Genomic DNA, 144,179 nt, shown 5'->3' on the forward strand with positions numbered 1-144,179 from the left:
TTGGGATATCTTCCATACCTCATTATAGGCAGCATAAATGCCAGCATAAATGAAATGTTTCTGCCGTGGCTTCCTGGGACCTAGTAAAAAAATCCTAATATCCACATCCTGTGACAGTAAGGATAAGTGTTGTTTCACCTGTGTGAGTGTTGAGGTTTTTAGCCATTCAAGGCACAACTTCCCAACACTTTAGGATGTCACTACCCCTGGATGTTCTCTCTGTACATAGCGTGGATCTGGCCTATGCATACTGAACCCTTCGGTCCTACCCATGAATTTAGCTTGACAACTATCGGTGTCTGTGGGCCAAATCAACCATTTCTTCCAATCAGAGTCTGATCTATTGCATCGTATGATGTCATCTAATGTAATCCCTTTTTGTGATGTTTCCTTTCCCTTGGTGTGTGTTGGAATTGGCAGCCAAGGTGTTTTCAAGTCTTTGTTCTTGGCTAGTCCAAGGCAATATGTCTGTTGCACTGTCTCGTTCAAAAACATGATCTGTTAAGGGATAAGGCATGCCCTCAACAAAGCTTGCATTCCCTGAACTTGCCATTCTCTAGTACACCAGACTGATTTTAAGTCTATTGTGTCTTTCAATAAGTCGTAACCTTTTTGAGATAACTGGGCAATAAAGGATGCAGAGTAAATCTGTTTGGCGTTTGTTAACATATTTTTCTGTGCAACCTTATAATAATATGAGGCTGGGTCAGACTTTTTAAACCCTGAAAAATATGGAAACCTTTGTATAAATGTTTTTGAACTGCCTTTCGGCAGTGTTGGACAATGTTCCCACTGGTGGTATGTGAACACATTTCTAGTATTAGCAGATTTATGCAGAAAATGATGACCATAGTGTTGATAACAATACACTGTTTCGAAATCTGGTGTGCTTTCCAATGTTTCACTATTAGAAAATGCAGCAGATTTTTCCAAGTCAGACAACATGTTATTTACAGTTTCAAAATCCCAATCATCGGAAAATGGAATTGAGGTAATGATATCACTTAATGATACTTTAAATAAATGAGGAATTTTTAAAGGTTCAGTCGGGACAAATGTATTGAAATCAACCTTGTCCCAAACTATACCATCAGGTATAGGAACTGCTGTAATGTTCACTGATGACAGGTCTCTTTGTTCTCGATGGGATGATTGATGTGGTTTTAAAATCAAGTTCACCTTTTGGGCTGCAGAGCTTTTTCGAAGGTATTTGCCATTAATATGCATGCTAAAATCTATTACTAAGCCCCCCCAGAAAAGAAAGAAAAGTATCCCGGTGATTACCCATAGTTCTATCCAAGGTGATACCAGGTAAGTCTTTTTAAGAAAGTTCAGAAAGTATTTAACTTGCTGCTTGTGTGATTTTTGGGCTGGCATCACTTCAGGTTCACTTGGATCCAAAGAAAATGTATCAAAGTTTATGAAATAGCCAGAAGCAGTTTGATCAATTGTTGGTATTTCCTTAGGATTTGTGGAAATCATAGTTTGCTCCTGTCAAGGCATGTTGATGCAGACATCTGTATTTGGTCGAAAATACATTTGTTGTTCATTTTGGTTCTGAATATTAACTTCAGGGTCAAGAGGAACGAGTTCCATAGCATTGTTGCATAGTCCATCAATCTGTACAGGAGACTTATCGAACATGATGAGTCTTTCCGTTTGAACTTCTTGAATTGTAGCAAGAGGAGGGCGTCTGCTACTTTGGAGTCCACGTGGCCTACTACTCAGTATTGGCCACATAATGTGGTTTGATTAGGTAAATTGAGACAAATCTTTTCTCCTTTTTTCCGGCAAGAGGCGGTAGAAGTACAGTTCTTGTTCCTTCAACTGGTAGGACCTGTACAGGCTTTCTGTATGATGGCCCAAATACTTTCTTGTCCGCTGTTTTCTCTCTGACCAAATACCTGACTTTTGGGATCCAGACAGGTCTTGCCGTGATTGATTTGACTTCCCCAGCGGCGGTCTGCTTCAGGTGGACATTACTTTGTTGTGTCCTGGATTCCTTTAGATCCTGTAAAACAGCCATACGATCATGGGTGTCAAAAGGCTTTTCATCCGCCACTGCGCCTTCACAATCAAGATCAGGTACCCACATTCTTGTCTCAAATATGGCCTCTTATGGAATGACCCCTCCTAGAGAACTTTTTGGTATGTTGTTCAAAGCTTGACGTACTCCATACAGATGTTTTACCCAACTCTCACGCATGCCTAATACTCTAGCTGTTAAAGATTGCTTTAAGTCTAGTTTTTTTCTCTCCACGACCGAATTTCCCTTGTGATGGTACAGAGAGGAGTACCACAATGCTACACCCAATCCTTGCATGGCCTCCTTGTAAGCCCGAGAACTAAACTCAGGGCCCTGGTCAGAATGTAATGTGCCAATTCCGTATGTCCCTATAAAGACTCCCAAATCTTTTGTAACAGTTCAAGCATCAGCCAAGCGCTGGGGCCACACCCATAGAAATCTTGAGCAGGAACCCACTGCAACCATGACATACCTGAAAGCCCCATCCCATTTTAAGGGTCCGCAGTGGTCCAAATAAACACACGCTAGTGGTTTGTCAGATATTAATAATGGTGTCTGTGCTGGATGTGTTACGGTGGAACCTTTCATCTGCTGGCGAATGTCGCATTTCAAGACATAGTCTTTAGTCTGCTTTGTTAACTCAGGCCACCAATAGCGTTGTTTTAATTAAGAAACAGTCGCCGTTACTCCTGCATGTGCAGAACCTATGCCTTTGTGTGCTGCTAGAATTAAACCTAACCTACAATCCATGTTTGGAACTACTCTATCCCCCACTCCAGGAATCTGAGCAAATGAAATGTTATTGGCATCTAACTTGTAGGAGTACTTGAGTGGAAACTTTTTTGGAAATGCTTTGGTGTTTTTGCGTGAAGCAATGACAGCCACCATAATCTCACTGTCTATTCTCGTTTTAGAACGAGTAATTGCAGCTACTGAAGCTGTGTGTACAGCCCCCTTTGCGGCTTCATCAGCCAATGAATTCCCTTCAACTTGAACGCCATCACGGTGATGACTCAGTGTATGTATCATGTGAGCCCTCTGTAGTCCGGATTTCAACTCCACTACCTGTTCCCATAACATATTCTGCTTAATTGTGCCACCTTTTGCATCTTTGAACACGTTTTGAACCCAGGGCTGCAAATGTCCATTGTATGACTGCACACAGTAAAAGGAATTGCATACAATTAGTGTGGGGAATTTTCGATCCATATTTACCAGTGCCGGTATCAAGGCTTTTAACCCTAGAGGTTGCGTTTTTGTGCAACTTGGGTGGAACTTTCCATCCTGCATGCAACCTTTAATGATTGCACATGCTGCGCTATATTGTTGCTTACTTCCTACGGCCGGTTGAGCAGATCCGTCAGTGTAAATTATATACTCATACTGATCTAGAAGCATTATTTAGTTTGGGAGAGGATATTCTTGTTCGTATTGCAGAAATGCTTGTCTCTTTAAATGTGGGTCATACCTGTATTCTACATCTGTTGCAGTGAGAGAATTAGCCCATTGTATCCATCTTGGATGTAAGGCTTTAGCGTTAGTAACGCTCACCTTTGTTGCAGCCTCTAAGGCTGGAACTGGAGTCACTACTATTATCTCTTTGCCCTGAGCCAGTGCTCTTTCTCTCACTACAGCAGCGTGTACTGCTGTTAGAATCTTTTCTGTGGATGCGATGTGCATCTCAGCCTTTGTGTACAAATGTGATTTGTATGCAGTTGGTACTGTTTCACCTTCATTATATGTTGGATTGGTGTACCCAGATTGACCCGCAACTATACGGATCACCAGGTTGCATATGTTTACGCATGTCTGAAAGTGTTTGGAAGCTATCATGTCAGCTTGTAAGGAACGAAGTGTATCTGTGTGTTCCTGTGTCCATTGTCTAACTGAAAAATCAAGTTTTAATAAGTCGTAGAAAGGTTTTACTCTTTCTGTGTAATCCAAAATGTATATTCTACCAAAATTTAGGAACCCCAGGATTGATTGTGAATTTTTAAACGATTTTTGAGGTTGGAGCAGAGCGCATGTTTCCAAATAATTGGCTGCCACGCTTTTCTCTTCACTTGAAAGCTCATATCCTAAAAACAGGACACTGAGGTGGGCAATTTTCGATTTTTTTAAAGTTGAATTTGTAGCCCTCAGATGCAGATCCCAAAATTATGGTGCTTACTCTCTTTTAGTGTTCCTTTAGGTCATTGTCAGTTAGATAAATATCATCGCCATAGGACAATGTCTCTTCATCCAAATTTTGAAGTAACTCAGTTACTCTGGCCGAAAACAACCATGGGCTGTTCTTATACCCTTGGGGGAGTCGACAACATTGCGGCTGGGACCCTAGCTCTGAAAATGCTGTTAGATACCTGCTTTCAGGCACTATATTTTGGCAAAAAAATCCATTTGAGATATCAAGTGTCATTTTATATTTTTTCCGCACAATGTTATTCATTAATGCAGCACTGTGTGCATTTTGGACCACAAATGTCTTAGTGCAAGTGTTTAAATGTTTATAATCTAAAACTAAACAATATGAATTGTTAAGTTTCATGACCGTAAACAAAGGATTGTTCATTGATGAGGTGCAATTTTTGATCACCCCTTAGCATGCAAGTTGATCTAAGATCTCCCTGACCTGTTTTTTAGCTTCTTGCTTTATTGGATACTGTGTCTGTGCAGTTGGAGTATTTTTTAAAGGAAATATGTGGCGGGTTGATTCCTCATCCCATCCCACATGGTTCTTGTATAATGCTGGAACCTGGGCTACCGCCCACTCCTGCGCATATGTGTGTTGTAAGTGCCTGGGAATACGGTCTGAGAATGCAGGTAAAATTACCATTTCCCCTTTAGGGCAATCCATGACGAATTCTGGCTGCCAATCTTGTTCAGCTAACAAAATGTCATAGCCAAACGACAGGTTCTCCCAAAAGAGACCTCTAACTGTCCTACATTTATCCCCCTCCATTTGGAGTGTTATTTCATATAACCTATGTGGGACATTTACCCTAGTATCAGGTGTTTCTACCGTGATATAATCATTCAAGTCCGCTATCACCAGAAATTCCATCAGGTTCTGGCGAGCCATTGTTACTTGAGTCACACTGTCTAGCATCGTCAGAGCCCATTCCCTGTTCAGTAGTCGATTACTCAGAATTCTGAGCATGTCTGATCTTTAGACCTGCAACCTTCTTCTTTTTGAACTGTGGCTTTTGCTTTGGTTTCTCTTTTTTTTCAGAAGTGCAATCCTGAGCATGCTACTTGTCTCTGGACTTTGTACGCTCTTCTTGTCTGGCCGTCCCTCCCTCTCATAGTTTTTTGATGAACCCTGAAAGGAACGAGAGGAACGTGTATCAGTATCCTGATACCTGTCAGGTTTCCTAATATTATCCCTATTCCCAAGGTTATACCTCTTTTTGGAGGGCTCCTATGGAGGAGCTCTACCTCGAGATTGAGATCTGTTTCCTTTTTTAAAACAAATGTATTGTCCCACTTCTTTTTTGTTGAAGCAGGTGTCTGCTTGGAAGTGTCCTTTTCAGGACTGCCCATCAGTTGTGGTTGTAAAGCTTTCCCACCCAGACTGTCTCTGCCTAATTCTGCATACGCAGTTTCAATTATTTTTGGTAGTTAGTTTTCCTGTTCTAAAGGACTGAACTCCCTTAGGTGTTGGCGGATAGCCACTGAAGCTGCTTTCCCTTTAATATTAACTAGTATTATGGCTGATACCTGGGCATAGTTACCTAGTGTAGGAGAGTAGGATCTGCTTCACATGGGTACCCCCACTTTTTGCTGGTGTTTCACTGTTTTTCGACCTTAGTCTGTCTGTGGCCCTGCTAATCAGTACCCCAGCCTAGCTACTTCCTCTCTAAAATGGTTTCCATGTACATTAGGTACATCTCTAATTGGATTCTGGAGGGCCTTATAAGTCCCTAGTATACGGTATGCTATGTACCCAGGGCATAGGTACCTCAGAGGCCTACCAGGGGCTGAAGCATGTATTATGCCACCCCTGTAAATCACTCCAAAATGACAGCACAGGTCTGCTACTGCAGCCTGGGTAAGGTGGTGCATGCACCCCTTACTGTGGTACAGGCTACCTATATCACTACCATAGCACACAGATATAAAACCTATAAGTCACTCCTATGGCAGGCCTTAACAATCTTGAAGGCAGAATGCTTGGTTTTTAAGTGAGAGGGTGCCCCTGTATGAGCAGAGCCCCTCTACAGCGTTCGGAGTACCTCTTCTGATGCTGTTTGGGGTGCAGCCTTACCATATACTCTTAAGTGCATTATAACCTCGCGGTGAATGCTAACTTTGGACTGGCTGCACAGAAACATGTTGTGTTTGGTGTCAAACACTTTGGAATACTACCCCCCCCGCCAGTTCTGGCGGTGGGGGTAGCATTCCACCCTTCTAGAGGAAGAGACATTTAGCCACTGGTCTAACCGGTAAAGACTTTCTAGAGCCCTGGCATCACAAAATGGATGCCCCTGCCACAGACACGGGTCTGGCCTCCTGCTGCTGACCGAAACTCTGGCAGGGGAGGCCTGGACAATAGGTTTTCTGTCACAAGGAGGTGTAACCACCTCCCCAGACAGGCAAATGTGTATTGGGGCTGGGCGGGAGCACTCTCTGGTGCTTTGAAGTCCTGCACTGGGGACACACTTGGTGTCCCAGTGCATAGTCCAGTTCAAACCGGTTGCAGGGGCTACCTGCCCCTGCTCTGGCACAAAACTGGACAAAGGAAATGGGTGTAACCACCCCTCTTTCCAAATCCTCCCATAGGTGGGCCCCCAGAGTATGTCCAACCCCCTATCTTAGTATAAGTATAGGAACCCAGTCCTTGAGACTTTGGATTACCCTGGACGAAACTCTGCAACATATATCCTGGACCCTCGACTTTCTATTTCGACTAGAAGACTGAAGAAATCTCCTTTGGGGTCAAGGAGTGACTGCCCTGCTTGGCAGGCACCAAAGAAGCAACTGTCCAGTCTGCAACTCTGAAGCTCCCGCCAGACACCGAAGTCTTTGCATCACCAGAGGTGGATTTCCAGACTTCCCCGCGGCTACCCCGAGTCCACAGCAAAGCTGAGGCCCGTGGCTATCGTGGGTGACGTGGAACCATGACCCCTGGACACCGTGAACTTTTGCCGGTACATCATTTTCCTGGTCTTCCTCAAAGCTGCGCTTTGGGCTTCGAGTAGCCCCAGCCTTGAGCACCAACTGCACCGAAGATCTCTGGCCTCCACTCCACGAGTGACCCATGGACCAGTTTCCAGTACGATTGCTCGAGGCTCCTTCACGATCGCTAGCATGTTGGCTAGTGGGTCCCCACAAAGGCAGCTCCTTTTCTGCTTGGGCTTTTCTGGTTGCCCCAGACGTGCCCTGACTTACCCTCACTGGGTGAGCCCACCAGACCTTGCTGGTCTGCACCGACATCTTTCTTCTATTTCCACTTGACTTGCCGTTGCCAAGGCTTGTTGGTTCCATTCTGGTCGCCGACACCGCAGCACTCGACACACTTTGTGGGACAGCTTGAATCCAGCTCCTGGTTGTCACCAACACCTCCTGGACCTTGTGGCTGAAGAGTCAAGACACCTGTCAACTCACCTGAAGCACCCAACATCTGTGGGCATTGGACTATCATGCCCCTGGTCACTGGTAAGTGACCCAGACACCTATGCACCCGGCTTCCCTGGGTGAGGTAACACGAGTACTCCGGTGCTCCCGTGGGTGTTAGCCCTAGACACCTCTAAGTCCAAAACGGTTTGCTTGTAGTCGTCCTCTAAGTATCCTTAACTTGTAATTGTCTAACCGCGACTTTCCCCATAGAAGTTAACGGCGATTCGCGCCTGTGTTCTAACACTGCACGTGTCTCCTGTGGGTCCCATACGTCACTACCTTGGGTGGTTCCTTGGGGCCCAAGCACTTCTAAAGGCTCTAGGCATTGAGTCTAGTTCAGTCGTGGTTCTTATACCACTTTATTGGTATATGGTTTGGTACGCCCCTAGGGCCCATACATGTATTTGTGCTTTTACTGTTGAATACTGACTTGTAACTTAAGTTCTTCGAACTCCAGGGGTGTGTTTTATCTTAAATACATATATTTTGAATATATATTCCTGGTGTGGTTGTCCTTTCATTTGGACATTCAAGAGATTATAGACTGGTAAAACAAGCTGCTTTACATTCCTTCAAGACTTAGCCTGAAGGTTGCTCTCCATAGCTACCACTAGGATAGCTTTCAATAAAGGTTGTCTTTAACCTATCACCATAAGGGGTTGTTTGGACTGGTACAGGGTGCCCACTTTAATTAGTGGACAGCATATACCAGGCAAACTTCTCACATTGGTGTGCAGCGTGTGGGATTCCAGCTTGCTATTGTTTTACCAGATAATTTCAATTGAATTGATCAACTGAAAACCACTAAAGGTACCTTAGGTACATATAATATCAAGCATAGTATACAGTAAGTTCCTGGAACTTAGAGTTGTGTGTCAAGGGCTTACCACACCCTTTCTACAACTCAAGAGAGTTTAGTAGGCCACACTAGTGTAGGTAGTGCAATACACCACACCACACTATTAATGTCTAATCAGCCAGGAACCAGTGGGTCCCTGCTAGAAGCCTGTGGGCTTCTCCCCTATAAGTATGAGGATCTCATCTTTGCTCAGCTTAGGGCCTATGTACTATTAGGAAGCTGAAGACAGGCAAAAGCCCAACCACCCAGCATCTCTTGGAGATACTCAGGCTGGATGATCTCTCAGGGCCTAGTGGGCCTGAAGGGATAGGCAGAGTGGGTGGGGCAGCAGTTGAGGGTGGAACTCCCCCTGGCCCAACCTCTGCTGCTGACCAGACTGATGACAATAATCAGGATCTGGACAACCCAGCTCCACTGGATGAGGATGATGAGGAAGAGCACAATGCTCCCCTCTTTGTCTCTCCAGGAAGAGTTGAAAGTAGGGTTAGAAGGGATAGATCTCTCTCAAGGGAGTCTGTCCAGTCTACCTCATCTGTAGGGACCTCTATTTCTTCTCACAGAGGGAGGGAAACCTCCCAGGAGAGAGAGAGAATGCTGAAGTATGAGCAAGCTCAGCTTCACCTCAGAAAACAGCAGATGGCCCTAGATAAGGAAGCCCTAGAGCTCTACAGAGCTAGAAAAAGGAGGGACTAGAGTCTCTTGGTGGCAGCAACTTCCCTAGAGCTAGGGAGAGGTCTTATGACCATAGAAACCTAAGTAAGGTTGTCCCTCCCTACCAGAGTGGGGATGACATCCACAAATGGATAACTGCCTTGGAGAGAGCCTGTAAAGTACAGAGGGTCCCCCAAGGGCAGTGGGCAGCAATCTTTTGGCTCTCCTTTGCAGACAAAGGTAGAGATAAGCTCCTCACTGTAAGAGAAGAGGATGCTGATGATTACTAGGTCTTAAAAAGTGCACTGATAGATGGGTTTGGCCTAAACACTGAACAATACAGGTTAAAGTTCAGGGATACCCAAAAGGCACACAATCAAGACTGGGTGGACTTTGTTGACTGTTCTGCTAAGGCTCTGGAAGGTTGGTTATTGGGCAGTAAGGTGTTTGACTTCACAGGATTGTACAATCTGCTAATGAGGGAGCAGATTCTTAATAACTGTCAAAATCAGCTGTTGCACCAGTACCTGGTAGACTCTGATCTGACCTCTCCCCAAGAATTGAGAAAGAAGGCAGACAAATGGGTCAGAACCAGGGTGAGGCAGAAGGTACAGAACCAAGGTGGTGACCCTAAGATGCAAGATTCTAAGAACTCTGACAAGGGTGGGGAGAAGGGTAAAAACCAGAAGTCTTCACAAGGGCCTCAAAAATCTTCTTCAGGTGGGGATTCACAGTCTAACAAAGGGAAAGGCCAAAAGAAACCATGGTGCAAAGTCTGTAAGCAAAAGACACACTGGACCAGTGATTGCACCAAGTCCAAAGAGAATACTCCAGCCCCCACCAATGCCCCTAAGGCACCTGCTCCCCCTAGTGCAGTTACAATTGGTGGTGGGAGTACACAAGCCAAGGGTTTAGTAGGGTTGACCCTGGGTACTGAGTTGGGCTCTGGCCTAGTCAGAGAAACCACTCAGGTTGTTCTTGTCTGTGATGGGGGCATAGATATGACCCACTCTGTGAGTCCCAGTAACTTGGGCAAGTACAGGCAACAGCCTTTAATCAATGGAGTACAGGCTTTGGCATTCAGGGACACAGGAACAAGTGTCACTATGGTGACAAAAGATCTTGTGGATCCTGGGCAGATTATACTTGGTGAAATGTACCAAGTGACCAATGCTAGCATTGTCAGAACAGACCATTCTCTGGCAGTTGTTAACTTCTCCTGGGGAGGGGTAACTGGCCTTAAGAAGGTTGTGGTAAGTGGCCTTAAGAAGGTTGTGGTAAGTACAGACCTACCAGTCAAATGCTTGCTTGGCAATGATCTAGAGACTTCAGCTTGGGCAGAAGCAGCGCTCAGGACTCATGCAGAAATGCTGGGCATCCCTGCAGATGTGTTTGCTGTGACCAGGGCACAGGCCAAAATGTCTGAAACTGAACAGGCCTTGGATTCTGGAACAAGGGACCAAGTGCCATCCAAGAGGAGGAGCAAAAGGGTTAATGCAGAGCCTTCCCCCCTGACTCAGAAGTAGAATCAGTATCTTGAGGGAGATTATCACAGTCCTGAAGAAGGAACTGTACCAGAGGAGCTTGAGCCTGATCAGGTTGAGTTCTTGGGGACAGGGGGCCCTTCCAGGGCAGATCTGAGCAAGGAGCAGCAGAGCTGCCCCTCTCTTGAACCCCTCAGACAGCAAGCTGCTGCTGAGGTTGCTGGGAATGCTAGTTGTCCCCATAAGATGTATTGGGATGATGGACTCCTGTATTCAGAGTTTAGAGACCCCAAGCCTGGTGCCACCAGGAGGATGGTTATACCTCTAAAGTTCAGGGGCTTCCTACTGACCCTAGCCCATGATATCCCTTTCAGCAGGTCACCTGGGCCAGAACAAGATTTGGGACAGACTTCTCCTTCACTTTCACTGGCCCCACATGTCTGAAGACACAAAGGAGTGTTGTTGCTCCAGTGTGACCTGCCAAGCCAGTGGCAAAGCAGGTGGCACTACAAAGGCCCCCCTGATGCCACTACCTGTGGTGGGGGTACCCTTTGAAAGGGTGGGGATTTACATTGTTGGTCCCATGGATCCCCAAACAGCATCTGGGCACAGATTTATCCTTGTGGTAGTGGATCATGCTACCAGGTACCCAGAAGCTATTCCCCTTAGGACCACTACAGTACCTGTGGTGGCAAGAGCCCTGTTGGGAATTTTCTCAAGAGTGGGTTTTCCTAAGGAGGTAGTATCAGACAGAGATACCAACTTTATATCTGGTTACCTAAGAGCAAAGTGGAAGGAGTGTGGAGTGACTTACAAGTTCACCACACCCTATCACCCACAATGCAATGGTTTGGTTGAAAGGTTCAACAAAACCTTAAAGGGCATGATTAAAGGGCTCCCAGAAAAGTCAGACGCAGATGGGAAATTCTCTTGCCCTGCCTTTTGTTTGCAGACAGGGAGGTGCCACAAAAGGGGGTTGGCTACAGCCCCTTTGAACTTTTGTTTGGTCACCCTGTCAGGGGTCCATTGTGTTTGGTGAAGGAACGATGGGAGTTACCTCTGAAGCCCCCAAAGCAAGATATATTGGACTGCGTACTTGGTCTCCGCTCCAGGATGGCTGAGTACATGAAAAAGGCAACTAAAAACATTGATGCTAGCCAGGAACTGCAAAAAGCCTGGCATGACCAAAAGGCTGTCCTGACTCTTTACCAGCCAGGACAGAAAGTGCGGGTGTTGGAGCCTGTGGCCCCAGCAGCTCTCCAAGACAAGTAGAGTGGACCCCACACTATTGTTGAACAGAAGGGAGAGGTTACTTACTTAGTAGACCTAGGAACTCCCAGGAGTCCCCACAGGGTTCTCCATGTCAACAGCCTAAAGCCATATGTAGACAGAGCTGACGTGGGCTTGCTCATGGCTACTGATGAGGGACAGGAGGAAGAGAGTGACCCACTCCCTGACCTCCTCTCACAGAACCCTGATGATGGGTCAGTTGATGGTGTGGCCTTGGCAGACAGCCTCACTGCCCAGCAGCAAACTGATTGCAGACATGTGCTCAATCAGTTCAGAAACATGTTTTCTCTGACTCCAAGTCAGACTACCTGGTGCACTAATGAAGTGGACACTGGGGACAGTCTGCCTATTAAAAATAAGATTTATAGGCAACCTGACCATGTCAGGGACTGTATCAGGACAGAAGTCCAGAAAATGTTGGAATTGGGAGTGATTGAACCCTCAGATAGCCCTTGGGCTAGTCCAGTGGTCCTTGTGCCAAAACCTCACACCAGTGGTGGGAAAAGAGAGATGAGGTTGTGTGTGGACTACATGGGTCTCAATGCAGTCACTAGGACTGATGCCCATCCAATTCCAAGGGCAGATGAGCTTATAGATACTTTGGCCTCAGCCAAGTACCTTAGCACTTTTGACTTGACAGTTGGCTACTGGAAGATCAGACTAGCTGATGATACAAAGCCAGCATTTTCGACCCCAAGTGGGCATTACCAATTTGAGGTGATGCCCTTTGGTTTGAAGAATGCACCTGCCACTTTCCAAAGGTTGGTGAATACAGTTCTCACAGGTCTGGAAGCCTACAGTGCAGCTTATCTAGATGATATTGCTGTCTTTAGCTCCACCTGGGAGGATCACCTGGTCCACCTAAGGAATGTTTTGGAGGCCCTGCAAAAGGTAGACCTCACTATCAAGGCCACCAAGTGCCAGAAAGGGCAGTGTCAGGTTGTGTACATGGGCCACCTTGTAGGTGGAGGCCAGGTTCAACCACTGCAGAGCAATATTCAGACCATCATGGACTCCAACCACCCAGACTCAGGTGAGAGCCTTCTTAGGCCTGACTGGGTACTATGGGAGATTTGTCAAGGGGTATGGATCAATAGTGACACCACTGAATGACTTAACTTCTAAGAAAATGCCCAAAAAGGTTCAGTGGACAGCTAGCTGTCAAAAGGCATTTAATGACCTGAAGCAGACCATGTGCACAGCGCCCATTCTACAGAGTCCTGATTACTCCAAGAAGTTCATTGTCCAAACAGATGCATCTGAAATGGGGGTAGGGGCTGTACTGTCACAATTGAATGATGAAGGTCAGGATCAGCCAGTAGCTTTCATGAGCAGAAGGCTGACCCTAGAGAGAAACTTTGGTCAGCCATTGAGAGAGAGGCCTTTGCCTTGGTTTGGTCTCTGAAGAAGTTGAGGCCATACTTGTTTGGTACTCACTTCCTTGTTCAGACAGACCATAAGCCCCTCTTATGGCAAAACAAATGAAGGGTGAAAACCCCAAACTGCTTAGGTGGTCCATTTCCCTACAGGGGATGGACTTTACGGTGGAACATAGACCTGGGAGTAACCATGCCAATGCAGATGGACTCTCTAGGTATTTGCACTTAGAACATGAAGACTCAACTGGTCAAGGTTAGTTTAATGTCCCTGCATTTGGGGGGGGGGGGGTGTAGGAGAGTAGGTTCTGCTTCCCATGGGCACCCCCACTTTTTGCTGGTGTTTCACTGCTTTTCGACCTTAGTCTGGCTGTGGCCATGCTAATCAGGACCTCAGCCTAGCTGCTTCCTCTCTAAAATGGTTTCCATGTACATTAGGTACATCTCTAATTGGATTCTGGAGGACCTTATAAGTCCCTGGTATATAGTATACTATGTACCCAGGGCATAGGTACCGCAGAGGCCTACCAGCGGCTGAAGCACGTATTATTGCACCCCTGGGAAGCACTCCAAAATGACACCACAGATCTTCTACTGCAGCCTGGGTAAGGTGGTGTATGCACCCCTTACTGTGGTATAGGCTACCTATATCACTACCATTGCACACATATATAAAACCTATAAGTCACTCCTATGGCAGGCCTTAACAATCCTGAAGGCAGAGTGCTTGGTTTTTGCATGAGCAGAGCCCCTCTACAGCATTCAGAGTACCTCCTCTGATGCTGTTTGTGGTGCAGGCTGACCATATACTCTTAAGTGCAATATAACCTCGCAGTAAATGCTAACTTTGGACTGGCTGCACAGAAACATGTCATGTTTGGCGTCAAACACTTTGGAATACTACCCCCCTGCCAGTTCTGGCAGGGTGTGGGGTAGCATTCCACCCTTCTAGAGGGAGAGACATGCAGCTACTGGTCTAACCGGTAAAGACTTTCTAGAGCCCTGGCATCACAAAATGGATGCCACTGCCACAGACACGAGTCTGGCCTCCTGCTGTTGACCGAAACTCCGGCAGGGGAGGCATGGACAATAGGTTTCCTGTTACAGGGAGGTGTAACCACCTCCCCAGACAGGCAGATGTGTATTGGGGCTGGGTGGGAGCGCTCTCTGGTGCTTTGAAGTCCTGCACTGGGGACACACTTGGTGTCCCAGTGCATATTCCAGTTCAAACCGGTTGCAGGGGCTACCTGCCCCTGCTCTGGCGCGAAACTGGACAAAGGAAATGGGTGTAACCACCCCTCTTTCCAAATCCTCCCATAGGTGGGCCCCCAGAGTATGTCCAACCCCCTATCTTAGTATAAGTATAGGAACCCAGTCCTTGAGACTTTGGATTACCCTGCAACATATATCCTGGACCCTCGACTTTCTATTTTGACTAAAAGACTGAAGAAATCTCCCTTGGGGTCAAGGAGTGATTCCCTGCTTGGCAGGCACCAAAGAAGCAACTGTCCGGTCTGCAACTCTGAAGCTCCCGCCGGACGCCGAAGTCTTTGCATCACCAGAGGTGGATTTCCAGATTTCCCCGAGGCTACCCTGAGTCCACAGCAAAGCTGAGGCCCGTGGCTATCGTGGGTGACGTGGAACCGTGAACCCTGGACACCGTGAACTTTTGCCGGTACATCATCTTCCTGGTCTTCCTCGAAGTTGTGCTTTGGTTCCCTGTAGCCCCAGCCTTGAGCACCGAGTGCACCGAAGATCTCTGGCCTCCACTCCACGATTGACCCGTGGGACAGTTTTCAGTGTGATTGCTTGAGGCTCCTTCGCGATCGCTAGCCCATTGGTTAGTGGGTCCCCACGTAGGCAACTCCTTTTCTGTTTGGGCTTTCCTGGTTGCTCTAGATGTGCCCGCCCTGACTTACCCTCGCTGGGTGAGCCCCCAGACCTTGCTGGTCTGCACCGATGTCTTTTTCCATTTCCACTTGACTTGCCGCTGCCAAGGCTTGTTGGGTTCATTCTGGTCGCCGACACCGCAGCACTCGACAGACTTGTGGGACAGCTTGAATTCAGCTCCTGGTTGTTGTCGACGCCTCCTGGACCTCGTGGCTGAAGAGTCAAGTCACCGGTCAACTCACCTGAAGCACCCGGCATCTGTGGGCATTGAACTACCGTGCCCCTGGTCACTGGTAAGTGACCCAGACTCTGTCCCCTCTGCTTTCAGGTTCCTTCCATCCTCGATCCAGGCTTGGATCTCTTCGGACCCTTCTCCTCTTCACAGCAGCAGCACTTCTTTGCCAGATTCAATTGAAAACGACGCCGCGACCCGACTCCAAAAGACACCTATGCACCCGGCTTCCCTGGGTGAGGTAGCACGAGTGCTCCCATGGGTGTTGGCCTTAGACACCTTTAAGTGCAAAAGGGTTTGCTTGTAGTCATCCTCTAAGTGTACTTAACTTGTAATTTCCCAACTGCGACTTTCCCCATAGAAGTTAACGGCGATTCACGGCTGTGTTCTAACACTGCACTCGTCCCCCGTGGGTCCCCTACGTCACTACCTTGGGTGGTTCCTTGGGGCCCAAGCACTTCTAAAGGCTCTAGGCCTTGTGTCTAGTTCAGTCATGGTTCTTATACCATTTTATTGGTATATGGTTTGGTGCGCCCCTAGGGCCCAAAAGTGTATTTGTGCTTTTACTGTTTAATACTGACTTGTAACTTAAGTACTTCGAACTTCAGCCTAATAAAGAGACTAGAGGGGTGTGTTGTATCTTAAATATATATATTTTGAATATATACCTGGTGTGGTTTCCTTTCATTTGGCCATTCAAGAGATTATAGACTGGTAAAACAAGCTGCTTTACATTCCTTCAAGACTTTGTCTGAAGGCTGCTCTCCATAGCTACCACTAGGATAGCTTTCAATAAAGGTTGTCTTTAACCTATCACCATAAGGGGTTGTTTGGACTGGTACAGGGCGCCTACTTTAATTAGTGGACAGCATATACCAGGCCAACTTCTCACACCTAGTAACTTCATCCCTAAGTTCAGAGCAGGCTCTGCTCCGTACTCGTTTTGTATTTGTCTCAATTCATCTGGTATCACTGCTAATGAAGGAATACCATGAGTCCTGGTATAAATGGTAGCAAAGACTGTACCCCAAGTGGTACAATCCTCAACTTGTGGTGCTATCCCCATGGGCAAGGAGATTGTTAGCATTCTGTGTTTTTCATACGGGGTAGTATTCAGGAATACTGCCTCTAGCTCTGTTATTTTCTGAGCTACCCAGAATGGCATTTGTTCACATTTTGTGGGTATTTTGCGTGTAATGTCTGTGGTGTGATTTTAGTTACTGTACCCTAAGTTTGAGCATCATTTGTTGCACCTATTGCTGGTTGGACTGTAAGTGTCCTCATGACAAATTGCGTCAAGTTTCTATAGATTTTAATTAAATCTTTGTGTGGTATGAGTAAGTCTCCTAATGGCATTGCTTCAATGTCAGGATGTGGTGTGTAGGCCGCTAATATCGGTCATGTTGCCCCTTCTCTTCCAAGCGGGCTGAGTCTTACTCTTCTTCTTATGTGAAGTAGGGCACCTTTAAACCAGTAAAAGTGTTCCTGGTGCGTGAGCACGGAAACTCTATGTCTTCAAATGGACAGTATTCCGCTGGTGCATCTCCTTCTGTGCAGTAGTGAAATGTTTTTGATCTGGCATTTGCTGCTGGGAATGTAACCCATGAATAAATACCTCTGTTCTGTTTGATTTGTGTACCTCAATCACAAATACCACTATACCACCCCTAGGTGTTAACCCATGTTCTAGCAGTTTCAGTGTGACTATATTTCTAAAATTCGGTGCAATATGTATGGCGTCTGCATCCTCCTCGTCTTCCGAGAGGGGCAGTGCTTGTTGCAGTGGGTCTAAGACCTGGTTCGTCATTGTTTTTAGAATACTAAATAGTTTTTCAAGGAAACCAAGATAAGGTGTTTATGCATTTTTTTAGGAACACGGTGTCCTTCAAGCTTGATTAACCAACAGCCAATAAATAGGAGTTTTCGCCTACTCAGCTGTAGCGTAGTTTGTGCCCACCCACTCCAGACGACTCTGGTGTTTTGTGAGTAGGGGTCTCTGAGAATAGCAAGACTGAACTACTCAGATTCTACTGTTAAATAAGTACCCAACCAACATTTGCGGCGCCATGTCGTGTAGTTCCTATATTACCTATACAGGATCTGCGTGTTTGGATAGCATAAACTGTGGGTTTGATAATGATAAGGATAATGATAATTACATTTATAAAGTGCATCAATTACCCGGAGGTGTCCTGGCACTATCTAGATCCACTGATGCCACGGATGGAGAAACAAAATTGTAGGGACCGGATCATTGTGAAAAGAGCCATGTTTTTAGCCCCTTTCGGAAGGACAGGATGTCAGACTGATTCCGTTCACCCCCACCGGATATGTTAGCCTGTCGATATCAGCTAGCTCACAGTGCCACTATAATCTCCTCTTACCAAGGAGAGAATAGATTCTGGCAACCTCAGAACATGACAACCCTGATCCCTCAGAATCGTGGAAACAATATACTACATTTTGCTCAGTCACTCGTGCTCACTTAGTTTGTCTCAGAGAGATACACAGAATAAACAGGCTGGCATTTTTCAATAAGAATTTATTGAACAGTTGTTATGCTAGTGTGGAATAGACCATTAGACAGTAGCAGAGATATATGATTAGAAGCACTAAGAAGGTCAATGGATGGTATAGCTCTACCATCTTGCAATAATCATGAATACATACAAGTATATAAAACACATGATAGAAAGTGCATACTGCTAAGGTGTCTCCCTAACTAGATGCACCTAAATTTAGATAGCATCTGTGTAGGTGTTATGCCAAGAATCCCGCTAGGATCTAGTCAATCTCATTACCTGAGAATGAGAGAATAGGTGACCCTGTCCTGGTCTCGAGTTGGACACCTCGCAAAGGATGTTAGACCACCGCGAGCTGGAGTATCTGCATGCAGGAGCCTCAGTGTCTTTGGTCAGTGTGTCAGCCAGGAAGTCTTGGTCTCTGTCTCTTCTGTCTTTCTAAGCAAGACATGATGTATATATACCTATAGGTCTCCCCAGGGGTCCTACCTTGCTGTGTTACTGTGTCGGCCTAAAGGATGACGTCGGGCCTGAACTTTATACATGGATATTATACAGGAGATGTTCGTCCTGCTGTCAGTCCTGCTGTGCTTGCAAGAAGCCTCATACATAATGTATGAGGTTCGAACTAGGGGGAAACCCGAGTCCTGAATGCACTGTCGTATCTAGGTAAAAGGTCAGTCCCTAAGAACCGTTATGCATGTAATGTAGGGAAGAATATACGTGAAAGGTTTCAATGTTACCTGGGCCTATATAGGGTACACATTTGATTATTAAGACCAGTGTTTCTAAAGTATAACATCACTACGGCAGTGGAGGCCTGGAATTGTCCTTTGGCCTCAACCTCCGAATCAGTATATTTCAAAATCTTTAGTTTAAAAAAAAAAGAATTAACTATTTTTAGAGAGGATTGCTATATTGTTTTTAGTTCTGGTATGTTGACTATGGCCCTTCTGGATAATATAATTTCCATATCATAAGTAGAATTTCAGGATATCATGAATTGTACTGTTGAAATTGCCAGAGTATTTAAGCTAATTAAAGCCACTTGCACTGACCTTGCACTGTACCATAATTGATTTCTGCAATTGTTCCCATATACATTGTATGTCGTTCAAGTTTTGAACTTTCTCAAAATATTCTGGCGCACAAGCACTTTATAAGTTATGGACTTTTACTATATGTGGAGTATGTTTTATCTTGATTATTGCTGCTATGTATTTTGCACTGTATGTAATGAGATCTCAAATTGTTTGGTTCCAGAGCGTATTTTATTTTGTTATCAACAACTGTATGATTTATTGTCTTGGAGCTTTGTTTGTACAGTTTATGTGGAATTCCTTGGAGTTCCAAATTATGATACAAGTTGAATTGGTGAGTACTAGACAAGAGTAATATGCTGCCTGAAAAAAAAGTAACAATATCCTGGAAAAAAGCAAGCACTCATAGGGAATGCAAGATTAAGTAAAGCATGTGAAATGTAAGTAGGAACAACATAGAACAACACTGTAGACTGACTCCTGAGGCGGAAGCCGGGAGCCTTTTAATTGTGGTATTGTTATTTTATTTTGCGCCGCACTCTTTTTCCCTCTAACTTAATTTGCACCTTGGCTTTAATATTAAGTAATCCCTATGCTCACTACTCTGACCGTTTTAGTTGCTTGGGAGTTGTCTCTCCCCTATTTGCGTGGCAAAACACAGGAGCGGGCGGACATATTGGGCAGGGAACGCGGGCAGTGCGCTAGTCGTTGCTCCCCGCAGCCTTTAAAAAGCGGATGACAGCGCGTGCGCGCAGCACTGTAGACTGACTCCTGAGGCGGAAGCCGGGAGCCTTTTGATTGTGGTATTGTTATTTAATTTTGCACCGCACTCTTTTTCCCTCTAATTTAATTTGCACCTTTGCTTTAATGTTAAGTAATCCCTACGCTCACTACTCTGAGCGTTTTAGTCGCTTGGGAGTTGTCTATCCCCTATTTGCGTGGCAAAACACAGGAGCGGGCGGACATTTTGGGCATGGAACGCAGGCAGCGCGCTAGTCGTTGCTCCCCGCTGCATTAAAAAGCGGATGACAGGGCGTGTGCGCAGCACTGTAGACTGACTCCTGAGGCGGAAGCCGGGAGCCTTTTAATTGTGGTATTGTTATTTTATTTTGCGACGCACTCTTTTTCCCTCTAATTTAATTTGCACCTTGGCTTTAATATTAAGTAATCCCTATGCTCACTACTCTGAGCGTTTTAGTCGCTTGGGAGTTGTCTCTCCCCTTTTTGCATGGCAAAACACATGAGCGGGGGGATATATTGGGCAGGGAACATGGGCAGCGCGCTAGTCGTTGCTCCCCGCTGCATTAAAAAGCGGATGACAGCGCGTGCGCGCAGCACTGTAGACTGACTCCTGAGTCGGAAGCCGGGAGCCTTTTGATTGTGGTATTGTTATTTAATTTTGCACCGCACTCTTTTTCCCTCTAATTTAATTTGCACCTTGGCTTTAATATTAAGTAATCCCTATGCTCACTACTCTGAGCGTTTTAGTCGCTTGGGAGTTGTCTCTCCCCTTTTTGCATGGCAAAACACATGAGCGGGGGGATATATTGAGCAGGGAACGCGGGCAGCGCGCTAGTTGTTGCTCCCCGCTGCATTAAAAAGCGGATGACAGCGCGTGCGCACAGCACTGTAGACTGATTCCTGAGGCGGAAGCCGGGAGCCTTTTAATTGTGGTATTGTTATTTTATTTTGCACCGCACTCTTTTTCCCTCTAATTTAATTTGCACCTTGGCTTTAATATTAAGTGATCCCTACGCTCACTACTCTGAGCGTTTTAGTCGCTTGGGAGTTGTCTCTCCCCTTTTTGCGTGGCAAAACACATGAGCGGGCGGATATATTGGGCAGGGAACATGGGCAGCGCGCTAGTCGTTTGCTCCCCGCTGCATTAAAAAGCGGATGACAGCGCGTGCGCGCAGCACTGTAGACTGATTCCTGAGGCGGAAGCCGGGAGCCTTTTAATTGTGGTATTGTTATTTTATTTTGCGCCGCACTCTTTTTCCCTCTAATTTAATTTGCACCTTGGCTTTAATATTAAGTAATCCCTATGCTCACAACTCTGAGCGTTTTAGTCGCTTGGGAGTTGTCTCTCCCATTTTTGCGTGGCAAAACACATGAGCGGGGGGATATATTGAGCAGGGAACGCGGGCAGCGCGCTAGTTGTTGCTCCCCGCTGCATTAAAAAGCGGATGACAGCGCGTGCGCGCAGCACTGTAGACTGATTCCTGAGGCGGAAGCCGGGAGCCTTTTAATTGTGGTATTGTTATTTTATTTTGCACCGCACTCTTTTTCCCTCTTATTTAATTTGCACCTTGGCTTTAATATTAAGTGATCCCTACGCTCACTACTCTGAGCGTTTTAGTCGCTTGGGAGTTGTCTCTCCCCTATTTGCGTGGCAAAACACAGGAGCGAGCGGACATATTGGGCAGGGAATGCGGGCAGCGCGCTAGTCGTTGCTCCCCGCTGCCTTTAAAAAGCGGATGACAGCGCGTGCACGCCGGTGGCGCACCAAAGAAGCCCGTCTGTGCCCAGCCGGGCCCAGAGGCCCGAGATGCTGTCCCCCCCAGGTAACTAATGACTGTAATAGCCTTATTAACTACTCAGCTGAATCATTGTGGGCTATAAGAAACATTGGAATCTCTAAGAAGCAAAGTTACATTAATTGTAGCCAGAATTTTCCCAGGACATTAGACGGACCTGTTGTGTGCAAGCATTGTCAATTTCCTACGATTACGCTTGCAGAGGACCGCACTCCAGGAAAAAAGGCCCCAGACCTTTCTACCACAGGGTCAAAAAATATCTTGTGTAATGTTAGGTCTCTTGCTAAGCACCCATTCGAAATCTGGGATATGATTGTTTCTCACTCCCCCGCACTACGTTTCCTTACAGAAACTTGGTTTAACCCCTCAAATCTTTCCATGATAAATCTGGCGATTCCAGATAGCTATCAGTTCATACATTTGGATAGGGAAGATAAAACAGGTGGTGGCATTGCCATTGCCTTCCAGAATCACCTTACGGTGAATTGGGTGTTTACAATAAAAAATGAATAGTTGGAATTAGGGATATTTAAGGTTATTGTATCTCCCACAGACTGCTGGCATGGTGCCTTACTGTATCGGCCCCCAGGACCCAAAGCTAATTTCTCTGACCTCCTGGTTGAATATATAGTGTTGCATGTGCTTGCGGCAAATAAGTTTCTTCTACTTGGGGACTTTAATTTTCATGGAGAAAACACTTCTAATTCAGAGGTTGACAAACTTTTTGCTTTGCTGGAATCAATAGGTCTCACACAACGAGTAGTTGGCTCAACACATCGAGCTGTACACTTATTAGATCTAGTGTTTACTAATTACGACCAACTGAGCTGCGACCTCCCTGATCCCCTAACTTGGACGGATCATTAAATGATCTCTTTTACGTTCAATCAGACATGGGATGAAAAAAAAGGGGGAATTACACAATAGAAAATCATTGGGACAACATAGGGCCTGGCGTAATCTTACCCTAGAAACCTTTAATAAGGTATACTCTCTGGACTCGGGAAACAACTTAACCGAGGCTTCCGTAAAAGTTGGAAGCTTTTAACGCAGGTTTACAATCTGCCTTTGATACAACTATACCAAGAAAACAGAGCTCTGCTATACAACGAATCTCGACTCCTTGGTACACAGAGGAGTTTAAGACGGAAAAAGCTAAATATAGGCGCCTCGAAAGAACTTGCCGGGCAAACAGGGAACATCAAAATAGACTTCTGTATAGACAGTCTCTGGCTACATATCATTTAAATCTAAAAGCAGCGAGACGCTCCTTCATCATTGAGCAGATAGAACAAGCCAGTAATTCCTCGAAAGCCTTGTTCTCCATGGTTAAAGATTTCTCATCTCCTAAAGCTTACACTCAGCCACTTATAGAATCTCAGGACCTATGCTCCTCTTTGGCATCTTTTTTTCAAGACAAGATATCTAAAATTTACAATAGCTTTCCTCTGGTAGCCTCTTCAACTTTGGATTTCATGTCCAAAAGAAACGATGGGGACAAGGTAGTTAGTGGTTTTCTGGAGCACTTTGAACTGACCATTACTGAAGAGGTCACAAAAGGCCTCTCCAAAGCCAAATCTGGGTCTCCAAATGACTTGTGCCCTCCAAAAACTATGGCCCTTTTAGCCACACAAGCTGTGCTCCTGCAACCAGTGATATCTTTAACTGCTCTATAAAAACGGGCACTATTTCCACTGCTTGGAAAGAGGCATCTGTCCGCCCTATTCTGAAGAAACCTACGGGAGATCCTTCAATTCTTTCAAACTACCGGCCTATTTCCCTACTACCACTCTTGGGAAAATTGTTGGAAAGTATTATAAACAGACAACTTTGCTCTTTTTTGGAACAAAATGGAATCTTGGATCCATCACAATCGGGTTTCCAGCAAGGCTATAGTACGGAAACTGCCGTATTAGCAGTGACAGACTCACTCAGACGAACAGTAGATTCAGGGAGTTAAGCGATATTGATTCTCTTAGATCTCTCCGCAGCTTTTGATACCATCTCGCATATAAAGCTGGCGGAGAGATTAGTCTCCGGTGGTATCAAAGGGACTGCCCTATAGTGGCTACAACATTTTTTGGCTGACAGAACTCAAACAGTCATACTGGGTCCCTACACCTTGGCCAAAATGCCTTTGAAGAGGGGTGTTCCGCAGGGCTCCTGTTTGAGCCCTACCCTTTTCAATATTTACATGGCCCCTTTGGCGAGGATAGCTGAACAGTTAGGTTTCGAGATCATCCCTATGCAGATGATACGCAGCTTATGTTCACCATTGGAGAAAACCTAGAGAATGAGAAAACTCGCTTTGCTTATGGCATGAAGATGATATATGATTGGCTGACGGATAATTTCCTGCAACTGAATCCAGACAAATCAGAGATTATGCTGCTGGGTAAAGCAACTGATGTTTGGTCCCCCTCACTTCCATTGCTCTGAGAATTACACTGGCTATCGGTGAAAAAGAGATCCTTTTTTAAGATTTGCTGTTTCACCTATAATTCTTTGAACAATAGAGGCCCCCTCTATTTCCCAAAAAAACTTTTCAAATATTGTCCATCCAGGAATCTTAGATCAAGCTTGCAGGGCCTCCTCCAGGTTCCTCGTTTCCGTCTTACTGGAACGGGAGGCAGAGCTTTTTCATATCTTGCTCCAAAATATTGGAATCAGCTTCCCCAGACTTGTCGATCAATTCCTAAGTATGAACTTTTTAGAAAACAGTTGAAAGCTTTCTTGTTTTGAATTCTCACTTTAGTTCACTCTACTGTTTCTTGTCCAGGGTTTTAAGTCTACTAGTTAGCGCCCAGATGCCCCAGGGTGAGTTGAGCGCTTTATAAACCATTTTAACATAACATAACATGGTTACCTTAACACTTTTACACTCATTATTCAAAAATCAATGAGTGTTATTGCCTGAAAAGTTAAGGACATAACTACAGTGCCTGGCAGGGACCAGTTTCAATGTCAATTGCTTATGTACTTACAGAACGTAAGCAGTATGGTTTAAAAAGACCACATCGCCACAGTACACATTTTCTAAACTAAAATAAGGAAAACAGATGATAAGGATCACAATAAATATTTTCCACTCTACACATCAACCAGGTATTGCAGTACCTCCAGGAATGGTGCACTTCCCCACCCGGAGAAAAGATTGCTGTTTAAAGAAAGACAAGAAAATGACTAGTGCTTCACTGGTAAACTCTTTAAATTAGCACTAACATGTTGGGGTGTGAATAAAACCTATCTGCCCACCTGAGACCACCCTGTCTTGCCTTATTTATAAAAATATTGTATTTTGGGCCTTTTTTTCTCTCTGTCCCGAGGCTGCACTTTGAAATAGAAAACGTCAGAAAAAGACAAAATATCCAGTATAAGTGTTTCTTCTTTTTAGGGTCCATTTCACAGGGAAACGAATGAAAGAAAGGAGAGGAAAGAGAGGATAAGAGTCATTTCTTGAAGTCACAGTTTTCAGCAAGTGAGGGGAAATGAGTCACACAGAAACAGAGTAAAGAAGAAGAAGAAAGAAAAAGAGGCGGGCAGCTGCCAGCGGCAGAGCAGGAGAAGTGGACACTGCCTTGTCTTCTCTGGCCAAGAAAGAGAAGACAGAGTCAATTTCCTTCTCTGCCCGCCCCGCCCGTCCCCAAATGACCACAAACGGCTGAGCCTTATTTACAGGCATTGGCTACTTCTGCCATCCTGGGACATATTTTTAAAATAAAAAAGGAAGGTAACGGATTCTATTAAATTCAAAACGTAGGGGCATGCTGCACCCTGCCGATCCCGCTCACTTTGACCATTGGTTTCAGTCATCCTCATATGTCTACCTTCATCAACATATTTCATCCTAGTTTTGTTCTTCTTTTTACATACTTATGAGTAATGCCCTGTCAAACAACAAAAGGAGCATTCCTGTTTTAAAGCAGGACACGGCCTATCATACACTATGGAATTTGCTGTAGCAACTGTAACATCTGAGATTTTCTTTCACCCTATCTCGGTCCATAGATTTTGTTACATTTTTTTTTAAATGTGAAAGGTTTCTGATCTTTACTGTCTCTTCCTTTTACCTTTCCAACAACTTTCTCAATATTTTCACTCTAACCTATTTACATTTCTTTGGCACTCCTAACGATAGCAAGCATTTCTTTAAGTTCAGAATCCCCACTAATGCAGAACCCTTCTTGACTATACTTGATCCAGAGAGTGCATGACAACTTGATTTCTAATGAGATCTTCTTGTAGATTGACAAATTTACAATCCAAAAATAATCTCTTAAGGGCAGCAACATATTCCTCAATAATTTAATTTTCCTTTTGTTCCCTTTGAAAGAATTTGTACCTAACGATGCTGAGACATACATTATGTGCAAAAAATAATCAAAATAATTAATGTTTTTTCAAACACAGGGGCCCGATTCACAAAAGTAATATGAGACAAACTCCTAACTTTACGAATTTCGGTATTCACAAAAGTCATTTAGGAGTAGAAAAATTAGGATTCCTAACTTTACTACTCCTAAACTGCAAAAAAATCCTAACTTTACGACTTTCGGTATTCACAAAAGGCATTTAGGAGTAGTAAAGTTAGGATTCCTAAATTTACTACTCCTAAACTGAGAAAATCCTAACTTTACGACTTTCGGTATTCACAAAAGGCATTTAGGAGTAGTAAAGTTAGGAATCCTAACTTTGCTACTCCTAAATGCCTTTTGTGAACACCAAAAGTGGTACAGTTAGGATTTTGTCTCAGGTTACTTTTGTGAATCGGGCCATCGAAATCGCCTCCTCCCACTTCTTTTGATATGTTGACATACACATTTAAACCTTAAGGACCAAATAAGTGCAAAAATATGTTTTTCTTTTGGTTTGCTGACATTTTGCCCTCCTCATCTATTGTTTCTATATAATTAAGTAAGTATGATTTCCAATCAGCCCATTACATACTCCGTTCCCAACCAGTAGGCCAAAAGGGTTGGGGAGGAGCAAGCGAATAATTCTGTGATGACATATTAACCTGTAAGAAACTCAATGAACAAAATACACAACACGTAAAGGTAAATAGCAATAGTCTAGTTCAGTGTCCCAACTTCAACTCAAGGAACTAGTTCACTGTTCATGCTTCACCACTGACTACTATAGAAAGAAAATGAATATATATAATCCAGGTATCAGCCATTGTAGAGTTTCAACAGAGTCAAAATACGAAAAAGGATGTTGTAAAAATATTCTTGAAGACTGACCTGTTAAAAGGACTCCTTCAAACATTTTATTCAGTAATAAGTCATCCAGCACGATGCTTGGAATATAATGTGTCGCACCACACGATTATTTCTGATGTTAAAATGGTGGCACATAATTGCACCCATAACTTTATTTTTTCACTCTCAAGGATGGTAATAATTTCTGAATTCAGACACAGCCCGTGTAGGTAAGAATGGGGGGAGTCAACAGACGAGGTAAACTTAAATTTAAAAAAACGAAAACCAAATATCTTGCGTTTGCGGCATCGCAGAGTCCATGTGTTATACCAGCTGTTCAGTTTTCTCACGTGAAATTCTGCCGTATCCTTTTGTGGTCAATAATTGTCCATGGGAATGTGCCACCCTGTGTTTACATGGCCAGGATAGGAATGACTTATTAAGATGTGATTAGGAGTCACTAGGGAATGGCGTGGTGTGAGAGTGGGTTGTAGGACAGAGGCATGCATGGCTAAAACACATGTGCCTCTATAACGCTGCACCAACCATGCATGCCTTTACCATGCAAACTTGTGGTAAAGGCATGACTGGTAAAGGGATGTGTGGTAAAAATCACACCCCAGTCCCCCATCCTAAGCCCTAAAAACTACCCGACCCCTCGAACACTAAACACCACCCTGACCCCTCAAGTTCCCTAAAAACAACCCCTACTCCCCCGTGAGCACCAAACACTACCCTGACCCCCCTTGAGCCCTAAACACTACCCCAACTCACCTGAGCCCTAATCACTACCATGACCCCCCCTAGACCTAAACACTACCCTACCCCCCAGAGCCTAAAAAACTACCCGACCCCCAGGCCCTAAAATCTACCGGGATACCAGCCCCAAAAACGACCGACCCCCCCCCCCCCCCGAGCCATCAAAGCTACTCCAACCCTAAACCTACCCCCCACACCCCAAAACTTGGCCCCACCCCCACTTACCAAACTGTGTTCTTCCCCGATCCTTACTCTTCCTGTCCCCGCCCATCCCATTATCCAGATCGAGCACTGCCTTAACCACGCATATGTGTGGTTAAGGCATATGCGTGATTAGGGCAAGCGTGGTTTCGCTTGCGGGGAAACAGCACACGTGACTCAGCCCGTGATACAAAGGCCATTTCCCATGAGAGTGGAATGCTCATTCGGGTTTGGAGACTTGCTTGAGGAAGTCTGGGATCCTCTAGGAGAGGTGCAGGCTGATAGAGAACTGGGTTACAAGAGGTGTGATAAAGGCAACATTTGATGTACTTCTCAAGGCTTATATCCACCTTCTACTGCCTTGCGACCCACATCATACAAGAGGAATCATGCACACCTCTGACAAAGACTTACAGAATAAAAAGTCTAGCAGAGCTCGATGCTTGAATTATTTTTATTAAGGTCCTCGGATTACAGTTGATTATCCTTTTTCATTACAATATTGATTAATAGTGAGTTTTGGAATTCAGCACACAGGCCTGCTCCCCTTGCAGGTAAAATTTGGCTTGAATGTGTTTTTCGAATTATAGGTTTTCCTGTTTGTCCTGAAGCAAAGCGCTGCTGTCTTGTCACATTCACAAGCAAGTCGTCCACACTCATTTGAGGAGCCTCCTGCAGAAAAGGAAAACAGCATGAAGTCATTCCAGAACCTTGCTCGAAAGTTCAAGTCATTGCACACATCAGCAAATAGGGCACTTAGCGGCTCCTAAGGAGACTGTTATAATTTGAGCGTAAACATACTAATAAAAGCAAGGGAAAAGTGAATGCTAGAATATGCTTGCCACTTTCCTTGGGGGCATATTAGTGCAGTTGATGTAGACAACTACACGATGTATGGATAGTAATTACACTGGCTTTAGATTGAAATACACTTTATAAAGCAAAGAAGGTTTATTTAGAATTTATGGGTTTAAATTGTTTTTCTTTTTATAAAAGTCCGAGCTCCTGGAAAAAGTTTTGTCATCAGTTAAACAGGCTAGAATTATCTATAGGATGGAAAAATAGAATGAGAAAGTGCTTAGATAATGTTCGATTTGCTGTGCACTAACATTTTGCAAATCAAAATAGATTTTGCAATAACCTCTGTACTTGTCGACCAGTGTACAAAAAAAGAAACCGCAACAGGTCATAGAATGAACTGCATAACTAATATTCTTTAGGCAATTCACCATTTGCCACCATCTGTGAGTGGCTGCAATCACAAGGACGGTGGGTTGCAAGAGACAACCGACTATGATCTATTTGATTACATTCCAAAACAGAGATCCTACCCTGTGCGAATCAGTTACCACCTCAAATATGCAATGTGCCGTTGGTCAATAGTTTGAGACTGGAACTGGGATTACAAACCATTGATTCATACCATACCAGCCCACAGTTTGGAAGGAACGTCACTTTCATTCTCCTTACAAATCGCGATTCGATACAGGTCGCTAACCCCGATTTGCAATTCTGAATTATTTTTCCATATCACAAAATAGGGTGACTACATTGCAAAAGGGGAGTTTATTGGAAGCAAGCCCCGTGATTCAGACCCATTTGCAAGAAGTGGTATTGAGCTTCAGGTGGACTGTGCTCACATTTTACTTGAGTTTGAGTATGTTTTTAAATCAGATTACTGATTGCTGTGCTTGCTCTTAACATTTTGACTAGGGTTTGTGGTTAATGCTGTGTGTGCTTTCACTCAGGGAACACTAGTGTCAGTCAGAGTTGCAGAGAGTGCGTGATGTCATAAAGGAATGATGGGATGATTTAACTGAAAGTTGGGGCTCAATCAGGATGAGGGGAGTGAGCTGAAGAATTGGAAGGAGCTGTTCATTCGGTCTCATGAAGAGCCTTCCATCATGTAGTCCTGAGGTATGTTTTGATTTCAGAAACCACCCAGGGACCCCACACATGGGAGGGATCCTAGTGTCCTAGATTGTTTACTCAATTCGGTAGCACACACACTTATGCTCAAGTGTGGCCATGTGATGAAAGCTATTCCCTGTAATTACATTACTATAGGTGAACCCACAGGATCCCAAATTACACAGAATGAACAAAGGTTAATTCCATATGAAGACAATTAAGGCAATAGGTAGGACACAGTGAATGAAGGCATGTGATGGAAAGTGACTGTTTGCTCACTTAGAAAGCCAGCGCTACCTACAACATTGTATAGTGACACAAATGGTCTGAAGCAGTCTCAGTAATACCTCTATAAAAGGAAGATAATTGGCCTGATTTAGAGTATTGCAGACCGGTTATTCCATTACAAACATGTCAGATACCCCATCCGTCTTATTACAAGTGCCATAAGATAAAATTCACTTGTAATAAGGTGGGCAGGATATCCGGTACATATCTGGAAAGAGAGAGATGTCCTTAGACATACAGAAACAGAAGTATATGTTTTCTTAATTGCATTTATAAGAGGTCAGATGGACACTTCCCTAGAGCATATCTCTTAGCAGGGGATGATACTCATTAGATGCATCTACTGGATCAATTTAAACCCAGGATGTGTTTAGTGAGACATTGGATTGTGGTTTCATATTAGAATAACTATTTTTGAGTGTTACCCTTGTGGTCTAAAAAGGAAAGGCTTTACATAACCTGAAGAATTATGTTATGTGAGAAAGGTTGAAATGGTTGTGACCATCCTACAACAACACATTAATAACCCCACCAAAGGAGCACAATTCCAACTTTGAATGCTCCACGTTATCAACCAGCTCCTACCAGTCTCTGACTTCAAACAAGTCATCCAAGTCCTAGCTTTATCTAGAATGGTACATGGTATTCCCCAACTAAATGAAATCCTTATAATCCATGGGCACTTGGTTCCCTCAAAGAAACTTTACACTTTGTGGCCAAACTGGTCACGGGTTCCACAAAATGTGATTGTGTCTTGTCAATGGCCATGTCAGGAGGCATGGCTCAATGATTATGGGCTAGTGGGTTTGGGGGTGCAAACCCTCTCACACCAAGTCCATTTCATCGAAGGAAAGCCTACCTGGTGTGAGGAATGCACTACACTATGGTGCCTTGCCAGCACACCAATTTTCCCACCTTTCCTTGAACTTTCACTGTAGGAAAGTGCTCCTTTGTGTGTGGTCACCCCCCACGTTTTGCTCCAAATGCTAATGGGTTTTACTCTGATAGTGCACTGGAGTGCACTGGAGTCTACTGCTCAGACCCAGACCTCGGTGCCTGTACTGTCTCCCAAAACTGTTATGTTCGAATATGAAATCCCAAATTGCCAAATACATTGTCCCCAGGTATATGGTGCCAGGAGTACCCAGGGCACAGGTGGTAAAGGAGTACCCAGGGCTGCAACACAGTTTTGTGCCAGCCTGGGTGACTGACGCAAACTATTGATGGCAGGCCTGCCATTGCACAATGTAGGAGCAGTGAAAACTGTTCCAACTCGCCTGTGCCCTCACCATGTATGGCACAGTCAAATGCACTACCTATAATATATGTCAGACACCCTGACCTTTACCCTGTAAGGGTTCCATTGAACTTGACCTGCAAGTGACCAATTGTCTCTAGTTGTTTTTGCGATTGACTGAAATGTTGTCTTGTCTGTGTATGTTACTGCACTGATTTAATATTGCTTAAAACATCTATAACTCTGTTATATGTATTCTATTCCATTTGTTTTGGTGTCTAAATTAAGATAAAAATACACTCTATTTTTATAAGTTGGTGTTGGATTCCAATCGAGTCGTGTCAAATACTTATCATCCATGTTGGTACTCTGAAATGCTTAACACATGTTCCACTAGTAAAGCCTGAACGCTCTAAGCCACTCCACCAGGACTGATCTATGGATGTATTAGTGTGAATCAAAGGACCATCTATGAGGTATTGTGATAACATTACATGGTAAGTCTACCCAGACATACCACATAATATTCCACTTTTCTACCTTCACGTTTTTAAAGATCATGCTGCAATTTTGCTGAGGCCAGGGCCTTCCTACTTGTAATCATGCTTTTGTTTTGCACTCTTTAACTTTGAACTATTTTGAACATTTGAATTTAAGCATTTTTGCTAGATTTAGCAACTGTTCCATGTAATTTGAGGGTTTGATCCTATGAAGGAACATAGAGAATTTTCACATCAAGGTAAGGATTACACATGATCCAAATACGTGTAGGGTATAAGGTGTTCTTAGCAAGTATTATGCATGTGCCAACAAAAGGAATCACATAATATTAACAACTGTTAGTTACTTTCTAGTGGCACAAGAATAAAATAGAAATCCATGCGTATTTTCATAGTGCATAGATGCGAAGCTTGAGTTAGTTGCTGTACCAAAAGACGGAAGTGTTGATAAACATATATAAGGATAATCATTTCTTGTTCTAGTTAGAAGCGCTCCTTGTAGATTTGTAACCTGTAAATATTTAGGCCATGATCTAATCTGAAATTTTGTTGCAACCATTTTTAAATAGGCACTCTACTATTCAGAAAAGTTACATCAACCACACCTGCATTTATGCACAGCTTCATAGGTTGAAATGTGATTTCTGAAAACCCACTGATTACTGAAGAAAGTACTCCTGTGTGAACCCCACTGTCTCCTCCAGGTGTTGTCTGTGCTATGCAAAACTTCAAAATAAATAAAGAAATAGTGGCATGCAGGATCTTAGTGCTGGAGCAACTGCACACTCTTCAGTTAACCCTGTATCACTTAGTTGTCCCTTACGATGAATATGGGCTCTAATGATTGCCTAACAAGCAGCGTTAGAGACAGGTACCTTACCCCAAATACACGACAGGCCTTGATTGCATCCCTGTTAAAACCAGGTAGAGAACCTAGGGACATGGCTAGTTATCGTCCCCTTTCTCTATTAAATACGGACTATAAAATCCTCAGCAAAATTCTGGCCCGTAGATTATACCCATATTTAACACAACTAATACATATAGACCAATGCGGATTTGTCCTGGGCAGGAGTACATCTCTCAATTCCAGGCGACTACACCAGATACTCACCTTGTCGCCGTCAAATGATACAGAGGCAGATTGTATCTCACTAGACATGAGACAGATGTTCAATACCCTACATTGGAGCTATATGTTACGAACCCTACCATTATTTGGAATACCAGACAAATATGTGACCTGGGTCCGGCTATTATATGCGGATCCCACTGACCGGGCTCGAACGGAGGTCCATATCTCAAGACCCTATCCTATAGCCAGGGGTATGTGGCAGGGATGCCCCCTCTCGCCCCTGCTATTTGTACTGGCACGTAGATACGTGCAGTTGCGAGAGAAAGGGGTATCAAACTCACATTCTCTCAGCGTATGCGAATTACATCATCCTCTATCTCAACAATCTCCGAGGTCCCAAGGAGCCCCTCCCCATGGTGTTCCAGCAATTCCAGACACTCTCTGGCCTGACGATCAGTGAATCCAAATCATATGCTTATTATTTTAAGGAATCGGCTCGCTTGGAACACATTCACTAGGGCCACTGGACGTTCCCAATTGCACCCGTCACATTTAAATATCTTGCCATTTACATATGTAGAGTACCACAGGACCGGTTAGAAAGTAACCTGGGCCGTGCAATCAAGAAACTGAAAAACCAAGTGGCGTTCTGGACCTCACTGCCGCTGTAGCAGGAAGAGTGGTCATTTCCAAAATAGTTATGCCACCCAGATTGCTTTACTTTCTCACTAATCTGCCGATACTAATCCCGGCGCACATATTCAAAACATTAAACACGCTGCTCTCTGAGCTAATATGGGGTAGGGGGTGTAGAAGAATTGGACTTCTGAAACTACAGCTGGGTGCAGACCGAGGGGGCAGAGGGGTTCCTGATTTTCAAGCATATTGCTATGCAAGCCAACTCCAGTGGCTCTCCTACTGGATAGCGGACCGCAACTTGCAAGAAATAGGGATGTCAGAAAAAGAATGGAAGAGGGGAGCTCTTCACACCCTACTGCTACCAGGAAAGAGGTCTCTACCACTGGCATCGCCACTGCTAAAAGTAGCTGTCTTACACTGGAAGACGGCTATACAGTACACTGGGTATCTAACTCCCTACGCCTCTAATATCCCCTTACTAGGGATTTCTATACTGTCTAGAATAGTTTTGACGAGATGTCTAAGTAAGTGGTCAGACGAGTGAATACAGTTGGGATGTTGTCCACAGATAACATGCTCATGGACCATGACACTTTTGTCAGAGAGCAAGGGGTTCCAAGTTCATTATATATCCTCCACACTAGTATTAGTAGATATGTGAGACGTCACTGGTCGCCTGATGGTACAGAACCCAAGACACATGAACTTCTGCACATGCTGTACCTCATGGGAAATCGGGGACACCTGACTAGGTGGTTATACAGAAGTATTCGAATATATGTGGCTCTCCCGCTCCAGGAGCTCAGAAGTAAATGGACTAGGGATATTGGACATGAACTATCGGACAAGGAATGGGAACGAGTGCTAGAGCACCCCAAGAAAGTGTCTCGTAACCCCAAGTTTAAATGATACAATTAATGCTGGTACACAGAGCGTACCTGACTCCTCACAAACTGAGGAAAATGTTCCCTGGTGCAGCAGATACATGTCCTAGATGCCATGCGCAGTCGGCTGACTTATTACACATGCTATGGACATGCCCACAGCTAATACCCTATTGGACGACTGCACATACACACCTTAATGAAATTACACCTGGAACAGGGGAGACACGATAAAACACTGCATTCTAGGATTAGGCAAAAGGCATAAGGCACAGGGAACGCAAACTAGATTTGCTAATCTGGAACTAAGATTGGTGAAACGATCAATCACAATGCGATGGATATCCACCAAACCTCCATCGGTATTGGCGTGGCATGAAGAGGTGGTCCGATGGGGAGGACTGAAAGCATGGCAATTAGAAGGGAAGGAAACAGAGGACTGAGGAAGAATCCGATCTCATTAGAGTGGGATGCTCTGCTAGAATTGTTTGTTTCAGTTGAACCTTCACTTCATTAAAAACTAAGGAAAATTGAAGCCTTTTAACAAAGTACCCAACAGGTAACAGATCCCACAAAAACCCTGCAAGGCTGTAACAAGTAAAGTTAGGGGTCAAGTACCTGACACTATGGGTACAATCATGTCTTACTCGAAATCTACAGGTCATGATAACATAGTGGTGAGTCTGGGAAGGGAGGGGGGAGTATAGATAGTTCATTGCTATATGGTGGGGAAGGGTATTGTTTACTGGCTGTCATTTCCTAATTGTATATACAGTGTAGTTACCTTGCCGAAGCTCCAACTAAGTGACTTTAAGATGTTAACACTGTACAATTGTTGACACATATACGACTTTGCTTCCTTCAAAATCCAATAAACTATGTTTTTTAAAAAAAAGAATTGTCTAACAAATGAACAGCTTTAACCTATCACTAATTTCAGAGAAGTTGAATGGTGACATCCACGAGAGACAATCATAACAGGAGTTGGCCTAACGGCTAGGTCGGTCGACCTTGAATCTGGGGAACTGGGTTCGAGTCTCTGCAATGACCCTGAACATTCTGTGATTCTGGGCAAATCACTTAATCTTCCAGTGCCTAAAAAAAATGAATATGTCCTCATGTAGTGCAACTGGTGCTATGTAAAGTGCTCTGATACCCAATTCGTGTCAAGTTTGCGCTATAGAAAACTCTGTAAAAAAACAGCTGACTAATCCCTAGGCTGTGTTTCTGTATAGGATATTTACAGGCAATGATTTGGCAGAAGAAAATATCATATATATTTATTATGGATTCAAATATCTTTGAGTTGTTACGAATTTCCAAAACGTAGGGGCACATTTACTAAACTTTCACAGAACGCAGGGCAGCTAGCACAAATGCGGCACTGCCTTGCATGAAAGGGAGAGAGCATTAATGCTCCCAATTTACAAAGATAATGGAGCATGTCTGTGTGCAACCTAGTCCCAGCATAAGCATCTGCTCCATAGTGCAAGACTGCCCATGTTACAGGCATGATTGTTGTGTGCAGGAAGGACAAAAACAATCCTTAGAGGCATTTTCCTCTTTCTGTGTGTGCTGCAGAATTCAGCACACGTGGCGAGAGTAAATAACGAGGAGAAATAAACATATTTCTGCTTGTTATGCCTCACTTCAGAACCCATAGCATTTTGAAGTACTCCAAGGTTTACAACTCTTTGTATATGTGGAAATTTGCCAAATTTCATGAGTGGATGCATGGGAATGTCCATGCTGCGCCCATGAAACGCCTCGAAATTTTAAATGTAACGTAATGCAGCACAAATAGGTAACTTGATTTTCATTTCTTTACAAACCTATGCAAGGCCAAGCAAACCAGGCCTTTCTTGACTGTAAATATTACTGAAGCCTTTGTGTTGTCCTTCCTTTGCTTTGTGCGATACAAGGGCAACGCAAAGGCTTCATCAGTGTCGGTGATACAGCCTTACACAGAACCCTAGTTTTGACAGAAATTCTTGTGGATTGCAATGCGTTTACCATTTAAAAATTTGGGGTTGTAGAAGTGTGTCTTTGCCTCCTGCATAATGTGTTAAAGACATAACAAAGTGGAGGCACTAATAATAGCTATATTAATTACCCAGTTGCAGGTGCCACTGGGTAGTTATAGTTAAGATTGTGTTTCCATAGGAAATGCCTTTTTTGTGTCGGTAATAACTTTGGTGCCATTTGATGAATCTCCATTAAACTTTCTAAACAAAGTGCTACTTCTGACTAGTTTGCGTTTGAAAATTTTTGGGTTGATCCGTCATGCAGGGGCCGAGAAAAAGAGGGGTCGCAAATGCGTTTTCCCCATTTATTTTAGCATAGGAACTTTAGACACAGCCACAGCCCAAACTGCTGAACAAAGTTACATGAAATTTGTCAGAAAGCTTGATCTTGGTCCAGAAAAAGTGCTTTTTGTGACATGGGGTAAATCGTTCAGTAGTCTTTGAGCAATTAATGCTTAAAACGTTGTATATCAACAGACACAGAGCCTGAGATGTGATTGGCTGCCACCACATCATCAAGGAACTGGTGGCAGCTATGTTAAGACTTGGACTCAGTCCTGAGTCCTAAAAAACACAGAAAAAAGTCATAGAGGGCTGGGTAGGGATACCCTGACTCTCTAGACCTGATTAGGGGTCCCAGAGGGACCCTGCCTGGGGCCAAAAATGTGCTTTTAAATCATTTTGCTGTGGTTTCATGGTAAATTGTTGCAAATTCATGGCAAAATAAAGAAAAATGGTGCAGGCTCCTGCGCCTTTCCAAACAATACCCCCAGGGTGGGACAGGGCCCGTAGGGTGATTTGGATAATGGTTATGTGGAGGGCGGTGTCTGGCCCAACTCCCAAATCCTCTACGAGGCCACGAGGAACCCATGAGGCCGATATGTTATTATTGCAAAGTCTGAGCCTAAAAAGGGCCCGGGAACCCCATCCTCTGAGACTTCAATTTTAATAAAGGGGAGGTAGTGTGCGGCCCCATTCCTCAAGTCTAATGTGGTCCAGGAACCGCATCCCTGGGTCTGGCTCAGTGACTGAGTGCCCCAGGGTGCCCACCCTGGGAAAGTGCAGGCAGGGAAACATGTTCTCTCCCGGCTAGCAGGAGCATTTTAAATCTCCCACCAAACGGGAGCAAACAAGGAACGCTGCTCCCAGCGTGCAGATGGTTGGGAGCAGACCTGTGTTCTGTTTCCCTGTCCGCAGGAGTGAGGCCAGGGAAACAGAACACATTTTTCTCCCATACGGAGGGCGCAAGCATAGATAGCTGCTCCTTCTGTGGGGGAGCAATGCCAGTTCCTGCACTATGCAGGGAGATGACTAGGGCTGCAAAAGCCCTGGGACTCTCCCCAGGGCCCCAACATGTGGCATGTGGGGCACCCACCTCGGGCGCCGGGAGATTGGGTTGCCAGAGGTTGGCTGCCTGCACCACGGCCAGAGGCCATGTGCTGCAGAGGTTGGCTTTACGTATGGTAACACAATATTACTTTATGTTAAAAAAAAACTAGAAATTCATTGAAAAAAACAAAGGTTAAAGTAACATTATAGCTAATTGAAATGCTCAGTAGTAACTTAACATTTTAAACTCTGACGACCACAGAAATTCACCAGTTATCTGTATAGTTATCTCAAGTAACTATAACTTGTGCCCAAAGGTAACCATAGCTTGCGCCCTCACCACAACCTGCTAATTACTCCACAGATTACATATCTTGTGACATCTTCAATAACATCATTGATATGGTCACTGGTACATTTGCAATGAAATTATTGATAAGAAATATGTGCATGGCTGGGGTACAAGTTACACTTATTGGTGAACATATGGATATCTGTATATATATATATATATATATATATATATATATATATATATATATATATATATATACACACACACACACACGTTGATCGCGTGATGTCAACTTACAATACCAAAACATTGTTTTCAGTTAAAAGTTAATAATTTTATTCTTTTGAGGCTCATGCATTTTATTGACTATTATACATGTATTTATAAATATTTATTTATATGTGTCACATCCCTTTTAAACTCATTTTTTCGTTTTTATTAAGGGTAGGTTTTATCCGGTATTATTTCTGGGTTTAACAAAGAATCTATGTAATACAGATATTTATATATTGATATATTTATATTTTTAATGACATTGCATCCATTTGCACATTGTTTGAAATTTAAGAACTGCTGTATTCATAATATGTCGTCACACTACACAAACAAGGTATTTTTTCCATGTCTATGACAAAGTGCTGTTTGAATTAGGCATTGTCACTTTAAATGTGGTGAGTGTACTTAGTAGCCTGTCATGTGATCAAGGTCTCGTGAGGATCGAAATGCGTAATGGCGGTGCTGCTGGGCACACAATAAAGAAAAAGAAGTATTGCAAGTTTTGGGTTCGCTTCGTCTTTTCCACCACAGGAAGATAGAGACGAGTCTACCCGATATATATATATATATATATATATATATATATATATATATATATATATTCACTTAAAAAACCATAGGTTTCACACATGTTATAGTTAGCTGGACATTTCCCTCGTAAAAAACCATTGAAATTCCCCTGTTATAGTTAGCGCAGGCAACTATAACTCACGCGACCGCAATCCTCTGCTGATGACGTCAGATATTACATCACTGTATTTAGGCACCTATTTACCCATGTCTTCTTCCATTAATCTTTAGCTATACATATATTACAAATATTTATTTTTCAGAAAGACACATATGTAATCAGTGATGTACGAGGGAAATGTCCAGCTAACTATAACGTGTGAAACCTATGGTTTTTTAAGTGAATTTGCAAGGTTTTTTAAATGCTAATTCCTAACTATAACGTGTGTGAAACCTATGGTTTTTTAAGTGAATTTGTACGGTTTTTTAAATGCTAAGTTATGTATTTATTAATATATTTATTTTTTCAGGTTTTTCACCGTGCGCGCACCGTGCGCGCTCTGTGGGCGCATGGTGCGCTTCGCGCACCATGCGCCCACGATGCGTTGTGCGTGCCGTGCGCGTACGGTGCGCGCACTCCGCGATTTTTTGAAAAAATAAATATTGTTTTTTTTACCCTTGGGGGTCCTTCAGTGACCCCCTGACAAAGGCTAGGGGGTCAGGAACTGTCCATCCTGCCCCCTTTCCACGTTTTCCACCTTTGTTTTTCACTGCCTCAGACTGCGAGAGACAAAATGGCGGCCGACACTTCCTGATTTCGACCGGTTTGAATGTTTACTGACATCTAACAACCAATCAGAATTGCGCTCGCGCACGGCACCGTGCGCGTACGGCATGCTTACCGTACGCGCACGGTGCGCGCTTATAGATATATATGTACTTTTAACTGCAATTTTCTCTGGAACTACTGAACAGATTTACACCAGACCTGCAAAAGGCACATCCCTGACCTGAGGACTACCACTCTGCCAAATTTCAAGTAATTCTGTTCAGCCGTTTGAGCTGTACCTTGGACTAAAGGTCCCTAAGGAAAATTGCATGGGAAAAACGCGTTTTGGGACCCCCCTTTTTTCTCAGCCCCCGCTAGACGAATCCCCCCGAGACTTTTAAGGTAGGAGCGGAGCGGAGCACCCCACCTATTTTGAAAATTTCGCGAGGATTCATCAATCGGCGCAAAAGTTATTTCAAATAGAATGTTGTGGATTTCCTATGGAAACACGGTCCTAACTATAACTATCTACTGGCGACCGCCAGTAGATAAAATATATATATATATATATATATATATATATATATATATATATATATATTCGCAGTACTCCACCTTCACCTCGCCGGTTGTTTTGCAAGAATGGTGCACGGACCATGATTTGTTGCTCATTGCATAGTCTTTATTTTCAGCTGGGAGGGTCTTGATCACATGACGCGCATCACGGAAGGTGGGATCTTTATAAACCATTTAAAAAAATATTTTCTCTTATTTTTAAAATGACATGTGCATTTAAATCGTCAGGTTTAACAATAGACAAAAAAGAAAGGTTATCGTGGTTAGACTTGACAATAAATATAGGCTTGAAAGATATACATAGGACAATATTGGTATGAATACCAAATGTATGTCATTAATTCAAATCACCATCATATTGCGATTAGAAATGTGGATTTGAATTATTCTACTGTGAGGCACTGGCTGAATTATCATGAGAAAGATGTTAATTGTTTTTCATTCTTTGGCATTGACAGGGTGCCGGCAAACCCCAGAGGGGGAGATCGGGAGAAGCAATTGAGAGTCCTGGAATCGCAGTATATCATCCTCTTAGAGTCCAAGAACCCTTTTGGTTTAACTGCAGATGAGGAACTTTTTGTCCATATTGGATGAGTATCCATTTGGTTTCATTTTCTGCTCTATACATATTTATATGTATACTCTTCTGACTCTGCCCTTATAAGTATTTGATTTCGGTTTGGTGTCCTAATGGTGGGTTTGTCGCCATAGTATAATATTGGATAATAGAAAATTACATGAAATAAAAATTCTCCCTTGTGACAGTGTGTCGGAACACTGTCTTCATTGATGTATAATAACAATGTTATCTTTATGAGGCGATTACTGAATCAGTACTGATATGGATTGTTGATTTAATGGGGACATCCGCCTGTCGAGTGCCCCCTGATCTTTCCTGCTGTGTTTAAAATTTTGTGTAAGTGTTTTGTAACTTTACACCTCTCACCAATTTATATTCTAATGATAATGATTTGTCTGTGGATATATTTTTGGACCATGACTATCGGGCCACATGGCCTGCAATTTCAAGAGTCTATATGTGGCAACAGATTGTTCATGAGATATTTAGACAAACTGTTTAAAATATTCGTGCGATGTTTCACATAAAAGGCCACTTGGCCATGATGATTCTGTATTACTTACATATTTTACGTATTTGCAATGAATAATCAAATTGTATTTGCGTATATATATTTTTGGGAATATTGGAACTGACGCGCTGTTATTATGCTGTTTGAAATGCGTCTTATCTTTATTTTTGAATGGAAGTCTGTTGTTTACTTCTATGCTCGGGTTGCAAGCAATTTTGGTCCATTATTTATGTTTACATATACTAAAAATGGTGGACGAGTAAGTTGTAACTGTTGGCTTGTGAAGAAAAGCGCTTGCTCGAAACGCGTTGCCATTAAATATTTCTTTGAAACGAGCCTTGGAGCGCGAGGTATTCCTTTGTACAAATACTGTGGAGTCTTCTACAATATATATATATATATATATATATATATATATATATATTCAGCTCCTGTGCACCGACATAGCGCGGCACCCTTAGGGCGGGTGCTCTATATATATATATGTGGAAAGCTGCTCCCAAAACAAAGTCACTCAGGAGACGGCACTCCGTAGATACGATATATGAATTTAATTAAAGGTGGCAAGAAGGCAGACAAACTTCTACGCGTGTTTCGGCTTACGAAGCCTTGTTAACGACGTTACAGTGTATCCCAGGAGGATGTTAAGTAAAGTTTTGTTAAGCATGGTCATAGAAAGAGGCATTTTACATTCAATGTCCTATTGAAACAACAGCCGGCCATCTTAAAACATGTTCATTTCACATGCACAGAAATTTAAACAGAGGCAGTTATATTTTCATGGCCAAGCACTTGAAAGAAGTATTTTTCATAGAGTAAAATAAAGTAAATTAAATAGATTCAAATATATATATATATATATATATATATATATATATATATATATATATATATATATATATATATATATATATATAATCTACTGGCGGTCGCCAGTAGATAGTTATAGTTAGGACCGTGTTTCCATAGGAAATCTGAAAATTCTATTTTGAATAACTTTGGCGCCGGTTGACGAATCCTCGTGAAATTTTCAAAACTAATGGGGCGCTCCGCTCAGCTCCTACCCTGAAAGTCTCGGGGTGATTCGTCAAGCGGGGGCTGAGAAAAAAGGGGGTCCCAAAACGCGTTTTCCCCATGCATTTTTTCCATAGGACCTTTAGTCGAAGGTACAGCCCGAACGGCTGAACAGAATTACTTGAAATTTGGCAAAGAGGTAGTCCTCACGTCAGGCATGTGCCTTTTGCATATCTGGTGTCAATCTGTTCTGTATTTCCTGAGAAAATTGCAGTTAAAAGTACATAAATATCTATAGCCGCGCACCGTGCGTGCACGGTGCTGTGCGCAAGCGAAATTCTGATTGGTTGTTAGATGTCAGTCAACATTCGAATCGGTCGAAATCAGGAAGTGTCGGCCGCCATTTTGTCTGTCGCATTGAAAAGGAAAGATGGAAAAAAGGTGGAAAACGTGAAAAGGGGGCAGGGAAGAGAGTTCCTGACCCCCTAGCCTTTGTCAGGTTTCACAGAAGGACCCCCAAGGGTGAAAAAAACATATATATTTTTTTTTTAAATCGTGGGGTGCGCGCACGGTGCGCGCACGGTGAAAAACCCTTAAAAAAATATATATATATATAAGAACGTGAAAAGGGGCAGGGTAGAGAGTTTCTGACCCCCTAGCCTTTGTCAGTGGGTCCCTGAAGGACCCTGAAGGGTGAAAAAAAACATTTCATTTTTTTTCAAAAAATCGCGGGGTTTATATTTTTATAGAAGATATTAACTATGCTGTTCAACTTTATCCAAATTCCCCAAAAAAAAGCAAAGCCATTCCAAATTACAGGATACAGTCAATCTATAACTATATACATAGGTAGTTTATTGAAAAATAAATATATAAAAAAAAAACATACATAAATTATCATTTAAAAAACCTTACAAATTCACAAAAAAAACCCATAGGTTTCACATACGTTATAGTTAGGAATTAGCATTTAAAAAACCTGGCAAATTCACTGAAAAAACCATAGGTTTCACACACGTTATAGTTAGGAATTAGCATTTAAAAAACCTTGCGAATTCACTTAAAAATCCATAGGTTTCACACATGTTATAGTTAGCTGGACATTTCACTCGTAAAAAAACAATGAAATTCCCCCGTTATAGTTAGTTCAGGTAACTATAACTCACGCGACCGCAATCCACTGCTGATGACGTCACATATTACATCACTGATGAAATCATCCAGTGAATATGTGTCTTTCTGAAAAATAAATATGTTTTATATATGTATATCTAAAGGTTAATGGAAGAATAAACGGGTAAATAAGTGACTAAATGGATGTTTTTATTTGTAAAATTAATTGTATAACTGATTTATTAACAGAACCCACCCCTCCTACGTCTGCCTGCGGGGGAATCCACTCTGCCTCCAACAGGCTCAAGGTGCACGTCAGGGTGCAGTTCTGATTGAAATGCCCAAAATAGAGGCAGTGTCTGCTCAGGCGCCGCCGTGGGGATTACGATGCACGTATCTGACAGCCTTTCTATGGTGGTCCGAATGCCATTGAAAGGCTGTCGGAAATGGATTTGGATAACCCTGTGGCCCTCGCTATGAGGGGGGCACCAGGTGCAACCCGAACATCCATGCATCGTGTGGTAAGCACTGCATGGTACCTGCTACACGGTGCATAAATGTTCAAAAAGTGTCATTATCCTATTGCGTCTTGTGCTTGTGTAATAGTTTTGAAGGAGGGTGATGTAATGAATGGTTCTGTCTAACCTTTAGGAGCGTTTTAGTAGATAAAATGATCATTAATGATTTTCAGCAAATGACACTAATTTAAAAAAATGCACCCAATTCTTTCTTAAGAGCATGGTGGTATGTTGTTTATTTTAATTACAAACCAGATAAAGTTTATAAATCACCACTATCATTAGCTATTATGAGAGAAACAATACTGTTACAGTTAATACATTTTCTAAATAATTCCTCAAATTCATTTTCTTTAAAACAGATTGAAAGTATATGGTTTATCAATTCCTTTATTAGATTTTTATTTTTGTACCATATTACATATTATAATATATTTCTATGAGATTCGCCATTTTTTTTTTGTTTTGAATTTCGGATAAACCTATGGAATATTTATTATATATTGATACAATAAAGCTACAATGTACAACTTTCCTACTTTTTTCCCATTTTCATTGGTATTTCTTACATTTTATAAAAATTCCTTAAAGCTCACCGTTTCCTAATATTGGTTTGCCACTCTTATACAATTTAATAATTATTATTTATTTATGACAAAAGCTTCGGGCACAAGCCGAAATGAATTGTTTGTTTTGCACCAAGAAACCTTTAGATCAGGCATGGAGTGCTGGTTGTTTCTCAATTAGAAAACTGGACACTGTGTTTGAAAATTTGCTGGTGGCTGCCACAAACCACCACGTGCACTGGCACTGCATGGGTGGATGTGATCGGAGAATTGGTGGCATCATCTGTGACATAATATTTATTTAGGTACATAAAGGTGCCGATTCGGATCCTGGAGAAACTGGGTACGAACCGTCGGACGGAGCATTTTCTTCGGCCGACGTGTACCCGGTCAAAAAACATTACAAAATTGCAAGTACAATTCGTATGGAAAAAGTATTTCCGTACGAATCGTACAAAACACCCACCGACTAAAATATCCATACAAATGTGATCCGGGAAAGCGCCGACGTGACGTCGGGACGCTTTCAGGCAGCGTTCCACGAACCAGGAAGTACGATTCGAACCAACGTCACCCCGCACGAACAATATTTTCCGACTGCCAAACTCTGCCGGGAAATCAGGACGACGCGCACAAGGAGCACCTGTACGCGACGGACAGCCATGGACCCGAACCTACGTGTCATCCCAGCCCTCATAGCAGTCCACCTGCTCTACAGGAACCGACACAGACGCCGCAGAAGGTCAGAACAACACCCAGGGGCAAAGGGGGGGCAGGGGCAGGACACACGACCCCCACCCAAGTCACAAATCACACATGCCCTGGACATACCTGACCTTCAGGGCCTGGTCACTCCGAGGGGGTGGGGGCGTGTCCAGCAACGCATGTGTCCGCCACAACGGAAGTGGGTGATGACGCGAACCAGCAACACAACAAGTCCGGTACGTACCGTACACACGCCTTAAGAGCGTGGGTACGGGTCGTACCACGCCCACCCCTACGTCACCCCAACAATGGCGGAACGGCCCGTACCCACGTACTAAAGGCCTGGGTACGGGCCGTACCAGCATTGTTGTGGTGATGTAGGGGTACGCGTGGTACGACCCATACCCATGCTCTGAAGGCCTGGGTACGGTGCGGACCCCCACCCCTATATGTACGGCGCGTACCAACACCCCACCCGTGTATGCATGGAGCGTACCCACACCCCACCAGTGTATGTACGGCATCGTACCCCCACCCCCGTATGTACGGCGCGTACCCCCACCCGTGTATGTACGGCGCGTACCAACACCCCACCCGTGTATGCATGGAGCGTACCCACACCCCACCAGTGTATGTATGGCGCGTACCACCACCCCCGTATGTACGGCGCATACCCCCACCCGCGTATGTACGGCGCGTACCAACACCCCACCCGTGTATGCATGGAGCGTACCCACACCCCATCAGTGTATGTACGGTGCGTATCCCCACCCCCGTATGTATGGCGCGTACCAACACCCCACCCGTGTATGCATGCAGCGTACCCACACCCCACCAGTGTATGTACGGCGCGTACCAACACCCCACCCGTGTATGCATGGAGCGTTCCCACACCCCACCAGTGTATGTACGGCGCGTACCACCACCCCCGTATGTACGGCGCATACCCCCACCCGCGTATGTCCCCAGCGTACATGGCCAGACACAGGAGGGGTGGGTGCCTATCACTCCCAGCAGTGCCCAGACGCAGGAGGGGTGGGTGCAGAGTCCTCCCAGCAGTGCCCAGACACAGGAGGGGTGTGTGCCTATCACTCCAGCAGTGCCCAGACACAGGAGGGATGGGTGCAGAGTCCTCCCAGCAGTGCCCAGACATAGGAGGGGTGGGTGCAGAGTCCTCCCAGCAGTGCCCAGACATAGGAGGGGTGGGTGCAGAGTCCTCCCAGCAGTGCCCAGACGCAGGAGGGGTGGGTGCAGAGTCCTCCCAGCAGTGCCCAGATGCAGGAGGGGTGGGTGCAGAGTCCTCCCAGCAGTGCCCAGACATAGGAGGGGTGGGTGCAGAGTCCTCCCAGCAGTGCCCAGATGCAGGAGGGGTGGGTGCAGAGTCCTCCCAGCAGTGCCCAGACACAGAAGGGGTGGGTGCCTATCACTCCCAGCAGTGCCCAGACGCAGGAGGGGTGGGTTCAGAGTCCTCCCAGCAGTGCCCAGACATAGGAGGGGTGGGTGCCTATCACTCCCAGCAGTGCCCAGACACAGGAGGGGTGGGTGCAGAGTCCTCCCAGCAGTGCCCAGACGCAGGAGGGGTGGGTGAAGAGTCCTCCCAGCAGTGCCCAGACATAGGAGGGGTGGGTTCAGAGGCCCCCAGCAGTGCACATGGAAAGAAAAAGGGTGGAGTACCCACAGATACAATGGCCACAATTGTCAGTCAGGTGCACAAAGACCCTGCAGTACATGTAACACATGTGTGCGAGGCTGGGAGTACACACATGCATACTGCCTAAAAGGGAACATGTCCACATGAAGTCATGTCAACAGACTACATACACAAGTACAGTGATCACCAAGGATGCCACGAATGATGCAGGTGGAGACATCGCTCTGCATGCATGGCCAAAGTTGAAGGGGTCCGTCACACTCCCAGCTAATGTAGACACAGCTCAGCACAACATATTGGAAACACCCTGCAGGGAAGATGTCAGGGTACACAGAGGAAGGAACACACCTCGGGACAATTTCACCATGCAGTAACTGCTTACATGAACAAAGAAACTTAGCTAATACCTTGTGATGGCACACAGATACCAGGGTCCCCTCTATGACCAGCACACTACTACATTTCCCACACACCCAACACATGATCACCACCCAAAATCATGTAGCAGCCCCACCAACAGCAATACCAGAAAAGCAGTAGTGGTATAAGGAAAAAAAACATTGCTTTATTCAGCATGATCAAAAAATGTTTGTTTGGATAAAGTTCGATATTTACAAAGCCCATAGGGCAGTCCATAAGTCACAGCTGGATGGGGGACACAGTGGGACGCGTGTCCCCTAGCTTCACTGCACAGTTCAGACCACCCTGTCTTCCACAGGGGGGGGGCATCATGTGGGGGGGAAGGACCAGGCACCGCAGGGACAGGAGGGGCAAGGGTAGGTGTTGTGGGTGCAGGGACGGACGACTCCAACACAGCGGGTGGGGCAGCGCCAAAGGTGGATTGGAGCACGGCGCTGCACACTACTGCCAGGTCGCCCAGCGTCTCCCCTGCACCCGAAGGAACCACAGGCCCCAAGGAGGGGGGGGTCGCAGGGATAAGTCGCAGCGCTACCCGGGGAGGGTGTGGACAGGGGGGGGGGCACTCAGCTACCCTGACCGGGGACTCCTTTGGCCGCTTGCGGGGTGGTGTCACTTTTGGGCTCAGGGACAGAGCGGCCATGAAGGAATCCTTGCTGGATTCGTGGCCAGGAGAGCTGAGGGGAGTGGATTTGGAGGGAATGGATTTTGCGGAATGCGGACTCCCACTCTGGCTGCGTGACTTACGTTTGCCCCCTGACCCAGTGGGTGTGCCTACCTCACCCTGTGTGTGCGTGCCAGGAGGTGTGCGCTTGCCCTGCCCTGCTGGTGTGGTGCCTGTGTCTGGTGGGGTGCGTGCTTGCTGACGTCTGGGTGTACGTGGGACAGGCATGGGAGTGGGAAGTGTGGATGGGGCAGGGGTAGGGGGTGGGACGTAGCGCTGCAGGAGACCCACTGCTGCAGTCAGTGTCGAGTCTATGGACCTCAGCAAGTTGCGTTGGTCAGGCTGCGCGGCTGAAATGCCCTCCAAGTATGCCTCCATCTGGTTGTGCACTCGGCTGTGGCCATGGAGGACATTAAGCATCGCAGTCTGACCAACCTGCAACTGCCGCAGGATGTCCACAGACTCGGCATTGATGGCAGCAGTGGAGACAGGGGCAGGGGGTGCGGTGCCTGGCAAGAAGGAGACACGTGGTGACCGAGCACGGCGGGAAGGGACACGAGCAAGTGGGAGGCCGGTGATCGGAATGGAGGGGGCGGGTAGTGATGGAGTGCTGGTGTCAGCTGTGGGACCAGCCTCCGCCCCCTCGGAGTGCTCAGCCTCGGACCCGTCTGCGTCATAGTCGGTGGTGGTTTGTCTGGACAGGTCCTCCGCTGCACTCCCGTCTGCCTCCGTGCCACTCGATGTGCCAGACAACTCTGCACTGCTGGCACTGGTGCTCGCTCCCTCCTCACGGTCCGTGCCAGCGTCTCCCTCGGTGTCCCCCGACGATGCTGTGGGCAAGGTGAAGAGACAGGAAATAATCAGACACCTGTATACATATGTCAAATGAGTCAAATACACATTGGTCACAGTGCATAGCCTGAAAAGCAACATGAGTAACATCTACAATACAAGGTACATATGTAGGCCCTGCAACACACAGCTGGTTGACCCACCATGCCACTGACCAACTATGGAGAGCATGACACATAAGCAAATAACATGATATGGATTTGGACAGAGGAGCCAGGCACTGGGGACAATCCAGCACAGCCTCTGCAGCACACAGCAGTGGCGTAAAAAGGGATGAGCAGAAACCATGTCTATTAACTGTAGGCACATGCTGCAAAGGTAATACTTAAAATCATGCCCAACATTAATGGGTCACTGCACCTTGAGTGTATGTCCAGACAAACATCACACACTGGCCAGACCTAGCAAGGAGACTTCAGGTTTAGACATGTAGGCCTTGCCCGCACCAACCACCCCCTACATGAGACAATATTTTGAGACACAGGAAGTACTTACATCTCTTAGTCTGGAATAAAAACACATGGCCTGCAAGAAATCCTGATTGGACACAAAATACCCCTGGTGCGCCGGTACAAATACATCATCTACAAATGGCCATCATCAGATCATTTTACCAAGACACACAGGCACTGGCCCCCGTGAGTATGAACAAGGGAAATTTGGTCAGCCTGTACAGTGGACACATGTAGCAGAGTTTACGTAAATACAAATGGTGCCAGGGTACAATGGCACAGAGCACAACCTATGCTATAGACACAGAGATTGTCCACATTTTTGGATTACACACATGATACCTAGGAAAAGATGCCCCAGGGGACAGTAGTGGCCACACTACTCCATGGTCCTGAATGGTAATGACTGCAACACAAGCCACCATCCCTGCACTCTGCATATCTCACACTCATGCACATCATGTCACAGGCCACAAAATAGGACATGCATGCTGTAAAGCAATACATTTTTGAGACACATTCCTATGTCTGGACTCAGCAGCAGTGACAACTGACATGGACCCCACAAGTACTGAACTGGAAAGGGCACAGGCAAGGTCCCAAAACCTGTTACACACCACCCCCACACATGAAGCTGCAAGCATTGGGCACATCGATAAACTGGCAGCCTAGATAACCTTGTGCAAGTGTGACTACACACAGACCAGGGTAGACATGGCAAGGAGGGGAAGGGAGGAAGGACAGCATCGCTACACATTGGGGACCAGGAACTGCACTGCACATGTAAACCCTGGCAGTGTATCCATGCAACTGTGCACTTACAAATGCTGGTGACACACAACAAACACACATGTACCTACCCCCTTCCTGCTGCTGCTTTTCCCGTAAGCGCCTGTCCATGTCAGGGAAGACGACCGCCAGCACACGCTTGTGGATGTGGGTCAGACGGCGGCGCCCATGGTTCTTTTGGCTCACAGGTGAGTCCCCCAGCAGGACCCGTGCGATCCTCCGCGTCCAGCACCGGATATCCTGCCAGCGTTTCCTCACCTGGGCTAGGCGCCGCTTCCGACCCTCCGTCTTCCTCACGGCACTGACGGCGTCCTTCCAGATCTGCTCCTTGGCACAGGCGCCTACCTGTGCACAGGTGGGTTTCACTATGGGTTTGCTCGCGTAGGCGTACCCATAGTGATACGCCCCGTACACACGCGTGTACAGGCCGTTTCACTATGGGTTTGCTCGCGTAGGCGTACCCATAGTGATACGCCCCGTACACGCGCGTGTACGGGCCGTTTCACTATGGGTTTGCTCGCGTAGGCGTACCCATAGTGATACGCCCCGTACACATGCGTGTACGCTCTGTATCACTATGGGTAGACCTACGGCAGCATTCCCATAGTGATGAGGAACGTACACACGCCCTCAGAGCGCATGTACGGTGCATTTCACACCTGACAGTGGTGACAGGCAGCACACAGAAAGGAATAGAGCTGACATACTTGTCCAAGGCTGGACATCAAGGCATTGTCTGTGCAGTACTACATGTGTCGGGCACAGGTGGGTCAGGCTGTGATGTGGCAACATACTCCTGAGGTGTGAAGCTAATTACAGTATGATGAGCTGTGTACACATGTCACGTGTGATGGTGCCCCATGTGCCACACATCCCCCTCACTCTTTTGACATGTGTGCATTGAGTACTGACTTGGTGGGCCATGCGTCACTGGCATGGCACAGTCACCGACACCCGCAAATGTCCCCTGATGCCAGGTACACGGAATGTTACCCCTGACAAGTGAATGCCCGCGTTGCACGCTGTAGCTATGTCATGTATGTGTGATGTGTTCCCATAGGTTTGCTGTAGGTGTTTGGTCAAATGCATCTGCTGTAGCTGCAACCAACATGTGTCTGTGTGTAGATGGGCATGGCACACTGTTACGCACACCAGCACACATGTGTGATCCGACGTTAGGTGTGTATGTATGCATCGACACGGAGTTCCAAAACAAGGACATATCTGCATACTCTCAATGTATGTGGGATCAGTCTTGACATGTAATCCTTCATGGCAATGTGTGTGGTCTGTCCTTATTCTATGACATTTGACCTGTGCCTCTAGTGTTCCGCAACCTGTCTGTGCAATAAACATCCTTCTACTGCACATATTTGGATGTCTGTAACTCCCGTCATGCGTCTGCCTGCTCACTTACACTGGCCCACAGCTAGTTTCATGGCATGGCATATTGAGGTTGAGAATCAACTTTTGTAGCTGGCTCTTGGTAGGAGTGTCACATGCCTGGCATACGTGTCCAGGGCATATTGCACAGAACTGACTCTGTATGTGGCATATGTGTATTGCCAGTTGAGCATGTTCTCTGTACATTGACATTGGTTGTGTACTGTACTCACTCTTCGTTGTCCCTTCTAATTCACTGCAGGGCTCCGCCTCTCCTTCGACCAATTCCGGACTTGGCTGACATGCGGGAAAATGACTGTATACGCCGCTACCGCTTCCCACAACACTTGATTGAGGACCTGACGACACGGCTGGCACCACACCTGCAACCGCTACACAGGTATCCTGGTGCACTGACACCCAAGATGAAGGTGATGGCAGCCCTACATTTCTTGACCACGGGTACCTTTCAACATACCATTGCCCATGTGGGTGGCATGTCCCAAACCATGTTCAGCCGTGTGCTGCATGATTTTTTAGAGGCCATGTTGGTTCACCTGGATGAGTTAATTAAATTCCCAACTCCTGAGCAGTTGACAGGTGTCAAGCGTGAGTTCTATGCCCTGGGAGGGATGCCCCATGTCATTGGGTCCATAGATGGAACACATGTGGCTTTGGTACCACCACAGGCACAGGAGGTAGCCTTCCGTAACCGCAAGAATTACCACTCCATTAATGCCCTTGCGGTGTGTCTTGCCAACATGCTGATTTCACATGTCTGTGCTCGTTTTCCAGGATCAGCACATGATGCGTACATCATGAGGCATAGCCGGGTGCCTGAAATGATGCTGCAGCTGCGCAACGAACGAGCATGTATTGTTGGTGGGTATACCCTGGCAGTCCTGTATTTAACGTCATCTTCCTGTCTTACTGCTCCTCCTGACCCACTCTTGTCCATGATGTTTCCATGTAGGGGACGCTGGCTATCCCAACATGCCATGGCTGATCACGCCTCTCCGCAACCCCAGCACGGCTGCCGATCACCGCTACAACAACGCCCATGGGCGGACCAGGCGAGGGATAGAGAGGACGTTTGGCCTCCTGAAGAGCCGATTCCGTTGCCTCCACAAGACCGGTGGCGCACTCCCATATGCACCGGTGAAGGTCTGCAAGATATTCCTCGTGTGCTGCATGCTGCACAACATGGCAGTGGAGAAAGCTGTGCCACTCATCCTGGATCCAGATGAGCAGGACCATCCACCCGTGGAGGATGAAGGGCTTGGCCACGAGGCAAGTGATGTGGAGGAGGAGCAGTCGGTAGAGGACATGCGGAGTCGGCTCATACGCAACTTCTTTGCTTAGTGGTGAGTTCCAGTGTCTGAGTGTGCACGCATTGGGCTGTGTGTGGCAAGTGTTGCAATGTGTGTGTCCATCTGCATGTCTTCCAAGTGAGTCAGAGGTGTTCTTGGATGTGTCACTCGAGTGATGGTGCAATCGAAGAATGTTTTTCCTGAGTCATCATTGTCACCTAGCATGTTGACAACCTAATACGTGTCGAGTACATGCACATGCATGCGGATGTGCTTCTTTTGGCTGACTTCTGGTGTCTCTCCCATCCACAGGTACTTGCGCATGCTGTCTGCTGGTGGCATTGTTGTGCTCCTGCTATTCCTCATGAACACAGCAACATGTGCAGATTCAGCATTACATGCACGGACAAGTTCGCAAATCTCCTTCGGGTAAGGGATGCAGTACGGCTTTTTGGGAGTGGTATTTGTTTTGAATGTGTGTGCACTGCTCCTGTTCATGTTTGGATACTTTACATACATGTAGATTCACCATGGGGCACATGACCTGGAGCAGAATTCACCTGAATTGATGGTCAGACTTGTTGACAGTCATCTGTAATGGGATTGTGATGGAGCCATCAATGTGTGTAACACTGGCCTCGGAACATACGGGTTGCACCGGGTTGACATGGTGTGTGAATTCCCCATTAGGGGCTCAATGGTGTATAGCAGGCTCTCCGTGAGCAGCAGGGGCTGTTTAGCTGTAACCCGTCACTGGTGTGCCAGTGCCATGGATTTCCAGCATCTGTGGTGGTAAGGGGGGTGCCAGTGTTGGTCCCACGTGTTCATCCACATGACCTGTGTATGTGTTGACCAAGTTGCATTGGCGTTCCGACACACATGAGTAATAAAGGTGTCCCTCTGCCTCCAAGGTGCCTCATCTCTGTTAATGGTGGTCTGTTGCCACTGTGCATGCGGCATGTCTGGCATTGTTGTCAGGGATGGTGCATATGAGTCTATGTGTAGAGTAGCAAGATGCAAGCTGTTTGTCAGGGATTAGGTTCTGTATTGTGCATGATGTCCATGGCTGTGTAGGTATTGTGGCATGTCAGTCTCAACGATGGCCACTGTGCTGCATGTGAATCCATTGTGTGTGTGTGTGCCATGTTTAACCAGACATTCCTTCCTTGACATACACCTTTTGCATAGTTCCTTGCTGAGATCCTTGTCTTTGTGTGCTACTTGTGGCATTGTTTCCTTGACATGGCGCATGCTGCTGCAGGCCCTGCAGCAAGGGCACCCAGTGTCCACGCAAACGAGCTGGTGTTCATCATGGATTGCTTGCTGACATGTGCTATGCTGATCAGCAGCATCTGTGCCTCATGCGGCAGCACACTCTGCATTATGCACAAGATCCCCAGTTCCATCCACCTCATGGCAAGAGGGAGACCATCCCCCAGGTCAACTACGACATCCGTGTCTAATCCTACCCTGCACTCTACGGACATGTGCGTTAGAAATCCCATGATACTTGTCCACACTCCACATCAAGGGTGCATCTGCACAGCTCTGCTACTACATCCCGCGACCAGGCCACATCAACGTCAAACAGAGATGGGGCGAGTGGGTCACTGCCAGCTGCAGGATGACCTTCTCAATCCACACACACACTCAGGATGCAGCCCACTAGCACAACACAACCTTGTGGCACTGTGATCCAACACCCAATTGTGCCATCTCCATGCATCCAACCTTGGCTGGCCCACCATTCTCCACATCCACCTGACTCAAGCATGCAGGACATGGTTCTGCCACGTGTCTACACATACCTGGGACTCCCACCCCAGGACACTCCACATGATCCCTGACCTCTGCGCATGACTATTGCTCTTCTAAATAGGTCTGTAGGCACAGTTGTGCGGGCACCCCCTCAGCTGGTTGGGCCCATCACGGGTGAGTATGGTGCTCCATGTCTGTCTTGGATGGTACATTGTGACCCATGTGTGTCCTGTGCCAGACTCAGACCCCAGGGTATGGATGTTTGGAGTTACTTCAGAAATCAGGCATGGTTTGACTTTACAACACACACATGTAGTGGAATAATGCAACATGACGGCATCATCTTGTGATTGTGATGAATTTAATTAGTGCTGGGGTACGTGTTTGGGGGGGTGACAAGAGGTGCTTGGCGGGAGTGTAGAATCCAAAGTTCACAGGGGGAGTTGGTGTCCTTGCCATTGAAAGTCATCAGAGTCTGTGCCACAGTCTATGTCAACATTGATCAGACAGTGACCAGCAAGGCCATGTGGCAGAGAATGTCCTTTGGTGCTGTGCTGCTGTTGGGCCAGAGGGCCAGGTGCCAGGCCAGGTGACCTGGGAGATGGTGATGTTCCGCTGACTCTCACGGTCTTTTTCGTGGACGACCCACCTTCCTGCGGGGACCCTCAGAGGCAGGCCTTGACGATGCAAGGGACGCTCCATCAGATGACTCCTCCTCCTCCTCCCTCCCTGTTTCTGGTGCTGCTCTATGCCTGGTGGCACAGGGAGGGTTTGCCAGGCTTTGGGCGATCTGACGGAGGGATTGGCTCACGTCCCTGTGCACCGCCAGGAGCTCTTCCAGTCTTGCCTCCATCCTGGCATGATGCTCCACCTGCAGGGTCTTCATCTCATTGAGGGTCCCCACTACCTGGGCGATGCCTCTGGAGTCACGCCGGTATGCGTCCAGGATGTTTCTGACGTGTCCCATAGCCGGGTCCTGAGCCAACTGGGCAGGTTCGCGCCTCCTCCATCCTCCACTCCCACCACCCCTGCCCACTTGCGCCTGGCCTGCCGTTGTGGGCACATCGGGTCTCCGGGACCCCTGAGGGATGGCATTTGCGGTGTCGCCTGCCTCCTCCTGGGTGCCCGGAGCACCTTGTCCCTCCTGGACTGACTGGCTGTGTTGTTGTGAACGGGCAGGGCTCCTGGGTGTGTCCTGGGATGTGGCAGGAATGGGGGTGGGGGTTGGCACAGTTGTACCTGCCGCAGGTGCTGCAGGTGGTTGGACACCAGAGGGGCCAGGTTGGTCTGGGTCGTCCATGGAGTGGTGAGAGTCGTCACTGCCGGTGGGGTCCTCATCACGAAGAGCCTGGTCCTGTGAGTCTTCCCCCCAGTGTTGGGGGGAGATCGATGACGTTGACCTGTGTGTGAGAGAGACAGTGTTAATTGTGTTACATGCGACATCCATGTTTCATTCTTTTTTGATTTGGCACAGTTCCTCTGGGTGGTTTGATTTGGCTAGCATTCCTCACACAGTGCACTTGTGCATTGGTATGTCCCTTGGCCACAGCTTTCGACACTTTACCTATGTGTGACACAATCTTAGTTGATGCATATTTTGGGTACGCAGTCAGCAGTGTAGTGAGCGGGCGTAGCAAGCCATGCAGAGCCGCATTACGTTTTGCACTGTACGTGGGCAAATGGTGTTTTTTCCATGCTATTGGAGAATGCAGGTAGGTAACTTAAGCTTTTGTAACAGGGTTCTAACAAACACAGTGGGTAGGTTTACTGGGTGTATGGTTAGGTTTCTGCCTGCAGCACGGATGTACTCGCGCACAGATTGACACATGGCCCAGTGTTTATCAATGGAAGGAGGGGGGGTTCAGGCACTGCCAAACCTTGTCTACATGCACACAGTCCACCTGCTGACGAGCGGACATGGCCACACCACCCAAGGGTCATTTGGTCTCCCTCTATCTCCCTTCCTCCCTCCCTCTGTCAGCCTCCTCCCTCTGTCCGTCTCACTCTGTCTCCCTTTCTCCCTCCCTCTGTCAGCCTCCTCCCTCTGTACGTCTCCCTCTGTCTCCCTCCCTCTGTCAGCCTCCTCCCTCTGTCCGTCTCCCTGTGTCTCCCTTTCTCCCTCCCTCTGTCAGCCTCCTCCCTCCCTCTGTGTGTCACCCTCTGTCACCTCAGCCCAGCTTCCTGGGCACACACAGTTTGCAGGTCTTTCAAAGGCCATTGGCTTGTTCATGTGGGTTTGTTTCTTCTCTGCCGGCACCCATTGGGCGGAGTGTCTGAGTCTGCGCTGCTGCTGTGGCGGTGTCTGCTGACACTCTTTCAGTGTGCTGAATCTTCATTGGCTGCTGTTATGTGCAAATTGTGCCTTCATACTCATGTCGTCCTGCAACGCGGCCACCATTAGCAGGCAAAACAGTACTGTGTGGGGACACACTGTTTGTATGGCTGTGTCCTAAGCCATATGGGCTGAGGGCATTGTTGTGTGCTTCAGAGTTGCTCTATGTTAGTTTTGAGGCCCACCCTCCCGGCATCAGGGACATCCTGTCTTGTGTTGGTGTTTTGTGTGGCCTGTGACTTGGCATGGCCTTGCTTGGGGCATGGGGCATGGAGGCGCTAGTGGCATGTGTGTGTTTTTGGAGTGTGGTTGTGTCCGGTGCTGCCTTTGGGGGGGTTCCGTGCATGCTTGGTATTTGGGTTGTATATGGCGTTCCCCCCATGTGAGGTGAGTTGTTTGTGTACTCACCAGGCTCTCGGACTCCTTCTAGTCCGTCTACTCCCACAAGCAGCAGCGTGGCCATCACCTTCTCCTCCCAGGGATGGTACTGTACCAGTCTGCGGGGCGGCCCTCCTCCAGTGATGTTGGCCTGGTTGTGCTCATCCGTCATTTTGCGGCGGACCGTCCTCCGCAGATCGTACCACCTGGCTTGGCACTCATGCCTGGTCCTTCTGGTGGCCCCAACAGCATTCACGGAATTGACTATCCTCTCCCACATGGCAGTTTTTTCTGATATGCTGGTCCGTCTGACCAATGTTCCAAAGAGCTGTGGCTCGACTCTGAGGATTTCGTCGACAAGGACCTCCAGCTCGTCCTTTGTGAACTTTGGATTCTTGTTGGTGGGCATGGTGTGGGGTGTGGGTGTGGATAGGTGTGGGGGTGGGGGGGTGGATGGGTGTGGGTGTGGACGGTTGTGGGTGTGCAGGTGTGTGTGTGTGAATGTGACGAGGGTGTGTTTGTGATGGTGGTTGTGTGAAGGAGTGCAAGTGTAAGGTGTATTGATGGTTGTAGTATGGTGCAGTGCGTTGTCTCTGGGGTCTGGCAGCAGTGGATCTGTTGCAAAGGATCATGGTTTGTGTGTGTTGGGCCTTTTTATTGGTCCATTTGTGGGTGTGGCTGTGTTTGAACTTTGGGTGGGTGTGTTATAAGGAGTGGTAGTGGTTTGGGCCTCTGTTTATCTGTTTGTCAGTTGCAGGTCAGTGTATAGGATGTATTTGGCCTTGTTGGATTTGTTTTGTGGTCTTGTGTGCCTCGAATTGACTCTCCTTGTGTTTTTTTGGTTTGTCCTGGTTCAATGGGAGTGTTTTTAGCGTCTGTACGGTGCGTACATGGGCCATGTTGTTGTACAGTGCTGTCCTTTGCTATGGCTTAGTACGACTCGTACATGGCCGATGTTGGGTGAGGGTGCTGGTGTGTGGGCCTGGGGTAGGGTGCATACGAACACGGGCAGGGTGTTGGTCCGCACCGTCCATGGGTGGTGGTGTTTCGCACCGTACATACAGGGGGGGCTGGGTGTAGGGTCCGTACATGCACAGGTGGGGTGGGGGTACGGTCCGTACATACACGGGTGGGGTGGGGGTATGGTCCGTACATACACTGGTGGGGTGGGGGTACGGTCCGTACATACACTGGTGGGGTTTAGGTACGGTCCGTACATACACGGGTGGGGTGGGGTGGGGGTACGGTCCGTACATACACTGGTGGGGTGGGGGTACGGTCCGTACATACACGGGTGGGGTGGGGTGGGGGTACGGTCCGTACATACACTGGTGGGGTGGGGGTTTGGCGTGTACATGCACTGGTGGGGTGTTGGTACGCGCCGTGCATACATGGGTTGGGGTTCGGCACGTACATGCACTGGTGGGGTGTTGGTACGCGCCATACATACACGGGTGGGGTGAGGTGTGGGTACGGTCCGTACATACACTGGTGGCGTGGGGGTACAGTCCGTACATACACGGGTGGGGTGGGGTGGGGGTACAGTCCGTACATACACTGGTGGGGTGGGGGTACGGTCCGTACATACACTGTTGGGGTGGGGGTACAGTCCGTACATACACGGGTGGGGGTTCGGCACGTACATGCACTGGTGGGGTGTTGGTACGCGCGGTACATACACGGGTGGGGGTTCGGCGCGTACATGCACTGGTGGGGTGTTGGTACGCGCCGTACATACACGGGTGGGGTGGGTGTACGGTCCGTACATACACTGGTGGGGTGGGGGTACGGTCCGTACATACACGGGTGGGGTGGGGTGGGGTGGGGTGGGGGCACGGTCCGTACATACACTGGTGGGGTGGGGGTACGGTCTGTACATACACTGGTGGGGTGGGGGTACGGTCCGTACATACACTGGTGGGGTGGGGTGGGGGTACGGTCCGTACATACACGGGTGGGGGTTTGGCGCGTACATCCGCGGCCGGGGGGCGTTTAGCACGTACATGTGGGGTCTGTGGTGGGGTTTTCGGCGCGTGTGCGGGCACGTGTCCCCATGCTTGCTATGGGAGTTCGGTCCGTACGGTGTTATTTCCATACAGTTGTGAAATCGAAAGGACGGGAGTGATCGTACTTGCGCGGTCGGACTTCATTTTTCCGATTCGTAGGGTAAATCGTCCAAGGATGTGTCTGACACTTTTTCCGACCCGAGGACATGTGGGGAAATTTTCCCAATGCGATTCGTATGGAATTTTTTACCATACGAATCGTATTTGGCAGTTTGTACGCTACGGTAAAAAGACCGGATACGAGTCGTACGGGGAAAATTTTTCCAGGATCCGAATCGGCACCTAAGTGTGTTACATTGTGATATATTTGGCATGTAAATGCTAAAGCTTTTAAACTGAAGGAAAGACAAAGCATTTGGAGATAGAGTCAGACTACACTACTCCTACTGTAAATAAAGGGTTCATACTTGATTACATCCAGTTTTTAGTTAAGCTTTGTTATGTTAAGAGGAAGAGCGAGTGTGAATGTGAAAGAACTCAGAGAGGTACAGACAGATATTTAGTTTGTGCAAGTCTTCGCTTTGGATTCACTTTGCGCGTGCACTCCATTGAGTAGCAGTTTCTTAAAAACTAAGGCCCTCCTTTAGAATTCTGGGAAAATCATTATGTTATCAATATGTATTACAGCCTGTATTTCTTACATCTGGAACTAAAATATGAAATAAGTTTGACAACAGTTTTATCCAGTGCTTAATTTGAGCCGGTGGTTCCCGGTGCACGGCACCGCCACTTAAGTGTCACTTTGCCATTTATGATAGCTGCCACTTGGCAGCTATTTTTATGTAATTTAAAGATGAGTAAAACAACAGCTGTTAATTAATTCACAATACATTAAAAACAACTAATACCTGCAGCCCAAGCCATTCTTATAGCTTTGGGGGTCTTGAGCAGTCTGAATTGTCACGCTTACAGCAGAGTGATGGTTAGTAGTTGTGTAGGTACTCTCATTGGCAGCTTGGACAGTGGAAATGGGTGGTGCAAGCTGAAAGGGCCCTGGCACTTATCATTTTACAAACTAAGCACTGATTTTCTCACAGCTTTTGGTGCTTTTTTCCACAATGCCAACACAACCGCATTTTACTGGTAGTAATGGGACACCGATTTTCTGTCTCATGTAGTGGCACTAGTATATCACCAATACATCACTAGCCCACCAAACAAGCAGTCTTATGCTTTACTCTAAATTTGTGTTTACAGGACATATGTGTGGAAATAAAGTCAAGCATGTATGAAGACAGTGGGATCTGGAAATGGATAGCACCAATAAACGGATAGGGACTAATTAGGACAGGAGATATAAAATCATATTCTAAACTGCAAGGTGAGGAATTACCGCTGACAATTTTTTAATCTGTGAGTCATGTGTCCATATGCGGGCAGGGCCAGCTAAGTAGAAAGCTCAAAATGAGAGCCCCCCCCCCTCTCCTTTATAGTATGACTTATGAACATCATTTAAGCACTTTGCCCAATGTTTGTAGGACTTGAGTTAATTCATTTATATATCCCTGCCTCAGATTTTATGCATTTTCCTCAAAGTTAAAAGACTGAAGTTAGTCTAGTAAATGTGGCCTTCTCCAATTATCTACACTCTCCCAAATGTTAGAGGGACTAGAGTTATAATGCTAAATCTGATACCTCCAAATACATACGCTTATCTATTTTTTTGCAAGGTTTGTGAATAGCACATTTGACACTCGCAAATATACACACTTTCCATAATGTTTGTAGAACTGGGTTTAGAATGGTAAATTTGTTTTGTCCCAAATATATGACCTCTCCAAACACTAGTGATACTGAAGTTGCAATAGGAAATGTTGCTTCCTCACATATGTGTTCTTTCCCTAATGATTCTTACGAAAGGATTTACAACAATAAAAGTAACCCGCCCATTCACAGTATATTTAATTTTTAAAATGTTCACGAGTGTAATAAAAAAAAATTCATTCAAGAATTGTTTAGACTTTATTTTGGTTTCTTTTATTGATCAATGACTTTCTCATAGATATATATATATATATATATATATATAAATATTGCTTGTGTTAGGAAGGTATGAATTAAATAATGCAATATTTTCATATTTAATAAAAGATTAAGGGCCTGCTTTAGATTTCGGCAGACGGATTACTCTGTCACAACGGTGATGGATATCCTGTACACCAAAATATTAATCTCTAGATTATGGCATTTATATTTCGGCGTACGGGATATCCGTCACCATTGTGATAGAGTAATCTGTACACCAAAATCTAAATCAGGCCCTAACTTTGTTTTACATAATTGATAAATGTTCTTAATATAGTTTTGATATCATTTCAAAAATGTAAACTATTTCTATTATTTTTTGTTTCCAAAAAATACAAATAGATTAATTTATTTTATGTTTAAGTACAAACATATTAGAGCTTTAGATCTTTTTTTAATTATTAAAAATGAGTAATAAGTTTCATTTGTATTAATTTTGATATATTATTTATTTTATATACATTACGGTACACATTATTTTTGTAGTTAATATCTTGGCTGTTTGAATATTCATTTTGATAGCCAATCTTATTGTATTTCATATTTTGGTAAAATATATTTTTAATTCTATAAATATGTCAATACATTGGTAGTAGATATTTCTGGGATTTGAATTTTCAGTATTGTAAATCGATACTTTGGCAGTAGGCATTTTCAGCTCGGTATCTTATTAGGTTGATATTTTTGTAGTCAATATATAGGACTACAAACAAATCTTATACATCCTGGGAAGCACACTCTCTGAACCAGTCAATCCTTTCTATATCAGGATTATACTGTTCCTGTACTTTTTCACAGCTATACATGCACTTGCTCAGCATCCCAAAATCCTTATTAGGGCAATTGAATAAACACAAGATCTCACCACATGCTACGTTCCCACCGCTCACGCTGAATTTGTAGCCATCGGTCTTTGGTTTGCATCCTCTTCCCTGTAATTTTATATAGCAGCAGTCGTGAGTTCGACAGCACCTAGGAAAAGAAAACTCAAAGATTGACCACTTGAGCACAACAATAAGATTATCATACATATCCATACACTCCATACTGATACTGATGTACTGAACCTAACATCAGCATAGCCTTATCGGGTAGGAGAGCTACACTTACCTTAGCACAAGCCACAAAAGGGCAACAAGTGCGTATGGGTATGTTGATTACATCGGAGATCTCAGTGCCCATTGGGGTGGGGCACTGAGAGCTCAATTGCTTTTTGTGGGCCTTGCAAGAAATTTCTAATATAGGTAAATAACCCTTTACTGCATCATAACATTTAGAATTGTTTGAACTGCAGCATTAAGGAAGATGCTCCGGCCTGGTATACACACTTCTCAACTAAAGCTGATACACTAGTATAGACTAAACATTTTAACAAACCTTCTATTTTGAGAAGTATGCAAAATTCCAGATGTAGACCACTAGGAAGAACTCACCTCCCAGAACCCTATGTCCGCTACTGTAGCTACTAGCAGGCTGTATTTCCTGGACAAAACAATTACAGGGGTCGAGTGGCTCTCTTACAGCAAGACCTCTTAGGATCCTTGGAAATTAGTATTTAAAGTAATTAGCCCTCAATATGTAGTGCATCGCACCTAGGCATCCTTCAATTCCTGGACAGATGTGGACAAACAGTCTGAGGCTAAATTTAGGATGGCTCTAGTTATAATGCAACACATCAGTTACACTCACAATAAAGTACGACTGTCCAACAAAGTTGTGTTTACACAACCTTATATTACTCTCTAATGTTTATAATATATAGTTACAGAATTAAAGTCAATGTAAAGCAGAAAACACATCCCAATATACCAATGTAATATATCAATTACACAATTACCCAGTAATGTCACAATGAGAATGATAATCTAATGAGAGTACTGGCCAGCAGTTAAAGCAGATTTTAAAGGTAAGTAATTGTTTTTTTTATTATTGTTTTAAAATGTATATGTCTAAATTAAATGTATATGTTTAAATTGTTTTATTATACAATACATATTTAAACTTGTGATTTAAAGTGCTGTAAAGTTTTTTTTAATTATTTGCGTATTCATAATCAATATATTGAATTAGGCACATAAGTATTATAAATTAGACTACTTTCATTTTTTTTAAATGATAACCTTTAGTTCTTTTCCTTATACTTTCCCATAGGGAGATCCCCACCTCAGTTGTGGAGATCTTCACCAATAGGTGAAAGGTCACTAGTAGTAACTTTAAATTCGTAAATGTTGTTGTTAGAACTTCCACTCCCTCACTTGATGGGGTGAAGACATGTAAGTCTACACCTTGGTAGAGTAGGAATAATTATTCACATGATAAATATACATGAATTTTTACCTTTGAGAAATGGGTGCATTATCCACAATACAATGCACTGAGTGGGCTTAGGGTCAGAAACTTTGTCAAGATTGGATGGCTTTCTCAGTCCGCTGTTCCATGTTCAATGGTTTTCCTCTCTATTTTTGCATTTCAGCCCTGAGTACATTATGAGGGGTAAAAGGAAGGTTATTTACTCCACCCAGTAAATGCTAATACGCGGGGGTGAAGTATTTGCTGGGTAGGCAAATACCTCATAGTCCAAGTTTTCCTTTAGAAAAAAATAATTACAAGTGGAATCTGTGTATTTTGAAGACCAAAGACGACCTGCATCAGGATTTAACACACAGTTTCCTACAGTACATTTCAGCAGGACTAACCTGTCAAAATGTACCTGCGCAAAATTGTAGAGCGTGCTGTAATTACCATATTACTCATAATTAGGAGAACTAACAAAACTCGCATTTAGAGAGGAATCAGAATTTATGCTGCAATACTCACAGAACAAAGAGTCAGAACTCCAATGTAAAACTAGATCCCCTTTGTTAGACCTGCCATCCTTAGGGTGGTCTTCCTCCAATTTTTTGCCTACTTTTCGGACTCTGAGCACTTTACCACTGCTGACCAGTGTTAAAGTGCATGTTAATCTCCCTTTAAAACATGACGACATTGGTATAAACCTTATTCCATATTTAGTTTACCGGTGCGTCCCTTGTAAAGTTGTATACCATATACACAGGGCCTCTAATCTAAATGCTCCTAGTGGGCCTGCAGCACTGATTGTGCCACCCACACAAGTAGCCTTTCAAACTTGTCTCAGGGCTGTCATTGCATGGCCTGTGTGTGCAGTTTACTGTCACATCGACTTGGCTTTTAAAACCAATTGCCATGCCTTAAACTCCCCATTAATTACACATAGGTCACCCCTAAGGTAGGACCTAGGGAGGCAGGGTGCTGTCTAACTAAAAGGTAGGATATGTGCTTTTAAGCTTTACATGTCCTGGTAGTGGCAAACAGCTACATTTGTTTATCACTACTGTTAGGCCTACTCCTCTCATAAGCTAACATTGGGAATTCCTTAAAATACTTTTAAGTTGTAATTCCTGGTTTAGAAAGGAATAACTAAATCATGTTCATATCTTTGCAATGGTAATGATAAATCCTCTTTAGCGGTAAAGTTGTATTTTATATTTCTTTACTATTAACTGCTGTGTGTGCCTGCAGCCTATCACCAATACGCCTCTTGGCTGGGGTGACAGCTACACTTTGTGAATTCCTTCTAGACAGCCATAAACAAAGGAAGGTGAGGCTCATCTGCATTGCATTCTGAGCACCCATCTGCATGCATCTGCATTCTAATGGATCTTCCTGGGCAAAGTGGAATGGGAGGGGCGGACCCTTACACTTCAATATGTAGTGACCTCTCCTCATAAAAAACACTGCTATAACCACAGATAGCCTGGCAGACAGGACTGTGTTAAAAGGGATCTTTGTCCACTCCAGAGAGCTCCTTTGAAGTCACCCCCTACATCAAAGGCACTTTTGGGTATAAGTACTGGAATTCTGACCTTACAAATTCAGTACACTACTGGATCTGGGAAGAAGTCTTCTGGAGTATAGACTGAAGTTCTCTAAGGATTGCCACTTTGCCTTGACTGACTGCCAGAGGAACTGTGTCTCTCCTTTGCTGAGTTCCCCTGCTGCCTGCTGATCTCAGCCATGCTGAGGACAAGGCCTGGACCCTTCTTACTTGAACCCAGAGTGACTCCAATAGCTCGCTGGCTTGCCTGCTGTTTTCTGTAATCTCAGGGACACAAAAGACTTCCTGCAATCCTGCTGGTCCTGCTGGACTCTGCCTTCTGTGAGTCCCACTCTAGCCTAAGGTGCCCCCTCAAGTCCTGTGCCACAGAAAAGGGTTCTGCAGCTCATTTCCTGCAAAAACCAAAGCATCGCCCCAACTGGGTGACATATTCCGCTGCATCGCTTGTGGTGCTCAACGATAGCAGATCCACAGCCTGCGCAGCTCGACAAAGCCGTTCTGCGTGGCCCAACAAAGATAAATTGCTTTCACTACAATGGAGCTCAAAAACGACACGAGAACGCCTTTACATGGCTCCCCAATGATGCAGTAGGCTCTTGATGATGACACCTGCTCGAGCCAAGGTACTTCTTCAGCGGGACCTGTCCGGGTTCTACAGCCGGCCTGCTCTCCTTCACAGTCGACCTGAAAGTGGATTTTCACCGGTCCCTTGCAACCTCAAGAAGCATTTTAATGGCTAGTGACTTCTAAGCACTGTTTTTGCATTTATTCTTTAAAAATGTATATCTTGACTTCTACTGATTGGATATTTGTCGTTTTGGTCTTGTTTTAATCAGATAAACATCTCTATTTTTCTAAACCTGTATGGAGTCTTTTTGTGGTGTTTTTATTGTGTTACTGTGTATGTGTTGCACAAATACTTTACACATTGCTTCTTGAGTTAGGCATGCCTGCTCTGTGCCAAGCTATCAGAGGGTGAGCATAGGTTAATTTAAAGTGTGTATCTAGCTTATCCTGACTAGGAATGTAGTCTCTACTTGGACAGGATGCATACCTCTGCCAACTAGAGACCCAATTTCTAACACTGGTGATCAGCGGCGAGAATAGGACTTTTGTTTGTGCAATACCATATAGTAATTCAGTGTCCACTACAAATCTATACTTAAGACCAATTCGGGCCCTTTTCAATCTTCCTGATTGGCCTTTTTGATTGTTCTGCTAGATTATGTCTTTCTCTGGAGATGCTGCACTTGCACCTGCAGGAAGTGAGTTTGAGCTGGCCATATTAGAATGCTCACTGTGCAGCAACTGAAAGATTTGTGCAAGGTCTTTCATTTTTCTACAAGGTGCTTCACCAGGAAGGTGTAGCTACAGAAAGCTTTGAGGGCCTGGGCAGAGACCTGGGGTGCAGGCAATGACATCCGATGGGAGGACCAGGAGATCCATGAGGAGGAGGGTGACCTATATCTTTACTCTGAAGTGGCTCTGTAACTGCCTGTGGAAGGGACCAATGACTTGCCGGGAGCAGTATTGGCTACCAGAGCAGAGAGCAGTGTCTGCTGGCAAACATGAGGGAGGAAAGAAAATTAAAGTAAGAGCATGCCAAGTTGGGGCAGGCTCATGAAGAAAGGAGGCTGGTCGTGGAGGACAGGAAACTTATCCAAAAGCTCAACCTCAGAGACCTGGAAATAAGAGCCCTACAAGTGGGGTCCAGTAACATCAATGGTGGCAGCAAGCCTACAGTGGCTGCTGGTGAGTCCAGAGCTAGGATCCCAAAGGATTTGGTGGCCAGTTATGTGGTGGGGTGACATGGATAAATGGTTTGCAGCCTATATAGTGGCTCTGAGAGTGAACAAGGTCCCTGAGGAGTTCGGGTGGTAGTTAGTGGAAGTTTATCCCCACAGTAGGGAGGAACACACTCCCTACATTAGAGGTAGATGACCAAACATGCTACACTGCAATGAAGGCCATACAAGGTTGCATGTTTGGACTGACCCCTGAGAGGTATAGGTTCAGGGGCAGCCACAATTGCTATTTCCAGATATGGTTGGATTTCTTGGATTATATCAGAAGGCACTGAAGGACTGGGTGGGGGGCACAAGGCTGATGATTATTCAGGGCTGTACAACTTGATTTTAAAGGAGCACGTGCTTGATATTTGTTTTCCAGAGCTGCACCAACACCTAGTGGATAGAAAGTTAATTGACCCCAGATAACTTGCTGAGGAGGCAAACTTCTGGGTCAGCACCAGAGTGTCCAAGAAGGAATCTGGAGTTGACTCCCAAAACGGTGGTCAGGGTTCCCAACAGAAGAAAGAGTAGGAGATTACAAGACAGAGTTCTCTAAAGGCCCCCATCTCACAAGGGAAAAGGTTTGGTTCTCATTCCCAATCTGGCCACCAGAAGAAAACTTACCCTGACAAAGGTCAGCAGACCAAGCCCATTAAGTGCTATGAGTGCTTCCATTTTGGCCACTACAAGGGGGTCCCAAGTGTTTAAAAAGAGAATCACCTCCCACTGGAGGAAAGAATCCAGCAGTGGCTGGTGCAGTGCAGAGGGTGGAGTTTGCCACAGTTAAAAGGGGGGACTTTAGTGGGGTTACCCTAGTGCCCCTGGGTGACAGTGAGATGGTTCCTAAGATCCATGTGCCCTTAAATACTACAAAGTATAGGCAATGGGTCACCATCAATGGGCAAGGTGTTGAGGCTGAGGGATACAGGAGCCAGTATGTTTGTGGTAAGGAGTCAGGTGGTTTCCTCAGAGCAGTTAATTCCAAATTCATAGCACCAGGTTGTGGTAGCTAACATCAGAGAGGCACACTATCCTGTGGTCCTGATTCCATTTGAGTGAAGGGGGGGGGTGTTTACAAGCCTGCTGAAAGTTGCTGTGAGCCCTGCCATGCCTGTGGACTATTTGGTGGGTAATGACCTTGAGCACACTAGCTGGAAAGAAGCCCAATGCTCATGTGGAGCTGTTGGGGTTATCTGATTGGATCTGTGCAATGAAAACGTCCATGGCTGTCCAAGATGGAAGTCAAAAAGGGCTGGAGCTTGGAACAATGGCCCAGCCAGCTGCTAAAGAGGAGAAAGGCAGAGGGAGTGGTAAACCAGCTCCTGAGTGTCTTCCTAGTAAGGTGGATGGGGCAACTCGGTGGCCATCCCGGACCGCACTGAGGAGGGCACTGCTTCCCTTGGTGACTTACCTACACTTGCTGTATGGCATGTAGAAGGAGGACCCACCAAGAAGGAGTTCTGGTGGGCAGAGAGGGAGCGTCCATCCCTTGAGGGCATGAGGAAACAGGCTGAAGCCCAAGCAGCAGGTAATAATGTCTCTGGGAGTTATCACAATTACTGGGAGGAAAACCTCCTTTACAGTGAGCCTAAGGGATATGGGACAGCAAGGTCCCTGGTGGTCTCCCAATGCTACAGGGCCTTCTTACTAGAGCTAGCTCACGAGATACGCCTGACAGGATACCTGGGCCAAGACAGGACCTTGAAAATGCTTGTCCCACATTTCTTTTGGCCAAAGATCAGGGCATCCTCAGATGCATTCTGCAGGACCTGTGTAACCTGCCAGGCTAATGGGAAAATATGGCTAAGGCTTAAAACCCCCCTTAACCAACTGCCAGTCATTGGAATGCTCTTTGAGAGGGTGGGCATCGACATTGTAGGGAGTATGGATCCCCAGACCTCTTCAGGCAACAGGTTCATCTTGGTTATGGTGGATCATGCCACTAGGTACCCAGAGGCAATCCCTCTGTGAACTATGACTGTATCTGCAGTGGCAAAGGCCCTAATGGGGATTTTTACCTGAGTTAGTTTTCCCAAGGAAGTTGTGTCTGACAAGGACACAAACTTCATGTCTGCTGATATGAAGTTAATGGGGAAGGAATGTGGAGTAACTTATATGTTCTCCACTCCTTACCCTCCACAAACCAATGGGCTTGTTGAGAGATTCAACTACACTCTGAAAGGCATGATTTGAGGCCTGTCTGAGGCCCTGAGCAATAAGCGGGACATCCTCTTAATATGCCTGTTGTTTGTCTACAGGGAGGTACTACAGAACGGAGTTGGCTTCAGCCCTTTTGAGCTTCTGTACGAGCACCCTGTTAGAGGACCTCTGAGTCTGGTAAAGGAAGGGTGGGAGTAAACTCTCAGGAAGACTCCCCAGGATGTAGTGAGCTACATGCTGACCTTCGGAAGCCACATGACTAAGTTGTGGAGCAAGCTTCTGACAACTTAGAAGCCAGTCAGTCCCTGATGAACGAGTGGTATAGCAAAAATGTTACTACTGTGGAATAACAGCCTGGGCAGAAAGTGTGGGTGATGGAACCGATTGAGCCCAGGGCCCTCCAGGACCATTGGACTGGGACCAATGAGGTGATTGAGAAGAAGAGTAAGGCTACCTACCTTGTGGCACTTGAGACCCCCAGGCAACCCAACAGGGTCCTTCACTTCAATCACCTCAAACCACACCGTGAGAGGTCTGATCTCACCATGCTGTTGGTGACAGATAGAGAGGAAGAAGAGGAGAGTGAACCTCTCTCTGACCTCTTGGACTCCAAGGAGAAGTATGGGCTTGTGGAAGGAGTGATCGTTTTCCCCACTTTATCTCCTGAACAGCAGAGTGACAGCTGCCAAGTATTGGGGCAGTATTTTTCTCCTTTCTCCTTTACTTCTGGGACTACCCACCTGTGTACGCATGGTGTGGACACAGCAGATAACCTCCCTGTTAAGGATAATTCGTACAGGTTGTTGGATAAGGTGTGAGCCAGCATCAAGAGTGAAGTCTCTAAGATGTTGGAGTTGTGGGTGATAAAACCCTCCAGTAGCCCCTGGTCCAGTCTTGTGGTTCTGGTACCAAACGCTGCTCCAGTGGGTATCACACCTGAACTGAGGTTCTGTGTGGATTATAGAGAGCTAAATTCTGTGACCAAGACTGAATCTCATCCCATCCCTAGTGTGGATGAGCTGATTTACAGGTTAGGGGCTGCCCTGTACTTAAGTAGCTTTGATCTTACATCAGGGCACTGACAGATTGCCCAACAGAAGGTGCCAAGGAGAGGTTGGCCTTCTCCACTCCAGAAGGCCACAGTCAGTTTAGAGTGATGCCCTTTGGACGCAAGAAAGCCCCTGCCACTTTCCAGAGATTGGTAAATGAGGTACTCGTTAGTATGGAGGCCTTCTCAGCTGCAAATATGGATGGCATAGCTGTCTTCAGTAGCAGTTGGAAGGAACACCTTTTTCGTCTCCAGGAAGTGCTTCAGATTCTGTAACAGGCAGGCCTCACTATCATGGCCAGCTGGGGCAGAGATCTGTGGTGTACTTGGGACACCTAGTGGGCAGGGGGAAGGTGAAGCCCTTCCAGGTCAAGATAGAGACTATCATAGCCTGGGTTCCCCCAAAACCCAGACTGTGCTTAGAACATTCTTGGGCCTCACTGGGTACTACAGGAGGTTTGTCAAGGGATATGGCACCATTGTTGCCCCCTTGACAGAGCTGACTTCTAAAAAGCTGCCCAGAAATGTGGTTTGGACAGAGGTATACCAAAGTGCATTTGACTCCCTGGAGCAAGCCATGTGCACAGCCCTGTGCTCAGGGCTGCTGACTTCTCCCAAGAGTTTCTAGTTCACAACTGTGCCTCACAATATGGCATAGGGACAGCGTTATCACAGCTAAATGAGAAGGGCCTGGACCAACCTGTAGCTTTTATCTCCAGAAGGTTACTCCCCAGAGAACAGAGATGGAGTGCAATGGAACAAATCCTTTCCAAATTATATGGACCCAGAGGGGTTGACTCCATCTAACTCTTCGGTCACTATACAACCCACATTTCTGTAAACATTTATCCAGTTACTCCTGAACAAGTGCTGGTCTTGATCAACAGGATCAAACCTGGATCAACAGATGATCCTGCCCCATCTTTACATCATGGCCACCTTGGCCCCAACCCTTCTTGCCTCCATCAATCTTTCTTTGAGCATGAAATCTTTCTCTGTAAAATGGAAAGCAGCCCATTTCAGACTGATCCTAAAAAATACCACGGCTTGTCCATGAGTGATGGCTAATCACAGACCTATATCACTGCTCCCCTTTCCTGGAAATGGTATGGAGACCTTAGTCAAACGACAACTCAAATCTTTTCTAGAAACCTACTCCCTGTTGGGTCCCTCCCAGTCAGGATCCGGGCCTCTTATAGCATGGAAACAGCACTAATAGAGGTTTTAGACTCAATCAGATTTGATTTGGATGGGGAGAGCTCAGCCACACTGGTTTTGCTAGACTTGTCCGCAGCCTTCAACTTCATCTCTCCTTCAACCCTAATCCAAAGACTTGGGGAGATTAGTGTCAGGGTAAAGCGCTAGGTTGGCTTGAAAAATTCCTGACCAATCAAACTCACTCAGTACAGCTTCATCTCTTCACATCTAGAACCCTGGCATTATACAAGGGGGTGCCACAGGGTTCCTCTTTGAGCCTACCCTTTTTAACATTTACGTGGCCCCCCTAGCCAAAGTAATAAGATCAGGCGATTTTGATGTAATTTCGTAGGCTGATGACGCACAGCTTGTCATCCCTGTGGGACGAGCCCAGAATCCAAAAAACATAGATTTAGGGAATGTATAATTAAGGTTGACTCTTGGATGTCAACTAACTACCTCTAACTGAACTCTGCTAAAATGGAGATTCTGCTTTTTGGGAAAGCTCACTCTTTTTGGTCTAATGACTGGTGGCCCATGGAACTGTGGTCGACTCCTACTCCCAAAAAAGTAGTCATAAACCTTGGCTTCCTAATCAACAGCGACGGCCCGTGTAGGGCGTTTTACCGGGGCGGTGACATCGCCAAATGAGATGCAGCGCGCGCAACGAAATTCGTTTTATTAATTTTTTTGGTAACTTTCCTGAAATCGGCCGTATGTCGCATTTTGCAACCCCCCACCCTGCCCCTCCTCTGCGCCACGTCACCGCCCCGGTAAAACGCCCTACACGGGCCGTCGCTGCTAATCAATGGAAACTTGTCAATGAAAGAACATGAGAACTCAATCTCCGGATCATGATTTGGCCTGATGCTTTTGCTTAGGAAAGCCTTCTAATGGCTACCTTTGCAGACCAGGCACTCATTGTGAATCACCTGCATTATGAAAATCCCTAAATGTTGAAATGAATGAGGGCATTTTTGCCAAACTCTAGGTTATACAGAACACGGCTGCCCACTTGGTCTGAATCATGCCATCTTGCTGTCCTTCTGAACCCATGGTAAGATCCTTTCACTGGCTTCCCATAAGAAAACGTACCCTCTTTAAGTTTCTATGTCTGGTTCATAAACATTTACATGGAAGTGGTCCATGCTACCAGCAAAACAAACTGCAGCCCTACATCCCAACCAGCAGTCTTCGCTCCAGCAAGCGACTGCTACTATGTCCCTGGTGCATTTGTATGTACAGGTATGGGGATGTTCTTTTTCTTTCATGGCGCCCCAACATTGGAATCAGTTACCATTACATTTACACACTTGCTTTGACCTATTCTCATTTAACAAAATCATTAAAAACATGGCTTTTTAATTTTTAGATTCTTTTCATTTCAACTTCTGACATGTGAGGATATTCTAGCATTGAGAGACACCCCCTCTGGGTGATGCGCTCAATATATTTAAATAACATAACATAGAAAAATACGCTTTTGTTGTGGTCGCGGCCCTGAAGAAGTTGAGGCAATACTTTTTTGACCCTTACTTCCTGATTCAGACTGACCACATGCTCCTCAGATGGCTCATGCATATGAGGGATGAAATTGTCGAGGTGGTCCATTTCCCTACACAGTATGGACATTAGGGTAGAACACAGACCAGGAGTTGACCACCCCAATACTGACGGTTTGTCCAGGTTTTTACGCCTTAGTGATGAGAACTCCCTAGAGCTAGGGTAGATCTCCCAACGTTCAGCTGGGGAGGACACATGTCAGACCTGTCATCCTTAGGGTGGGCTTCCCCCCAACTTTTTGCCTGCTTACCTCCACTTTTTGCTGCCTCTTTGTGTTGGCCTTAGGACTCTGAGCACTTTACCACTGTTGACCAGTGTGATAAGTTGCATGTGCTTCTCCCCTAAAACATGGTGGCCTTGAAATATATCTGATTGGCATAGTTAGTTTACCTGTATGTCCCTTGTAAAGTAGTATACCATATACACACGGCCTGTAATGCTCCTAGTGGGCCTGCAGCACTGATTGTGCCACCCACACAAGTAGCCTTTTAAACTTGTCTCTGGGCTGCCATTGCAGGGCCTGTGTGTTCCGTTTACTGCCACATCGAATTGGCATTTAAAACCACTTCCCAAGCCTTGTACTGCCCATTTAATACCCATACACCCCTAAGGTCAGCCCTGGGTAGCCCAAAGAGCAGGATGCACTGCAACTAAAAGGTATGATTGATTGATTGATTGGGGTACTTATAGAGCGCAACTATCACCCTACGGGCATCTTGGCGCTTGCATTGGGAACCTGTCCTGGTTTTTCCCTGTAAGATAACCCGTACTGGGCATCCCCAAGGTGAAAGCCAGGCATCCCACCGCATGGGGCCGTTGTGGAGATTAAGCAGGCTTGTTGCCCAGAGCTGCATAGTGTAAACTCGTGCTTAGAGTGGGCACCGAAGCGAGAATTATCGAGTCCGTGGACAATTGGGTTCTGGACCCTGCCGCGTCGGGAATCGAACCCAGGTCCCGGGCCTGATCTCTGCTTCAGGGTATGCCTCCTCTAACCAGTGAGCTACACTTCTCCACTTTCTTTTTAAGTTTTGCATGTCCTGGTAGTGGCAAACAGTTAAATACATGTTTCACTAATGTGAGGCCTACTCCTCTCATAGGCTAGCACTGGGAATTCCTTAAAAAACTTTTAAGCTGTAATTCCTGATTAGAAAGGAATAACTAAATCATGTTTCATATCTTTAGAATGGTAATGATAAATCATCTTTAGTGGTAAAGTTGGATCTGACATTACTATTTTAGAAATGCCACTTTTAGAATGTGGACTTTTCTCTGCTCTTAACTTCGCTCTTTGAGCCTGCAGCCTGTCCCCAATACGCGTCTTGGCGGGGGTGACAGCTACACCCTCTAGATAGCCATAAGCACAGAAAGGAGAGGCTCATCTAAATTCTGAGCACTCATCTGCATTCTGATGGGTCGTTCCTGGGCAAAGAGGAATGGGAAGGACTGACACTTACACTTCAATAGGTAGTGTCCTCTCCACACACAAAACACTGATTTAGCCCCCACAAATAGTCTGGCAGACATGATTGGGTTGAAAGGGATCGTATTCCACTTCAGAGAACTCCTTTGAAGTCACCCCTAAATCAAAGGCATGTTGGGGTATAAATACTGGAGTTCTGACCCTAGCAGATCAGTACAATACTGGACCTGGGAAGAAGTCTGCTGGAGTCTTGACTGCTGTGTTCTAAGGACTGCCACTTTGCCTTAACTGACAGTTCTGAGGAACTGCTTCTCTGCTTTGCTGAGTTCCCCTGCTGATCCCTGCCCTGCTGAGAACAAGGCCTGGACCCAACTCACTTGAACCCAGAGTGACTCCAATGGCTTGCTGGCTTACTTCCTATCTTCTGAAGTATCAGGAACACAAAAGACTTCCTGCAATCCTGCTGGTGCTGCTGGACTCTGTCATCTGTGAATCCTGCCCTTTCCTGAGATGCCCCCTCCAGTCCTGGGCCCCAGAAGTGGGTTCTGCAGCTGATTTCTGCAAAACCCAACTGTGAGAAAGTGCCCTCTTTCTGCATGGTTGCCCCCACTTTTTGATGAATGTGTGATGTGATTTGATTGAGTGTGCCCTGGGCTCCTGCTAATCAGCTACCCAGGGCCAATGTTCTTTCCCTAAAACTGCATTGAAGCCTAAACCCAATTGGCATCTCTGGCCACAGGTCAGCCCCTGGTAAATGGTACCACAGGTACCCAGGGCACTGTGACCAGAGAAGGCTTCTAAGGGCTGCAGCACTTATTGTGCCACCCTTAGAGGTCCTGTACCCTTACACACACACGCACACACTGCCTTTGCAGGCTGTGTGTTTTGGTGCAGAACAAAATGAAGAGTCGACATGGCACACATCTCTGTGTGCCATGCCTACAACCCACTACCCTGGCATAGATCAGTCACTCTATAGCTGGGTGCACTATACCAGTGGTGAGGGTACAGGTGCATGAGCAGTGCTGCCTTTAAAAGTATATGGTGCTGGGAGTTTGACATTACGAACTCCACAGCACCATAACAGCTACACTGAAACCTGAGAAGTTTGGTATCAAACTTCTCGGCACATTAAACCCACACTGATGCCAGTGTGGGATTGAATGAAAAATGCACACAAAGGGCATCTTAGAGATGCCCCCTGAAAATGAACCGACCACTAGTGTCCAGGCTGAGTGGCTGCTTTCAGCTGCTACCACCAGACATGTTTCTGGACCCCTGGGTAGAGAGCCTGCTGATCTGTGGGGCCTGAAACAATGCACACCCTGAGACGAGGTGCCAAGCCTACTCCCCCAGGATGGGCAGGGTTCACGAACAGGAAGCTTCAAAGGCTTGCCGCCTTTGTGAGCTTCCCCAGGCCACTTGCTGCTTTCAGCAACTGGCCCCCACTGGTTCAGACCCCCACTTTGGGCGGGAGAACCGGCGAGAAAAACAAGTGAAGAAGAGAGGTGTGCCCACCTCTGCCAACTCCACCCTTCAGGTGGGGAGGCGAGGTAAACCACAACTCCCAGTCCCCGCCATCTTGCAAATGGGGGGACTCAGCCAACCAGGGACAGGCTCATGACCCCCTCCCACTGGAGTGTGGCAGAAGGGGGTGTACCCACCCTAGGGAACGGACCCATTGGTCCCTGCCTTTTACCTACCTGAACCTTGCTTCCTCAGACAAGAAGAAACTACAAGAAGAAGAAGAAGAAGGACCGAACAGCCTTACAGCAGCTAACAAGAGGAAGACGCCCGCTGACTTGGCCCCAGCCCTACCGGCCTGTCTCAAAGTCGAACCTGCTCCTGTGAAATCCCGGTGTGTCCGGCAGTCAGCAACCTCGAAAACCCCGGAGGACCTGCCTGCCTTCAACAACAAAGACTTTGTCTCCCGTGAACACCGGATTTGTTCATCTGCAACCTCTTGCTCTGGCCGGACACCACAGATCCGCCCCACTCTGCACCTGCCGTTCATGGCCCGAGCTAGAGTGTGCAAACACCACGAGAAGGTCTCCCCAGCGATCTTGACCTGAGATATGGCGACCCCTGACCGGCATCAAGCCTCCAACTGACGCCTGCGGTCTAAATCCAGAAGGTCCCACCCAACCGCAACCAGGAGCTGGTAAGAAGGTCCGACCCCAAAAGGCACCCCTGCACCCGGCGCCCAACAGCCTTGTGTGCCCAAACCGACGGTGCCTAACCAACCCCTAACTTCCCAACTTACCTCTCGAAGTGGTAGTCGCACCCAGAAGACCTTCGTCCCCAAGCCTGCAGTGCCTTTGCAAAGCGGAGGTTCTCCATTGAAACCAACAGGGTGCCCGAATGCGTCACAACAGCACCCTGCACCCGGCCGTCCTAGTGCCGCTGAGGGTGAACCTTTGGTGCTACTTTGTTTCCCGATTTGCCCCGAGCTAAAGTTCAGGAGCTTTGCTCCCACAACCAAGTGGCCTGCTTGCCAGCAGCCACCAACCGGAGGCCCCCATCCCCCATTGGATAACATTGGGCCTCCGCACTCTGCACCCGGCCATCTTAGTGCCATTGAGGGTGTAACTAGAGTGCATCCTTGACCCGGGGGGACACCTGAGTCTACCCCAGAGCCTTAACTCCCACTACTGAATACTTACCTCATAACCGATAACACTATTTTCCTTCATATGATAACATTGACTGTTTTTCTTGGAAAGGTTTTTAAGTGTGGAGTATGAGAAAGTAAAGAAATTCTTTAAAATTGCATAATCTAACAAAAATGATTTTACTTACCTGTTTTCAGGAAATTTCCCAGAGTAGTATCTAGGTATACTTCTCTGTGTAAGCCTAATAATCTCAAAAGTTACTTACCTGCTATTTTATTAACCTATTGAAGTCATTGTACTGCATTTACTAAGTATTGCATTTCTCTGCATCCTTACTGTAACTCAAACCAAAGTACACATACAATTATCATTCAAACTGTATTTCAATTGCATTACTACTGTAAAGTATGTATTGCTTACCTGTGCCAAGCTTGCTTGGTTCTAGAAAATAAAATAACTTAAAGAATATTTTTATACAAAAACAATTGGTCTGAAGTTTAGGCTTTGAGTGTGTGAATTCATTTGCTGACTGAGTGTGTACAACAAATGCTTAACACTGTCCTCTGATACTGCCTTACTGCTTGACCACACTACCACAAATAGAGAGTGACGTGCTATCTAACTTTACCTCTGCCTACCTTTGGGGATCCACTGGACTCTGTGCACACTATACCTCACTTTGGTATAGTATATACTGAGTCCGCTTCCTACACCAACGCATCTCCAGACTGCATGAGAAATTCCGTTGCATCGCCTTGCGATGTTGACGCAGAGACTACTTAGTGACAGCGGATCCACAGCCTGCACAGCTCGATGATGACACTCTGTGCGGCTCAACGGCAACGCATTGCATTCACTTCAATAGAGCTGGATGACGATGCGAGACCCCCTTTGCACTGCTCTACGATGACGCAGTAGGCTCTCAACACTTTTATTCTTGTATTTCTTCAGCAGGACCTGTCTGGGTATGCCTGCCCTCCATCACAGTCTGCCTGAACTTTGGATTTGTACCGGTCCCTCGGGATTTCAAATAACCTTTTCACCACGAGCGACTTCTAAGCGCTATTTTTGCAATTCTTAATTAAAAATTCACATCTTGACTTCTACTGATTGGACCTTTGTCGTTTTGGTCTTGTTTTAATCAGATACATATTCTCTATTTTTTTAAAACAAGTGTGCAGGCTTTTTGTGGTGTTTTCATTGTGTCACTGTGTGTGTGTGTGTGTGTGTGTGTGTGTGTGTGTGTGTGGGTGTGTGCGCCTGTGTGTGTGTTGCACAAATACTTCAGACATTGCCTCTTACGTTAAGCCTGCCTGTTCTGTGCCATACTACCAGACGGTGAGCACAGGTTAATTTAAAATGTGCATCTAGGCTACCCTGACTAGGATTGCATTCCCTACTTGGACCGGGTGTATACCTCTGCGAACTAGAGACCCAATTTCTAACACCATAGTTCCTCTTAAAATATGTCCCTCTGGGCCCAATGCAACATAAGCGAAAACTGAACAAAAAATGTACCATAAGAAGAAAAATAGGTTTGCTGCCCTGAAATCAAATATATGACTGCATTTTGGTAATTAGGCTTACCTGAAAGCAATGAGAAATACGTCTTGGAATAACTAGTCACAAAATATGCAGCAACTGTTTAATTTGATCTGTAACAATGCTTAGCTGCATAATGATGTTGATCTTGCGAAGCTGACCAAATGCATTAACTCCTCTAAGACTCCCATTCTAAGTTGCCTTTTAACTCCGTGGGGCGAGAGTGGGTGTGGAATTAGGGATTCTATTTATGGAATAGGGAGTAACCTGTCGGACCCGAAATTTCCAAATTTTCTCCCAATTTATAGGAATTTATGTGAAAATGTCATCTTGATCAAGTTCAATATGGAAAGAAGCTCTGGGCCTTTGTCATTCAATGCCTACTCTGGAACTAAACCTAGAGTTAGTAATATAATGGACGTCCAATACATGCTACTAAATCGATATAATAAAAGTGTTCGCTACAGAATGCTTATCCCTAAATCGATGTATAAACACTAAGTACCTTATCAAATAATAGCGTTAACACATTAGCGAACAGAATACTATAACAAGATCTACAGTTACTCACAAAAATGAAACAGCCAGAGGAGATTGTTGTCATGACTGATGGACAAGGAAAAGGTGTTAGACACCACACATCTCATAGTATATTTCCTTAGGAGCATTGGATGTGGAATTTGCTTCTTTTGCTTCCCCTCCCCATTACCTGTTTGAAATGTATCGACAAAATGTACTGCAAATTGGTGTGCTTTTATGGTTTTTGTAATGAAATCGGATAAAGATATTTATCTATCTATCTATCTATCTAATCTATCTATCTAAAATTGATGGTGCTTTGTATGGATAGCTGGGTTATGAACTTTGGAATTGCATGGTTATGGATTCCTGCAGTGAACTTGGACTGAAGAAAGTTTCCAAGCCCCTCGTAAAGATGCAGTGAAGCAGTCCCTCACCATTTTGAGTAAGGAGATAGACCTGGCTAATAAGCATAAATTATCTACTGATCAAACATATGTGCAGCAGTATGTAGGGCTGGAAAGAACACCTAAAAATTATGAAATTAGCGATCGGTCATTGATTGATGACAAGCATATGTTTCTTCTGTCATAGCTTTGCAATATTCCTTTGCGAGTTTGAACAGCAAGTGGAAAGGGTCTTATGAGAACGTGATATCATGTTGCCTCTGTGTAGAACACTTAGAACAGTTAACCATATTATTTTAGATTGGGGTCTATGATCCTCAGAGATCCTTTTTCTACGGTTAGGTACTTATGTCTGAGGAATGTGGAATGACAGAACTGCTTAAACAATTTCACGTCCGGAAAACAAAGAGCACAATTAGCTGCCTATTTAAGGCTGATTCTCACAAAATGATGTGGACAGTGATTATGTAATATGTAATTATTTCCTTTCTCTTTTTGGCTGGAATCAGTAGGAGAATCAATGGATTAATGAAACACCTATTCCACATCAAGTATTTATGTGATGGATAAATATAGGTATGCTTTTAGGCAGTTTAATAATTGACACCAGGATTGTACTTGATAATAAGCCACTGGTGGAGTTTGTACATTTGTAGGTCTCTCCTAGCGGTGCGGCGCATGCGCTGCACGCTTTGCGAGGTATGCAGTATACACTATAGAGGGGAAAGCTCCGCCCACTTTCCGTCCATGTTTTTCATTGGCTTAAATCATAAATGCTGCATTCTGATTTGTTTTCAGCTTGTTAGTCCCTTCTCCTGACGGCCATGTTGTAATTTTTCTCCTTCCATGGCTATCGGCCCCTTTACTTTAAAAACTCTTTTGGTCCCCTGCCTCCCCCGTTCCCTCCTGCAGTTCGTGACTTTTCTGCTCACCACCACCCCCCCTACTCCCGTTCGTGCCTTCTTGGATGCCCGCACTTTTGTTTACAATGCAATAGGTCTCACGTAAATATGAGTCCTATTGCATATTTAAATGCTTGCTTTCTCCTGGGATTGGCTGGCTGAGTTTGCACTCTATTTTGCCTGACCTGTCCAGAACACATGCGCAATACAGACGGTGATCTTACGCATGCGTCCAGCAGCCGCCATAGATTTCCATTCACTCTCGCGCACCCCTCGGTGGCGGCCGCCGCTATTGATGGCCTTTTGATTGTGGCGCCTATGCGCGCAATGCCTGTGTCTTAGTCACCCGCCTGTCTCGGGCGCAGAAAATGGCAGCTCCTTATACTCCAGGCATTCCTGCGGCTGGTTTATGTTGTGAATCACCCCGTTCACAGGCAGGTCTCGGAAGGTGAGAGTGACAGCTCGTTCCCGGGGTTTGATTGCTGTATGCTCTTGGTGTGTTTGTGTGCCTTTAATTTTTGAGACATTTTGATCTCCACTTCCCAGCAGAGGAGCAGGACACGCGTATTCGGTGGACCGGACGCGTGTACTCACTGGACCGGTTGCGTGGATTCGCGGGACGGGACGCGGCGGCGCTTCACCTGGGCGCAGGCTGGTAAGGTCTCTTGTGGCGTAGCATGGGTGGCTGTACTCTTTGAACATGCAATAGTAACGGGAGAGGCTGAACGGATTGCATGGCACCAGGGTCACGTCTCTGTTGCATGAAAAACAAAACTGCATGTGTGTGAATTCTATTAACCTGCGTTACACTGGTCTAGGAAAAAGTGTACGACCACTTGGCAACATTGTAAAAGTACTCATTTATGACAAAGTTCTCCACACATTGTTTTAAAAATGAGTTTATCAGATGTCATCGAGTACATTATGCTACAATCCTCTGCTTTTATTTAACAACCTAGTGCATCATGGGTGTTGTATTCTTGTTTTTTTGCTGCTGCACCTATTGAACTAAGCATACACCTCAAAAGTGCAATTTCTAATCTGGAAGCCCAGAGCTGGAATGTGGTGTCCCTTATTACATGGCTGCGTCTGAGGGTTCCGTTGACTAACGCGTAATTCTGTGTGACTCCTCCCCCATCACATGTTCACAGTCCATGCGGCCTTTCTCACGCCTGAGATGGTTAAAATAAGTACCATATAACTATATGCGATAAACATCTGCAAGATAGTACCAAGAACCTTCCGTTTGAATGTGGGCTAGCAAGGACATATGCTTTGTTATTTCATGCTATGGTGTTATGTTATAGGGTCCTCTGTAGTAACTTTAGAGCCGCTGCCCGTGACCAAGGAAATTAATTCTGAAACACGTTGGGCATTTAACATTTAGGAGGAAACCTACTTACCTTTGCCCTGCCGAGCATCATATTGATCCTGGTGAGGAGTGCGCTTGTTTGGGGACAAACTGTGGAAAGGTGTATATACGGCTGGTCCGGCCATAAGCGCACCACTGCTGGCTACATGTGGCAGGTCTGCGGCTTTGAGATTGCAAAGCCAGTCGGAATCCTGGGACGCTCTCATGTTGGCAGGACGAAGGCGTATGGTCTCATCCACCTTATCAAGGGTACGAGTTATTTCAATGACATTAAAAGCAGCATTGTATAGAGAGATTTGCACTTTTGGGAATGTGTTTACTAGCATGCACTGTTGAGCACGTGACACTCATTTGAGATTTATTAAAGCAGATTGAAAAACAGTGCATTTCAGACTTGTGAGATCTCTTAACGTGCCGCTGCCCGTGACCAAGGAAATTAATTCTGAAACGCGTTGGGCATTTAACATTTAGGAGGAAACCTACTTACCTTTGCCCTGCCGAGCCTCATATTGATCCTGGTGAGGAGTGCACTTGTTTGGGGACAAACTGTGGAAAGGTATATATAAGGCTGGTCCGGCCGTAAGCGCACCACTGCTGGCTACATGTGGCAGGTCTGCGTTTTTGAGATTTCAAAGCCAGTCGGACTCCTGGGATGCTCTCATGTTGGCAGGACGAAGGCGTATGGTCTCATCCACCTTATCAAGGGTACGAGTTATTTCAATGACATTAAAAGCAGCATTGTATAGAGAGATTTGCACTTTTGGGACTGTGTTTACCAGCATGCACTGTTGAGCACGTGACACTCGTTTGAGATTTATTAAAGCAGATTGAAAAACAGTGCATTTCAGAATCGTGAGATCTCTTAACGTGCCGCTGCCCGTGACCAAGGAAATTAATTCTGAAACGCGTTGGGCATTTAACATTTAGGAGGAAACCTAATTACCTTTGCCCTTCCGAGCTTCATATTGATCCTGGTGAGGAGTGCGCTTGTTTGGGGACAAACTGTGGAAAGGTATATATACGGCTGGTCCGGCCGTAAGCACACCACTGCTGGCTACATATGGCAGGTCTGCGTTTTTGAGATTGCAAAGCCAGTCGGACTCCTGGGACGCTCTCATGTTGGCAGGACGAAGGCGTATGGTCTCATCCACCTTATCAAGGGTACGAGTTATTTCAATGACATTAAAAGCAGCATTGTATAGAGAGATTTGCACTTTTGGGACTGTGTTTACCAGCATGCACTGTTGAGCACGTGACACTCGTTTGAGATTTATTAAAGCAGATTGAAAAACAGTGCATTTCAGACTTGTGAGATCTCTTAATGTGCCGCTGCCCGTGACCAAGGAAATTAATTCTGAAACGCGTTGGGCATTTAACATTTAGGAGGAAACCTACTTAGCTTTGCTCTGCCGAGCTTCATATTGATCCTGGTGAGGAGTGCGCTTGTTTGGGGACAAACTGTGGAAAGGTGTATATACGGCTGGTCCGGCCATAAGCGCACCACTGCTGGCTACATATGGCAGGTCTGCGTTTTTGAGATTGCAAAGCCAGTCGGACTCCTGGGACGCTCTCATGTTGGCAGGACGAAGGCGTATGGTCGCATCCACCTTATCAAGGGTACGAGTTATTTCAATGACATTAAAAGCAGCATTGTATAGAGAGATTTGCACTTTTGGGACTGTGTTTACCAGCATGCACTGTTGAGCACGTGACACTCGTTTGAGATTTATTAAAGCAGATTGAAAAACAGTGCATTTCAGTCTCGTGAGATCTCTTAATGTGCCGCTGCCCGTGACCAAGGAAATTAATTCTGAAACGCGTTGGGCATTTAACATTTAGGAGGAAACCTACTTACCTTTGCCCTGCCGAGCCTCATATTGATCCTGGTGAGGAGTGCGCTTGTTTGGGGACAAACTGTGGAAAGGTATAAAACTATATGCGATAAACATCTGTAAGACAGTACCAAGAACCTTCCGGTTGAATGTGCGCTAGCAAGGACACATGCTTTGTTATTTCATGCTATGGTGTTATGTTATAGGGTCCTCTGTAATAACTTTAGAGCCTGGCTTGGATACAGCCGCAAAAGTAGCCCTAGTGGATGAGGTCTGAGGCTGGAATGAAAGCCTCTAAAAGTGAGAAAGGCGCTCCGTCCTGGTTGAAAATAGCGGGGTCCCGTTCCTGTTCCGAGTGAATAAACATGCTGTAAAATAATACGCCCTCTACAACAATATACTCGTCTGAATTTGAAACTGCCATTGACTTCACAAACGGCAAGGGACGGCTACAATCACACAATTTATTAAAGTGAGGAAGCCAGGATTAATCCTAGATTTCCTTTTTTATATTTTTATATTATGAAGTTCAGCCACTATATGCTTATCATTTGTTTCCCTTTTTAACTCCTAAGGTGAATGCTTTATTTTTAGCATCTCTTAGCTCTTGAGGTTAAAGCATGGTGGCAGGCAGAAGACAGAAGGGTCCAAAACGTTTTCCACTTAAGCAAGTCAGGCCTTTGGCTTCAGCCTTGAGTAGCTTGGCCACTCCTGCTCAACATTTGTAATCAACAGCAGTACCATATATGTATCATAATCTACTAAAACCCTAATTGCAAGTTGTGACTGCTTACTGTACATAGCATTACCAAGTGGACAGTGACTGGCAGTAAGATAGGACAGTAATAGCGAGCAGAAATAGAGGCAGGTTAGGGGTCCCATGTTGTGGTTACAGAGGCAGGCAGTGAGATTGGACAGTGCAGAGTCAGAACGAGGCAGCCCCCGTTGCTCTTACTGTGTCTGGCAGAGAAGAAGGGCAGTGAGAACTTACTGAGACAGGCCACAAGAGATCCCAATGTACACCTAATAACAAACTGTGGTGCTGCACCCTTTTACTGCCCAGTGCAAAGTACAAGAGCTAATGTTGCTGTTCCCACGAGAATGTGCTGCATAGCTAAATACTTATAAGGTTCCAAAGGCGAGACCAAATGCAACGCAAATGCTTGTTTACAGTTAGAATTGTTTACTGTTATGCAAAACTATCTTAAGTAAATACAATCACTAAAAGGAAAGTTCCATTCTAACAGAAAAATGGCCAGTTCGTCTTCTGACTAACATAGCCACTACTAAAATTACTTTCATGATTCACTATACTAATTCACCACTAATCTTTTATGGGTTCCGGAGTAGCGTGCTACTTGGCGAAAAAGCGTCTCGTCAGGGGTGGTAAGCACTATATAAATGCAATTACAATACAATACAATACTTTCTGAAAATTATCCTCACCTGAAACTGCTAAACTGAGCAATGGTCACCCTATCACTACCTTGCCTTTCAGGGTCAAAGTCACTACAAGTTTGTTCTCCAGTCAACTCGTCCAATATATTCCAAGCAACAGTTACCAAGGACGCTTCTGTCCGGGATACAGTATTAAAACTGGCCACTTGTATAGCTTGGCTGTTGTACCTTGCATTCTCCAACAAGCATTAGTTGTGCCAATAGGCCTGGCTTTAATGTACAAATGCATGCAACCACAGGCATTCACAAATTATATTTTCGTGCATGAAATGCACAAATAGTATTTATCTAATGAAATCCTGCCCTGTTGGCTTTGCTGTTACTGAGACATAAAGAAGCAAAATTATTGTGTTATGTAGAGAACTCATTAGGATATAAAGAACTGAGTGAAAAACAATGTGATTATTTGGTGTTCATTTCAGACCTAAAATTTCCCCCACCCCGCACCTTCAGTGAGCTTAAATGGTATAGAACTCAAGTTCACTGCATATGCAGATGACATCAATGTTTTTTCTGTCAATCCAATGGATGCTATAGCCTGTATTACACAAGAGGCAGAGCTGTTTGGTTCCTTCTCAGGGTACAAGCTAAATTTGGTTAAAACTCAGACAATCCTTAATTACCAACCTTATATTTTGCCAACGTCATTAGGTGTTACAGTTACTGCCCCATATTTAGGTATCCGCCTCAGTAGTCAGGTTAAGGATATAATCACTCTGAATTATGAGTCACTTCTCAAATTAGTTTCGGCTAACCTACATGGCTGGCACCTGCTTCCCCTTAGATTCCTTGGTAGGTGCAATGGAATCAAAATGAATGTATTGCCCAAGTTTTTATATTTGTTTCGTTCAAACCCCTTTCGGGTCCCGCGATCTTTTTTAAACCGGTTGGAAAGTGCCATAGGCAGCTATATCTGGGGGTATAGACGTGCCAGAAGGGCCCTTAGCTTCATTAAACTGTCTTACAAACAAGGGGGCTTTAAGCTCCCAGATTTTAAGTTGTATTACTGGGCCGCATTGGTCGGGCGGATCCAGAACTTGCTAAATGGGCTCGAAGCCGGTTTATCCTCATTGGCCTATCAATCAGCTAGCTTGTGGACCGTCGATAGGGTTTATTCTCTACAAGACGTCAGATCCTAATCTTTACAAACGGGTTAGATTCAAGGTAGTCAGGGACATGACAAGGATCTGGCAGGAGATCTGTAAGGAATACACACTGCCCTTGTTGCATTATTTCACTGTTTTATGGGGTAATCCAATACTTCCTGAAATATTTCAGGACTATGTGTGGCAACGTATGGGTGTCAACAGACTTGGTCAAGTGTATGACAGTCAGGGGTTTCGTTCATCCTCTACATTAAGAGAGGAGTTTGGGCTCCTGCACAGTCCTTTTTGTAAACATCTAAAAGTAAGGGATTATTTCCTACACAGACAGAAACTATCAGATATACCATATTCGTCGAAAATATTGTTGGGTATATATGGGAATGATGGTAAAATTTCTATTAGTGCATTTTATCAGAAACTTATTTCATTAGCTCATGACGACAGCATGCAGATATCTGCAAAATTAAGTTGGCTTCTTATAACTGACATAACAGCAGAAGAAATACAGGAGGCCTTGGATACCCTAGACCGAGCGGTAGCCTTTGTCAGTTTGAAATTGCAGCAAAATAGGAAAATATTTATGTTGTATTACACACCCAAGCTCATTTTTAAGTGGGCAACATCTCGGTCTTCTGCTAAGTCGTACTGTCCAAAATGTAAGACCTTTGCGGCAGACTTACATCACGTTTTTGGACTGTCCGATGCTTAAGTCATTCTGGAATGATGTATTCTCAATGCTCACAGGGCATCTGGGTCATGAGTTTCAGTTTACAGACAAGGACATTTTTCTTGGGATAAAACATGAGACCACCAGTGAGCCGAGATCATTAGCCTCTTTTATCATTGTATGTGCCTGTTTATGTATCGCTAGAGTTTGGATATACCCTACCAGCCCGAACGTTAGCGAGTTCTGGGCACTGCTCAGACAGGTGTTCGAGTCTAAATCAGCCTTAGCTAAGGTTTGAGGCCCTCACTCTTGCTTAAGATTCAAAAGGATCTGGTCTAGTTTTCCATGGGAATAGTCTTGCCTGTTGTATTATTCTACTTTGTACATCATGACATTTCACAATTTTTGTTGTCTTTATTCCCTTTTTCTTCCCTAAACTCTCTGTTCTTTCTTCTTGCTTTCGGCCTTATCTAATCTATGTATCAACTATGTGTATCATCCTATGCATGTGTTAAAGTGCTTTTTTGTTTTTGTTTTGTCTCTATTTTATGTTTTGTATTTTATCATACTAATGGCTAAATATTTTTTTTTTTAAAAGAAGATAAAGAACTGAATGACAAACAATGATGATTTGATATTCATTTCAGACCTAAAATAGCCCCTTGTGTATTCTAATAGAAGCACTTCCTATTAGGAGGAAGGATACACCAAATAGTCAATAGCGTGAGGTGAAAGAGTACCAGTGTTCTTGGTGCAGCCAAACCTCACCCTATGTATGTTTTAAATAACTGGCAACATTAAGTCTTGTAGACGGCTGTGACAGCTAGAACTGAAAAGGAGAGGCATGTCTTTTCATTCTCCTTGGGGTATCTGCACCCACATACATTCCAAAAAGCCCCTAAAGCAGGGGTCTTCAAACTGGGGGGCGGATGCCCCTTAGGGGGCCTTAACTGATCCCAGGGTGGGAGCCATGCTCTGATTAAAAGAAGCATCATGCTGATAGCAGTGCTCTTCTTAAGCTGAAAAAAAATTATCAGCACTAAGCCACTCTGTAATAGGCCAATACTAACATCTTTTGTCATTTATATCTGGCTGGGAGTATGTGTCAAAAGGGAATGGACTTCAAATATTCTTCAAACCTCACCACCCCATTTCTAATAGTCACACTGTGCATACTTTTATGCATTAGTAAGGCCTGCCTGACCAGAATGGTATGTTTAGCAATCATGTATTTGATTGCATTGTAAAGGGTTTAAAAGAACTTAACTGTAATATTAAAATAAGTCTAGACATATTTAAATATTGTGAATTGAATGGAATATTTGGGAAAACTTCTGGGCGGTGCCCCAATGATTTTTTTTATACTGGTGTGGCATTAAAACGTTCGAAGACCACTGCCCTCAAGGAATCAAAGGTAGAGTCCTTAAATGGTCAGTGTCTCATATTTAAGATCAAGACCATTTGACCCACATCAACAAATCGGCATCCCCTGCGAGTCAAAATCACATGGAGTCCTAAAAGTCTCCGTCCTCTATACTATGGTTTTTAGGTCTCGCCTGGCGTTAGCAGCGCACATGCGTTGCACTCGCCATGCGAGGGCCTTTTGGAATCAATACGGATTCCAAGCTAGATGTGCACGCTGAGGGACAGAAGATGTGCACGCATAGGACTGGATGCTTCCTGGCGGCGTGACACTCTGAGGACTTTTTTTTTTTGGCTCGGCAAACTGTATTTTTCAATATTTGATGCTTTTAATAAGCAGTGTGGCATGCTGCGCTGCTTACTAAAAGCATCAAATATTGAAAAAACGAGTTGGCAATCTTTCATTGTGCTCATTGGAGGGAGTGTTTGCATGCTTGTATGAGGCAGTTTTACAAGATTCCCTGCTGTGTTTTGTCTCCTCGAGTGCAGAGGGACTTCTGCTTTTAGACAGAGGTATTTTTTATTTTCTGGGCTTTTAAATCACTTTCGTTGTCATGCAGCGTGCTCCTTGTATTTCGGCCTTTGGCGGTAGTGTGTTTAGTAAAGATCCATGTTCATTTCCTGCTGGCGGGGGGCCCGTGCTGTGACAGGGCGGGTCCGGCTGCAATGGCGTGGGGCCGGCTCTCACTGAATGGTCTGGACGTTCCCTCAGCCCGAGGCCAGCAGAAGTGGCGCCCATGCCTAGTGGTTCACTGAGAACCGGCCAACGTGCACGAGAGCAGGCTGCGATGCACAGAGATGAAATGCGCGTGCGGCGTGCCGCCTTTCAAACATGAAAATATGTGCGGGCAATGTAATGCTTATGGATATAATGCGCGCACTGCACCACCATTCTTATACCTTCGAAATAAACTGTGCACCGCATTTCTAATGGAATGGAATGTGTTCGATGTGTTGCTGTTATCTGTCTCACTGAAACGTGTGGGATGCATCACTGTTCCTTGAAATAAGATTTGTGCAGTGCACCACCAGGCCTACACAACGAAATATGCACAGTGCGCCGTTTTAGCAATGACATGTCTGCACTTGTAATTGTATTTATATGGCGCTTACTACCCCTGACAAGGCGTTGAAATGCACCACTATCCCCAATAAAACGTGCAACGCCCTGACATTAGCACTGATAAAAATGAGTGCAAAGAATACCTTATTCCCAAAAAATAAACTGTGTGCTATGCAACACTACCCACGCCAAGGACGTGTGAAATGACAAACGTTTCCTGAAATGAAATATGTTGAAATGCTTGGCGTACGCTGCTAGTCCCATAAAAGAACTGTGCGCAATGGGCCTTTATTCTTATCAATAACGTGCACCAAGCGCTGCAGATATGAGTGAAACATGCAGTGCACGGCTACTCCAAAAAATGAAATATGATCAGAAAGCGCTGAGATTCCTAAAATATGAAATGAGTGTAGCGCACCATCAGGCCTGAAAGTGTGCCGCGCACTGCTGCTGACATCAATAACATGTGTTCTGTGCATGGTGATTCACAGCAGTTAAATGTGTCCCAGACACTATTGATCACACTACTTGTGTGAGCAGATTTCACTCAGTTCCTTGTGCACAACGTCTCACTATTTATTGCAATCCGATTTGTACAGCGCACCACTATGCGTAACAATAAAACAGTGTGCTCGGCACTATCCTTTCTAAAACTGAAGTACGTGCAACGCACCACGGTTAACTGCAATGCAATATCTGTCAAGCAACACTTTTAAAATAATAAAAATATGTTGCATGCATCACGATTCATAAAAAAGAAAACGGGTTCGGAGCACCCCAGTCGTATTCATGAAATGTGCGCAATGCACCACGAGTCCTCAAATGAAAAGTATCCAATGCACGACCATGTAAATTAATTGAATGTGATCCTTGCTCCACTATTCCTCCAAATAAAATGTGTTCAATCGACTTAAAAGGAAATGTATGCATTGGACTGCTATTTCTAAAACTGCAATAAGTGCAATATATCACTATTCAAGTAAATTGAATATATCCAGCACACCACTAATACTAAAATAGAAACAGTGCACTACTATTACTAACAAACATTGGCATAGACAATAGGTTTCGCCTTTGGGACCTGCTGCATAACTAAATACTTATAAGGTCCCAAAGGCGAGACCTATTGGCTATGCCATTGCTTGTTTATGACTGTGGGAGCGCCAGGCTTAGACCAGGACCGTGCACCCAATTACTAGATATGTGGTATTTGATGATCTCCAAAGGATTTGACACATTGGCCTTCTTATGGAGTAACTTTAGGTTGTTTTCAGTTCAGAAATATAACTTATTTGAAAGTGCTGTTGTTACTCACCGGTCTGTTGCATCCACCGGTTTTCCAGTTCCTCCCAGGCCGCAATAACACCCATAGGTACTGTAATCGGTGATTGCATTCTTCCCAGTAACCTTTTTAATCATGTCACTAAAGTTGAAAAGATGTCCGTGAGCCACAAGACAAACTGCAAAGAAACGAAGATCACACAGTCAGTTTCAAAGCAGGCCGAGGTGAAATCTGTGTTACACAAGTGTAAATTCGCTTAACTGATGAGTTTAGAGTTTCACTTTTTTTCCAAAAGTTAACTTTTTTAGCATTTCTGCTTTATTGCATAATTTTCTTCTGAGGGAGACTGGTTTGTATAGAAAATATGTAACATGAATCTGTTGTGTGGACCTTAAGACGTTTCCTGCTCGAACGATCCCTGCACCGGTATCTCACGTGTTGTATTCAGAATTGCGGACAACTGTCAAGCAACAAACTGCCCAATTGCATTTCGCGTAATTTTCCATAATTTTTGTTTAAGATTATCTGTGTCACAGGAGGGAAGCATTCCCTAATTTGACTACCCTGTCTGAAGGGGAGAGGCTCGGGCCTGAGTGCATGGAGAGCCGTCTGCACGTGCACAGCTCAGATCAGGATGGATTTGAGACACAATTCAGGCATGTATGGGGGAAGATGGACTTGTAGGTGGAGAGCTCGGCCTGAGTGGATGCAGGTGAGTCTCCAGATAGAGATTACCAGATCAGTCTGTTAGGACAAGGTTGGCTGGGGAGACTTTGGAGAGGGAGTGCTTGGACCTGTGTAAATGGAAAAAGGTTTATTTAGGCGGTCAGAGCTTTAGCCAACATGTCTGGAAGTGGGGTCTACTTATGATGATCTCTATCCTGGAAGACAACTGCGGGGGTGGCAGAGGATGAGCCTGAAGGGATAGCGAGGGTTAATAGAGGGAGATCTTCAGTGTGGATTGAGGCAGAGAGAGGAGGTGTAGAGAGTTCAAGGACAGAAGGTGGGAAAAGATTCTGCAGAGGGAGACTTTAGGCCTGGCTAAATGGAGAGAGGAAACACGTGTCTGGATGTAGAGATAAAGGTCTGCAGAGGGAAGACAGCATGTGGTCAATGATGGCCTAGAGAGAGGTACAGAAGACACAGTCTTCCCTCAGATGGTTAGTGCAGCAATGCGGAAAACCTATAGAGGAGAAGCGAGTGGCTTCGAAAAGAGTAGTAGCAAGGAGTGACAACAGTCACAAGCAACATCTAGGTGTGTTATGAGCATTCATGAGACATGCATGTGCCAGGGAATGGACGTCAGATCAAAAAGCGAGAGTGTTGCAGCACATAGACAAGTGGTGCTGTGGGTCTCATGTTGCATGAAGGTGAAAAGGAAGAGAGCAGTGACTGAAGAGGAGAGAGGCCGATCGGAAAAGGGAAAGACATGAGAGAGGATAAGCATAACAATATTGGAGGTCGCGGAAGTGTTTCAGACATCTGAAGAGCATGGTACCACTCACTTCAATGAAAAGGAGAAAGTGATAGGTCCCATGTGGCCTGCATGATCGCAGCATTGGTGAGAGAATTTTGTGATGTTTATGAAATAGGAGGGTGGGCAGCAGATTTGGCAGCAGGTGATGGAAGATAGCAGGGATGGCAGAAAGAAGAGATAGATTATGAAAGCCATGAGGGTGACAAAGGTGACAAGCAGGTAGAGCTCCGACCAGAGACAGGAGGGGTGGGGCAGGTAGAAATTGACACTAGGTGTAGGGTGGACGGTGAGAGTTTTGGCTGATGGCAGGTGTCAGTGATGATATAGGTGGCAAAGGGCAAGGGACCAGGTTACAAACAGGTACGATTTTCTAGCAAGAAGAGCAGGAAACCATGGAAGTCAAGGCTGAAGTGGAGAGGCAGCACAGATGGCCGTCAGCAAGAAGGGTGGAGGTGCATGGACAGTGGGTGGCTAAGTTGTGGACAGGTAAAGGCAGATGGTGGGTTGTATGTGAAGGTGCCGCAGAATGCAGTAGAGCAGTGGATTCGTGAACAAGGAGGGTAGAGGTGGAGTTAAGGATGTTTTACCATATGTGGATATTGGGTTGGATAGCTTGAGCTGACAGCAAAGAGAGAAGGGGGACTGAAAGAGTAAGGGCCAGTAAAGTGGATTGGAGTTGTGTAGATGAAGCAAAGGAGAGGGCAGTGGATACCATAAAGGGAAAACAAATGAGGGAGACTAAAAGGATGGAGAATGCAGTGGCTGATGTCTTAGGAAGCACTCATGCAAAGTTTAAAAAGTTGACATACATGGGGGGAAGAAAGACACTGGGTTCAAATTTGATCTTAAAAATTATGAAAACATTTAGAAAGGAGAATTTGTTGATGTACTTAAGTAGGTGCACAGGGAAATACGGGCAAAGAGGGCTCGAATAGATATATAGGGAGTAGATGATGATAGAATGCTGGACATCTGGTTTCTGACATATGCAAGGATGCACCACAAACGCTACATAGAATAACCTGTCACGTTATTTAAATCTGCTTTGGTAAATCCAAAGTCCCAGAAAGTGACTTCCGAATGGAAGTTCAAGCCCTTGTACTCCTGCATCTGCATGATGGTGACACTTTGCTCCATGGCCTTCAAGACTCCACACTACCCCCCCCCCCTCCCATCCCCCCCCCCCCTCGAGGACATCCTGCTCCCCACAGGCCTGAAGAATATGCTATCATCCCCTCCTTTAATTATTTACTTTTTTTATTACTGCATATTGTCACTATTATTTATAGAGTGCAGACCTACCCACATGTTTTTTTACAAAAAACAAGTTAACTACAACATGACAACATATAACAGACAGACAACACTTATTTGTTATTCCCTATCATCAATCCCAAACTCTTGTGCCAATACACCACCAGATTGGAGGTAAAAAGGTGTAATAAGAAGAAAACAAGGCAACAGGCTCCTCTGTCTAGTCATCCAAGATCTGGATCAATATCCATGTGCCCATCAGGACTGCCCCAATCATGTACCAATTTAGGAAAGAGTTGAAGAGACACCTTTTTAAGGAAAGATACATCCCGATGTGGTTCTACTTTTGCTCACAGAACCCAAGCACTTCAATTACTTGCTGACTGTACTTTTGCCATTCACCCTGCACGGCGCTTCACTGCATTTTGGCTAGATTTGATATATACAAATACCACATACATCTATATATTCAATGATGTGATTCCAAAACAAGTGAATTTTCTTGGTTTGCTTGAGTGCAGCATGAAAAGGAATTTAGATCTGGGATGGATGAAGATCAGCAGGTGAACTGGGTACAAGAAGACAAGACTTGTAGCTTCAGTGCTGATTTGCAAACTAAACGCAGCCCTGCCTAACTTTGTCAGATCAGCTACTCTACTGGAGCTGTGACTACATGGAGTACGGGGGTTTCACGGCTGGGTCATGGCAATCTTTGCATCTCTGAAAGCAGTCGCCTAGCCTTCAGCCAGCCAACAAAGTTGCATAGTTGCCAGTCCAGCCACGTGCGTCTGAAATTCATGGTGGCAACAAGCATGAGCTCATGGAGCCCGTGACAAACATCTAGAATGGCCCTCAGTCCATTTTGGCCGTTTTAAGGCCATCAAACAATCTGGAATGTGGGAGCTATAAGAGGACCGGTGGGTGGTGCATAGTCGGTACATAACCTAGGGTTTTGCAACAAAAAATTGCAAATTCAGGAATTAATGTGTAAAGTTCAGTGTGACGAACTCGGTTTTTTAACCTTCTGGCCAACTGGGAGGATCAGGCATTTGGAAGCAGAGCAGGCGTAGTGAAAACCAAGGGGTTATGAATGAAGCTTTGTGCCCCAGTTGCGGATAAGACGTTGGAGTGTTGGTTGGAACTTTAGTCCTATAGGGAGACAGCATCAGTTTTACAGTTTTACAGGAGAGGCACAGATTCTGGTTTAGGCAGCAGTACTAAGAAACGAAGGAAACTTGCTCAGCAGAGAATTTGAATACATTGGTCAAGCTGGATATGGGGAGAAAGAAGCAGAAGGAGAGAGAATAGTGGGACCCTTAGATGTATGGTAATTAGACCATTCAGTTGGATTACAAGACTTTTGAGGTGAACTATAGGATCTCTTGTCTTTGCCAGATGACCAGTCAAAGAAGTTGTTCCTGAGGAAGATCACACAGTTCATTATGCAAATGATGCTATTAAGATTGTGAACTGATGGTGCAGGTTTGGAGATGGAAAAGTGCAACATTAAGCCAGTGTTTTGTCTTCTGCTAGTTCAACTACAATGTTTCTTTTTGTTAAACATGGTGACTGAAGGTTACATTCATGTGAACAATCAGTTGCTAATGCACCTCTCCGTGTCATTCACATTGTTTTAGCACAGAATCCAAGGTTATTCTGTCATGAAGTGCTCGGCCAAGCAGGAAGTCAGAAGCCTATTTTAGAGGCAGTAGGTTTTAGGTTGGACAGAATACAGGTAATGTGGTTGGCAAAGGAGGGATGTGTTACTCACATTTGAAGAGTTGGTGTGCTAGTGATTCTTTTTTTAAGAAAATGAGCTGGTGAGGTGGTTGATGATGCTATTGAAACAATAATGCAGGATATGAGGGAGATTACATTGAAGTAACCAGGTGTGTTGTTTGGAATGAGCTTGCGATAGGGCAAGCAGTGGGAAGAAGGCAGAAGCCACCAGCAGATTAAGGAGAACACTTAACAGAGAGGAGTGCATTTTCAATGTTGGAAGATTTAAAGAGAATTAGGTTGAGGGACTTTAACTTTAAGGAGTATGTGTTGCTAAAGGCAGATAGGGTAGACTTGTCTTTCCTGAGAAACGAGTATTATAATCTAGAAGCCAGGGATCCAGTGTCAAAATTGTTGCAGAGCTAGGAAAAATGAGAAGAAAGTGTACAATGGGAGCAGCAGGAAAACAAGGACCTGCCTTGGATGTGGATTACTTGGAAGTTGGGGGAGTCAACGGAAGTCAGGTTTGGACCATGAACGAATAAGCCAGTTTAAGAAGCAGTCATGCTCTCTTAAGGAAGGATTTCTGAGGAGGATGAGAGTAAAGGTTAAAGACAAGGGGCAAAGACGTACTAGAGGAAAAGGTCAGTAGGATAATGAAGCTTACAACAGGATAAATATGCTTACGTTTGGTGGTCTGTGTGTGGTAGTTGTTTAAGGGCAGGTTCGGTTGCTCCATTTTAAGTTTTACTAGCGGGCCTATGGTTTAGATAGTAGGGCGTTGATGGGTCATGATTATTGTTAGCTCAGACCTTTCTCATTAAAGTAGCCTTTTCCACACGATCAGAGTCGTGATTGTCCTGTCTCTCCTCTGTGAACATGTAGCACTAGAAATCAGAGGGTGAAGCATTCTTTGGGCTGGAAACTGAACAGTGCATTCTGCTGGATCAGCCAACACGAAGTACAGGGGTCACAAAGCCCCTCCAGTAACAGCTCCTGGGGAAGGGAAGACTCTCTTCCTAGAGCAGTTACAATCAGTGAATAAAACATTTGGCTGAATTAGATAAACAAAACAGCTCCTTCAAGCCACCAGTCAAATCGTCATAGGCACCTAGCACCTCCACTGTGCTGAATCAGAGAGGCTCATGCATTGTAGGTGGCTGCTTTGTCCACTATTTTAATCCTGTGATGTACTTTGTGACTTCTGACTTTTTGCTGCACTCACGCCTGTTTCCGCTGCCACCCTGTGCCTGTGGCAGCAGGCCCAACTCCTTTTATTTAGTGGTGCCGAAGAGTGAGGCTAAGGATCTGTCCTGCTTCTCTGTCAGGCTGTGATTTCTCTCTTCCTCTGTAGTGTCCCTCACAGCACTTTAATGAGGCTCTGGAGCTGGAGGGAAAACTTGATGTGTGTGACCAACACTCTAATGGCACTGATGCTGCTCTGGCTGACAGAACATGGCCAGTGTGACACAGACCGGCATCCATGGGAGGTATGGGAGGATGCAGTGCAGTTGTGCAGTAAAATTAATTATGCCAAAGTGACATTCAGGCAGTGGCAATATGATACAGCAACATTTTCATTTTAATGCCATTGACAGAATGACATGGTGTTACCTATGGGTATGGAATATAACTAGTGACAGAGTCACGTGGCAAATTATGGCACTGACTTAATGTATCTAGATGCAAAGATAAAGTAGGGCCAAAGTTAGTTGTCAGTGGTTCCCCATTACTCCTTTGGCAGTTTGATGTAAAAATTGGTTGGGACCTAAGATGAGAATGAGGATGCCATGTCTTGCCTTGTTAGAAATGGGGCTCTCTAGTTGGCAGAAGTAAGTATCTTTGTCCACAGAGGGACCCTTGCTTCTAGTCAAGATAAGGGGGATACAGACTTTAGATAACCCTGCTCACCCCCTGGTATCTCAGCATGAGCAGACTGGCTTATGCCAAAAGCAATGTGTAAAGTATTTGTACTCCAACACAGAGTAATAACACCACAAATGGACACCACATCAGTTTAGACAATATAAATGTTCTTTATCTAAACTCAACAAGACCAAAACAACAAACATCCAACAGACAGGTAAAAATATATGACTTTAGAACAATTATTGAAAAAATCAAGCTGGTAGAAAAGAAATAGCTCCACCTCGGTATTTCGATGTCGTAACAGCAATAATTCCAAAGAACGGTGCAGACAGCGAGTTGCGTGGTGTCAGGCATAGAGTCACACTGACCCCTAAACAAAAAGTACCTTGGAAACAAAGTCTATGATGTGGCACGGTGTCGTGGAGGTGAGGCGTTGGTGCTGAGGTCAAAGCAGCCAGCTCCCTGGCTGCCACGGGGGAGGTGAGGCATCGTGTCTGCGAGGAGGTGACGTGTCGAATCCAGGACAGGGGAAGTCGGTGGCGTCGGCGGTGAGGTGTCCGTTCTGATGACGGTGCAGAGTCGAAGTGTTTGTGGAGTCACCCTCGGTGGTTATCGGGGCCACGATGACAGGATGCAGGCATTGGCGATGACGGAGTCGGTGCGTGCGCTGGCGTCGGAAAATGCTTATAGCTGCAGGTATCAGCAGGTGTCGAAGGGCGTCCAAGCTGTGGTGCAGGCCGGGCAGTGCGTCGTTCACTTCACGAGCAGTGTGCCTGGCCTCAGTGCAGGTCATGGCATTACGGTGTCATCACTGATGGCGTCGGAGACAGGTTTTCTTGCTTCTTTTAGGTTTCTTCCAGCTCCCAACAGCAGGAACAACCTCCAGAGTCCCAGAACTGGAATAGGCACCTCCTGGCAGGTCAGAACTTTCAGCAATAGAGTTCAGGGGAGCTTAGGGTGAAGTCTTTGTGTCCTTGAGCCTTCAGAACAGGAGGCCAACACACACAGGCCCTTGGAGATTCTTCTTCAAGCAGGTTCACAGCAAAGTTCCAGTCTTTGTCCTTTCCGTGGCAGAAACAACAACTGCAGGCCAACCCTACACAGCACACAGCAAAGGGGCAGTACTCCTCCTCACAGCTCTCCAGCTCTTCTTCTTGGCAAAGGTTCTTCTCGAGTCCAGAAGAAATCTAAAGTTCTGGGGTTTAAGGTCTACTACTTATACCGCATTTTGTCTTTGTTCTCCTTGTGCAAGGGTCTCCGAGCCCAGTCCAAACCAGTTCTGTCCTCCCTGGTGCAGCATGACCACAGGGGGTGGAGACAGCATTGTGCAAGGGAGACAGACCCTATTCAGGTGCAAGGAAATCTCCTCCCACTACTCTAAATGCAGCCAAGGTCTATTCAGCTCAGCTCTGAGTCATTCAGGAAGGGCCAGGCATACCTCAAGCCTCCCATTGGCTGTTTACAGTGGACGCACATCCCCAGCCCCGTCACTCCAAACCCAGACAGTCAATCCACAAACAGGCAGAGGCACACAGAATGGTTAAACAAGAAAATGCCTTTTCTAAAAGTGTTCAAGTACTGCACTTACACAAAAACATAAACTTCACTATTCTTGAAGGCAAACTAAGCAAGAAAAATATGTGAACTGCCTCACATAAAAACCGATACCACTACACAATAACACAATGTACACAAAATGTAATAAGATAATAATATAAAATACAATACAGTCATAAAACAGAGGTGCTCATAGGGTTATACACAAGACACATTATAAGAATGATTGACAGTGTAAACAAAAACAGTGGCTGAGGAAAAGTATACATAAAGACTGTTAAGACATAACACAGAAACAAAAATTGTAAAAGATGCTTCCTCTAGAAGCCACAGATAGGCGTCAACAGCGTTTCGACCAAACTAAAATGGTATGGTCATTATCAGGGCAAACAGTGTTTATTAACAGAGAATCCAACAATAAGATTTAATCTCTTGTTCATTGAAGGTAAATCTTATAAGACTGTAATTACTGTCTAAATCACGGAAGAAATCATTTATTCCATGGGTCAAAGATTTTTCATAGAGCTCGGGCCATAAATATATTAACGAGGGAATCAGACCAAATCACATTCCTCTTTAAAATGCCAATACGGGTTCAATAGCCATCCACACAAATTGTCGGCAATTAATCCAACCGCCGGGAACTACGGGCATGCGTGCATCTCAGAGGTCGTACAGACCGTGGCTGCACACCGGAAGCCGTGAAAACAATTGTTTACGCCGGTACAACTCATGGAGTTTCAGCATCATGGTCCAGGGACAGTGCTGGAGGTGTACTTTCTGCAGACTTCTTACAACATGTGAGTCCATGAGCGTCACAAGTGGTTCACCGGTATGCTTCGCGAGGAGTTTAGTCCTGGCCCAGTCCTTGGAGGATTTTTTATGGTTCCCCTGTGACTTGTGCTTTTTTTCGTGGAAAAATAACCTGCAGTCCAAAAAATACGTTGAATTACTGTTTTTCTGTTTTTATCAGGTTGTACTTCAAGATTTTCAGGCTCTGGGAGCATCAACCTGCATTTCTTCTTTCATTAGAGACCGAAAGTTGTTCAGGCGTCCCTAAACTTACCATACAGCCAACAAGGCATTATTTACTCATCTAGAAAAATGTTCTGATTGTAAACATAGCCTATTGACTATAAATTATGGGGCTCATTGCCAGTTGCACAGAGCAATATCCTGGGGGCAACTAAAGGGTTTCCCGTGTCACTGGACTCAGAGTTATCAGGTCCTCAATCTCTGTTCTCTATCATTACAGGCCCAGAGAAAGGGGCCAGAGCCATCTGGGGAGCTGCGGGGACTGCAGGCAGCTGTGGTGCCCGCCACCGCCTTGCTGCATCTTTCAGCATGGGTGAGCTGCGGGGGGGGGGGCTGAAGAAACTCCCCTAGCTGAAGAAAAAATCATCCTTTCATCCTGCCACTGCATGTCAACTCTGCCCCATGAGCCAAAAAAAGCCCCATAGCATTTACCACTTGCTCCACCCAACTGGGAAGTGTTGCAGCTTTCAGTCTATTATTTTCCCTGAAAGGGGAAAACATACAAAATTGGACCCCGTTATTACCGGGTGCAGATACTACTCCTTATTCTGGGGGAAATAGCTTGTAATCCCCGTTATCTCATCGTGAGTTACTGCACTGTATTATATATTCCAGCCCAACTATCCCCTTGTGGAGATAACTGGAAATTCATGCTGGGGATCTCTGTGGCATACTTACACATTTTGATAAAGGGGAAGGGATAAGCACCCCCAATGATAAAAACTTGCAAACAAAGTAAAACATTTACCGACAAATAAATAAACATTAGGAATCCATGTCCATACAATGACTTAAGTCTTCTGTCTCACAGGGAGACATCATTCTGGAGCACTCAGGACCGGCTGAACATGGAGTCTAGTTTATATGTGAAGTGCAGAGAGACTAGAAGCTTTGTACAGAATGGAGGTGGGAAAAACTTTTATTTCCAAGACTACACTCTCTGTCTCTGTGCTATCACAGTTAAATGCGCCCTAAGTCTGGCTCTTTGGACTCTGCATTGTCGTCTTTGGATAAAGACCAGAATGAGCATGAACAGGCATTGGCGGCTTTTCCGCTAAGGCGGAGGAGCGTCGCCCCACTGCTCACAGACCAGTGTAAAAGAAAAAAGAAAATGACAATAACATGAGTTATTATCATTTTATTTTTAGTATCGCCAGGTTAGGGCGGGGCTTGGCATCCGTGATGTCTGGGAGGAGGAGTGGTTGCTGCACTCTAAAGTGCGCATCATGGTTTGGCCGGCCGTCTTGGCCTGGCCAAACCGTCATGCGCACTTTGCATGTTCCCCACCAGGCTGCATTACAGCCTGGGTGCAGAACATGCCCAAGCTCCCATTTCCTGTCTGAGCGCCGAAACCACAGTGCTCAGACCAATCACAATGCTGCATTGCAGTGTTTTGATTGACTATGGGAGCCTGGGTGCTTCCTGGTTGAGGGGCGGAGGAGAGACAACATGGGAGAGTTGGAGGAGAGACGCGGCGTTCAGGTAAGTGAATTTTTTTTTTTTTCCCCTCCCACCCCTGTGTCGTATCTGCCGCCACTGTGAACAGACCATTAACTCTCTGGTTGAGGGTGCAAAGTAACGATGATAATGTCCGTGGGGGTATGAACCTGGATTCTGCTATCAATTTTCCTGGAGGCAGCTCAAAAACAACTAGAATTCTTGATTGACGATCACTGCGCGAGAGTCAACAGAGCCTTGTGATCATCGCAGGAGGTGCAGAGGCCATGGGTCTCTAGCTTCCAAGTGACACTGTGCCATGTGTGTCATTTTCTGTCAGTACAGACTATTAAATCACCAGCAACTACTGTGTCCGGTTTGTGTTTTGCCAAGTGTAGTTAGCTTCAAAGCCAGGGTTAGCTGAAGGTACCGCACTTGACATGGGTCCTCTTGGTGGGTGTGCATGGGGTGTACAGAAAGAGATCGATGTTAAAAAGTGTAAGTCCGATGTACTGTACTCCCATGCAATAGTTGTTTAGAAAATGAAAAAAAGAAAATATCCAAAACAGTATTCTCTGTTAATGATCAATTCGCCTTTTAGGAATATAAACTTAGAAAAAAGCACGAACCAGAGAATATTTTAGAAAATATTAGGTTGATTATATATTTTAAAAGTTTTACATTCCCGGCCATTTCGAGATGTGAGGAGCATTCGGAGAGCCACAGGTAATCTGATGAGGAGTCTCTATAGAGCTAGATCCGTGTCCTCCCGCACTCTGCTGTGGCATGCCATGCTGCACAGACCTGTTACCGACCATCTGAGAGCCACGGCGTCCTGCAGAGGCCCCTTCCCGCTGCGCAGGGTGGAGACCTGCCCTCCTAATTATGTTAGCCCTGGCCTTCCAGGTGAGATTAGTGGCCTCCCGTGAAGCCCTTGCACTCCTACAGAATCAGCCCTTGCATATCCGTACGTGGCTTGTTTAAAGAGCCATGGCACTCTACTTAGGGCTATCGGCATCTGCACCGACACTTACCCGTCACAGAACCAGGCCTGCCGCAGCAGAGAGGGACTTTACAGGATATTGATAGAGACCTAACCTTCGCACCACCGCCTTTCTGTGGAAAGTTCTGTAATGCAGCCTCCCCACAGCCCTGCCCGCCTGAAGTACTCACGGCAGCTTGTGAACACGGCCAAGAGGAAGGCAGCCTTCATCTTGAGACAGTCTGGCAGGACGGGGGTCGACGGCGCCAACAGCAAGTTCTCTGGTCACCGGTGAAGAGACAGGCCGCCTGCGCTCTACCCAGTGGAGGCTGCCCGGGTTTAAATACAGTCTGTGGCGGCGTCATCTAAGAACGTTATCAGAGACCCTGAGCAAACAACAGGCACCGAGGACGAACATACGGGCATCGGGCGGTGAACAGGGTACCTCTGTATGACCAGGAAGCAAAAGACCCGGATGAGGTCTGCTCGCCCCCTCACGCGACCAGAACAAAGTAAATGTCGGGCCCTGTGTACTGTTCCAGGATGGCTTTGTTGGCACTGATGGGCGACATATAGCAGCTGCTAGTGCCCACGTGCTGAGGTGACAGGTGTCAGGTGGGCCACAAGAGCACTTAAAATATTTTTGTTAAGTGGAGTTGATGATACTTCTTACTTAAAAGCCCGGACAGGGATTTTACTAGTTTCTATCCCCTTAGTTTAAACTGATAGGTGGTTACAACACCCACTGCTTATCCACTTCAAAGCCATTCCTATCATGATTTATTACATATCAAAGAGGAGACTAATGCGTCAATGTAAATCAACTTTCCCGTGTCGTACATCTGTTCGTACAAAAAGAATGCTGAAGAATGCAAGCATTCAACCCCAGTCACAAAGATCTGAGTTTAATTCATCGTTTTTTTTTTTGCTCACCACGCCACTCCTGTTTGCACCCAGCCCCCTACAAATTATTCTTGACCCTGCTCCTCATGGGAACAGTCCAGCCCGAGCTGCCACGCCAGGTCCTCCTTGGACCAGAAACAACCATCCTGGGACCGGTTTCAGGGTATCACTCCTCATCAACCAGGCTAGCTTGAATCCAGTTGCACAGTGAGAACGGGACCTAGTCTGGGCATACCCTGCCAATTTATGGCGACAAAAGCAAAAAGTTGCCACTGGAGTCAAGCTAGCCTGGTTGCTGAGGGGTGAAACCCCGAAACCCGTCCCAGGATGCTTGTTTCTGGCCCAAGGAGGACCTGGCCTGGCAGATCGGCTGGACTGTTCCCATGGGGAGTAGAGTCAAGACTGATTTGCATATGGCTGGGTTGACACTGGAATGGCATGGGGAGCAAAAACAAATGATTTAGGCCCAGATCTCTGTACTTTGGTGAATGTTTGACATTGATCTGCATTCTGTCCATCAATTGTTCTTTTTTTTCATTTGTCACCACGAGAGGGAAAGGTATGCTCACACGTGAGTCCCTCGCTCTCCATGCCACTGGAGACAAGCTAGACGTGGGTCCCATGCTCTACATGCCACTGGAGTTACGCTAGCCTGGCTGATGAGGGGTGAAACAGGAGGCTTGTTTCTGGTCCAGGGAGGACATGGCCTGACAGTTCAGGCCGGACTGTTCCCGTGGGGAGCAGGGGCAAGACTGATTTGCATCTGGCTGGGTTTAAACTGAAATGGCATGGGGAACATAAAAAATATGGCTTTAGGCCCAGATCTTTGCACTGGGGTGAAGGTTTTATATTGACCAGCAATCTGTCCATCAATTTCTCTTTTTGTACATCTGTGCATGGCCAGAAGCAGTGTTACTATTAGAGCAAGCATTTTTTTAATTGTCCTCATATCACCCAAAAGCGCGTGAGGCATCCCACTCGAGTTCTACCACAGAGCTTCAGCCCCTGGTAATACTCAACTTATTCAGTGCCAATGTTCTCATCTCCAGCAAATTTATTTTTCATGGGAGCCAGGCATAATCATTGGACCGTACTAGCTGGTTCCGTGACATTTAACCATCTCTCAAAGGGTACTCACAACTTGTTAGACCTGCCTGCATCCATTGCTTTCTTCATAGCATACACCTCTTTAACCACTCTAAGACAGTCATCCATGATGATGGTAGTGGGGGGTGGGCTTCTTCTAACCTCTTCCTACAGATTTCCTTCCTACCAAGCAACATCATGTAAAACAGCAACTTGATCAAATCTGCATTAACCACATTCCCCTTAAATTTGTTAGAGTGAATGCCAAAAAAAGAAGCAAGATGGGGCTTACCTGGATGTCAGATTTTAGCACAGTTGACAGTACCTCACGCCAGTGCTTTCAATGGGGAAAAATAAGTGCAGGTACTCATCAAATTGAGCTAGGAATGTGGCAAGTGGACTGGGGTGTGTTGGCGGGGCTAAGGGTGCTACATGATGCAAAGGCACTTCTGCCATCTGTTTAGTATTCATTTTGCATTGTCCTTGTTAGTAGTTTCTAATTTCCCATATGTGCAGATCTGTACATGTGGTAAAACACAAATGGTAATGAATAGGCAGTTTGCTGCTAGAACCCGCTAAAATATGCATGGAGCCCATTGCACTTGAAGTGATCTTGACCTATGCTGTTGGCCAGAAATTTGTGCTCTTGGCTCAGCACTGTGTGATTTAAAGTCATATTTGTCTGGTCTTGAGCCACTGCTGCGATTTAGGCCAGCACTGAGTGATATTGGACCACCAATGTACTATCCTGTTCCAATGATGTGTGGTCTTGGTTCAGTCCTGTCTGACCTTGTCTCTACCATTTCAGATCTTTGCCCAGTGCCTTGTTTCCCACACAGGATACAGACTACAAAAAGATCAGGAGGATCTCACGAACGGTAGCACTTAGGTGCATATTTACAAGGGAATGGCGAAGCGTGGCATTAAGCAGACATTGCTAACTCCACTCTCTGTCATTCTGAAAATGCAGGGATGCGCAGTATTTACAATGGTACGGCACATCCCTGCGTTTTCCCTAGCGCTGGTGCTAAACTCAGCTGCCTAGCGCCAACATAGGCACCTTTGCATGCATTGAGGGAATGATTGTTTATGTGCAGGAAGGTGTTCCTTCCTGCACATAAACACTCCTGAATGGTGAATTTGTAACTTCGGTGTGTGCTGCATTGTGCAGCACACATAGAAGTTGCAAATCATCATTTTTAAATGATTGTTTATGTGCAGGAAGGGACACCTTCCTGCACTTGAACAATTAATCATTCAATTAATCAATCAATCAATCAATCGACCTTATTTCGGCTCAATTGACCCATAAAAGTACAAGACAGTATATCTACTTAAAAAATATTATAAATACCAGGCTCAGTTCATGACAATATGTAGGACAGATGTGCAACATCAGTTGCCAAGGAAGTTACCACAGAGCTCAGACAAAAGCCAAAGAGAAAAAAAGCTTGAAAACAATTTTTAAGAGGGGGCTCATTGGGGGTCCGCTATGTCCCCCGGGTAATCTGAGCAAAAGATCAGATATTTAAAAGGCAGTCAATACAACAATAAAATACTCAGCAATCAGTATATATAAATATATTGAATATCCAACTAAAAATTCCTAAAACATCACATAAAAACAGTAGCCCTCTGCTTGATGGCACATTCAATATATGTGGCAGCAGAGAATCAAATCTTAGTCGTGAGTAGAGTTTGCAGGAAGATAAAGGGAGCTCTACAATAACGAGTGTTGGCCGCCCTGAGGATGGGCAACAGATAATGATTCCTCAGCATCGAATACAATTTGCCAAAAAACGCCAAATGTAAGGTAGTTTGGGGTGATTGGTCGTCACAAGGGTATAAAGGAAGATGTAAAAAATATGTGCCCTGTGACGGAAAAGCAGCAATACAGGGGACTGTCTATAATCTGAGTCTCGTCAGTAAGTATTTTTAACATGTTGCCCACCCACAGTAAGTATGGTACAGGACTAACAGCCGGACAAGTCCCGATATAGGTCTGGACCGCTGGACACTCATTCATGGTGATATGCTGTTTCTTTGCGTGCTGCACAAAGCAGCACACATAGAAACAGCAAAAACGAGGAGAAATTAAGCAGTTCTCCTCGTTTCACCATGTTCAGACCAGGTTTTCCCTAGTCTTAATTTTGGCGCTGCCTCCTATTTATGCCACGCTTGTAAATAGGGAGCATCATCAAAATCAATGGGTGTGGCGGCGGGACGCCCACCGCAACACCCATTGCACGCCCCTTTCACGCTAAGTGTAGCGTGAAAAGGGACCTTATTTACAAGGGGGCGTTAAGCCACGTTAAGTGACTTCACGTCGCCTTGTAAATAAGGAGAAGTGTTTATCGCCATAGGAACGTCATATCCTGTGGCGATAGCGGCTTGTAAATATTTCCCTTAGTTCCTAATGGCATGCATGGAAAACCGTGCGAACTAAGAGGGGAATGTATATTTTAAATTTCTGACCCTTTTTACTTTATTCTCAAGAAAGCTAACAGAAAAATTGAAATGTATCTCTTTAACCCTTTAACTGCGGCGTAAAATCTGCCGCGGTGCGGGCGTTTCCGTGCGTGGGCAGGGCCGCGTCAGCCAACGGACGTGCACAGTACTACGGAGGTAGGGCTCGCGATGGCCGTTGGCGATGCACGCAGCGAACGGGTTAAACTAACCCTTAGGTATTCCCAATATCTGCTATGTATACACTGGGATCTGTAATGTTAGTGATCATGGCCCTTCCACCAATCTTCACTACGTTGAAGGAGATTGAGGGGGGAGCTCCAGCACCGCAGCTTCAACATGCACACTCACAGTCTACTTTTTTCCTATTTTATTTATTTTTTGTCAAAGTTCTTTTTATTGAGCATTTTAACCAAATACATGATGGCAGCATTCGCATTGACAAGACAAGAGTACCAAATCCCCTGCTTGGATGAACATCTAATGAAAGTACAGTTTCTAACAATGAGGGAATCAGCACGTCTCTTTTTATATATGCCCGCTCATCCTGTTTTACAAGATAAATCTATTAAACAATCCCAAAACAATATAACCCCCACCCATCCCTCCCTGCTCTCCCTCAACTGAGAAACAAGTAGAGGATGAATTCTAGAGTTTGCGAGTGTTTGTCTCTAGGTCAAATGTATGTGTCTATCGTCTTTTTGCGTTTTACCTGTGATTATCTGGTCCAGCCAGGTGTTCCTTCATGTCGCAACTAAAACTGAAATAGGTGCATATCATGTAGTGTAGGTGGGCAGACCGCCAAGGGAAAACCCTTTGTCAGATAGGCGACCAGCGGGCCTCATTTATATTCAGAGTTTTTATATTTGTCCCTAAGCACATCCACCATGCTTTCCAAGTTCAGGATCCTCCATAGGCGAGAATGCCACTGTGAAAGCGCCGGCATTGCCTTCTTTTTCCAGGCCGCTGTAATCGCTATCTTGGCTTCTCCTAAACAAGCCCCCATAATGGCTCTATTACCTTTGGTTTGGTGCTCTAGTTCTGGTCCTCTCAGACCCAGCAGGGCACCCTCCATGGTTGTTGGAATTGGATATCCCAGCATCTCTTTCATATGCGATAGGATTTCCTCCAAAAAGGGACGTATCCTAGGGCAAACCCACCATATATGACAGAAATCTCCAAAGAGGCCGCATCCCCTCCAGCATAAATCCGACGTCTCTGGGAAAATCTTTTTGACTTTGGACGGATATAAGTACCAATCGAAGAGAATCTTATAGTGTGCTTCCCTTAGATCTAGTGAGTGGTTATCTTTGGCCATGTCCCTCCACAGTTGCTTCCACTCTGCTTCTGAGATCTCTCTCCCTGCCCACTGGTCCCAAACCTGCATGTATCGGGGTCTCAGTTCATGTGTAGTAGTGAGAAGTAGATTATATGGAAAGGAAATCACTCCCCTCATTGAGCCCACCCTCTGAACGAATTTCTCTATCTGTGTCTTCTCTCGCGTGGCAGCGTCCCGAACCTGTGTTTGTAGTGCCCAATGTTTAAGCTGAAGGTAGTAAAAGTGTTCACCTGGTGGAACACTGAAATCCTTCTGGCAGCCATAAAACGTTTGGATGTTATAGTTGTGAAATAGATCGGAGAGCATCAGGCACCCGCCTTCCTTCCATGCATCAAATAGGCCCTCGTGGAGCGCCGGGGTGAATTCTAGGTTGAAATCTATCGGATCGTATTGCGAAGGGAAAGAGGTCCATTCTCGACCCCTGGAAACCTCATCCCAGACCTTGAGTGTAGTGCGCGGGGGGATATGCGTTCGGCGGTCTGTCTTTCTTAGGCTTCCATATCACATCCCAGATCGTCCTACCCACTATTGCCCTATCCATGTGTAACCAATGTTTTTCGGATTCTCTTTTGGACCATTCTGTCTGAATTCTTAACTCAGCGGCTTTAAAATATAGCTCAAAGTCTGGGAGTGCCACTCCTCCCTTGCCTTTCAAAAGAGCCAGAGTGTGGAAGGGAAGCCAAGCTCTGCCGTTTTGGCAGATAAAACGAATAGTGAGAGTGCGTAATCTGGCCAAGAATCCCCTCTCTAAATCTATTGGTAGGGCTTGAAACAGGTATAACAGTTTTTTTTATTTTTATTTATTTGAGTTTTATATAGCGCTGGCTAAACCCAGAGGTATCAGAGCACTTTACATAAGGTTCCACAAAATTACATCAGTTACAAGTTACATCAGTTACAAGAAAACATTTCAAGATTGTCGGAAGATGAAATAAATGGAGCTTAGTAGGAAAAGGGGGTGGAGTAAAGGTGTAGGAGGGAGAAAGGATGGAGATAGGATGGATGGAGAGACGAAGGAGAGTCAGCCCATAGTCTGGCTGGGTGGGGAACGGCCGAGGGGGAAGTCCACAGCCCATCTCCTCTATAGCTATCAGGTAGCTCCACCGGGCATCAGTCAAGCGGCTAGGTCTCATTGAGAAAACAATTAGAGAGCAAAGAGGAGGGTTAAATGGAGCATAAAGGAGAAAGTGGGTAGAGTAAAGGGGTAGGAGGGAGAGTACAACGGAGAGACGAAGTAAGGTCTGCCCAATGTCCTGCTGGGTAGGTGACGGCGGAAGGGGTAGTCCACAGCCCATCTCCTCTATAGCTATCAAGTAGCTCCACCGGGTATCGGCCAAAAAGTTAGGTCTCCGCGGTCAGAGGTAGGTTCACAAATTCGGTATCCTGAAGGGTAGGCCAGATGGGGGATGTGATCGAGGTCTGGTCGAAGTCCAGTTTTTTCTCAGAGGAGTAGAACGACGTGGTAGGGAACACTGTGGCAGCCATCTTGGGTTCAGGCAAGGTATTCTGACCTTGGAGTTAGAAACAGCTGGTTCCCATTTTAGTCTTTCGCTCGAGGGGGGGGGGGGTTTGTTGTGCAATGGAGCAGCTTGAGGCCGGAGTCAGTGTCCGCCTGCCTCCCGAGGAGGAGAGTGTTTCTGCGTTATAGCTGCCACGGGGAGAGACAGATGCCATAATAGGATCAGGCAGGGGACCGCTAGAATCCCACTTGGTTGCTTGTGACGTTAAACAAGGACTTCAATTGAGGCCTGAGCTGTTGCTGCTATTTCAAACAAATAGGCTGAGAATGAAATGATTGTCTCCACATGTCCCCACTGCTGTGCTAGTTGATAAGATAACCCCAGCAGGAGCATAGAACCTTAGTGCAGCCAGGCAGATTCCAAGCAGGCCACATCCCGGGTGGGCCAGGGGTATAGTCCAACCTTTCTTTCACATCCCAGACTGAATGGAGACTAAAAGTGCTTAATTGCAGCTCGACCCTTCCAAGATGGCCGCCCCCACAATATAGCCAGCGAAGAGTCCTACCTTTCTTTTCACAGTCCGGACAATTAGGGCTTGAAGCAAAGGACCCTTGACTACTAGGGAAATCAGCACTTTCTTTCCCCCAGACATAGCAGATTCCCAAGCCCACTAAAGAGTCAGAAGTAGTACCCAAACACATTGCCACAACAGGAGCCCGGGGAGAAGTCCCCCGATACGATGATAAGCTCCTCCCAGAGCATGGATAGAAGCTCAAGTCGAATATCAGCAGCGGGCGATGGCTCCCAGGCGTCGTGCTGTAAATATTTGACGCAATCAGCCCCAGAACAGTATCCTCAGGGCAGAAAGTCCAGGATCTCCGTTCCTCCACATTGAGACCGCAATTTGGGGGCCGGTCCTAAACAATCTGGTAGGTTTCTATGATCAGCCTCTGGGCCCATGCTCAAAGCGCGAGCCAAAACACCAGGGCTCTAACGTGTATTACAGCGAATACGCGCAAGAGCGGCACAGTCATTTTCATAGCATGGATGGGCCCCAACCATGATATAGAGAGAGGCTTCCAACGTTTGCGATCTTGTTGGATTTGAAGCAGCATTGGGGGATAGTTAGCTTTAAATAAGCCTTCCAGTCTTGGAGTTAAATGGACGCCCAGGTAGTTCAACGAGTGCTTGGCCCATTGCAGCGAAGTAAGTTCCCCAAGCCTGATAGTTTCGTCCTTTGGGAGTGTGAGGTTCAGAATAAAAGAGTTCGACAAGTTTATTTAAAAACCCGATACCACCTCAAATTCCTGCAATTCTCTTTGAAATGCTTGTAGTGCTTGGACAGGGGATGTAAGGGATAACAACACGTCATTAGCAAAGAGCGATATCTTATGCTCCTCGCTTCCAAAGGGAATACCCTGGATATCTGTCTCCGCCCTGACTCAGGGTGCCAAAGGTTCTATGCTCAGAGCAAAAAGTAGAGGCCAGAACGAGCAGCCCTGTCTTGTTCCCCTCTCGAGGGAGAGGAGAGCCAAACTAATCCCATTGACCTGAACTCTGGAGCGGGGAAGTGCGTAGTTATCCCTGACCATATCTATGAAAGGCTTGTTGAACCCAAAGTGTTCCAGTGTGAGGAAGAGAAACGCCCAGCCCTCCCTGTCAAATGCCTTCTACGCATCCAGACCCATCACTACCACCGGTATCTTAAACTTGGAAGCTTTCTCGATCAAATGTAAGGTTCTACGGATGTTGTTGTGAGTCTGTCTGCCCTTTATAAAGCCAGATTGATCAGCATGGACTAATCCTGGCAGTGGGTCCCCCAACCTTGCCGTCAAAAGTGAAGAATATAACTTGGCGTCCAGGTTTAGAAGTGCTATGGGCCTATTTGAGGTGCAGTTTCGCAGATTTTTCCCAGGTTTGTAGATGACCGAAATTATGGCTTCGCCATCGATTGCGAGGTAGTCGCGCCTTCCACCATTGCATTGAATATTTTTGTAAGCTGTGAGGTGATGTCTGGTGCAAATGTTTGATAAAAGTTGGACGTTAGGCCGTCTGGGCCCGGAGATTTATTAGGTTTAAGTGCCACAATTGCCTTTCCCACCTCCTCCTCCTCTGTGATGGGGGCATTAAGATTTTCATTACAAGCCTGGGGAACCTGTGGAAGCCTAAGCAATTGTAAATAGCGATGCTGTGCCACTTCATCAAGATATTCTCTAGTGTATAGCTCTTTATAGAATTCCCCAAAAACTTTAGCCTTGTTCGCATCGGCATTCATTAGGTTTCCCCCGGAATCCAATATTCCCCCCATGTACTCCTTTTCCCTCTTTTCCCGTAATTATCGAGCAAGATGAGAGCCTATATTATTGCCTTGTGGATAAGAGACATGGCGCATTCGTAAAAGGGTAAACTCCGCTCTGCTGGCATAGATGGCTTTTACCTTCCCCCTTAAGGCGCTCAGTTTGCGCTGCAACGGGCGCAAAGGGTTCTGCTTGTGTTCCTTCTTGGCACCCTCCAGAGCTTTTTTCTCCTTAGCTCTCTGTTTGTTTAGGGCTAAGTTAAGCTCCATTCATTTCCCCCTTATGGCCACCTTAAAGGTGTCCCAATTATTCAGGTGAGAAGTATACTGAGGTTGGTTTATACAAAAGAATTCCGAGATCGTCCCCTGTAATTCCTAACGCATTAGTTTGTATCTCATCAGGGAACCCTGGAAAGTACCATCTTGGAGGCGCCCTTTTCCCAATTTAAACTAATCGCAACTAAGCTGTGATCATAGATAGAGATCGGCAAGATTTTTGCATGCTGAAAGGACCCCAATAACCCCTGGTTTATAAAGATATAATCTAATCTTGAATATGTTTGATGGACATGAGAAACGAAGGAGTAATCCTTGGTATCAGGATGTACTTGCCGCCATGCATCTAATAAGCCCATAGCGTGTATGGAGTGTTTTATTGATTTTGGGAAACTGCATCTGGGCGCTCTGTGAGGTGGGTGCTATCCAAATCTGCATGCCACGTGAGGTTGAAGCCCCCATCAATATTGTCGGCCCCTCAGCAAACCCTCCCAGCCTATTGAGCAAGGTGGACAAGAACGCCTGTTGAACTGTGTTAGGTGCATATGCAGATATGAACGTACACAGCCTTCCCCTCAGAAAACCCTTCACCATGATAATCCTCCCCACCTTATATGACTTCATGGCTTCAGGTTGAAATTTGTTTCGTAGCCGCTGAAGATCTGTAGATTAAAGCATAGCTTTTGTGGCGCAACCGTAGCTCCTCCTCCCGCTTTAAGTGTGTTTCCAGTAGGGCCACCACCTCAAAGGAGTGGTCCGAGAGATATTTCAAAACTTTTTGACGTTTGAGGGGTGACTTTAAGCCCTTTTTGTTCCAAGAAGCTATTGCAATCGGCATAGTCCCATCTTGATCCCCACCCACGTAGATTGGACCTGAAGCCACAAAATCCCTTCATATTTTAATACTAAGGGAATGAACATAGCTTCCTCAAATTTCAAAAATGCTTTTTAAGTCCGCTATGATGCGTGACCATTGACCCTAAGAGACAAGAATCTGTCCACCATAACCCCCCCTGCCCCAACAGTTAACAAAAATAAATAACAAAAAACCTGCGCCAGGCAGCTCATGCTCCCTCGGCTATAGAGTCTTGGAAAATAGGGTTCATGATGCAGGGCGTCTGGCCCAGGTCCGGGGCCCCTGCTGATTCTCGAAACTGGTTATCTATCACCAACGTAACTTGTAGAGTTGCAGAGTTCGAGTGTAGGTGTTTGCAGAAATGTCAAAAGCGAAACCTGGCAGCCCATTTGTCCGTAGATGAAGGCTCCATCCTGCCAGAGCTTGTGAATCATAACGGATTCCCCTCTTCAAATCATTACCACCAGGAGATGCAGGTTGGATAATTCTAGCCCTTGGAGTACCGGCCCTTCGAGTTCATGTTCCATTGCGACAGTTTGTTGGTTCCTTTCCCATTGACAGGGTCCCTCATGCAATCCTCTGGCCCCGGAGGGAGCCCCACAAACCTGAGACCTTCCTCAAGCTCCGTGACGTGCTTAATTTTATTATTGAACTCAAAGGCCAAACCGAAAGGGTATGTCCATCTGTATTTAATTTTATCCGCTCTTAGTTTTGTGGTGAGAGGTCAAAATTGCTGCCGCTGAGGGGGGCGTGGCCAACTGCCGAGGTAGATGGCCGCTAGTTAGTGGAGCTCCGTCGCTCCACTCCTGATCCATCCGTAAAATCCAGTCTTTCCCCGGGCAAAAGTGCTTGAGAACTGCCCTCGGGGCTGCGGGTTGGATCGGCAGTCCACAACGGAAGATAGCTCACTGGTCCCAGGCCGCGCCCGCCACAGCGAGTGGAGAGTCCTTCAACTACGTGCTGGGCGTGGCGTGGAGGCGGCGGCGTGTCTCCCGAGTGCCATATCACGAAGATTTGGCTCCCCGTCAATGGAGTCTACCCCGCACCCGGCTACCCCACTGAGGTTGTGTCCCTTGTGGTGGGGTTCTGACCGGGAGACAAACCCAGTGACTCTCCAGTAGCTGCTCCGGTGATTCCCCTGCGGGACCAGCCCTGATTGTCCTGTGGGGTCTCACCGGGGAATATACCTAAGTCGGCACATCGCCTCCCCCCACCCAATCCTTGATCTCGCCGCAGCGTGCCCTGTTTGTTCCGGCGTACCAGTGGGGCCCCGGAGGCGGCCTACCACGACCGGAGCAGAAGAGATAGTGGGTGGAGGACGTTGGGGCCTCCGGCTGGGAGCGGCCCGAGCTGAGTCACCGAAGATCTGGACAGCCCTGAGTGTTAGGCGATATCCCCCACGGCAACACCCAATCCTCCTGAAATCAACTAGCGGTAGCACTGTGAGCGGATAGACATTGGGGGTGTGCGTTGCCGCCTATCATCGCAAACACAGCACATCAGGTACAGGGAGCACCGAACAATAGCGCAGCTGGGTTAGAAAGGAAGGAGGTGCCTTGTCCAGATATCGCCGCTGCCCATCGTGACACGCCCTTCTCAAATGCAGAACCCTTGCATGTCGCTCCGCATCCAGGGCCCAGAGATATACTAGCGCATGGGTCGCAACTGACATAACCTATCAGCGTGCCAAATAACATAGCCCTGCCACAGGAAAACCTAACATTCCCACGGCTTTGCAGCTGCTGCCAAAGGTGCGAGGTAATTTATAGAAACATTTTCGTCTGCAGCTAAGCGGTGCCCCCCCTTGCACATACACTGGTTGATCTGGTGGAGGTCTGAATTCTGCCGTCCCTGTCGCGACCCGGCCGGTGAAACCCGACAGGCCAGTTTGGGCATTGCCGTACACACAGACGGCGGTGAGTAACCAGCTGGGGTCCCACTACCCTGCTGCTGCTTTCCGGGAACTGCTTCAAAATGGCGAGTGGACACGGTGGCCGTAATGCGCTCCAAACGAAGCTAGAAAAATTTGCATGGCAAAAGGGACAGGAGCAGGCGCAACCTACTTCCAAAAAGGACGTGAGTCCTTCGGAGCCTACGTTGCAGGACATACTAGCTGCCATCACGACTGTGTGCACTTCCCTCGAAAGTCGCATCGACACCGTGACAAATGAAGTTTCCCTGATCCGAGCGGACATGAAAAAGACGGCTTAGCATCTCGCCGTGGTGGAGTCCACCACCACAGAACTCGGAGCTGACTCCGCGCTGCTCAAGCGCCAGGTGACGGACCTCCAGCTCAGCCAGGAATTGTTGGTGCAGCAACTTGATGACTATGAGGGCCATATGCGCTGCAACAATGTCTGCATACTGGGAGTGCCGGTGTGGGCTGAGGGGTGGGCAGCAGACTTCTTCGTCGAGAAGCTGATAGTGCAATACCTCCAGCCTAAGGGACTATCCACCTACTTCTCCATCGAGAGGGCGCATAAGGTGCCTGGCGGCAGGCCTAAACTGGAAACTCCGCCCCGTCCTCTCTTGGCGTGGGTGTTCAACTATCAGGACCGAGATGTCATACTACAGATGGCGAGAGTGGCTCCCTCAATCACTATAGACAATAGTGCAGTCACCTTCTTTCCCGACTTTATACTGAGGGTGCAGAAGCAACGGCGCAGTTTCATAGAGGTGAAGCGTGCCATGCGGGTTTGAGAGATCAAATATGCCATGCTCTTTCCTGTAAAACTTCGAGTGGAATCTGAAGGTAAAACATGGTTCTTCTCCAGCCCCGAGGATACCTGGGACTGGCATGAGTGCTGGCGCACAGCTGAGAAACGAAGGCGCAATCCCCATCGAGAAACAGGTCGTCAAGATCGCAAGTTACCGCATCATGGATCACCTGAGGGGGGTGACGTGGCGGAACGTCCACAGGGGAGAGATATGTGAACCTCCAAGACCGAGAGAAAATATTGTAAAGGGGATCTGAATTTGTTTAATTGGGGACTGTAATTATTGTTTTGTGATGATTATGTCTCGAGTACCACTTGCAGCGCAACAATATTGGCAATGTACGTGTGACTTGTTTTTTTCATATGTCATGCCTTGATTTCAATAAAAAAAGATTTATAAAAAAAGAAATTGCTGCTGCCGTAGAAGTGTTGAGGGCGCCAAATCCTGATAGAGGGTACAGCAAAAGCCCTGAAATGAAATCTTGCCCTTTTTTCAGGCCACCTGTAGTATGGACTACTTCACTTTGAATGAGTGGAGCTTCACCAGAATGTTGCATTCGCGACGTCGCTCTCCCCCAGGCTGGGGTCCCACTTGATGCGCCCGCTCGATCTGATCTTCATTTGGTTTGCCCCCAGGATTTCTGCAAAGAGACCCTACAGAAATGCTTCCAGGGCAGGAGCCTCCGCCCCCTCCTCCAGGTCCTTAATTCTGATGTTGTCTCTTCGCACTCTATTTCAAGGTCCTTGCTCTTTAGCAGCACTGACTGTAACTGGATGTGAAGCTCCTGTATTTTATCCTGGGATGCGACATCCTTTTATCTAGTTCTTGAGTTTGCGCCTCGACGTCTAGCACTTGTGTGCTCACCAAGTCCAAACCTGCTGTGGCCTTGCCATCCATTCCGAAAGGTCAGCCTTCAGTTGATTCATAGAGGATTTGATATCCACTTTAATCTCTGCACGGAGCTCCGCCTTGAAATCCATGAGGGACGCAATTAGATCTTTTTTGGTTAGCACCATGGCTGGGGCGTCGTCAGCACGATCCTGCAAAATTTTCTTCTCCGAAGCACAGAAGTAAGTGGACACCTTAGCAGGGGCTTTTTTCGGTGGCATATGTGCAACTCCTTCACCTCTTCCCTCTGCGTATGGAGGAGCCCGCACTTTTTATTCGTGTCGCCTCACCCGTGCTGTTCCCTCCTGCTTGTCATTCCACCACTTCCTGGAGGAAATTCCTACTTCTTCAAAAAGGGATAAGCTTGTGCCCCTCCCCAGTTCTGAGGACCAGGTTCAGCACCTGCAAAGACCAAGGCAGATATCCATTCATTCCATTGGGGTGTGGCGACCTTAAAGCTCCTGCTCGCCACTGGCCATCATCCCCCAGTATTCCTGTATGTAGAGTCCCAATGGGACAGTTAGACTTAGTCCTGCACACTGCTTTGGTGTGTCACTGGCGCCATATTAAGGTCAGGCAAGTCTCTTCTGGGCACCATGTTGGAGTCAGGCAAGCCCCAATTGGTCGCCCCCACTGTTTATCTCAGCCTCCCAGGAACCCTCGTTCCATTTGTACAATTTCTGCCCATCAGTCTGACCTCTTAAATGTAGGGGGGTCGCTCGAACTGGGAGTCCAAGATTTCTGTGGTTGGCGGCGGCCACATGGCCCCAGGCAGGCACCCGCAGCCGCGTAGTCACTCCGCCTCCTGTTTCCTCCATAAACCCTAGTTCTCACCACTGCTGTCCTCCGCTAATTCTGCTCTTCGGGAGATGACCTCAACGTCGATCCGGAGATACGGTGGATCCCGGGTGCCGCCGCCATTTTGTGGGACGCTCCTCGCGCTGTGAGTTGAAATGCAGCCTTAATTCAAATACCGCTTGTCTTCCGCCGCCGTCTCCTCGACCTCTGCTCACATCTGGTGATGAAATCGCTTAGATTCAGCCCTATGCACAGCTCGTGGTCCCGGAGCCAGTGTGAATTACTACGTCCACACCCCTATTTTGTATTTATTTTATTTTCAACCAGTTAACACCAAACACAATCTGTACAGTACTGGGCACCGCCACTTCTTCAACACCATAGTTTTCAAGAGATTCTTATGTAAAGGACTTATATTCATTTTCTCTTATATGCAACAGGCATATTCATGCAGCCTATTTTATGTATATGGACTGGCCAGATCAGCCCATGCGAAAGAATCCTTAGAACTACTTTGACAAATTAAAAGGCGTGCACATTGATCATCACTATGGATGATGTTAGGCCTGCATAGTGTTGTGGCCAGCATTATAAGATCCCAACTCTGTAGCATATTGGGCGTTGGTAGTATGGTAGGTTAATCTGGGCCATTGCTGTGTAATGGACAAGCACTGGGTCATATTTGGTCTGCAAGGGGTGAGTGGACCGGAGGAGAGGCAGCGATGGGTTTGACCCGTATTCGTTCATGGTTTTCAAGAGTGATGGAAGCCAGTCAATCACAAACGTTTTTAGGGTTTGGAAGGGGGATGTCAAACATCTCAACTCTCCCTCTTTATGAGCCCTGTATCCACCAGCCCAGATGTGGTACAGTCAGGCACAAAGACAAATTTGTAGCCATATCTCCCATCCCACCTCTCTTCTTACATCCTTGTTAGTTGGAATCAGAGGTGAGTAGGTAAATATTCTAGGGTAGATCCTTTGAAACACCATAGAAATCTTATTGTCTGAGCTCGGTTACCCCTCGACACCATAACATTCTTTGAACAGTATTACTTGTCATGCATTCCTGTCACCACACTATAGAATACATACCATCTTCCACCCTCTGCTAGAACCCACCGACCTTCCGGGAACTTTCAGGGTCCTAGTTCTAGGTATACTACATAACACATAGAAATATGTTTGAGGCCTCAAATAACCAAGACTGACTGAGTCGTGGTGTCTTCTGACATGGAAGGAATATCAGCCCACAGCCTACAAAATCTATTTATTTTTCAGCTTAGCGATTTAACATGGGTGTTTGCCCACAGAGAACAGACAGCCTAAGAAAAGAACTCACTGGGTACAAAGGACAGATTCTGCAAGTCTTTCTACTGGCTGCATAGGTCTTGGGAAAAACACCCAATTCATCCATTGCTCATCTTAGAGATTTGTACAGTGTGTGGCTCAATGGTTAGAACAGGCAGACCTTGATGCAGAGCTCTGACCAGGGTTTGATTCCCGCCTCGGCGGGTCTCGGGCTCATTAATTCCTCTGACCGGATATTCTTGCCTCAGTGCCTATTCTAATCATGGGTCCCACGCTGCAACTCTGGGCAATAGCTTGCTTAGTCTCCACAACGGCCCCCACAACGCGAAGGATGCCTGGTTTCACCAAGGGGGTGCCCAGGAGTGGACACTTCACAAGGAAATTGCGGTATTCGTACAAGCGCCGGGAAACCCACTGCGGGTAGCTGTGCGCTATACAAGTACAAAAAAATTTACATTTACATTTTACAGTGACAATATAGAGAACAGGGTCCTTACTTTATGACTAACGCTTCCAATTTTCTGATTTTACAGATTTTTACAGATAAATACAGACGGAAAACATTGTGTTTCCTGTCTGTATTTATTTTTAAAAGTGGAAAAATACTGAAAATGGTGCTTTTTGTGAGAGGCTCTCCATGCTGTCTTTCAGAAATTCTCAGCAACAGCTGAGCAGATAGACAGCATGGGGAATTAAAAAACAGGATGAGATTTCCTTGAATATGCATATACTTGTAGTATAACACTAATATGTACTTGTGAGTGTAGCATTTAGTTACACATGGCTGCTTAATTTCCTAAATTGTGACAGGTATTCACGTATGAGTGCATGTTCAAGAGTTAAATAAACGTGGAAATATACCTTTTACGTTTTCCATTTATTCTCAAAGCACAAAATAAATATGGATATATACCAATAAGATGGGCAAAAAATAAATGTGGATAAATACAGACACAAAGTTTAATAAAATAAATACCATAAAACAGGGAGCCCTACTGAACCCCTTTAACGCAGCCATGACATATTCTATGCATTGCATCCCCTCGCCCCCACACACACATATGCAGGGCCCCTAATCCTCTATCACCTTAATTCGAAACAACAGAAAACTATAATAGCAGCAAAAAACATCCTCCTTCAGCTCCTGCCTGAAAAGGAACACCAGAGAACCCCTTTTCATTTTTAGGCCTTGTAAGAGGCAGCTTTAGCTTTCTCATGAGCCTTAAGAAATCAAAATACATGCATAAATTAAAAAAAATGCATACATAGGTAGAGGGGCTTTTACTCAAACATCTTCATCCACTGGTCTGTTCAACTATCATTCACATTCTGCTTCCACTCACCACAACATATAGCATGGGTAAACGATCAACCCATGAAAGTCATTGGCCATTTTGCACTCTGAGTGATGACATTTTTTGTGATTGCATGGGCAAATTTGCCTAAAATGCACTTCAATGCCAGGCTGATGGGCCAATTCAGTCATTGTGTGTGTTTAAAATGGATCTTCAGGTTACAGTAAGTAGTTGTTCCTTGCTCTAAGAAGAATCATACTTTTGGATGGGGGCTAGGTCAAGCAAGATGGCAAAATAGACGTGCCTTGAGACAGCTTCAGCTGAGGGGAAATATATCCTAACTAATCCTGCTCCATCTTACCCTTTCTGTCCCCAGATTGAGGGGCAGACATTTTCAGATAGTGCGGAGTACTGGTGCATCCTCTGCACTTTGGGTGAAAATGGCATTTTGGCCCCCGATACAGCGCTGAGTGGAGGGTGCCTTGGTTCACCCGGCAGAGTGTATGGCCTGTGGTGTGGTGCTGCGAGCTACATTAAGGGAGTGATATACGACACTTGTCTGAGCTGTTGCGGAGCTACATGGTACCGGGTCAGCATTTCTGAAGGCCTTGAAGTGGGAGACGTTCTGCCCGTAATACCCTGGAGGCAAATGAGGAGTGCAATGAGGCTGCAATTAGGCTGTCGACAGTGGCTTCTCAAGATGGCAGCCCAATGGTGACGGGGTTCTGGCTAATGGTGCCAGTGAACTAATACAGGAGACGGAGTCGGTGGAGACACCTGTCCGGGCTGCTGTGGGGACGAGGAGTTTCGGGTTGGCGATTCTGGAGGCCTGGAGAAGAGAGATATTTTGCCCAAAGCCACTGATGGACGGTTGAGGCACGGCCTCTCAAGATGGCTGTACCCCTGATGAAGAGGTCTTACTAGTGGCACCAAGGAATAGCGGTGAGGGGACTGGGTCGGTTGAGTGAGGGCAGCAGACCTGCAGGCACGCATCTCACAGTCCCTCAGGTGGTGTGTCTTCCCGATGTTATCACGGGCTGAGATGCAGCCTGGGTGGCGGACTGGAGCCCATGATGAGGCTGCCTCGGTGTCCTCCTTAACACCCCCTTTGCTGGAGGGAAACCTACTGGATAACACTGGGTGGCTGGTTGAGCTGCCTGGGTAAAAGACTATGCCCTGTGAGACTGAAATAGCTGCTTTACCTGACGTCAGCCTGAGGCCTGAGACAGGCCCTGAAGGCCAGTGTGATGCTGCCCCTTATGCCTGGCCTTTCCCTGCGGCACCGTAATTCTTGAGGTGAGTTCCTGGCTGGTGTCCCGGAGTTGTCGTCTTGGGACGTATTGAACTGCTCACTGTGGGCTAAATAACCAGGGGTGGACACATGCCCCTTACAAGAGTGCTGTTAAAGTTGCAAGTCCCCCAAGCTGAGTGGTGCCTTGTTGTAATCCCCACGACGGTCAGGGATAAAGTTCCCAAGGGTGGCCAAGCCATCAAGATAGTGCAGTATACTGTCCCTGGCCCCTTTCAGAGGAGCAGGCTGGCCAGCCGGGTCATGGGTGCCAAGACCCTGCGCAGAACACCTCTGATATTCTGATGGCCATACAAAGCTTTAGGGTAGCACTCGAAACAAAAAAGGATTCTATGGCCGTGGATACCAACCACCTGCGATTAGACCTGTGCAAAGTGGCAGATAGAGTTACTTCTACCGAGGATGAGGTCACCACATTCAGGCAGCAGGTTAAAGAGCTTCAGGCAACAGTTGAGGGCCTAAAATATAGTGCGACGCATGTGAAGGAATGTCTTGAGGATGCAGAAGGGCGGTCCAGATGGAATAACCTGTGTTGTCTTGGGTTTCCCGAGCAGGAGGAGGGCGTGGCAGCCGATCTCTTTTTGGAGTGGAAGATAACCACAGAGCTTAAGCCTCAAGGGCTCTCTAACTTTTTCTCCATTGAGCGGGCGCATCGGGCTCTGGCACCTATGCCCCACCCTGGCACACCATTGGGTTCCCTCTTTGCATGATTTCTTAATCACAGCTACAGGGACTCCATTCTTCAGCATGTTTGTGCTCATGCCCTCCCCCTGATATGGTGACAAGGCCATTCAAATATTTTCTAATTATACCAGGGGAGCGCAAGAACTACAGACATCATTCCTCACTGTTAAGAAACAAATACACAAGCACAATGTCAAATACAGTCTGTTTTTACCTGGGCGGTTTTGGTTCCAACACGACGTCGAGGATGGTGTAGCTCAGCTTCAGGACACCTCGCACCTGTCAGTCAACCAAGGTCTGCAGAATCAATGGTTTGCCCAGACGGAATCCTACGGATGGACACCAAGTCTTTGGCTATGCAAAGCTCTTTCTCACCACTATGTGTGGTCCATGAGACCTAAAGTGATGGGAGCTGGGACAGGATGAGCGAAGAGTAGTGGTCTGAAGGTCACTGTCGCTCCTTGTGGGTTAAGTATTGTTATGGCCTGAAATGAACACCAGACTTCTGGGGGTGTATAGTTCAGTTTACATATGTATAGGGACTAATAATGGTACTATGCTATTAGTTTGGCTGGTTTTGCACTGTCGCTGAGGTGGGCATACTAATACCCTTGTTGGGGTTGGCTTGGGGACTAGGCCGATATGGATTGCTGAGCTTCTTGTGGGCTTGTGATCTGCTTGGGTCTGGGCTCCCTGGTCAGAAGTTACACTGACCACTGTTGAAATATCTGTTCACTAGTTGAACTCCTGGGGGTTGGGAGGGTGCTTTGGGTGGGCTCTACTTCCTCTTGTGCATGGGTTGTGGCAGGAGGGTGGTTGATTGCTGCCCGAGAGTGGGTCTTAGAGAGGGGAGGTGTATCCTACTGATAACGCCGGATTCCTCCATAAAATCTCACTAATAATCCTCGGTCGACTGGATCTTTATTACCCGATGGAAAGTGTAAAGGGGAGAAAACCAACACATCTACAACTAGCTAGCATGGACCAATCAAGTAGGACTCGCAAAGGATCCCTGACTCCTTATTCCAATTTAGGGGTTTTATTACAAACCCCAAAATAACTGAACATACAAGCACCTCATAATGAGGTTAAGAAAATACATGGGCACTAATACAAAGTTCCTCCTACGAATTAGTCTAGTCAGATGCAATATAAAAAGAACGAGCAACTCCAAAAATACTAAACAGGCAATAACGGCTCCAATATCTATATTAGCCTTCATTAGTGGCTGCAAAAGAAATCCATTAATCTGTCCCTACGCTGTCACTAAAGTGGCATCCCTACTTAGCATTTTCCAGGCAAGATCAAGAAAAGGTGTCAGCTCGTGAAGACTTCCTAAGAAGTACCCTCACGTTGTAAGGGTCAGTAGCCAAAGCTACAGGGTTCGTTCTAAGTCTTCCTTCTAAGAGTCAAACCCTTCCTTCTATCCTCTAACGGCTCTCTGCTAACTCATCCCTCGGGACACTGGCCCTAATACAAAATGCACAATTGACAGAACACGCCCCTGAAAACACCTCCGCTGGCCAGGCACCTCTCGTAGGTAATTTTCCACCAAAACTTGTACTCGGTCCAGTAACGGTTGATGTGTCCTTGGGTCTCAAGCTTCTTCAGCGAGAAAGAATATCGGCTCCCAATTATCGACATTCCAGAATACTTTGTAGCAGGTCTCCTCCATACCTAACACCTAAAACAAAGGCGTTAGTCTAACTAACCAGAACGGTGTCCTTGCACCTGCAACAGAAGCATGAGAACAGAACAACCTTGCACGCACATGAATTTCGCTGACTGCCTCTAAATGAGAGCTTTACCAGGGAAAATGCATTTCAGGCCTACACAAAAAACAGCTATCATAAGAAATACGAATAGGCCTTTCATAGCACGAAAGAGCAAATACTCCATCTAGGCCTTTGACATCAAATTAAACACACATTTATAAATGTTTCATCTGCACATTTAAGGCACAGTTAATCATCTATACGTGTGCAGAATTTGATATGATGCACAATTAAATCTAATGCATTACATTACACATGAGCTACTTCATTAAGCATTTGCAATGAACATCAAGAATTACATAATTTCATCTAAATGCCATTTTACTGTTCGTGAATGGCAAACTTCATTCTAACACTTCACTTTCCATTGATTATTATGGCACAATTTACTAACTAATATTAACGCACATAAGATTATATGCCGGTACGTACTATTCATGAGTATAAGGTACCCCTACAATTTTCAGAATAGCACAATGCTCTATCAGTTCCCCCCTCTGATGACTAGTGTCCTCAACAAAATCACAACAACGTGGAGAAAGAACCGACCTAAACAGAATGCGTAGCCATTCTTCCCTGTCGGAACTTCTCTAGATTCTTGGTGTTCTCATAGTGACTGTCCTGCAGTCTAGCCATCCTTACTTCTCGCTCCCTCAGGGATCTTTCGAATTGGTCCGCCCTGTACCACTGATAAGCTCTGACAAACCCCCACAGGCAAACCATACAAACCACAATTATAATGATAGGCTTCAAGATGTAACCAAGAATACCTTTACTCAAGCTTGCAAACCAGTTCCCCACTCTACCAAAGCCTTTACCCACTTTCTCCCAAACACCCTCTTCGGTCAGTTCATGGATCTCATGATGGATCACAGTGATGTTACTTATATACTTCTTCAGATCTTTGCTATTATCTGGTATATAAGTACAGCACTCTTGAACCTTCAGCATTTTACATACTCCGCCCTCTTTTGCTAATAAGACATCTAATGCAAGATGGTTCTGCATCACCATCGTCCTTATCGATAACATCTCTCCATCAACAAGGATCCGTGATTTAGCTGTATTCGTTGACAACTTATCCACAACCATCACCAGCTTTCTAATCTTCACATCATTCAAAACCACTCCCAAGCCTGGTATCATTGCTCTAAAAATATCTCCAATCACTCCTCCTGCACTCGCATCTCTCCTTGCCCTAGAACGCTTTTCACATTCCAGGAGTTCTAGTTCCTCCGTGTGGTAGATTTTGGGGAAAATAATTCCAAAATAACAAGTGCCATACCACTTTGTAGGCAATCTCACGTAAGCATTCTTCCCACACACATAATTAGGCTTTCCTCTTTTCACTTTCTATTTTTGGTAAATTCTGGCGGTGGTTTTTCAGTGTTTTCCAGTGATTTCAATACCTCAAACAAACTGTGCTTTTCAGTGGTTACTCATTTTCACGCCATAAAAAACAACTGAAACAGTGTTTTACCGGTGTTTATGGAACGCTTTGCTTTTATTATTGCTAGCTTTCTTCATTGATGCATGGTATATAGACAGTATACGTACAGTGTATATGAGGTCCAAATACATTTTTACAAGTCGAACTTATTGTAGTACACCATATAATATTTCTTCAGTGAGTCTTTGGTCATTCGCGCTTTCTCTTTCCTTCCCATGTAAGCTTTTATTTGTGAAAAGGCCCTCTCCACATTGGCACTTGAGACTGGCAACGACAAAACAGCCAGTACATTCACACCTTGGCTCCCCAGCAACAAATGCAAACCATGTAATAAACATAAAGCAAGCAAAAAACACACTCCATTCAGTGAATGTAAACTAAGCAAATGACTCACTGACCACTGCTTTGAGCAGCAAGTGTGCAGGAAACAAACACACACAACAACGGATACACCATGAGCATTAACAAAGAATGAGTTGAATACCACACTGAGAAACAAAAACATGCAGACAAAGACATACTGAATAATAAATATACTAAGCAACAAAGTCATTATGCAAAACATTAATCAAGAAAAGCATGCCACGAAACAAATATGCATCAACAAACACACAACTGGTAATACTCCATAGTCATCAACAAAGACACCAAGCAACACACAGTGATCGCCACTTGTATACTGAGCAAGAAGTACACACTGTGCAACAGACATGAACTGAGCAACAAATATATGTCACATCAGACAGACCAGTATTGTGCTGGGCAGTGGGCTGATGGGTCCTTGGGGCAATGTGGTGTGCCTATCTCACTAAAAAGGACTAGCTAGCAACTGAGATCCGGAGGTGCTTGCAAACTATCAACCAATCAGGAATCTTCCCATCCATCACCTCTAAACCAGGGGGTTGAGCTCAGGTTAATTTTGTGACTTTAAGGGTTCACCCTGACAAGGGTGATGGGTATTACTTGAGATGAGTACTCACCCCCTCAAAAAATATCTTACAATATTATGGTCATAGATTTATGGTGAATCAGGATTACAAATTTATGTACTGATTAGGGTTATCAGTATTGTTTCTATCACATTTCTGTTAAATAGATAATGATGGATTTGATGTTGCTAGTCCCCCATAGTGCCTCTGATTCTAATGTTATTTAGAGACACAGTAAATAGTGAACTCTAATCCTCCGAAGTAGCATGCTGTTCGCTGCAGAGTGCTTCAATGCCTTGCTAGGGATAGTCAGAGCTATATAAATAAAATTTACAGTTGAACCAAATGCCTTGAACAAAAAATTGTATTTCTTTTAACAGAACATTTAAGGAAGACATTGGTCGTTTGTGTATATGCATTACATGGAGTATGCTTTCTCAGTGTGGTTGTGTTATTTGAAAATACATATTTGTGACATAGGATAAAATAGTGCTATGGTAACAAGCATTTGTGTAATTGACAATCTGTGAACATTGGGATGGAAAAATGTATTACTGGCAATGCAAACCATTACCGAAGTGTTTTAATTGGGTGGAAACTTAAATTATGTAGGAAATGTTATTACACATGCATATTGATGTTTTGTAGTAGAAAACCACACAACTACTTTTGCTTTATTTTCTGCCCATGTGAATGTATTGAAAAATGCTAATTAAAATATGTAGTATCTCAAACTTGAACACATTTGCCTAAAAGCACGCATGTACACCGCTTTCATTTATTTGGTATTGAAGAGGGCCTCCTATTGATTGAGTGACTCAAGTTCGGCAGAATTTCTGGTGGTGGCTGTTCAGACTACGTAACAACTGCTGAGCTGCCTGGGGTACCTAGTATCCTAGTCAGCATTGGAACTTTTCTATTAAATTCTTTCTCTGAAATATTTTCAGTGCATCCAGTAATTCTTCTTTCATTTCTGTTGCTGGGTGAATTTCACGTTTATAAGCGATTACGTCTCTTGTCGACTAGAACACAACGTGCCAGGTGACCTTGCTGTGGATCCCTTCGATCCAGTTGTAACTTGAAAACAGTTACTGGGCGGCGGTGTGGCAAGTCTTTCCCACCTGTTTTTAAGCACATTTCAATATTCCCCTCCCTATGCAGTGGCTTCCAGGAAAATTCCCCTGGCGTCATGGGTCAGATTCAATTACTACTGAGGTCTTTTGCAGTGTGATCCGGTGCAGCATGCACTTCACAGTTTAACGCTAAAACTGTGTACGTTTTAAGTCAGAACGAGGCCATAAACATAAAAAAACTGATTATGTTGGCATTAAGAATAGTAATGGAAAATGCACACATAAGCAGCTGCAGAGATAACAATGGTGGAGGAATTCTCAGAGGCACAACTAGAGCCAAATTTTGGGGGATGGTGGGGGGCTACTAAAACTTCTTCCAGCAATAGGCAGAGTGGAGATGCAGGGGCTCTAAGAAGGGGTGAAAACAGAACAAAGCCTCGTTAACACGTAAATTGCCTTTTAAAAACCTGTGAAGTACTCGGGTGCGGCGGTGTGTGTGCCTGGGAAGCTGTCTCAGCCGGGCTGACACACATGACGGGGGGGCTTTAGCCTGTTGAGCCCAATAGGTGTTGCGCGCCTGGCCACGCGCTCCAGGCCAAATACAGTATTATTTTTTTTAAATGCACAAAAAAAATCTGTCTGAAAATATATTCTTAGTTTCAGGAAAGCACAATTTAACAAGGACCTTGTCAAACGTTTTCAGATCATTGTCAGGAGGGTTAATGGTGCCAGAAGGGTGCAGCTGAGCGGATGTGCTGTTGTCCTCACTGCATACGCAGCCTACTGTCCCGACACTGTGGTCCCAGTGCTAACGTTGTCACTTTTCTGCAGAGGTCGAAGTAGAGAAGACTTCCCCTGTTCTTTGCTCTTGAAGTTTCATCTTTTGTTTCTTGTGCTGAAACTCACCTCTTGTGCTTAGTGGATCACTCCTAAAAAGTGCCCTTTAAGAAGACTTTACAGATCTGTGGAATGGACCAAGCGATTACCACATTACTACTTAAATGTCAAGGACTCGGTGTTCAGTCTACAATTTGAATGTAGGTTCATGAGTATGCTGACACCTACACCTTCAACACCATTTCCCGTGACACTTGCCACCCCCCCACCCCCCAACTTCAATACATCGATCCGAGGAATACAGTGGTACCGGCAACAGCAGCACTTCTCGTGATGCAGGGCTGTCTTGGCGAAATGATCCATGGACCGCTAATTCTACCCAACCCAGAATTCTCCAATCGTGACTGAAGCCAGTCAATAGAACGACTTGCTCATCGTCTCGCGCTCAAATTGATGTGTGTGCGTGCGTAGTAAGTGCACAAGTGTTGTTGGGCTTGGAGTTGAGGCAGAGTTTATAAGTGACTAATGTGCTACCATTCGTGCAAATATCCGCATGCACTGAGTATTCCTGAGTAGTCGTGCAAATCCAGATGGGGGGGTGGGAGGGTGGGCATGAAGCCCTGGGAGCCTTATGGGAGTTGCACATCTCAGAATTCTCCAAAAGGAGGGGCGATCCTTCGGCGAAGACTAAGTAGCTGGGAGGTTTCCGTTGTTCTAAACTTCCCAGAGCGACCTTTTCAGTACAGTTCTGCTATGTACTGCTTTGACTCCCTCAAGTGGTCAAGCAGTGTAAGAATGTGAAAAATCAGTGGCACTTGGTTTAAACCGGGTCAGCTGATTTTCATCCGGTAGGGTACTGTCAGGTAGAGTCGGTTTTAACCGATTTACGGACAGCCTACACGTAATATACAGTCGGCACCACAGTTCTTTGCTGTTTTTTCCAGAGTGAAAACGTGATCACGCGCACTCTGTCCCACATAGACCTTATCATAATAGGTCTGGACACGCTTCACACACAGCTTCCCCTTCTGCTCTAGATTCAATGCTATAGGACCATAGCTCCCTTTCGCTCTGTGAGCTCTCTACTCCTCTGTCCAGTCTACTGGACTTTCTCCGGTGTTACGTGTTTGTGTTAGCTGTCTATATCTATCTTCTTCTTGATCTATAAATTTCTTCTCTACTCCTGTTAGTGAACATGTCAAATTATGTCTATGAGCATAACCTGTATCTAACGTTGTAGTTGGTATGAAATACTTCCCAATCCTATCTTCCTGCTTGTAATAATCATACTTGTTCAGGTACTTGTATGCTGGTACCTCTGAAAGCACCGCATCATAATTGGAAAAGAAGTACTCATAATGACCTCTTCCATAAAACATACTAAGCAACAAACTACATGAAATCCCATACGTCAATGGAATATGGTGATATTTAATACCCTCATCCACTGATGCAGGCAACTGCATACACACATAACAATCTCTCACATCCATCGTCTCCACATATTCAAATAGCAGCTTGGCATATGCATCAAGCTTAAAATCACCTCTAGACAAATCTGCAACCTATGACTATTCTGATCTAGCATAGCCTTTTAAGCTCCTATGATATCCTCTTTCTTGCTAGAAGTACTGGGTGTAGGTGTCCCTTTCACCTCTACTACTTCTGCTTTGTGTGAAACAATAACTGACACTATAATAACTATGACTGAAGAGACTATCACTCCTACTATGAATGTACCTATTATACACTTGGACCTACGGTTCGGATTTCCAGCCTCCATTTTTGCTGTCGGATTAGTCCTCAGCAACCGAGCACTCAGAGTCTCTTTCTCCACCACAGGTTGCTGCTTAACCAGTTCAAATACCACTCCTGAAGTGCTGGAAATTTCCTTTACAGTACTTTAGTTCTTTATGTACACAGTCCAAAACGACTTCCTAAGCCCTCTTTCTTCTTCTACGGAAAGTCCCTAAGTTTATTCTTCTTCCACTCGGGCCTAGGTTATCTTCTTTAAAATACTTATTTACAGATCACAGTTCATTCACAGCCCACGATAAGATCAGATCCAATTGTGGCTAAAACATGCTGCACTATTTCAAGACGAACATCTACCATTTCATGAGGTGGTGTTGAACGTTGGGAAAACTAACTTGTGCAGTATCAGAATTCGCACCCTGATCAAAACTGGAGGTTTTGGAACCGTGATTGTCAACACTCCTTCAACTTCGAGTCCTGGAACTATCAGTCCCACATCAATTTTCAGTAGAGGATTCCTGATGACCACTTTCACGAACTTCAGCCTCCCGGAACTCACTACACCCGGCATCATTTACTATGTAAGTCCACTCTGGGGCAGCGTATCTTTGGCAAGGCACTCTTGTCCTTCTCTAGACCTTCTCAGGCCTCCTTGGGCTTCTTCTTCTTCACTCACTTCCGATTCAGATGTCTCGGACACAGGGGCTAAATCTCTCTCAGGAGCCAATCTTAGATTCAGCCTTCTCTGTCTCTCAGGCCACAATTCTTCTGTTCGTATAGCCCTCTTGCCTTTCCTCCCGAACACCCTGCAAACCACTCTCTTCAGCTGAGTCTGACTCTATGCCACTCACAACATTACCTTCTTTATCAGAGTCAACATCTGGGTTGTGTGTAGCATAACCCTCCTCAGCTTGGTCTGGTGAGCAACCAGCTTCGCCAGAAACCCTCACAGCTTGGCCTGTCCTCTCTCATGGCCCTGCCGCCACAGCTGGATTTTCATTTCTGAGAGGAGCTGTTTCTTCCAAAGGTTCTGAAACTCTGCGGGTGTGGGAGGCATGTACCCAGTTCGGCAACCCTCCGCACTTCACCGCTGTGTTCGTTACCAGAATCACCTGATAAGGGCCTCGCCACCGAGCATCCAGGCAGCTCTTCCTCACGTGCTTGCGGACAAGCACCCAATCACCCGGGCATAGGTCGTGGCAGAGATTACTTGAATCTGGAACAGCGGCAGCTTGCACCTGCTGAGACACAGAACAGACCACATCAGCTAGTCCTTTGCAGTAATCAAGGATTAAGTCATCAGTGATGTTTATGAAAGCTGTGGATGGTACTGCTGGCAATCGCATCGCCCTCCCCATAAGGATTTCATGCGGGGAAATACCGGTCCTCCTATCTGGGACACTGCGAACACTCATCAACACCAAAGGCAATGCGTTGGGCCATTTCAGAGATGTAGACGAACACACTTTTGCCATCCATGCTTACAAAGTTCCATTTATCTGGGGGGCGTGGCTTGAGCACACAGCAAGATGGCTGCTCACTAGAGAGGCTCTGCCCGGCTGAGCCTTCAATCCGCCTAATGTCCACCTTCAACACTGCATTTTAGCGCTGAAACTCGAGCGCTTCTCCTCTCAGGAGTGTCTTGCCCGGATTGGAGCTGTTATCGCCGCTTAGACTCACTGGCGAGGAGAAACGGATCACAGTGACCATTGTCTAAAATAGCGGCTCCCACGCGGCCCTGAGGTCAGCGCGCCGCGGTTTGCCCTGCAGCTCCCTCTGCCCGTGGTGGGGCGCAGTAGCTGCCTGTGGGGCTGGTCCTGATGACTGCGTGCACTTGGAGCTCCCTGGGGACCCGCCCATCGGACTACCGCTCTGTGCTGTGAACTTGCTTCTGCCACCAGAGGAATGGACGAAACTGAGCCCCCGTAGGTCGGGGGCCCGCGAATCCTGCCTGCATCGCCCGGAGCGGTGAGTAGATGCTGTGGAACCCTGTGTGCTCAGCGCCAGTTGTGGTGAGTGGGGGGCGGCCTATCCACTGGCCGGTGACTGTGGAGGCGGTGCTGGTTGGGGGTTGGGTCGCAGCCTGCAAACTTTGGCTAGGCGCTTGAGCGCGCGGGTGTGAGAAAGTGGCTCTGTATATACTGTTCCCTAATAGGTACAGGGTGTACAGAGTCCACAGTCCCCCAGAGGCTGATAGAGGTCAAAGTTAGGTATGACCTTACTCTCAAAAGTGGTAGCTTGGTCGAGCAGTAAGGCAGTACCAGAGGACAGTGTAAAGCATTTAGTGTACACACTCAGTCAGCAAATGGTTTCACACACTCAATAACTGAACTCTAGGCCAATGGTATATATATATAACATATATGCTTGTTTTATTTTTAGAACCACAAGGGTGATAAAAATATACTTTCTCAGAATGAGAGGTTGAATATAAATACTTTTGTCTTAAGCAATAAATTTTTGTAAACAGTCAAAGTTGGTTGCAATAAACAATCCTATTTCCTAAACATAACAATGCATTGAGCTCAATGGTAAATTCAGGTTATTTGTAATAAATTGCATTTCAGGTTACTTTTGGAATTCCAGGTCTGGCTCCTAGATCCAGCCCTGGGTCAGTATTCAGAATCAAGTGATGAAAGTCGACTTAATAACTGTAATGATTTTTAAATAATATTTAGCTATTTCAAAAGTTAGCACTTCGAAAATATTTCAAGGAAAACATTCAATGGATCTCTATGGCAAGAAATTCAAATTGCAGGTAGAGTACTTTATCGTTACTTTAGTAATCCAGGACTGGGTACCTAGACCCAGGACTGGGGTCCTTATCAAAAACAGGTAAGTAATTTCGTTTGCAGAAATGGTACGATTTTAAAAGAATATTTCAAATTTGCAAAAATAGACACTTAGAAGAAATTTCACAGAAAAGCAGACAATGGTTTCCTATGGGAGAAAAATGAGTTAGAGGTAAGTATAGTTGTGAACACTTTTCAGAGTCAGGGCTGGGCACCAAGATCCAGCACTGGGAGCTCACCTAGGAGCAGGTGAGTAAATTCGTTTTTGTCACTTGGCTGATTTTTGGTGAATATTTGCAGTTTTGAAAAGTTCACACTTAGAAGATTTTTGAAGAAAAAGCCAGTCAATGTTACCCTATGAGGAAAATGAAGTTAGCGGTTTAAGGGTAAGTACTCGACTGGCAGAGCTGAAATTCCGGGCATAGACTCAGGGGTCCCCCAGTGTCAGGTAGGTACAGTTGGTTCACCCTCAGCGGTTTCAGGACGGCCGGGTGCAGAGAGAGTTAGGCCCAATGTTATCCTATGAGGGATAGGGGGGCCTTGGTTGGTGGCTGCTGTCTGGCAAGCCACGTGGCTGTGGGAGCTGGGCTCCTGGTCACTTACTCAGGGCAAGTGGGGAAGTAGGTTAGTGTAGAGAGTGCACTGCCAGGGCCACTCGGGCGGCTGGGTGCAGGGTGCTTTTGAGCCCTCGGGCGCTCACTGGAAATCAATGGGAATGTTCCGGTTTGGAAAAAGGCTGCAAGCTCGGGGACGAGGATGCTTCAGGTGCCACCACCACTTCGAGAGGTAAGTTGGGTAGTTGTAGGTTAGGTGGGTACCCCGGGATTGGGCACAGGGGGCCGCAGGGCGCCGGGTGCAGGGGTGCCTTTTGATGTCAGAAATCTTACCCTCTGGTTGATCGCGGTTGGGGTGGCACGCTGTTCTGAGGCTGCAGGCTTCTTCCGGAATGTCGAGGGGGGTCCTTGGGTGCCGGACTCGGGGTCACAGTCGCCGTGGGGTTGTCCTCAGGGTCTTTGTCCACTCCGGCACTGGCCAGGCTTGGCTAGTGCAGAGTGTGTTGGGTCTGCGGTTCCGGGCTGCTGCCAGGGGTTAAAAATAGGTTTCTTGAGTAGAGCCTCTACTCATGGGAGTCCCAGGGGCTTAGAGCCAAAAGGTAGCCAGGTCCTCCGGGGTTGGTGAGGTTGCTGGCCACGAGAGATGCCGCGCTGGTGCAGGTTCGAGAGTCGACAGGCCGGTAGGGCTGGGGCCAAAGCAGTTGGTGTCTTCTTCTCTTTTTAGCAGCTGCAGGGCAGGTCCTTGTTCTTCTTGCTCTTCTTGTAGTTTTCTATCTGGAATCTGAGGAAGGAAGGTTCAGGGTGCCCCTAAATACTAGATTTAGGGGCGTTACAGGTAGGTGAAGGCCAGGGACCAATGGGTCCTTGTCCTGGGGTGGGTACACTCCCTATCCTGCCTCTCTCCTGTGGGAGGGGGGCAGTAGCCTAATCCTGATAGGGTAGGGCCTCCCATCTTCAAGATGGCGAGAGCCCGGAGATGTGCTTCACCTCGCCTCCCCCACCTGAGGGGTGGGGTAGGCAGGCTGGCACATCCTCTGTCCTTGTATGGGGTTTCCGGCCAAGCTTCCCGCCAGAGTGGGGGGTTGCAGTGGCCTGGGGAAACTCCAAATGGTGGCATGCCTTTGAAGCTTCCCTTTGCTCGTCCTGGGGAAGGAGATTTCTCACCTCACCCAGGATGTGCATTGTTGCAGGCCCGGGAGAGCAGGAGCTCTCCCACCCAGGGGTCCAGCAACGTGTCTGCTGTGTGGCAGCCTGGGCAGCCTCAGAGCAGACGTGGATTGTAAGTTAGCTGTAAGGGGGCATCTCTAAGATGCCCTCTGGGGTGCTTAGTACATTAAATCCCACACTGGCATCAGTGTGGGTTCAATGTGCTAAGAAGTTTGATACCAAACTTCCCATTCTTCAGTGTTGCCTTTATGGTGCTGTGGGGCTCGTGTTTGACGAGCTCTCAGCACCATGTACTCTTAAATGACAGCACTGCACTTACAGTGCCCAGGAATGGACCCGGGTACTGTAGGGGCACAGGGCTCCTGCTCCTGTTCCCACACCATAGGCGTAGTGCACCCAGCTAGAGGGGTGGCTGACATATGCCTTGGCAGTGTAGGTGATGGGCATGGTACACAGTGATGTGTGCCATGTCGACTCTTTGTTTTGTCCTGCACCCAGACACTCAGCCTGCAAGGGCAGTGTGTGTGTGTAAGGGTACAGGGCCTCTGAGGGTGGCACAATGAGTGCTGCAGCCCTTAGAGGCCTTCCCTGGCCACAAGGCCCTGGGTACCTAGGGTACCATTTACTAGGGGCTGACATGTGGCTAGGGTTTGCCAATTTGGAGTTTGTGTGGTTTAAGGAAGGAACATAGGCCCTGGGCACCTGATTGGCAGGAACCCAGGGTACACTCAAAGTACATTCAGCAATTTAGCAAAAAGTGGGGGCATACCATGCAAGAAAGATGGCACTTTCTCACACAACCCCCCCCCAAACGAAAGGTGATGAGACTAACCTTGTCCTAAAGAGTCTTCATTGTCTAAGTGGAAGAACCTGGAAAGTCCATCTGCATTGGCATGGGCAGTCCCTGGTCTGTGTTCCACTTCAAAGTCCATTCCCTGTAGGGAGATGGACCACCTTAGTAGTTTTGGATTTTCCCCTTTCATCTGCATTAGCCATCTGAGAGGTCTGTGGTCAGTTTGAACTAGGAAGTTAGTGCCAAACAAGTATGGCCTCAGCTTCTTCAGGGACCAAACCACAGCAAAGGCCTCCCTCTCAATGGCACTCCAACGCTGTTCTCTAGGGAGTAGCCTTCTGCTTATAAAAGCAACAGGTTGGTCTTGGCCTTCATCATTGGTCTGGGATAGGACCGCTCCTATCCCTAGCTCAGAGGCATCAGTCTGCACTATGAACTGCTTGGCATAATCTGGAGCTTTTAGAATTGGTGCTGAGCACATTGCTTCTTTTAGGGTGTCAAAAGCCTTTTGACAACTAACTGTCCAGTTAACTTTCTTGGGCATTTTCTTGGAGGTGAGTTCTGTGAGGGGGGTCACAATGGACCCATACCCCTTCACAAACCTCCTGTAGTACCCAGTCAAGCCAAGGAATGCCCTGACTTGGGTCTGGGTTGTTGGAGCTATCCAGTCCATGATGGCCTGGATTTTGGGTTGTAAGGGCTGTACCTGGCCTCCACCTACAAGGTGGCCCAAGTACACCACAGTGCCCTGCCCTATCTGGCATTTGGGTGCCTTGATAGTGAGACCTGCCCTTGGCAGAGCCTCTAAAACCTTCCCAAGGTGGATCAGGTGATCCTGCCAGGTGGAGCTAAAGACAGCAATATCATCAGGATAAGCTGCACTAAATGACTCCAACCCAGCCAGGACATGGTTCACCAACCTCTGGAAGGTGGCAGGGGCATTCTTTAACCCAAAGGGCATCACAGTAAACTGATAATGCCCATCAGGGGTGGAGAATGCTGTCTTTTCTTTTGCTCCTGGGGCCATGCCAATCTGCCAGTACCCTGCAGTTAAGTCAAAGGTACTGAGGAATTTGGCAGCCCCCAATTTGTCTATCAGTTCATCTGCTCTTGGGATAGGGTGAGCATCTGTCTTGGTGACAGAGTTGAGCCCTTTATAGTCCACACAGAACCTCATCTCTCTCTTTTCACCCTGTTGATGAGGTTTGGGGACCAGAACCACTGGGCTAGCCCAGGGGCTCTCTGAAGGCTCAATGACCCCTAACTCCAGCATCCTGCTGACCTCAGCTTTGATGCTTTCCTTGACTTGATCTGACTGTCGATAGATTTTGTTCTTGACAGGTGCACTGTCACCAGTGTCCACATCATGGGTACACCAGCTTGTCAGACCAGGGGTCAGGGAAAAGAGGCTAGCATATTGTTGCAAGACTTGCTTGCAGTCAGTCTGCTGTTGGGCAGAGAGGGTGTCTGAGAAAATCACACCATCTACTGACCCATCTTTTGGGCTGTAGGATAGGAGGTCAGGGAGTGGTTCACTCTCTGCTTCCTGCTCTTCATCAGTGACCATCAGCATGGTGATGTCAGCCCTATCATTGTAGAGTTTAAGGCGGTTCACATGGATGACCCTTTTGGGTGTCCTGCTAGTGCCCAGGTCAACTAGATAGGTGACCTCACTCTCTCTCTAGGATAGGGTAAGGGCCACTCCATTTGTCTTGGAGAGCCCTTGGTGCCACTGGCTCCAAAACCCACACCTGTTGCCCTGGTTGAAATTCAACCAGTGCAGCTTTTTGGTCATACCAGTGCTTCTGGAGCTCCTGGCTGGCCTCAAGGTTCTTGGATGCTTTTTCCATATACTCAGCCATTCTGGACCTTAGGCCAAGCACATAGTCCACTATGTCCTGTTTGGGTTCTTGAAGAGGCCTCTCCCAGCCCTCCTTTACAAGACACAGTGGTCCCCTTACAGGATGACCAAACAGAAGTTCAAAGGGTGAGAAACCTACTCCCTTCTGTGGCACTTCCCTGTAAGCGAAAAGCAAGCATGGTAACAGGACATCCCACCTCCTTTTGAGTTTCTCAGGGAGTCCCATGATCATCCCTTTCAATGTCTTGTTGAACCTCTCAACAAGGCCATTGGTTTGTGGGTGGTAGGGTGTAGTAAACTTGTACTGCACTCCACACTCTTTCCACATGTGTGTTAGGTAGGCAGACATGAAGTTGGAACCTCTGTCTGAAACCACCTCCTTAGGAAAACCTTGGCTACTGCAGGAGCTGTAGTAGTCCTAAGTGGAATTGCTTCGGGGTACCTAGTAGCATGATCCACTACTACTAGAATAAATTTGTTCCCTGAGGCTGTGGGAGGTTCAAGTGGACCCACAATGTCCACACCTACCCTTTCAAAGGGGACCCCCACCACTGGTAGTGGGATGAGGGGGGCCTTTGGGTGGCCACCTGTCTTGCCACTGGCCTGACAGGTAACACAGGAGCTGACAAACTCCTTCACCTTTTGGTGCATCTGGGGCCAGTAAAAGTGACTCACTAACCTTTCCCAAGTTTTGGATTGCCCCAGATGTCCAGCTAGGGGGATGTCATGAGCTAAAGTTAGGAGGAACTCCCTGTACTTCTGTGGCACTACCACCCTCCTGGTGGCTCCAGGAGTGGGGTCTCTTGCCTCAGCATACAGTAATCCCTCTTCCCAATAAGCTCTGTGGGTACCACTGACATCTCCCCTGGCTTCTGAAGCAGCTTGTTGTCTCAGGCTTTCAAGAGTGGGACAGTCTCGCTGACCCTGGAACAGCTCTTCCCTAGAGGGTCCCCCTGGGCCCAAAAGTTCAACCTGGTAAGGGTCAAGCTCCATGGACTCAGTTCCCTCAGGGGTATCCACATCCTCTCCAGGGGGAGAGGGGTTCTGAGTGTTTGGCTGCACAGAAGCTGGTCCCCCAGTCTTCTTGCCCTTTCTCTTGGTTGGTTGGGCCATTATTCCAGGCTCCAAACCTACTTTTTCACCCTTCCTCTTGCTCTGTGCTCTGGTTTGCACACACACCAATTCAGGGATGCCCAGCATGGCTGCATGGGCCTTTAACTCAACCTCAGCCCAGGCTGAGGTTTCCAGATCATTTCCAAGCAGACATGCAGCTGGCAACTTTGGAGAGACCACTACCTGTTTCAGGCCAGTAACCCCCCCCCCCCAGCCTAATGTTACCATGGCCATGGGATGACTAGTGGTGACACTGTCAGCGTTGGTGACTGGGTAAGACTTCCCAATCAAGTATTGCTCAGGGGAAACCAGTGTGTCTTTCACCATAGTGACACTGGCACCTGTATCCCTCAGAGCTTCTACCCTAGTTCCATTCACCTAGGGGTACTGTAAGTATTTCTTTAAGTTGGGGGGCCATACAGCTGCAGTGGCAAACTCCACTTCTCCCAAGGAGACTAAACTTGCTTCAGTGTGTTCCCAGATTTGCTCAGGGTACACCTCTGATCCCATTTGTATGCTTGCTGCCCCAGGAGTAGCTGTACTGGGTGCCTTAGGGGCTTTGTTTTGGGGGCAAGTTACAGTTAGGTGTCTCTGCTTTTTACAGGTATTACACCAGGCCTTTAAGGGATCAAAGTTCTTCCCCCTATATGGTTGGGGCACATAGGGAGTAGTTTGGGTCCCACCCACCTGAACAGGTTTTTGGGGCCCTTTGGAAGACTCAGACTTTTTATCTTGGGGATTCTCACCACCTTTCCCCTGGGGAGGTTTTGTGACCACTTTCTTTTGGTCACCCCCAGTGGTTGTCTTGGTCACCCTAGTCTTGACCCAGTGGTCTGCCTTCTTTCCCAATTCTTGGGGAGAAATTAGACCTAGGTCTACCAAATGCTGATGCAACTTTTCATTTGTGCAGTTACTCAAAATATGTTCCTTCATGAATAAATTGTATAATCCAGTAAAATCCTGCACACCATGTCCAGCTAACCAACCATCCAGTGTCTTCACTGAGAAATCTACAAAATCAATCCAGGACTGGGTCTGGGTTTTGTGAGCTCCCCTGAATCTAATTCTATACTCCTCAGTGGTGAATCCAAATCCCTCAATCAGAGCTTTCTTCATGAGGTCATAGGATCCTGCTTCTGGCCCAGAGAGAGTCAGAAGCCTGTCCCTGCAGTTACCAGAGAACAGTTCCCACAGGAGTGCCCCCCAGAGAGGTTTCTTTACTTTCCTGATATCACAAGCCCTCTCAAAGGCTGTGAACCATTTGGTGATATCATCACCTTCCTCAAATTTAGGGACAATCCCTTTTGGGATTTTAGGGTCAGAAGTTTCCTCCCTGTCCTTGTTTTTATTATTGCTGCCACCATTGATGGGTGCTAAACCCATCTCTCTCCTTTCTTTTTCTAGAGCCAGGAGCCTGGACTCTAGATCTAATCTTTGGCCAGCCTCACAAGGCTGTCCTCTTCACTGGGGGGTCCCCCAGTGTTGTCTCTGGGACCAGAGCCACCTGTGTGGTCTCTAGGTGCCCAGATGCTAATTCTTGTGTTGGAGGGTATGGGTGCCATCTCCTCCCTAGGGAATAGTATGGGGAGGTTGTCGTCCACCTCCCCTGTTTCCCTTTCCTCATCTGACTGGCCATCACCATGTTCAGATGGGTGGTCTTTAGCATACTCAGCCAGGAGCTCCTGGAGCTCTTGTTTGGTTGGATGCAGACCCATTTGTAAATTTTTGAGTTTACATAAGGACCTCAATTCCTTGAAAGACAAGTGTAAGTAAGGTGTGAGGTCGAGCTCCTCCACCAGGTCCATGTTATTATTATCACTAATAGCTGGGTTTGTTTGAAACATTCTAACCTGACAGTTCTAACCCTCTACCCTGACTATAGTGACTTTTATTTTTCTAAAATTCTAATGGGACTTAAGCAAGGCCCTAGCAAGACTTTTCGTAATTTTGGAAAAACCAATCAGAATTCTAAAGGCAATTTTTAAGAGTTCTGTCGTGTGATCAGATGGTAACCAAGTAGTCCAACAAATGCAAGTTTGTATCCCACCGCTGATCCACCAATGTGAGAAAGTGGCTCTGTATATCCTGTTCCCTAATAGGTACAGGGTGTACAGAGTCCACAGTCCCCCAGAGGCTGATAGAGGTCAAAGTTAGGTATGACCTTACTCTCAAAAGTGGTAGCTTGGTCGAGCAGTAAGGCAGTACCAGAGGACAGTGTAAAGCATTTAGTGTACACACTCAGTCAGCAAATGGTTTCACACACTCAATAACTGAACTCTAGGCCAATGGTATATATATATAAAATATATGCTTGTTTTATTTTTAGAACCACAAGGGTGATAAAAATATACTTTCTCAGAATGAGAGGTTGAATATAAATACTTTTGTCTTAAGCAATACATTTTTGTAAACAGTCAAAGTTGGTTGCAATAAACAATCCTATTTCCTAAACATAACAATGCGTTGAGCTCAATGGTAAATTCAGGTTATTTGTAATAAATTGCATTTCAGGTTACTTTTGGAATTCCAGGTCTGGCTCCTAGATCCAGCCCTGGGTCAGTATTCAGAATCAAGTGATGAAAGTCGACTTAATAACTGTAATGATTTTTAAATAATATTTAGCTATTTCAAAAGTTAGCACTTCGAAAATATTTCAAGGAAAACATTCAATGGATCTCTATGGCAAGAAATTCAAATTGCAGGTAGAGTACTTTATCGTTACTTTAGTAATCCAGGACTGGGTACCTAGACCCAGGACTGGGGTCCTTATTAAAAACAGGTAAGTAATTTCGTTTGCAGAAATGGTACGATTTTAAAAGAATATTTCAAATTTGCAAAAATAGACACTTAGAAGAAATTTCACAGAAAAGCAGACAATGGTTTCCTATGGGAGAAAAATGTGTTAGAGGTAAGTATAGTTGTGGACACTTTTCAGAGTCAGGGCTGGGCACCAAGATCCAGCACTGGGAGCTCACCTAGGAGCAGGTGAGTAAATTCGTTTTTGTCACTTGGCTGATTTTTGGTGAATATTTGCAGTTTTGAAAAGTTCACACTTAGAAGATTTTTGAAGAAAAAGCCAGTCAATGTTACCCTATGAGGAAAATGAAGTTAGCGGTTTAAGGGTAAGTACTCGACTGGCAGAGCTGAAATTCCGGGCATAGACTCAGGGGTCCCCCAGTGTCAGGTAGATACAGTTGGTTCACCCTCAGCTGTTTCAGGACGGCCGGGTGCAGAGAGAGTTAGGCCCAATGTTATCCTATGAGGGATAGGGGGGCCTTGGTTGGTGGCTGCTGTCTGGCAAGCCACGTGGCTGTGGGAGCTGGGCTCCTGGTCACTTACTCAGGGCAAGTGGGGAAGTAGGTTAGTGTAGAGAGTGCACTGCCAGGGCCACTCGGGCGGCTGGGTGCAGGGTGCTTTTGAGCCCTCGGGCGCTCAATGGAAATCAATGGGAATGTTCCGGTTTGGAAAAAGGCTGCAAGCTCGGGGACGAGGATGCTTCAGGTTCCACCACCACTTCGAGAGGTAAGTTGGGTAGATGTAGGTTAGGTGGGTACCCCGGGATTGGGCACAGGGGGCCGAAGGGCGCCGGGTGCAGGGGTGCCTTTTGATGTCGGATATCTTACCCTCTGGTTGATCGCGGTTGGGGTGGCACTCTGTTCTGAGGCTGCAGGCTTCTTCCGGAATGTCGAGGGGGGTCCTTGGGTGCCGGACTCGGGGTCACAGTCGCCGTGGGGTCGTCCTCAGGGTCTTTGTCCACTCCGGCACTGGCCAGGCTTGGCTAGTGCAGAGTGTGTTGGGTCCGCGGTTCCGGGCTGCTGCCAGGGGTTAAAAATAGGTTTCTTGAGTAGAGCCTCTACTCATGGGAGTCCCAGGGGCTTAGAGCCAAAAGGTAGCCAGGTCCTCCGGGGTTGGTGAGGTTGCTGGCCACGAGAGATGCCGTGCTGGTGCAGGTTCGAGAGTCGACAGGCCGGTAGGGCTGGGGCCAAAGCAGTTGGTGTCTTCTTCTCTTTTTAGCAGCTGCAGGGCAGGTCCTTGTTCTTCTTGCTCTTCTTGTAGTTTTCTATCTGGAATCTGAGGTAGGATGGTTCAGGGTGCCCCTAAATACTAGATTTAGGGGCGTTACAGGTAGGTGAAGGCAAGGGACCAATGGGTCCTTGTCCTGGGGTGGGTACACCCCCTATCCTGCCTCTCTCCTGTGGGAGGGGGGCAGTAGCCTAATCCTGATAGGGTAGGGCCTCCCATCTTCAAGATGGCGAGAGCCCGGAGATGTGCTTCACCTCGCCTCCCCCACCTGAGGGGTGGGGTGGGCAGGCTGGCACATCCTCTGTCCTTGTATGGGGTTTCCGGCCAAGCTTCCCGCCAGAGTGGGGGGTTGCAGTGGCCTGAGGAAACTCCAAATGGTGGCATGCCTTTGAAGCTTCCCTTTGCTCGTCCTGGGGAAGGAGATTTCGCACCTCACCCAGGATGTGCATTGTTGCAGGCCCGGGAGAGCAGGAGCTCTCCCACCCAGGGGTCCAGCAACGTGTCTGCTGTGTGGCAGCCTGGGCAGCCTCAGAGCAGACGTGGATTGTAAGTTAGCTGTAAGGGGGCATCTCTAAGATGCCCTCTGGGGTGCTTAGTACATTAAATCCCACACTGGCATCAGTGTGGGTTCAATGTGCTAAGAAGTTTGATACCAAACTTCCCAGTCTTCAGTGTTGCCTTTATGGTGCTGTGGGGCTCGTGTTTGACGAGCTCTCAGCACCATGTACTCTTAAATGACAGCACTGCACTTACAGTGCCCAGGAATGGACCCGGGTACTGTAGGGGCACAGGGCTCCTGCTCCTGTGCCCACACCATAGGCGTAGTGCACCCAGCTAGAGGGGTGGCTGACATATGCCTTGGCAGTGTAGGTGATGGGCATGGTACACAGTGATGTGTGCCATGTCGACTCTTTGTTTTGTCCTGCACCCAGACACTCAGCCTGCAAGGGCAGTGTGTGTGTGTAAGGGTACAGGGCCTCTGAGGGTGGCACAATGAGTGCTGCAGCCCTTAGAGGCCTTCCCTGGCCACAAGGCCCTGGGTACCTAGGGTACCATTTACTAGGGGCTGACATGTGGCTAGGGTTTGCCAATTTGGAGTTTGTGTGGTTTAAGGAAGGAACATAGGCCCTGGGCACCTGATTGGCAGGAACCCAGGGTACACTCAAAGTACATTCAGCAATTTAGCAAAAAGTGGGGGCATACCATGCAAGAAAGATGGCACTTTCTCACAGCGGGAGAGTGGCGAACTGCGCTGGTGGCGACTCGGCGATGCAGCAGATTGTGGTGACAACTAGCTGACTGAGCCCATGTACAGTGCCCGCATTGCAGTAACGCTGATGATCCATTGAGGCACATCGGGTGATTATTGGGCGCTGTATGTGACTCCTGCACTTGCGTGAAGTGGAGGCCTACCCCTGTTTTATTGTTATTTGGTTTAAGACTGCTATTTGGATGGCTGCGCTCCTCTCTGCCCCTGGGCTCCTGCTGGAGTCTGCACAGCGTTGGCATCTTTTGGGTGGCGAGTTCCTCCTCTGGCACCTGTTGGGCCCTAGCGGAACTGTGGTGCCCCCCCTGCAGTGGTGGATTGCACTGTACATATTTGCAACACGAAGGGCGCACTTGCTATGGCCGACGTCTCCCTTGGTCCTCTGTGTGCGACCACCGCTAAAGTTGAGCTCATTGGGACTGTGGACCCATACTGCATTTTGCCATGGGGCGAATGGATAAAACACAACCACGCCTCACCTTTGAGGTATGAAAATCCTCTAAGTCCTCACAGAGAGTGGCATCGGACTCTGAGGCGGACGCCCCTGCTGCAGGTCCTCCCACCCTTGAGTAACCCTGGGCATAGTTTGCGTGGTAGTGCTATGCGTAGCTACGCGAAGTGCACTTCGCTAGCTACGCGTAGCTACGCGAGCTGCGTAGTGCGGTAGGGAAAATGCTGTTTGCACTGAATGCACAGTGCCGGATGCTTGTCCACACTGTGCAATCATTGCAAACAGCATCTTGCACAGTGCAAGCGGTTGTTTTCTGCCGCTCGAGTAGATTTGTACTCGAGTGGCAGTTTTATCAACGCGGACTGGTAGTTTCTCATCGTGAAGGCGTTGAACATGGAGAAGGTGCTCTCTCTAATCCAGGCTAAGAATGAGGATTTGGAGGCCCGTTCCCGACGCAACAACATTCGCATAACGGGCCTCCCAGAATCCATGAATGTAGGCAAGATGGAACTGTTTATCGAAAACTTGGTAAAGAATATTTTTGGTGCCGAACAGCTGTTCCCCATGTTCGTAGTCGAACAGGAGCATAGATCCCTCTTGGCACGCCCTTTTCCGGGCGCTCCTACCCACCCAATCATAGCGCGACTGTTAAATTACAGGGATCGAGATGTGATTTTACTTATGGCCCACGACTAGGGGAACATTGTGCACCAGGGCAACTCTCTCTCATTCTTTCCTGATTTTACAGTTGCGGCGCAGGCCGCAAGGAGGGAGTTTGGGGCCGTTAAAAAGTTTCTTCATACTGAAGGGGTCCCTTATACTATGTTATACCCTGCTTGCCTGCGCATTGGTCCTGAGGGAGACTCCAAAATCTTTACTAACCCTAAGGCTGCCCCTGAACACGCTAAACATTTGAAACGGGCAAGGCGAGAGTCCCAGGTGCCTTCAGACACTGAGGAACAGTAGGGATTCAACAGCCTGTCATGTATGCTGCGGTTTGGTCGACTGTCTCTGTATAATGTAGCATT

The 144,179-nt window shown here is 46.2% G+C and overlaps 1 protein-coding gene across 1 annotated transcript; it reads right to left on the reverse strand.

Annotated features, from left to right (window-relative positions):
- Positions 1–28,122: 28,122 nt before the first annotated feature.
- Positions 28,123–101,958, reverse strand: LOC146867296 (phospholipase A2, membrane associated-like). Its single transcript, XM_085604067.1, has 4 exons — positions 101,821–101,958; positions 90,333–90,477; positions 61,947–62,053; positions 28,123–28,356 (listed from the first exon to the last, which is right to left on the reverse strand). The coding sequence occupies exons 1-4, from the start codon at positions 101,858–101,860 to the stop codon at positions 28,211–28,213; spliced, it is 438 nt and encodes a 145-aa protein (XP_085460193.1). The 5' UTR covers positions 101,861–101,958; the 3' UTR covers positions 28,123–28,210.
- Between the last annotated feature and the right edge of the window lie 42,221 nt (positions 101,959–144,179).

The sequence above is a fragment of the Triturus cristatus genome, chromosome 1_2, assembly GCF_964204655.1.
Source record: "Triturus cristatus chromosome 1_2, aTriCri1.1, whole genome shotgun sequence".
Classification (NCBI taxonomy): Eukaryota; Metazoa; Chordata; class Amphibia; order Caudata; family Salamandridae; genus Triturus; species Triturus cristatus.

What these genes read in the sequence shown, in the direction of transcription:
- LOC146867296 (XM_085604067.1), bottom strand. Translation starts at nt 101,860, where the DNA reads ATGAAGGCTGCCTTCCTCTTGGCCGTGTTCACAAGCTGCC. An exon ending in GGCCGTGTTCACAAGCTGCC is followed by an intron (nt 90,478 to 101,820) that starts GTGAGTACTTCA and finishes GTTTCTTTGCAG; the next exon opens with TTTGTCTTGTGGCTCACGGA. An exon ending in CCGGTGGATGCAACAGACCG is followed by an intron (nt 62,054 to 90,332) that starts GTGAGTAACAAC and finishes TTCTTTTCCTAG; the next exon opens with GTGCTGTCGAACTCACGACT.